This window comes from Triticum aestivum, chromosome 7B (genome assembly GCF_018294505.1).
Source record: "Triticum aestivum cultivar Chinese Spring chromosome 7B, IWGSC CS RefSeq v2.1, whole genome shotgun sequence".
Lineage (NCBI taxonomy): Eukaryota > Viridiplantae > Streptophyta > Magnoliopsida > Poales > Poaceae > Triticum > Triticum aestivum.
The window spans coordinates 210,553,855-210,698,033 of NC_057813.1; the positions used below are offsets into that span (position 1 = coordinate 210,553,855).

The following is a 144,179-nucleotide window of genomic DNA, read 5'->3' on the forward strand; positions in this document are numbered from 1 at the left end:
GCTGGGTCATATCCTTTCCAGCTATAGGGTTATTCTCCATGTGATCCTCCATGTTCTAAATCCATCGGTCTGTCTCCAATTGACTCATCGGTCCAGACAATACAAGCTCATCTCCATTCATCCTCTAATGGGTCCATGGGTTTTGGGGTGAGATAAGAGAGATAGATAGGGAGGGATACACACAATGCAAACAATTGTTTTCTAAAGACAGATTTTATTGTGGCTGTCGGAAAAAAACATCAAACAAATGACAGCTCACAATCGTCGCATCTAATGTAGGTATATAACTGGGGTTTGGTCTTCTAAAGGTCAATGAATCTTCAATGCCATCAAACTCTTCAAGTCTTGGTCATGTCTCCGATGGCTTCTTCTGATCATGCTTGTCCTTCTCAAGTTCTTTTGCAATATCATCTCTATTGACGCAGAGTCTCTCGTGACGTCCTTTAATATTCTGGAGTTGCATTCCAAACTTCCGGTTTCAACATCCTTGACATGAACCATGTCCTTCTATCCATCAGTTCCTGACAGATCTCCGGTATCTTGAGGTTTTGTTCCTCCAGTTTGGCTACTTCAGCTTTCGGTTCCTGAGTTCTTCACCAATTGCCTTCTTGTAGGTCCATCTTAACTTCCTGATGTAACCCTCCAGATCCTGGTGATGCGCCAGCTATGTTAAAACTGCATCCTTCGCTGACAGATGCTCCTTCAGCCTTCTACCATCCAATTCTTCCATGCATCTGCACGCTTAACTCCGCATGGTGACAATAGCATAGGCAGTTAACAACCTCATGGGTAGCCATGTTTTTGTTCTTGTCATTTCCATGAGCTACCATTCCATAGTTGATATCTCCTGCCTTAGGGTTTCCTTGACAAAAACTTTGAGTTTTTAACTCTCTCCATGCTCCGGTCTTACTCCAATACACCTTAATCTCGGGTATTGATAACTTCCATAGTCTGCCAGGTTCCATAAAGGGTAGCCTTCCTAGGTCATACCAAAACTGGAAATTCTTCATATTCTCCTAGTCTTCAAAGTCTTTAATCATTATAGTTTCTGTCATTGCAATGCACGGTAAAAATCCTCTTCATTCCAAATGGTCTTAGTTGTCCGATATCTTGTCTCCTTGGAGTGGTCTCATCGGTCGAATCTTTGAGTGGTCAAAAAGGGAAAAGGGGTATGGTCTCACTAAAAGGGAATATTTGAATAAGCTCAAAAGAGAAGAGAGGTAAAAGATTTTTCTGAAAAGAAAGTTGTTAGAGAAAAATCTTTCCTATGGGCTTGCTAGTTTCTAGGGTCACGTCCTACAGTCAACATGTGCTCTGATACCATCGTGTAGCGACCCGGCCCGAATGGATCAAGTCTCTGTGCTTAAGTGTCATCCCTGGATCGGTATGCTGACACACACAGTACTCGAGGATTTATAACAGAGGTAAATCACATGTATAAAGTAGCGTAAATACTTTACCTCAATCCAAATAGCGGAAGTAACAAGGTTGTGGATTCCCATCAACACCAACGGCAAAGTTGAGTGTAGAAATCGTAACCCTAACGTATCACTTACTCGTCGTCTGAAAAGTCTGCAACATCAAAAGTTGCAGCCCGAAAATGGGTCAGCACATGGAATATGCTGGCAATGTAACACATAGAGAGTAATGAAAGAATAAGCCTATACTACATGCATATATGGCTGGTGGAAAAGCTCTATGGTTATAAGGTTTTTTTTGCGAAAAGCCAGTTTTTTCCCTACTGCAAAGGAATAAATTTATTTAACTATCATGGTGGTTGTTGAACATTGAGAATGGTTGACAGCATCCTCAATCCCAATTAAAAGTACTCATTAAAACCCAACAAAGTTAATTAAAGTAACATGATGAGATTCACATGATATCCAAGTACTAGATACTCAAGATGTCCATAACCAGGGACGCGGCTAACCATGATTAGTTTATACACTCTGCAGAGGTTTGCGCACTTTTCCCCACAAGACTCGATCGTCTCCGTTGGATTTCTCGCACTACATGATGTTTGAGAAACGGATGACCGAGACATAGTCTTTCGGAAATGCTAGCACCTTACTTGTGGGTAGACCGGTACACCTACTTTCCCCTACATCTGCTAGTCTACCCGTAAGAATTCGCACAACTTAATCAACTATGCCAGAGCCCATAATGGCTTGTGGCTGCACACGGAAGTTTCTAGTTTGAATAATCTCATGATCCCTTTGAGCCTGGGTGGCGGTCTGAAGAAATACAGGAAAGTCCTGATAGAAACCAGGTGCCTCAATCCACCCAGATGTGTGTTTAAGTTGCCACCTTAAATAAACCATTAAATCACAATCTCACATCTGTCATGGATACACTCACCCAATCCACGTCTACTAGCATAGCATGGCATAATAAGCAAACGTAGAAGTAACTCCCAAGGGTTTGATAATAAAACAGGTAATAGGTACTACCTCAATCTACTTCCCAAAACCCACAATTTAATTAGATCCTAATCATGCAATGTTTGAGGATAGATCTAATGCATAAAAACTGGGTAGTAGAAAAGGTATGATCAAAGTGTTACTTGCCTACAATGTTGATGAAGATGATTCGCACTCAAAACTCTTGATAGTTCTACTCGTCACACTCCGGTCAATCTATCGTAAGCAAGCAATAGTAACCACACATAAGCAATCACTCAAAAGATCGGAAAGAAACGAAGAAAACAATTCGGAAAACTTCGAAACCAGGCCAATAACTCTTGCAATAGAAAACAATTTCGAACAGTACCAAAATTGAGTGAATTTGACCTTATCAGAAAGTTTAGTTCAAGAGCTTCGATCTGAAAAAAAGAATCAACTCAAACGGAATTATAAAACTCAAGTTACGATCAAACGAAGTTCAAATACAAAACTATTTGAAATTCAAATTTTAAACTTTCAAAAAACTTGTTTAAGTTGTTTATCTAGATAGAGGGGATCATAACGAAGAAGTGGGCATTGGTTTCGTCTAATTTCGACTAACGAGTAAAAAGTAGTGATCGTTTTAAGAACAGGGACTAATCTGTAAATAAAATATTCACAGATGGGTCCCTGGGAGAAAAATAAAAAGAAAAGAAAAACTCTACCGAGCGAACGTTCGCTGCCGAACGCTAACTAACAAAACCCGTTCGGTGCAAACCCTAACGAATGAACGTTCACCGAATAAAAAACGTTTTAAAAAACGAATCTGGATCGTTGGATCCAGATCCAACGGCGAGGGGAGGGCGGCGGTTACCGCGGCGGCGGTGGTGAAGTCCGGCGAAGCGGGACGACGGCGGCGGCTCGGCTCCGGTCGGGGCAGTGGCTCCGGGTGTCGGGGAAGGCGACAAAGAGCACGGGGAGGGGCGGTGTGGTCCGGCGGTTGCGGTGGTGGCGTCGGCGTCGCGAGCGGCGGCTGCGGCTTCCGGCGAGGTAGCGGCGGCGGTGAGATGCGGCAGCGGCACGAGACGTGGAGAGAGGCGAGGCGAGAGGAGGAAGAGAGGGGCGGCGACATTGGGGCTGGCCTTTTTAAAGGGGCAGGGGAGGGTGGTGTCGTGGGGAAGGGGGCGACGGGCACCGTGGGGGCGGCGGACTCCGGCTAGTCCCGTTGGGGCACGCGAGGAGGAAGGCGGCGGCGCGCTGGCTGGGCTGGGCCGTGGCCTGTTGGGCCGGCCCAGTTCGGCCGCGGAGGAGAAGTTTTTTTTTAAAACAACAAAAATAAAATAAAAGCGAACCTAAAATAAAATAGAACGTAGGAACATTTTATACCTAAATTTTCAGAAAAAGATTTTCTACAACGTGTACATTTTTGTCAAGTCAAATAAAATACACACAAATTCAAATAAAGCAAAGAGTGCTTCTGCTCTAGTAAAATCCAGTAAAATCATTTTAAAAATACCAAAATTAATTCAAATTCATTTCTCTCCAATTTTCTGATGTAGGGAATCATGTTACCCTATTTTCCATATATTTTATTTTTGGTGAAAAATAATTTGAATAAAACTCAAATAACTCCAAATTAAAATAAATAAATTCAGAAGAACTTTGAATTTAATTCTTTGAAACTCCCAACTCATATTTCATATGTTTTGAAGAAGTCATTTTATCTTCGCTCGTGAAAATCATTGAGTTGCATAAAGTTTCTGGGTTGGAAATATTTTCCAAATGAAATTCAAATATTTTCAACACCCCTTGTCATTTAAATAAATGGAAGAAGCCATGTCATCTTCTCTCTAGGGTTTTGTATTTGAAAAGAATTTGAACTCACGAAGATCATAAAAGCAAGATGAAAGTTTGGGAAAGTCCTTTTATTCCCTCTCATTTAACTTTCAAAAGTTTCGAATTTCACTCAATCATTCAAACAATCAAACAATCAATCAAGACTATCTATTTATTATAACATTCCAAAATTTAGAATTTTGGGATGTTACAACAAAACTCAATAAGATTGATAGTAACTACTCCCACAAATGCCTAGAGGCTATATCATGCATCAAAACTACTTTAGACCATATAATTTGACATGCAAGCTCAAGAACAAGGTCACCACAGCAGCAAAAATTTGCAATATATAAAGCACTAGAACAAAAACTAATTGGACCATTGGAGGAGTCACATACCGAAGAAAAATCCCCAAAAACAGTTTTGCGAATGGAGCTTTGAGCTAGGAGATCGAAAATGGCAACAAAATGAGCTAGAACACGGGTGTGAGCAATGGTGGGATTTTTTCTGGAGGAAGACGAAGTGGATGGGTGCTAGAATAAGTGAGGGGGCCCACATGGGACCCACAAGCAACCTAGGCGCGCGCAGGGGGTGGCGCGCCCAGGGGGTGGGCGCGCCTATCGGCGTTCTGGGAACGGGGGTACCCAGACTTGCCTGCCTGCGGCCTGCGGTGTGGCTCAAGGAGTGGCCCAGTACGGCCCATCTTCATCAACACATGCTCAAGACCCTCGCGAGGGACCAAGCCTCGCGGGGCGGACGACAGGAAGCTTCCTCAGGCATGGCCTCGTCAGGCTGGCTCGCGAGGAGGCGGAGAGATCAAGGCGGGGTACCTCACGAGGTGCCCATGACGCAAGCCATGACGATCGAAGCCAGGCGGGCGCCAGGCAGGCGCCAGCCTGGGCAGAGTCCTTGTTTCCTCTTTGGTGCAAAGGGGACAAGCGCAGGCAAGAGTATCAAGCAAAGGCAACCATTTTGGTGCAACAAGACCAAGACCAGCAGAACGGCAGGATGGAGGTCATCGTGGAGCCCAAGCCTGCGTCACCGTTAGAGTCTTTGGCAGGCGAGGACCGACTTTAGTCAGGATAAGTGTACTAGATGTTCCCCTTCAAAATGGCCAATTGTTGGCGCCTTTCCCGCTCAATATTTGGGAAGAGGACCAGGGCCTTGCTCTATAAATAGGACTAGCCACCACAAGAGTAGGGCATCTGGAGATCCATCGATCCACAGGGATCGAACAATCGAACCTTAGCCAGAACCACCCACACAAGAACACCCCTCGCGAGGATGTTCTTCCTGTGTATTGTTCATCATCAGCCCCTAAGGCAATCCACCACACCACAAACTAAAGTAGGGTATTACACCACAATGGTGGCCCGAACTAGTATAAACCTCGTGTCCCTTGTGTTGTTCTTCGTGTAGTTTACATCCTTGCGAGGCGACGAGACGTAGGTAGGCAGGAGGTGCGATCTCCGTGCGCACCCCAGAGTTTGAACCTAGAGGGTCTGCCGAAACCCGAAATCCGACATTTGGCGCGCCAGGTAGGGGTGCACCGGAATCCGCCTTCCGCCGCCTTGTGTTTCGCCGCCCGTCGCATCCATGTCAGACGCTCGTCGAGCCCGCGCCGAGCGCCGGGCCACTCTCGCCACTCACGTCGCCCAGACGGCCCCCGTCGGCGGGTGCCGCCGCCGTTCCCCGTCGCCTGCCGTCAACGCTGCCACCGGCCCGGCGGGGAACGAGCAGCAGGCGTCGTCCCTGCATCCTTCAGTGCGGCGAGAAGGCCGCACCGCCACCCCATCGCTGACCCCAGCCGGTTCCTCGTCCCACGCCCGTCGCGCTCCTGTGGACGCGCACGCCGCGCTGCTCCTGGCGTGGGAACTCCTGCACTACCGTCCCGTCGACGACCTCTACGACGAGTGGCTCGCCCGCATCACCGAGCTCGTCAGTGCCGCTGGGGGCTCCCCTGCGCCATCCCTCTCGCTGCATCGCGCCCCACCCTGCGCGGGCGACGAAGCTCCGGGGGCGCCTCAGCCGCCTCCCCCTCAAGAAGGCGCCTTGGCCCCAAGGCGCGTGGCCCCTGGATGGAACCCACTCCGTCCGGCGCCAGCACAGCAAGAGAAGAGCTGCCAAGAGATCCCTCATCCCCAAGAAGCTGCCAGTGTGCTCCCCGCACCGGCCCGTCACGACCGCGCTCCTGCTCCAGCGCGCCCAGACCCTGCGCTGCTCCTGGCGGCAGCGCACGAAGACTTCCAAGGTCAAGCTCTCCATCACCAAAGGCCTCCCGTGGCCACTGCACTGTCGTGCCTTCACCGCCGAGCTGCGCAGCATGCCCTGGCCGGGCAAGTTCAAGCCAGATCTGCCCCCGCGCTACGATGGCACAGCCGACCCTGTGGAGTTCCTCCAGCTCTATGAGCTAGGCATTGAAGCCGCCAACGGGGACGAGAAGGTCATGGTGAACTGGTTTCCCATGTCGCTCAAGGACGGTGCCCGCACCTGGCTCCTGAACCTGGCTCCTGGCACGATTTCCTCCTGGGACGAGATGCGCACCCGATTCATCGCCAACTTCCAAGGCACCCGCGACCGGCCCCCGGCCATGAGCGACTTGCGCTGCATCAAGCAGCAGCTAGGAGAGACCCTGCAGAAGTTCATCCAGCATTTCAACAACGCTCGCCTTAAGATCCCCAGGGTGTCTGAGGAGGCCATCATCTCAGCCTTCTCCGACGGCGTGCATGACGTCAAGATGAAAGAGGAGCTTGCGATCCATGAAGACATGTGCACCTCCCTGGAGCCATTCAACTTGGCGACCAAATGCGCCAGGGCTGAGGAAGGACGTCTTTCCCTCCTCGAGCTGCCGGCTGCCGACCCCGAAGAGAAGAAGGCCAAGGTCAAGGACGTGAAGCGCAAGGGGGCTGCCGTGCTTGCAGCAGAGCCGGACACCAAGCGAGGCAGGGATCAGCCTGAGTCATCCAAGGGCAGCCGGTACTGCGTGTACCACGACCTCCACACCCACAACACCAACGAATGCCAAGAGCTCAGGGCCGTGCGAGACGTGCGTGCCGGCCGACGCCCCGAGTGCAATGACCGGGGCTATGGCCGAGGAGGAGGAAGAGGTGGAGGGCGATGGGAAGACCGTGGCCCTAGCCAAGGGTGGCGCGACCGACCTCGCGAGGACCGCTGGCAGGACCAGCCTCGCAAGGGAGGATGGAGGGATCAGCCTCGCGAGGATCGCCCACAAGGCAACGCGGGCCTCCCTCCTCTGCCACCACAGCCGAGGAGGAATGAAGACCATCATCAGGATGAGGGAGTTGGGGGCTTCCAGGAGCCGCGCGCAATCGCTTGCATCCTGGGCGGCGCTCAGGCCCCAGCCTCTCAGCACATCTTCAAGCAGTTTGCTCGCGAAGTGAATGCAGTCCTCCCCATGCTCGAGGCCACACGCCCCCTCAGGTGGTCAGCGTGTGCCATCATGTTCAGCTCAGCGGATCAGCTCAAGTGCGCGGCCACAGCCGGAGTCCTCCCGATGCTTTGTTCCCCAATCATCAGCAATGTGCAAGTCACCAGGACCCTCATCGATGGAGGAGCAGGGCTCAATGTCCTGTCCGTCGAGACATTCAACAATCTCCAAGTATCGTACAATCAGCTTCAGCCAACCAAGCCTTTCTCAGGAGTCACTGATGGTTCCACGGTTCCGATAGCGCAGGTATGCCTTCCTGTTACCTTCGGGAAGCGCAACAACTACCGCACCGAGCTCATTGACTTCGACGTCGCGCACATTCGCCTGCCGTACAATGCCATCCTCGGGTACCCAGCTCTGGCCAAGTTCATGGTCGTGACTCATCACGGCTACAATGTCCTCAAGATGCCCGGAAGCGGTGGAGTCATCATGGTGCCTTGTGAAGAGAGAGATGTTGTGTGTTCTCTGGAGCGCGCTTTTCAAGCCACGTCAATTGAAGACCTAGATCACAGGAGCGGAAGGCTTCCCGAGGCATTCCCTAAGAAGAAGAAGACATCGCCTGGTCAGAACCCTCGGGAGGCAGGCCCCTCAGAGTCCGCGGCCGTTCCAGGGGCGCCTCCTTCTGTCGCATAGGAAGGCGCGCCCGGCGCCCTCCTTGAGCAAGGCTCGGGGGCTCTCTTCTGGAGGGCCATCGACTTTGCTAAGATCACGAGGGAGGCGCTCGGGCACCACTTGGAGGCGTGTTTCAAAGCACGTTTCCCTCAGGAAGGAGCGAGGCAAGGAGGGCCAAACCCTCAGGAGTTCGTCAGCAAGATCATTCAGGAGCTGCAGGAGTCAAGAGTCATGAGTGGCAGCCGCCGCTTACCCGCCACAGCTCCCCATCCGGGCGAGGATGGTGGGCTGCGCGTCTGCATCGACATACTAGGGCTCAACCGAGCCGCCTCTCAGGAGCGCCTCTGGCCCTCATGCGTGGGACGCTACGAAGGTCCACCCCACAGCTATGTTCGCATGCCTTACGGCTTGCCGAACGCGGCTGCTGTGCGCCAGCGCCTCATGAGGAGCATCCTGGAGGCTCAAGCGGCCAGGCATTCCACTGTCCTGGCAGAGATGGAGATGGTCCGCGAGGAGCCACCAGCACCTCCGGAGCCTCCCAAGGCTCCTGGGCCTAGGGCTGGTAAAGATCAGCTTCCGCAGCACACGACGTCCGCTACTTCAGCATCCCTTCATCTTCAACATCATCAGGTGACATCCTTAAAGTTTCATTTTCAGCTGGGAACGCCCTCAGGGCTGCATCATTCCCAGGCCGCGGCGGTCCATCCCTGCGGCATGTATCCCTTTTGTTCATGTTTTTAGCTTACTTTATTGGGGGTGCCCCTCGGGCTGCATTATCCCCAAATCGCTCGGGCCCGACCCAGCCATGTTCGCCTTTTTCTGCGCCTATCTAAATGGATTTGCTCCTTCATGATTAACGTGCTTGACTTAATTGCCCGCTCGATTGACACCAACTGATGGAGCTGCTCCCTAATGACACGATGCTTGCGCATGGGTCCGTCCCTGCAACACCGACAAACCTGATTGGCTGAGCTCTAGCCGCAGCAGCCCCGCAAGGCGCCACCTCACCAAGCCTTCAGAGCCCTCGTCACCCCTCCAGAGCAACCAGCAGCTGACTGGCAATTGTAACGGCAAACTCTCGTTCTTCTTGTGATGAGCTTGCAGGATCTCTTTAAGGAGCAGCGTTAGGCGAGGCCTTCACAGCGTCTCCTTCACTCTCGTCCGCGCGAACTGCTTGCACATTAAAGGGGGGGTACCTGAGCATCACGACTCATGGACTCTTACTGGCTCTTCAGCCCTCACCTCCTGGCCTTGTCCACGGCATCGCTACCTGGCATACCAGCGACGGCTGAGCTCGCTCGAGGGCCGGGACCTGAGGACGTAGAGCACGAAGGGGAGTAAAGGCGAGAGGGAAGAGGCACATGGGGACCTCGCCAGGCAACTCCTCAGCTGCCGATGCGTGGGCCTGGCGCCGCGCCAAGGAGTGGCTTCTGACTCCCGAGATAAGTCATCCACCGGAAATACTAGCTATCGCAGCACCGACCTCGCACCTAATGCAGTCCCGTTTTGGCAACGTCGTGCTCCTTTCTCACTGAACGATGGCTGCTTGAGCGCTAAAGGGGACCTCCTGAGCATCGCGACTCAGGGGCTCTTACTGGACCCCGGGCCGCTCACCTCCTGGCCTTGACCATGGCATCGCGACCTGGCATACCAGCAACGGCTGAGACTTGCCTTGGGACCGGGACCTGTCGGCGCAACGCAATGAGCCCTCGCGAGGTTCAAAAGGAAGAACTAAGCTAAAATGGGACGAGCATCTCACACCGCTTCACGACAAGGATCATATTAACAAATGGAACTACGAGCACCTTACAAACCCCCACGGGGTGTTTTCTTGGCTCCTCGCGGGAACAAAAGACGCGAAACCTAAGCAGGTCTAACTACAGGGACCCTGACAAGCAGGGACGCCCACGTCCAATCAACCGCCACGCGGCGCCCAAGGCCGCAGGCTGATGGGGCCGCGGCGCTTCGCACTTGCCCCTTCGCTTCTTTGCTAAGCCAAGTCCAGGAGCACCTTGGGCCCGGGGGCTACTGTCGGTGTTCTAGGAACGGGGGTACCCAGACTTGCCTGCCTGCGAACTGCGGCGTGGCTCAAGGAGTGGCCCAGTATGGCCCATCTTCATCAACACATGCTCAAGACCCTCGTGGGGAAGACGACAGGAAGCTTCCTCATGCACGGCCTCGTCAAGCTGGCTCGCGAGGAGGCGGAGAGATCAAGGCGGGGTACCTCATGAGGTGCCCATGACGCAAGCCATGACGACCGAAGCCAGGCGGGCGCCGGCTTGCGCAGAGTCCTTGTTTCCTCTTTGGTGCAAAGGGGGCAAGCGCGGGCAAGAGTATCAAGCAAAGGCAACCATTTCGGTGCAACAAGACCAAGACCAGCAGAACGGCAGGATGGAGGTCATAGTGGAGCCCAAGCCGGCGTCACCGCCAGAGTCTTTGGCAGGCGAGGACCGACTTTAGTCAGGATAAGTGTACTAGATGTTCCCCTTCAAAATGGCCAATTGTTGGCACCCTTCCCGCTCAATATTTCGGAAGAGGACCAGGGCCTTGCTCTATAAATAGGACTAGCCACCACAAGAGTAGGGCATCTGGAGATCCATTAATCCACAGGGATCGAACAATCGAACCTTAGACAGAACCACCCACACAAGAACACCCCTCGCGAGGTTGTTCTTCCTGTGTATTGTTCATCATCAGCCCCTGAGGCAATCCACCACACCACAAACTAGAGTAGGGTATTACACCACAATGGTGGCCCAAACTAGTATAAACCTCGTGTCCCTTGTGTTGTTCTACGTGTAGTTTAAATCCTTGCAAGGCGACGAGACGTAGGTAGGCAGGAGGTGCGATCTCCACGCTCACCCCAGAGTTCGAACCTAGAGGGTCTGCCGGAACCCAAAATCCGACAGTGCCCTATGGGCTTGTGGCCCACTGGTGCTGCCCCCTGGTGTGTTCTCAGTGCCAAAAATTCTCAAATATTCTAGAAAAAATCATACTAAATTTCCAGGGCATTTGAAGAACTTTTATTTTCTGGTCATTTTTTATTGCACAGATAATTCAAAAAACAGGGAAATAATAGTATTTTTGCTTTATTTATTCTAAATAGCAGAAAGTAAAAAGTGGGGTGTTTACTAAATTCATCCATCTCATGCCCGTCAAAAGGAATCCATTAACAAGGTTGATAAGTCTTGTTAACAAACTTCTTCCAAAACTTCTCCCAAGGAACACTAGGTACATGCAAAGGCATATATAAACCATGAGGATTGAGTCGTGACTTAGCTTTTGTCATGTTCTCCCAGTCAATCTCGTCGACTTGTGATCTTGGCATGGTTAGCAGCAACAGAAACACAAAAGAATATGATTCTACAGACCACTAGGAAGTGGTGGTGGTGGTGGTGTGTCTCAAATCCTTCAAGCGAATCTCAAATTCTTACCAGTTCTTACCCAGCAGCAGGTGGTGATCGGCAACCGTTGTAGTCAAAAGTCTCAAAGCTTGGATAGAGCGATTACCAGGGAGAGTCAAACGCACGACGTAGATGTATGTGGAGCTGGGAAGGCTTATAATATGGTAGCAAAAAGGGTCAGCAACAATCAATTCAGAGATACAAAGTTGAATAAACGCTCAACGACGGTACTGTGCTGGTCCTAGGCTAGACCGTGCTAGAGACGCGAGCCTAGAACACTAAGAAAAATCACGGCGCTGCATGTAAACAAGGGAAAAGCACACTCTGGAACTTTTTTTTCGCTTTGTTTTTTTTGCGCTATTTTTTTTGCGCTGCTTTTTTGTGAAAAATCACTATAATGGCGAGTGTCTCAAAACTCTTCCCAGGTCAAACTGACAGGATGGGCACGAAATTTTTTGACAATTTTTTTTCAGAAATCAGGGCAGCGACGACGAAAAAGTGCAACAAAAAATCAGTATGATGGCGAATGTCTCAAAACACTCCTGGGAACCTAAAAATAGGATAGGGAAAAAATATTTTCGGTCGCCGAAATTTTGGCCTAAAAACTGCCCAGGGGTCTCCAGACTCTTTTTTGAAACCTACTCAGGCAAGGAAACACGAATCGGAAATTAGATCGATCACGGAAACAAACCTAATACGAAAAGAACTCGGATTGGCGGTGGATATATGGTGGTAGGATATGGCAGCGGTGGTGGTATATGATAGCGATGGTGGTATATGGATATGGATCGGTGGTATATAGCAACAACGATGAAGATGGTGCGGCGGCGGCGTGACAAATTGTGATAGAACTCGAAACTCTAAAGGACTAGACGCTAAGACCAGCAACTAGACACGACGATGCAACCGCAAATTCAACAAAGCAAAACCCTAAAAAGATTATGCAAAGGCTCAGATTGGTTCGGATATGATGAACTAACCCTAAATTTTTTTTGTGGCTTTTTCATGGACTGTAGGTATGAAGAACCAACTCGATCTAAACTACGAAAAACTATAAAATCTCATCGAGCAACCTGGAAATCTGATACCACTTGATAGAGTCGGAGGTGTCCCGATCTTTCGATGAGATGATAACTATCGATTTGGTGGAGACGACTTTGACGATCCGACTACAAACGTGCACGACGTTGCGCCTTAGCAGTCGCTAAACCAACTCCGAGAGGTAATTGACCACGCCGAAGCACAATCAACCTGACCACGAAGGTCTATTCCTGCAAGCAATCGAACAACAAGCAAGAATATGATAGGGCAATCTGAATATTGCGAATATAGATGAAGTATTGATAAAGGTGGGGATCCATAAGCGGTCTTGGTCAGGTCGTTGGACACAAACGAAGTACACGAAGTTGCAATGGCTAACTTTTAACTAAACAAATCCCCCAAAGTCTAAACGGTGCCCTAAGGGCTGTATATATGGAGGAAGGGGGGGATTTCGTGGCCCTTGGTGGAGGGGTCCGAAATCAACCCTATCTCTTGTTTCCCCACATATACGGACTCTAAAAATAGCCTATACTGATGTATTTCGAAATTACATGGGCCTGGCCCAATAATAAGGTGACGCAGCACCTAGAATAGCCTCGGGACGAAATTTATGAAGTGGCATCTTGTATATTTCGTCCAAGGCTTCATGCACCCATTATGGTGGCTTCAAAGTCCTGAAATCATCACTTGTAACTCCGTTCTTGTTCCCCTTGCGCATGCCATCATCTCCATGCTTGTTCTTGCTCCAATGTTCATCCTTTTCCAAGCTAGGCCCTTCATTTGTAAGCAAAACAAATGTATCAATTTAGGCAGCATCATATTCTCATGAACATTAGAATCATTACCAAGAAATGAAAGTACATGATAATTTAATTGGCGTGCGTGAGCTCTAGTAATTGGTCCAGTATATGTAGCAGTAGGGGCTGTGGGTGTAACAATGGTATTGATGTCCTCATCATCCTCCCCTTCTTGAAATGAAGTCGTCCTCGATGGAAGCTCATCTTCCTCACCCAAATAAGGCTTCAAATCTGCAATGTTAAAAGTGGGACTAACCCCAAAATCTGCAGGCAGCTCAAGTTTATATGCATTATCATTTATTTTCCCCAACACCTTAAAAGGACCATCAGCACGTGGCATTAACTTTGATTTGCGCAAATCAGGAAATCTATCCTTACGCAAATGTAACCAAACATGATCTCCAGGTGCAAACACAACATGTTTTCTACCCTTATCTCCAGCAAGTTTATATTTAGCATTCATACGCTCAATGTTTTTCTTAGTTAACTCATGCATTTTTAAAATCAATTCAGCACGTTGTTTAGCATCAAAATTAACCTTCTCCGAAGATGGAAGAGGCAACAAATCAATAGGTGCACGAGGTAGGAAACCATACACAATTTCAAAAGGGCACATCTTAGTAGTAGAATGCAATGAACGATTATAAGCAAATTGAATATGAGGCAAGCATTCTTCCCACATTTTCTTATTATTCTTCAAAACAGCCCTAAGCATAGTAGACAATGTTCTATTGACTACTTCAGTTTGTCCATCAGATTGGGGGTGACAAGTAGTACTAAAAAGCAGTTTAGTCCCCAACTTAGCCCATAAACATCTCCAAAAGTGGCTAAGAAATTTAGTATCACGATCTGAAACAATAGTATTTGGCACACCATGCAAGCAAATAAATTCACGAAAGAACAAATCAGCAACATTAACAGCATCATCGCTTTTATGACATGGTATAAAGTGTGCCATTTTCGAGAATCTATCCACGACAACAAATATGCTATCCCTCCCCTTCTTTGTTTGAGGTAAACCTAAAACAAAGTCCATAGATATATCCTCCCAAGGAACACTAGGTACAGGCAAAGGCATATATAAACCATGAGGATTGAGTCGTGACTTAGCTTTTTGACATGTAGTGCAGCAAGCAATAAAACTATTTGGAATGGCAACTTAATGTTACTATTTGGAATGGCAACTTAATGAAGGGCAAAGTGATATCCCAAAACTACTATCAGATCACCATTGAGTTTACATCTAATCTGGATAATACCAGCTGGTATCTCACTAATGTTTATGGACCTAACAGCACTGAAGGTAAACATGAATTTACTGATTGGCTTATGGGTCTGAATATGAACCAGTCTAAGTAATGGATGATTCTGGGTGATTTTAATTTCATAAGAAGTCCTGACAATAGAAACAAACCTGGTGGTGATCCTGCTAGTATGATGACTTTTAATAATATCTTTGTAAACCTGGATCTGGCAGAAATCCCTCTCAAAGGAAGAGCCTTCACATGGAGCAATAAACAAGATCAACCTCTATTGGAAAAGTTAGACTAGATTTTTACCAGCTCCCACTGGACTACTGCCCATCCATCTACTATGGCTATTCCATTAGCTAAAATTTCTTCTGACCATGTGCCTATCAAAATCCAGATTAACAGCAATATTCCCAGAAGCCAGATATTTAGATTTGAAGAGTATTGGACTGAATTCAGTGGTTTTATTGAAACTGTGGAGAAACATTGGTTGAATTCCACTCATTTCTCTGATTCTGCTAAGAATTTAAACTCCAAGTTTAAATCTATCAGAAGAGGTTTGAAATCATGGAGCAAGCAATACTCCCAACTGAACAAAATCATTGATAATTGTTGTTTCTATGTGAAACTATTTGATGGCATTGAGGATCAAAGACCACTAGCTAGGGTGGAATTTTTTTTCAGGAAATTGCTCATCAAACATACAAACAAGTTGCTGGAGGCTAAGAGAATCTACTGGAGAATCAGGGCAAACATCAGATGGGCAAACCTTGGTGATGAAAATACCAAATTCTTTCATGCAATTGCTACTTATGTATTTAGGCACAACTACATCACATATCTTATGACTATGGATGGACATCAAGTATTTGATCATGATCATAAAGCTGCTATACTATGGGCCTCTTTTAAAGATAGGATTGGTACTGAAACAATCTGCACACAAAACTTTGACATATCCCATCTTGCTATGGAGGAGGATCTTTATGACCTAGACAGGCCCTTCAGTAATGAGGAAATTGATGATATCATCAATAAAATGCCCAATGACAAATCTCCTGGACCTGATGGTTTTAATGGCCTGTTTATGAAGAAATGCTGGCACATAATCAAGCAGTATTTCTACAAATTCATCAATGATTTCTACAATGAAATTGTTTCCCTAGCTCCTGTTAACACTGCCTACATTACTTTGATACCCAAGAATGACAAACCTGAAACTCCTGATGATTATAGGCCCATCTCACTTGTAAGTATGCCTATCAAAATTCTTACTAAACTCCTTGCTAATAGAGTGCAGTAGATTATTATATCTAGAATTAGCAAGAATCAATATGGGTTTATTAAGACAAGGAATATTCAGGATTGCCTTGCATGGAGTTTTGAATACATACATATGTGCCACAAATCCAAGAAAGAGATCATTATTTTTAAGATTGACTTTGTTAAGGCTTTTGATAAAGTGAACTACAAGGCTATCTTATTCATGATGAAGCATCTGGGTTTTACCAACAAATGGATTAGATGGGTCTCATCTATCCTATCTACTGCTTCTACATCTGTCATCCTAAACAGTGTTCCAGGTAAATGCATTCAATGTAAGTGTGGTGTCAGGCAAGGAGATCCTTTTTCCCCTCTTCTATATGTTATGGTTGGAGAATTATTGCAAATCATGGTTAATGATGCTTGGAGAAATGGAACACTATCTCTACCCATTAAGACTAATTTTACTGAATGTTACCCCATCATACAATATGCTGATGACACCCTGGTTATCTTGCCTGCTGATGAGGTACAAATTTAGAAGTTTCATTGAGATACTTGACAACTTCTCAAAATTCACTGGGCTTGTTGTAAACTATAGTAAATCTTCCATGGTACCAATCAATATGTCTGATGATAAAGCTCAGGAGCTGGCAAATACCTTCAACTGCAAAAAAGAAGCCATGCCTTTCACATATCTTGGTCTACCAATGGGATCTACAAGACCTAAAGTGGCAGATTTGATGCCCATGGTATCAAGACTTGATCATAGACTTTCTAGCATTGCTTCATTAATGTCATACTCTTGGAGACTTGTTCATCTCAAATCCATAGTTGCTGCTCTGCCAATTTTTGCTATGTGTTGTATAAGAGTACCATTCACCATATTGGACCACTTTGAAAAGTCTGGCAGGAATTTTCTTTGGTATGGTAAGGATATCAACAAAAAAGGTAATTGTCTTGTTAAATGGGATAATGTTTGCTTGCCAAAAAAGGCAGGGGGCCTGGGTGTGTTAGATCTGAGAACACAAAACAAAACTCTGCTTATTAAATTTCTTTACAGTTTCTTCAATAAGCATGATATTCCCTGGGTTAATCTTATATGGAACAATTACTATGACAATGATGAGGTACCTAGTTTCCCTACAATGGTGGGATCCTTTTGGTGGAGAGACTGTTGCTCGAATTTGCAAGACTTCAAAAACATGACTATATGCTATGCTGGGAGAGGTGATACAATTAAGCTATGGTCAGATAAATGGTGTTCTTATACAATATCACAGTCAATGCCTCAACTATTTTCCTATGCAAAGAATACTGACACAACTCTTGCATCTATCAGCAACATGGAGGATAGTGAATTTTATGATTTGTTCCACTTGCCTATGTCTTCTATTGCAGTACAACAGAGTACCAATCTTAGAGAGCTGATCAACAACAGAGAGAACTAGCAGCTATCAGATTCTTGGAAATTCTATTGGGGTGACACAAGGTACTCTAATAAGAGAATATACCTTGAACTTATGGGAAACCCTGTTGATGCACCTAAACCTTATCAATGGATATGGAAATCATGCTCTTTACCCAAGCAGAAATTCTTCTTCTGGCTCCTGTTACAAGACAGATTAAACACTAGAGACCTACTAAACAGGAAGAATTTCTACATTGAGACTAGTAAGTGTGAATTTTGTGATGATGAACCTAATGAACATCTAATGCATCTCTTTTTTAGCTGTGATTTCAGCCAAAACTTCTGGATGAACATTGGCTACCAATGGAACACTGATCATAACCTTATGGAAATGCTCCTGGAGGTAAGGAAGCAAGATACCCATGGATGCTTTAAAGAATGTTTGATTGCTGGATGCCGGAGTCTCTGGAAACACAGAAATAGCATTATTTTTTATCAAGGTCAAAAATATGGCATATTGCATTGCCACTTTCAAGGAGCACTACTGCATGATTATAAAGAAGGCAAAACCAGGATTGAAAGAGGGCATGCAAAGCTGGCTAGATCATTTGTAGACTCTTCATTGACCTGTAATATATCCATCATGTAAATCCATATGTAACTGTTCCCTATTATAATGAAAATGAGAATCACAGTGGGGGTTTTCCCCACTGTTTTTATCAAAAAAAACTTCTTCCAAATGACATGAAACCGGAGAATATTTGTATAACACTAGGTTACCTCAACGGGGATATGCATGTCCCCAACAGTAAGAACATCATATTTCTTTTTGACAATAGTAATAGGGAATTCAAAACCTCCAATAGTGATTGTTGAAATTTTTACAATAGAATTGATGCTATTAACTTGAGGTTGTTTCTTCGAAAAGTGTACCATATGCTCATTACCATTAACATGAAAAGTGACATTGCCTTTGTTGCAATCAATAACAGCCCCTAGAGTATTCAAATGGGTCTACCAAGGATGATCGACATACTGTCGTCCTTGGGAATATCAAGAATAACAAAGTCCGTTAAGATAGTAATGTTTGCAACCACAACATGCACATCCTCACAAATACCGATGGGTATAATAGTTGATTTATCAGCCATTTGCAGAGAGATTTCAGTAGGAGTTGACTTATTCAAATAAAGTCTACGATATAAAGAGAAAGGCATAACACTAACACTGGCTCCCAAATCACATAAAGCAGTTTTAACATAGTTTGTTTTAATAGAGCATGGTATAGTTGGTATTCCTGGATCTCCTAGTTTCTTTGGTATTTCACCCTTAAAAGTATAATTAGAAAGCATGGTGGAAATTTCAGCTTACGGTATCTTTCTTTTATTTGTAACAATTTCTTTCATCATACTTAGCATCAGGAGACATTTTCAAAATATCAGTTAAACGCATACGTAAAAAGACAGGTCTAAGCATTTCAACAAAACGCTCAAAATCCTCATCATCCTTTTTCTTGAATGGTTTAGGAGGAAAAGGCATGGGTTTCTGAACCCATGGTTCTCTTTCTTTACCATGTTTCCTAGCAATGAAGTCTCTGTTATCATAACGTTTATTCTTAGGTTGTGGGTTATCAAGATCAACAACAGGTTCAATCTCCACATCATTATCATTACTAGGTTGAGCATCAACATGTACATCATCATTAACATTGTCCCTAGGTTCATGTTTATCACTGGATTGTGTTTCAGCATCAGAAATAGAAATATTATTTGGATTCTCAGGTGTGTCTATAACAGGTTCACTAGAAGCATGCAAAGTCCTATTGTTTTTTCTTTTTTCCTCTTTGGAGGACTAGGTGTATCAGTATTAATTCTCTTAGAATCTTGCACAATTATCTTAGGATGACCTTCAGGATACAAAGGTTCCTGAGTCATTTTAACACCTCTAGTCATAACTCTAACAACATGATCATTGTTCTTATTATTCATCTCATTGAGCAAACCATTATATGCCTTAAGAACTTGTTCTACTTGAGATTTTACCATGGAAACATGTTTACTAATAATCTTGAGATCATTAAAATTTCTACACGTATAGTCACCCAAGCAGTCAAGCATATAAGCATTACGTTTCAATTGTCTACTAACATATGCATTGAAGTTTTCTTGCTTAACAATAAAGTTATCAAATTCATCCAAGCATTGACTAGCAAACTTATTCCGAGGAATATCACCTTCATAAATTCTATAGAGAGAATTTACCTCTACTATGTGTGTCGGGTTATCAAGACCATGTATTTCTTCAATAGGTGGTAAATTCTTAACATCTTCAGCTCTTATACCTTTTTCTTTCATAGATTTCTTTGCCTCTTGCATATCTTCAGGACTGAGAAATAGAATACCCCTTTTCTTTGGAGTTGTCTTAGGAGGTGGTTCGGGAAGAATCCAATCATTATCATTACTCAATATATTTTTCAATAGCATTTCAGCTTGCTCAACAGTTCGTTCCCCGAAAACACAACCAGCATAACTATCTAGGTGGTCCCTAGAAGCATCGGTTAGTCCATTATAAAAGATATCAAGTATTTCATATTTCTTGAGAGGATGATCAGGCAAAGCATTAGGTAATTGGAGAAGCCTCCCCCAAACTTGTGGGAGACTCTCTTCTTCAATTTGCACAAAGTTAAATATTTCCTGTAAAGCAGCTTGTTTCTTATGAGCAGGAAAATATTTTTCAGAGAAGTAGTAAATCATATCCTGGGGACTACGCACACAATCAGGAGCAAGAGTATTAAAACATCACCCTTTAATGAGAAAAGAAACTACTTAAGAATATAGTAATAGCGAATTTTTCCTCACAAGCAAATAAGGTGGCTATATCATTCAATTTAGTAAGATGTGCCACAACAGTTTCAGATTCATAACCATGGAAAGGATCAGATTCAACCAAAGTAATTAACTCAGGATCGACAGAGAATTCATAATCCTTATCAGTAACAAAGATAGGTGAAGTAACAAACTTAGGATCATATTGCATTCTAGCATTCAAAGATTTTTCTTTCCACTTGCATAATAATTTCTTAAGATCATCTCTATCCTTACAAGCAAGAAAGTTCCTAGCTACCTCTCCATCCATAACATAACCCTTAGGTATAACAGGAAGTTCATATCTAGGAGAGCTAATCTTATCAGGTGTTTCAAAGTTGTCAGTTTAAATAATTTCATCAGTTTCAGAAATATCCTCAGTTTCAACATTTTCAATATCATTAACTCTAGCAAGTTGTTCATCAAGAAATTCACCTAGTGGCACAGTATTATCAAGCAAAGCAGTAGTATCATCATACGCATCATGCATAGCAGAAGTAGCATCATCAATAACATGCGACATATTAGAATCAATAGCAGGTGTAGGTGTCGCAAGCTTACTCGAAACAGAAGGTGAATCAAGTGCAGAACTAGATGGCAGTTCCTTACCTCCCCTCTTGGTTCTAGTATCTTTCAAAATCCTCATAGTGATCCACAAATATAAATCCCAAGTGACTCAGAGAATAGAACTATGCTTCCCGGCAACGGTGCTAGAAAAAGGTCTTGATAACCCACAAGTATAGGGGATCGCAACAGTTTTTGAGGGTAGAATATTCAACCCAAATTTATTGATTCGACACAAGGGGAGCCAAAGAATATTCTCGAGTATTAGCAGCTAAGTTGTCAATTCAACCACACCTGAAATACTTAATATCTGCAGCAAAGTTTTTAGTAGCAAAGTAGTATGGAAGTAACGGTAACGACGACAAAAGTAACAATAGCAGTTTTGTAGCAATTGTAACAGCAACAACGACAAAGTAACTTAGCAAAGATTAATATGTGAAAAGCTCGTAGGCAATGGATTAGTGATGGATAATTATTTTGGATGGCATTCATCATGCAACAGTTATAACCTAGGGTGACACAGAACTAGCTCCAATTAATCAATATAATGTAGGCATGTATTCCATATATAGTCATACGTGCTTATGGAAAAGAACTTGCATGACATCTTTTGTCCTACCCTCCCGTGGTAGCGGGGTCCTAATAGAAACTAAGGGATATTAAGGCCCCATTTTAATAGAGAATCGGACCAAAGCATTAGCACTTAGTGAATACATGAACTCCTCAAACTACGGTAATCACCATAAAGAATCCCAATTATTGTCACCTTGGGGTATGCGGATCATAACTTGTAATAGTTGTATACAACTTGCAAGATAGGATCCAGAACACAAATATATATATATTCATGAAAACATAATAGGTTCAGATCTGAAATCATGGCACTCGGGCCCTAGTGACAAGCACTAAGCATAGCAAAGTCATAGCAACATCAATCTCAGAACATAATGGATACTAGGGATCACACCTAACAAAACTAACTCGATTAAATGATAAATCTAATCCAACCCATCACCGTCCAGCAAGCCTATGATGGAATTACTCACTCCTGGCGGTGAGCATCGTGAAATTGGTGATGGAGGAAGGTTGGTGATGATGATGGCGACGAATCCCCCTCTCCGAAGCCCAAAACAGACTCCAGATCTGCCCTCCCGATGAAGAACAGAAGGTGGCAGCAGCTCCGTATCGTAAAATACGATGTATCCTTCTCCCCATTTTTTTCTCCGTGAATAGGTACTTATAGAGTTGGAATTAGGGTCGGAGGAGCTCCAAGGGGCCCACAAGCCTGCAGGGCGTGCCCCAGGGGGGTGGGCGCCCCCCAGGGCTTGTGGCCTCTAGGTGGCCACCCTTTGGTTGATTCTTGTGCCAATATTTTTTATATATTCTAGATTTACTCTCTGTAAATTTTTAGGTCAATCCGAAAACTTTTATTTCTGCACAAAAATAACACCATGACAATTCTGCTGAAAACAGCGTCAGTTCGGGTTAGTTCCATTCAAATCATGCAAGTTAGAGTCCAAAACAAGGGCAAAAGAGTTTGGAAAAGTAGATACGATGGAGACAAGTCACTTCTCTAATACTAATAATAATGATTTTATTAGTACTCTGATTTCTCCTCCCGACGCTAGTGCGGAGTCTTATGATATTAATGTCGTTTTGTTGAATCTTGTTATGAAAGAGAAATTTTTCGATAATCCTAATGAGGATGCCGCGTTTATGCTTTCTACTTCGATGCTAATATGATGAATTGTAGTTGCAAAGTTGGCTGAGAACATAGTTTGTTAGTTTTCATTATGTCGGTGGGAAACGACACCTATGGGATCACAAGAATCCCTACTACGGTTGCGGGGCGCGGGGTCATGAGAAGAGCAGGATCAGCAGACCGCACAAACACACGGGTCGTTTACCCAGGTTCGGGCCGCAAGGATGCGTAATACCCGAGTCCTGCTTTGATGTGTATATCTGTGTTCTCGCAGTTCTTGAGCTAGCTACAACGAGTGTAACTTGTCCAAGGGTCTGAATCATTCTCCTGGATGCCTTGGGCCTCCTTTTATAGGCAAGGGGATTGCCATAGTGGTACACAGGAGGTGGCATCGGGGTACTGTCGGTAAGCCTATTGCTTGTCATTACGGGACAAGACTGTAACGCCCCGGATTCGATGCGCCAGGTGTCTGCCAGTTATTCGCCGTTGTTGCCATGTCATTTGCTTGTGTGTTGCATTTGATCATGTCATCATGTGCATTTCATTTTGCATACGTGTTCGTCTCATGCATCCGAGCTTTTTCCCCGTTGTCCGTTTTGCGATCCGGCGCTCCTATGTCATCCGGCGTCCCCCTTTTGTCTCTCGTTGTGAGAGGGTATTAAACGTTCTCGGAATGGACCGAGGCTTGCCAAGCGGCCTTGGTATACCACCGGTAGACCGCCTGTCAAGTTTTGTGCCATTTGGAGGTCGTTTGATACTCCAACGGTTAACCGCCTAGCCCGAAACCCCCCTTTCACTTTGCAGCCCAACACCCCTTCCAAACTGGCCCAAAACCCATCTAACTCCCCTCCATGCTCTCGGTCGTTCGATCACGATCGTGTGGACAAAAACCGCTCCTCATTTGGACTCTCCTAGCTCCCAGAAACTATATATATAGCCTCTCCCCCGAAATTCGCGGATGAATCCCTCTAACCCTAGTCTTTTTCCTCCTCGCGCCGCCGGACATGTCCATCCACGCCGGACATGTCCGCCGAACACGTCGCCCCAACGAATCAGGGTGTGCCACGTCGCCTCCGCGCCGCCCCTCGCCCTATCCGCCACCGCCACGTGTCCCGGCCCGCGCCCTCTCTCTCCCCACCGCGCTGCCGGCCCGCGGAGCCCATCCGGGGCCCGCGTGGGCCCTCGCGCCGCCGCCGCCCGTCCGCCCCGCCGCCGGCCTCCCGCGCCACCCGGCCACGCCCCGCCGCCTCCCGCGCCGGCGTGTGCCGCGCCGCCGCCTGGCAGTGTCGGCCGCCGCCCGGTCGCGCCCTCCTCCGCCGCTCGCCGCCCCCATGCCTCGCCGGAGCCCGGTCCCTGCCCCGGCCCTCTTGAGGGAGTCCCGGACTAGGGGGTGTCCGGATAGCCGAACTATCATCATCGGCCGGACTCCAAAATTATGAAGATACAAGATTGAAGACTTCGTCCCGTGTCCGGATGGGACTTTCCTTGGCGTGGAAGGCAAGCTTGGCGATACGGATATGTAGATCTCCTACCATTGTAACCGACTCTGTGTAACCCTAGCCCTCTCCGGTGTCTATATAAACCGGATGGCTTTAGTCCGTAGGACGAACAACAATCATACCATAGGCTAGCTTCTAGGGTTTAGCCTCCTTGATCTCGTGGTAGATCTACTCTTGTAACCCACATCATCAATATTAATCAAGCAGGACGTAGGGTTTTACCTCCATCAAGAGGGCCCGAACCTGGGTAAAAACATCGTGTCCCTCGTCTCCTGTTACCATCCGCCTAGACGCACAGATCGAGACCCCCTACCCGAGATCCGCCGGTTTTGACACCGACATTGGTGCTTTCATTGAGAGTTCCTCTGTGTCATCACCGATAGGCTCGATGGCTTCTTCGATCATCATCAACGACGCAGTCCAGGGTGAGACCTTTCTCCCCGGACAGATCTTCGTATTCGGCGGCTTTGCACTGCAGGCCAATTCGCTTGGCCATCTAGAGCAGATTGAAAGTTACGCCCCTGGTCGTCAGGTCAGATTTGGAAGTCTCAACTTCAAGGCTGACATCCGCGGGGACTTGATCCTCGACGGATTCGAGCCACGGCCGAGCATGCCGCACTGTCACGATGGGCATGATTTAGCTCTACAGCCGGACAGTACCCGGGAGGCCGCATTCAAGCCCGCTCCGATCTTCGATTCGGAGCCGGCCGTGCAGATCGAGGACGGATGGCTAGACATCGCCTCGGGCGCCGCAACCTCCACGGCGATAGAGCCGAACACTAATTTTGTCCCTCACGAGGCTCGCGACTCCGAGGTGCCGGACTCCGGACCTCCCGCGCCCCCTCCAGTCGAATCCGATTGGGCGCCGATCATGGAGTTCACCGCGGCGGACATCTTTCAACACTCACCTTTTGGTGACATCTTGAGTTTGCTAAAGTACCTCTCGTTATCAGGAGAGGCCTGGCCGGACTGCGGCCAGGACGGTTGGGATGCGGACCACGAAGAAATTCAGAGCCCACCCACCACCCACTTGGTAGCCACTGTCGACGATCTAACCGACATGCTAGATTACGACTCTGAGGACATCGACGGTATGGACGACGATGCCGGAGACAACCAAGAACCAGCACCCACCGGGCACTGGAAAGCCACCTCTTCATACGACATATACATGGTGGATATCCCAAAGGATGGGAATGGCGAAGGAATACCGGAGGATGACCCCTCCAAGAAACAGCCCAAGCGCCGGCGTCAGCGGCGCCACTCTAAATCCCGCCATAGCAAGAATGAAGATTCCGGCACCGAAGACAATAATACACCGGATAGTGCCGAAGACAACCCACTCCAGCAAGATCCAGCGCAGGAGGAGGGGGACGCCAGCCCTCGTGAGAGAGCGGCCGAAGAAGAGGTAGAGGACTACATGCCTCCCTCCGGAGACGAGGCAAGCCTCGACGACGATGAATTCGTCGTGCCTGAGGATCCCGTCGAACAAGAGCATTTTAAACGCAGGCTTATGGCCACAGCAAACAGCCTCAAGAAAAAGCAGCAACAGCTTAGAGCTGATCAGGATCTGCTAGCCGACAGATGGACCGAAGTCCTCGCGGCCGAAGAGCATGAGCTCGAACGCCCCTCCAAAAGCTACCCTAAACGAAAGTTGCTCCCCCGATTAGAGGAGGAGGCATATGAACCCGCGTCACCAGGAGACAATACGGCTGATCGACCACCCCGTGGTCGCGACAGAGAGGCCTCAAGGCCCTTCACTAGACCCGTACCCCGGCATCGCTCGAAAAGCAAAAGGCCACAGGGGAACACTCCGGACCTGCGAGATATATTGGAGGATAGGGCAAGACAATCAAGATCGATCTATGGATCACGTGGGCGCCCCACGATATGTGACGATCACCGTCACCCCGGACACAGTAAGTCCGGCCGGGCCAAACACAACAGACAAAGCTCTTTTGAGCTCCGTCGCGACATCGCCCAGTACAGAGGCGCCGCACACCCACTATGCTTCACAGATGAAGTAATGGATCATCAAATCCCCGAAGGGTTTAAACCTGTGAATATAGAATCTTACGATGGCACAACAGACCCCGCGATTTGGATCGAAGACTATCTCCTCCACATCCATATGGCCCGCGGTGACGATCTTCACGCCATCAAATACCTCCCCCTCAAGCTTAAAGGACCAGCCCGGCATTGGCTTAACAGCTTGTCAGCAGAGTCAATTGGGAGTTGGGAAGACCTGGAAGCCGCATTTCTCGATAACTTCCAAGGAACGTATGTGCGACCACCAGACGCCGATGACCTAAGCCACATAATTCAGCAGCCAGACGAATCGGCTAGACAATTCTAGACACGGTTCTTAACCAAGAAAAACCAAATCATCGACTGTCCGGATGCGGAGGCCTCGCTGCCTTCAAGCATAATATCCGCGATGAGTGGCTTGCCCGGCATCTGGTACAGGAAAAGCCGAAATCCATGGCAGCCCTCACATCACTCATGACCCGCTTCTATGCAGGCGAGGACAGCTGGCTAGCACGCAGCAACAACATCAGCAAACATTCTGGTAGTCCGGATAGTAAGGACCGTAATGGCAGGCCGCGTCGTAACAAAAACAAACGCCGCATTAACGGCGACAACAGTGAAGACACGGCAGTCAACGCCGGATTCAGAGGCTCTAAACCCGGTCAATGGAAAAAGCCATTTAAAAGAACTACTCAGGGTCCGTCCAATTTGGACCGAATTCTCGACCGCTTGTGCCAGATACATGGCACCCCTGAAAAGTCGGCTAACCACACCAATAGGGACTGTTGGGTGTTCAAGCAGGCAGGCAAGTTAATTGCCGAAAACAGCGACAAGGGGCTACATAGCGATGACAAGGAAGAGACCCGAACACCAAACAATAGAGGACAGAAGGGCTTCCCCCACAGGTGCGGACGGTGAACATGATATACGCAATGCACATACCCAAAAGGGAGCGGAAGCGTGCACTCAGGGATGTATACGCGATGGAGCCAGTTGCCCCGAAGTTCAATCCATGGTCCTCTTGCCCGATCACTTTTGACCAAAGGGACCACCCCACCAGCATTCGCCATGGTGGATTCGCCGCATTGGTTCTAGACCCAATCGTCGATGGATTTCACCTCACCAGAGTCCTGATGGACGGCGGCAGCAGCCTGAACCTGCTTTATCAGGACACAGTAAGCAAAATGGGCATAGACCCCTCAAGGACTAAACCTACCAAGACGACCTTTAAAGGCATCATACCAGGTGTAGAAGCCAATTGTACAGGCTCAGTTACACTGGAAGTGGTCTTCGGATCCCCGGATAACTTACGAAGTGAGGAGTTAATCTTCGACATAGTCCCGTTCCGCAGCGGCTATCATGCCTTGCTCGGACATACCGCATTCGCAAAGTTCAACGCGGTGCCGTACTACGCATACCTCAAGCTCAAGATGCCAGGCCCTCGAGGAGTCATCACGGTCAACGGAAACACTGAATACTCCCTCCGAACGGAGGAACATACAGCGGCTCTCGCGGCAGAAGTACAAAGCAGCCTCTTAAGGCAATTCTCGAGTCCGGCCGCCAAGCGGCCGGACACAGCTAAGCGTGCCCGGAGTAACCTACAACACGACCACCTGGCACGTTCCGAGCACGCGTAGCAGTGCGGCCCCAACCCCAGCCCCTGTAAAACATCAAGAAAGACCCTTCGCGTACTCCATTACACTCTGAAGATACCATGGGCATGGGGCAAGGGGCGCGACCACGACAGGCCCAGACTGCGGCTCAACCACACCAGGGGCTCTTAAGTGTGTCGTTATTTTTCTTTTCCTTTTATTTTTTACCCACAGGACTCCGTTTGTCAGAGGCCCTGTCCGGCAGCAGAGATGCCGAACTCACGATGCAACAGCCAGGGAAGGAGAAAGGCTACAACGAATATCCAGGTGGTCTCCATTATGAGCATTAAATCTGTTTTATGCATTATTTCGTAGCCTACCCCTGGAGGGGACATGTTTAAACAGTCCCATCCCTTGCTTACCGCACCATTTGTATCGTTCTGCACTTACAGCGGTTTTTATTGAATAAAGCAATGCAGCACCTTTTTGCTTCCAATTGCATTCCTTTCTTATACATATGTTCATCTATGACATGTTGCATCTGTACGTTTTGGTACGGCTAAATACACCAGGGGCTTATGTTTCCCGCATTATGGTGTGATAAGTCCGAACACTTTCACAAGTACGGCACCCCGAACTTATAGCATTATATGCATCGGCTTCGAATCATGTTCTTGGGTCAATAGTTGGGTTTTCCCGGCTCCCATGTTTTGGTACCTTACGTTCCATTTTATCGGCTAAGGTAGCACTGGGAGAACCACTGCGATTGCGCCCCAGTTGAGCTGGGTTAACGCCTCAGTGGAGAAAGCTAAGACTGACCTCATGATGAGGCAAGAGCTGGTTGCTATTCGAGAGGTTCTTTGCGAGTCCCTAAAGACTTATGCCGCTTCGAGCGAGGAGCCGGATTCTGTCCGGCTAAGGCGTGGATAGCGCCCCAAATTCGGCCTTCCGAATACTAGGGGCTTCGCTGAAATTTAAAATTACAGAATTCTATGGCTAAGTGAGAGTGTTCAAGCATTATAAGTCCAGTTGCCTTGTTCGTTGTGTTGAGCGCCTCCCTCGATGGACCCAAATATGGGAACAAGAGTGCCCAAATTTATCCCGAACACCCCAGCACTCGTGGCATGGGGGCTGAAGCCGACGACTTGCCATCTCTCAGATTTGATAAATAGCCGCACAGAAGGTAATATTTTAAATTAACAAGTGTTGCTTCGCGCATATGAACTTAGTTTTCAGCGCACAGGATAACAAAACGCGAGTCTACTCAAAAATTTCTTCTTTGGAACACTCACCCGCAATAATGCGGGCGCCCTTCAGCACACTCCTATAATACATCTCGGGCGTGCGATGCTCCTTGCCCTCTGGTGGGGGGTCCGTCACAAGCTTCTAGGCATCCATCTTGCCCCAGTGCACCTTTGCGTGGGCGAGGGCCCGACGGGCACCCTAAATACAGGCGGAGTGCTTGATAACTTCAACCCACGGGCACGCATCCACCAGCCGCCGCACCAGGCCGAAGTAGCTCCCAGGCATAGCCTCCTTAGGCCACAGCCGAACTATGAGGCCCTTCATGGCCTGTTCGGCCGCCTTGTGGAGCTCGACCAGCTGCTTCAGCTGGTCGCTAAGGGGCACCGGATGTCCGGCCTCAGCATACTGAGACCAGAAGACCTTCTCCGTTGAGCTCCCCTCCTCGGCCCGGTAGAATGCGGCGGCATCGGACACGCTGCAGGGAAGATCTGTGAACGCTCCTGGAGAGCTCCGAACTCGGGTAAGCGACAGGTAATTAACACTCACATGCTTACTTTGCATGAAAAATGCCTTACCCGCTGCTATTTTCTTCACCGCCTCTATCTCCTGGAGGGCCTTGTAGGCTTCGGCCTTAGCGGCTTTGGCACTCTCAAGAGCCGTTGCAAGCTCAGACTCTCAAGTCTTCGAGTCACGCTCCAGGCTCTCATGTTTCTTCACGAGATCCTGGAGCTCTTGCTGTACCTCTGCCACCCGCGCCTCCTGTTTCTCTCGCTCGGTGCGCTCCGCAGCCGCATTACGTTCGGCCGCGGCCACCACCTCTTTCAGGGTCGCCACCTCGTTAGTGGCCCCTGCAAAACCCACGTTATCCTCGTTATTCTTTTTGCAACCAAAATCCTTTTCTGTAAGGTGCAATTTTAATATGGTGTTACTCACCTTCCTTGACCTCGAGCTACTTCTTGGCACGGCCGAGCTCGTTCTCGGACCGCTTGAGGTCCTTCTTCAAAGTATCGACCTTCGCAGTCAGTGCGACAGAGGTCAGCGGTGCAGCCTACAATCCCATATTGACATATTTTTAACTCCTGCGTATATCTTATTGGATCCTCAGTCCGGCTTTTCTTTCCGAACACCGAACCGAGCATCAGGGGCTACTGTCTATGCGGTACCATTTTTTACATATTGAAATTCTTACCTCAAAGCCTGTTAGAAGGCTGCTGCAGGCTTCGGTCAGCCCGCTCTTGGCGAGCTGAACTTTCTGAATCACCGCACTCATGACAGTGCGGTGTTCCTCTTCAATAGAGGCGCTATTGAGCGCCTCCAGCAATCTATCCGACGCCTCCGGTTGGACGGAAGCGGTCGGCGTCACGGTCTTGCCCTTCTTGCGAAGGGGTCGCCCGTCGGACTCCGGAGCCACTAGGGGCTCCGGCGCCGAGTCCGGTGCAAAGCCCGGGAGGTTGTCCTGCGACACCTCTGGCGCCTTCTCCTCCTGGTGAGTCCCTTCCCGGGATCCCACCTCGGCATCGTCCGCGTCTCGAGGGGAGGAGGCGGTCGGAAGGTAATCCATATCCGACGCACCTAAGGACCCGCTCGACAAAGCAGGGAGATCGTCCTTGGGCGGACTGAAGGGTTGTATGCGGCGTTAGAAAGACATTGTGTGGCAAAGGAAAAAAGATAAACCATGAAGTTATTCGGGATTCCGGATACTCACGATCTCGCCAGGGGCTTGGCCCTTGGAGGCCAGTCCTCGTTGTCGTCACTGGCGTTGGCGGAGCAGTCCGGGGGAAGAGTTTTTCCCCTCTTGGACCCTTCGGCCTCCCTTGTTGGAGAGGCCTTCCTTTTCTTCTCTCCCCCCGCTTGGGAAGAGGCTTTCTTCTTCTCCTCCTCACCTTGGTGAGAGGAGTCGGCCTCGGATTCATCATCCGATAGCACCTGAAAACGGGAACTCTTCCGAGTCCCCGTGGCCTTCTTCTTGGCCTTCTTCTCCGGCACCACATGGGGTGCCGGAGCCAGCAGCCCCGTTAGACGGGCGTCCACTGGGTCCTCCGGCAATGGGGCCGGACATATAGTCTGTCCGGCCTTCGCCAGCCAGTCCTGTCAAAGGGATGAGGGAGTTTAGATCCCGCATAGAGTCAAACTATGGAAAACGAGCATTCTGTAAGGGATGAAATCACTTACCGCGTCAGCTGGACGCTGCAAACTTAATCCGCGATCTTCGGTAGCGGATGCGGGAGTTTCGTCACCCTTGAACAGCACCTTCCAGACCTCTTCGTACGTAGTGTCGAAGAGCCCATTCAGGATCTGGTGCTGCGCCGGATCAAACTCCCACATATTGAAGCCCCGTCGTTGGCACGGGAGGATCCGGCGGATGAGCATGACCTGGACCACGTTGACGAGCTTGAGCTTCTTGTCCACCAGCTTCTGGACGCAAGTTTGGAGTCCGGTCAGCTCGTTCGAATCACCCCAGATCCGGTCGCTCTCTTTCCAGGAGGTGAGCCGTGTGGGGATCCCAGATCTGAATTCGGGGGCCGCTGCCCATTCAGGGTCACGCGGCTCGGTGATATAGAACCACCCCGATTGCCACCCCTTGATGGTTTCCACGAAAGTGCCCTCAAGCCAAGTAACGTGGGACATCCTGCCCACCATGGCGCCTCTGCACTCCGCTTGGCTGCCCTTCACAACCTTCGGCTTGACACTAAAGGTCTTGAGCCACAAGCCGAAGTGGGGCTGGATGTAGAGGAAGGCCTCACACCCGATGATGAACGCCGAGATGTTGAGGATGAAATTCGGGGCCAGATCATGGAAATCTAGGCCGTAATAGAACATGAGCCCTCGGACAAAGGGATGAAGTGGGAAGCCCAGTCCGCGGAGGAAATGGGGAAGGAAAACTACCCTCTCATGGGGCCTAGGGGTGGGGATGAGCTCTCCCTCGTCGGGGAGCCGGTGCGCAATATCGCTGGATAGATATCCGGCGTCGCGCAGCTTCTTGATGTGCTCCTCCATAATGGAGGAGGCCATCCATTTGCCTCCCGCTCTGGACATGATCGGAGAAGGTTGAGGTGGGATGTGCGGGCTTGGGCGCTGGAGCTCGGGTTCGCAGAGATGGGTAAGCTAAGGAGGAAGAAGGCGCAGGGAAAAGGGTTAGATCTTTATCCCCTTATATGGGCGGACAAAAAACATGTGTCCCCACCGGCCTGGTAAAACTCGCTTATCCCCCAAGCGCCGCGATTGATGGTGCAGTTGGGTTACCCACGTCCGTATTGATGGGAATCCCGGAATAAGGGGAACACGATCTCTGCTTTGACAAGACGTGCCAAGGAAACCGCTTCGCTAAACGCGCTGAGGTGGAACAATAAAGACAATTTAAGTAAAGGCCTGGTGACAGTGTGATGTCACGCCATCGAATACGTCAGCAGATTGAACTTGTGTAAATATTATTCTCTCTACGGTGGTATGTGGAAATTATTTTGCAGAGCCGGACACTATCCTGGTGTTCACAATCTTCTATGAATTATTCGGAGGCAGAACCCGCCTTGCAATGCCGAAGACAACATGCGCGCCGGACTCATCGTCATTGAATCCTGGTTCAGGGGCTACTGAGGGAGTCCCGGACTAGGGGGTGTCCGGATAGCCGAACTATCATCATCGGCCGGACTCCAAAATTATGAAGATACAAGATTGAAGACTTCGTCCCGTGTCCGGATGGGACTTTCCTTGGCGTGGAAGGCAAGCTTGGCGATACGGATATGTAGATCTCCTACCATTGTAACTGACTCTATGTAACCCTAGCCCTCTCCGGTGTCTATATAAACCGGATGGCTTTAGTCCGTAGGACGAACAACAATCATACCATAGGCTAGCTTCTAGGGTTTAGCCTCCTTGATCTCGTGGTAGATCTACTCTTGTAACCCACATCATCAATATTAATCAAGCAGGACGTAGGGTTTTACCTCCATCAAGAGGGCCCAAACCTGGGTAAAAACATCGTGTCCCTCGTCTCCTGTTACCATCCGCCTAGACGCACAGATCGGGACCCCCTACCCGAGATCCGCCGGTTTTGACACCGACACCTCTCCTTCGCCCCTCCGCGCCAAGCTCGTGGGAGAGGAGTTCCCAAGCTCGCCGGTCGCCGGCCCGGTCAGATCCGGGCAGGAGCGCCCGGATCCGCCTCGCTCCGACCCCGCCGGCCGCCTCTCCGGTCTCCTTCCTCCTCTCCGGCCAAGTACGACCCCGCTCCGACGAACCTCGGCAACCGTGCCCTATCTGGATCTGCGAGGCGAAATTTGGCTAAGTCCCCGAAGTTTTGACATTATCATGCCATGTTCATCGCATCATATCTCTGCATCCGTAGCTCTGTTTCGTGCGTGTAATATGTTAAATTGTTCGTCTCAACGAGTACATCACTTCATTCCATTGCACCATATTCATTTGAGCTCATCTTGATGCCTGAATCATCGTTGCAAGAGTGCTTCATAATGTTTTCTGTTGTCTGTTAACAGAACGAGCTCTTTTGTCATTTTTGCCATGATTGATGTGTGCATCCTATGAGGTTGATGTCTACATGTGTTTTGATCTATGCCATGCCATCTTTACAGGGGTGCTTACCATGTATTTTTGTGATCAATGTGGTGACTAGCACAAGCATGCAAACTAGGCATCGTGATGTTGCTGATTTGTCCCTGTTCTGCTGTTATTTTGATGCCATGTAAACTTGATGCTACAGAGAGATCCATGCATATTTTGAGATACTTCAGTAAGGGTGTTTTGAACATGTGGTTGTTCTCTATCCATTCATGCCCCTGGTTGCAATTATGGAGTAGTCTACCATGTCATTTTCGTGCTCTACTTTTGCTTCAAAATGTTTCCTGGCAGATTGATTACATGTTATTCAATTTTGCCAAGGTTGTTGTAGTTGATCCTTGCATGCTATGGACTTGCTCTTGCCATGCTTAGCTTCACAAACATGTCTTCTTACTGTTGGTTGCCTTGCCATGCCATGTTTTGCTCTGTAGTGAGTTGCACAAGCTCATCTACATGCCTTCATAATTCTGTTTCTGCCATGTTTGAATCTGTATTATAACTTGCCATGTTTACATGGGTGCCATCATATTTTCTGATCCTTTTTGGCTTATGGTCACTAAGGGACTTTTGATCTATGCTTTGAGTAGAATCATGCCATGTCTTGTTTTGCTATTATAAGTTCCTGTAACATGTTGATTGATAGCTCTAAACATTGCAACCTGATGTTATTTTCTGCAAAGTCTGAATTGTTATTACTTGCAATCTTGCCATGTGTGTTTGAGCATGTTCTAGTGATTTGTGGAGATAGCTCAGTGTTCATGTTTTGTAATGCTTTACCTGTGCATCATGTCCATGCCTTTTATTATCATGTTGGGGTACTGTAGCATGTTGTTTTGATGCTTGCAATATGCCTAGTTGCTGTTTTGGACAGCTTGTCCTTTAAACTTGTTTCATGTGTGTGTGTTGAACCGTTGCTCCGTTTTGAGTGTGCTCTATATGAAACTTGCTTATAATTGCATGTAGTTTCATATTATCATGTTGCATCCATGCTTTGGTGTGTTTGCTTGATGTTTGGGTGCATTTTGCATCAATGCCATGTTTAGCTTGTTTTGCTCATATCTTCTAGACCGTAGCTCCGAACTAAATGAACTTTATATGTAACTTGACTAGAATCTCGTGTAGATCATCTTGGTGCATCTTAACTTGCTGTTTAACAACTTGAACATAAGGTTTATTCAGATCTGGACCAACTTCGAAATATGCATATGAGGACTTACCGAAATTGTTATATGTTGTTCCCGGCCTCATTTAAACTTGCCTTGTTGTGTTTCTCTGGTTTGCATCATCTCTTGCCATGAGTAGCTTCATGTAGCTTTGTCCTGCATCATGCTTGTTGTGCATCATGTCTTGTATATGTGTGGTGTGTTTACCATGTTGTGTGCTTCTTCTCGATAGTTCCCGTTTCGTTGCGATCGTGAGGATTCGTTCGTCTACGCTTGGTTCGGCTTCATCCATTCGTCTTCTTCATGGACTCGTTCGTCTTCCTTGCGGGATTTCAGGCAAGATGACCTCTACCCTGGATCTCACTACTATCATTGCTATGCTAGTTGCTTCGTTCTATCGCTTTGCTGCGCTACCTATCACCTGTTTATTCGAGCCTCCCATATAGCCATGAACCTCTAACCTTTGACACCTTTCCTATGCAAACCATTGTTTGGCCATGTTACCGCTTTTGCTCAGCCCCTCTTATAGCGTTGCTAGTTGCAGGTGAAGTTGAAGATTGCTCCATGGTGGACAGGATTTTGTTGGGATATCACAATATCTCTTATATTATTAATGCATCTATGTACTTGGTAAAGGGTGGAAGACTCGGCCTTTTGCCTAGTGTTTTGTTCCACTCTTGCCGCCCTAGTTTCCGTCATACCGGTGTTATGTTCCCGGATTTTGCGTTCCTTACGCGGTCGGGTGATTTATGGGACCCCCTTGACAGTTCGCTTTGAATAAAACTCCTCCAGCAAGGCCCAACCTTGGTTTTACCATTTGCCTCACCACCACCTACCTTTCCCTTGGGTCGGCCAACCCAAGGGTCATCTTTATTTTTGCCCCCCCCTCCCCCGGGCCAATGCTTGTCTAAGTGTTGGTCCGAACCAAGTAGACTGTGAGGCCCCCTCGGGGAAACTCGAGGTCTGGTTTTACTCGTAGGATGTCTCATCCGGTGTTGCCCTGAGAACGAGATATGTGCAGCTCCTATCGGGATTGTCGGCGCATCGGGCGGCTTTGCTGGTCTTGTTTTACCATTGTCGAATGTCTTGTAAACCGGGATTCCGAGTCTGATTGGGTCTTCCTGGGAGAAGGTATATCCTTCGTTGATCGCGAGAGCTTGTCATGGGCTAAGTTGGGACACCCCTGCAGGGTATAATCTTTCGAAAGCCGTGCCTGGGGTTATAGGCAGATGGGAATTTGTTAATGTCCGGTTGTAGATAACTTGACACCAGATCCGAATTAAAATGCATCAACCGTGTGTGTAGCCGTGATGGTCTCTTTTCGGCGGAGTCCGGGAAGTGAACACGGTCTTTGGGTTATGTTTGACGTAAGTAGGAGTTCAGGATCACTTCTTGATCATTGCTAGCTTCATGACCGTTCTGCTTGCTCTCTTCCCGCTCTTATTTGCGTATGTTAGCCACCATATCATGCTTAGTCGCTGTTGCAGCCTCACCACTTTACCCCTTCCTTTCCCTTAAGCTTTGCTAGTCTTGATACCCATGGTAATGGGATTGCTGAGTCATCGTGGTTCACAGATTACTACAACAACAGTTGCAGGTACAGGTTATGCGATGATAATGACGCGGGAGCGATGCTTGCTTGCGTTGAGTTCTTCTTCTGCTTCTTCGATCAGGGGATAGGTTCCAGGTCGGCAGCCTGGGCTAGCAGGGTGGATGTCGTTTGAGTTTCTGTTTGTGTTTCATCCGTAGTCGGATGATGCTCTTATGTATTGTGATGTTGTATTCATGTGGCATTGTATGCCTTTTGCATGTATCCCCTTCTATTATGTAATGTTGATGTAATGATATCCACCTTGCAAAAGCGTTTCAATATGCGGGTCTATCCTTGGTGGGACCTTCGAGTTCCTTTTGCATAGGGTCACATATTGGGCGTGACAAAGTCGCATTTAATGCGCCTCTGACGTGTCCCCTTCACTTTATCGCCGCTTCGCCCTGCCTTGACACGCGCTCGGGCCAGCGAGGCGGTCAGCGTCATGTAGGCTGGCAGGCTGCTAAGGTGGCGCGGTGGTAGGGCCTTCACGAAGGTTTGCATGCCACCACATAGGCATGTGTTGAGTTTTCCTCGAAGCCTCACGCCCTGCGCAGGCGCCTGCCTAGCTGGTGGGCTGGCAGCTGCATGGGAGTGGTGGTAGAAACTTGGCGGGTGCGGGCCTGGCTGTGGCCTCACGGATGTCCTCGGCAAGGGCCTTGTCGGGGTCCCGGCAAGGGTCTTGCCGTGGCGTTGCGGTCGTCCCCGGCAAGGGTCTTGCCAAGGGTCTTGTGGGTTTCCTCGGCAAGGATCTCGCCGAGGTTCGTCGCCTTCTAATCCTCTTCTGATTTGAAGTGTTTCTTGTCTTCACGAAGATCTGCATGCCATCATGGAGGCGCCTCCCAAGCCCAGGTCCCAACGTGGTTGGCGGTGTTGGAAAAACTGGGGCTCAAGGGTGTCACGCTCCGCTGGCGTCGGCTAAGCTGCCCCGGCAAGGTCCTTGCCAGGGCCGTGGAGGCCGCCCCGGCAAGGGTCTTGCCGGGGGAAACCACCTCACCTTCTTGCTCTTTATGCCTCTATCTTGGCGTTGCCTTGGCCATCTTGCGGCCTTGATTCCCTGTCTCTGCCCTGCTTAAGTGTGGCCGTGGGCGCGGCTCTGACTGCCCGTGCACAAATAAGGGGTACGAAGGAGCGCCCCTACTTGAGTACACCGACAGGAGCCCCCGGGCATGTGCCACACATAAGCATGACACGTTGTTGGGCCAGGCCTAGAACGATGCGCGGGTGGGCGGGGCAGTTTTTAACTGAGGTGGTTTTTCCGCCCGTTGCGCTCTCCCACGATCCGCGTTGCATGCGTGACGTGGGGGTCGCGCGCGGGGGTGATCGAGGCATGCTTGTGTCATCCTGCGGTGAAATAGTGAAGAGGCGGCTTGCATGTCCCTTCGAGACCGCAGGGCCGCTGCTCATTTACTCTCCTTACCTGGGAACCGTCGCTCCACGCGTCCCATTACGCCCGTGCCTTGCGCCACGTACGCCGCATGCACAACGTAGGGCGAATGACAGGCGCGTGGAATATGGGAAGACGTGTGCGCGTGGGTCGATACCCATGCGCCTTCAATTGGGTGGGGAGGGCGGTCAACAGCCTCGCCCGCTGTCACCTTAATGAGCCGGATTGGCTGAGAAGGGCGGCCGAGCCCCGACCCCGTCCCTTTATAAGGAGGGGAGCGGGAGGGATGGCGCCTCTCATTCCTTCGCCATCCGCCTCTCCCCATCCCTGCTCCTTCCTCTCCTCTGTCATGGCGAGAGGGCGCGTTGATGCTTCGATGGTGGCGGCAAGGGTCTCTGCTCGACAACGCGTCGCTCCTCCCCAAGAGCCCATGGCGGCGGAGCCGGCCGCGAGGGGAAGGGGGAGGGGGCGAGGCCGAGGCCGCCGTGGTGCTCAAGGAAGAGGAGGACGGGGTGGCACATCGGCCTCGCCTCCACTAGCGGTCCTTCCCCCAATGGAGGGCCACGTCGGGGACAACCCCCGCGAGTTCTTCATCAGGCTGTGCCGGCCGGCGTGCCATCGTCTTCGCCTCCCGACCCCATTCGCTCGGGAGATGGAGCTCGATCCGCCACAGGCGCTGAGGCTGCACATGAGGGGATGCGGGAACAGCGACACATGAGCCAATGTTGATTTCCCAGCCCCTCATGTGATGTATCTTCGCCGCGGATGGAAGGCCTTTGCTCGCATCCATAGCCTAACGGCGGGGCTCATTATCTACTTCAACTTAATGGAGAATGGCCTCCTCTCCGTCAAGGTCTTCGGCGATTTCGAAACTCGCCTGAAGTGCTGCGTGGAGAGCTCCTCAGATGACAAAGATTCGTCCTCAAGCGAGAGCGACGAGGAGGACAGCGGCAGCGACGACGAGGGTAGTAGGCAAGAGGATGACGGGTCCGACTAGGTGTCGGACCCGCCGCTTCGGGGCGGTGTTGGCAGCAGCAGCATCTGCACCGGGCTCCTTCTCCCGGTGGAGCCGGCTCCTTGAACTTCTCGGGGTCGCCTCCTTGGGCGGCTGGCGTGGGAAGGCCGGAGAAGGCGAAGAAGGCGGGTGGCGGGCCGTCAAGTCGGAGTACGATGGCACCGATGCCTCTGTAGCATATTGACGGACCACTGCCTCATCTTCCAGCTCTTCCTCCGGCACCACCACCACCAGCTCTCTCCTAGGCGGCCACCGACATGTTCTCTTGGCGCCTTCTTCTGCTTGTACCTCGCCTAGGCGCTCCTTCTACCCTTTCGCCTTCTTGTTCCATTTCCTGAGGAGAGGGACAAGAAAGGGATTACGGGCACCTTATCTTTTTTCAGCTTGTAAGCCTATGGGCCTTAGTTAGGTTTAAAACTTGTAACCTCTCTATTCATGTTTTCATTCCGTATGAACTGTACCTGTATGGAACGTATTAATGAAAAAAGGGTGCTTATCGGGTCTTGTGTGTGTGTGAGAAAAGCCCATACCAAGGAACAAATCCTTGTTATTTTCAATATAAACACCGTTGCCCGGCAGCAGGCCTTACCGCTCCCCTACTCCGTTCGACCATACTCACGCCTTTGGTGGAGGCAGGGACAAGGTAGGGGTGGGCCCTACGCTTGCTTCCTTGCCTCCGCAGCTACAACCAGATTCCAAACCAAGAAGAAGTTCTTGGGTGGTAGGAATGAAGGGAGCACGACAGTCTCGGAATAAAACGAGGTTTCATACGTCCCAATCTACATATGAAAATGCATAACAGGAGATAGGAAAGCTTATCTGGATCTGCAACCCCCGGCAACCCTAGCTTGCCGTGGGTGGACCTTTGTATCTTCATCCCCCGGCAGCTTGGCTTGCCGGGGTTGGAGTGCCGGCTTGTTCTCTTCCTTCCCCTTAGCTTGGCGGAAACACTTATGTACCCTGTGAACCAAAGAGGATGGACAGGAACAAAGAGACGCAAACTCAACCTCTATGCTAGGGATTAGTCACTGCTAAGCACTATCAACCCTAACCGAGGGAGAGACTCAATCTAGCATGCATGCTATAACTTAGGGCGCCAACGCTTCATTTTATTTATGCTCAGGGTCTGCGTCTGGCTTTGTATAGAGGGTTACATGCCTTGCTGGCAAGGCTTGTACAAAAGGTGGCATGCCGGGGGGGGGGGGCGGTGGCCGCGCTTTATGGGTAAAACTTGCAAAGATGCTCGATGTTCCAGGAGTTGCTCACTGGAATGGCATCTTCGGTCTCCAGGTGGACTGCGCCAGGCCTGATGACTCGTGTTACCCGATAAGCGCCTTCCCACTTCGACGTCAACTTGTTGGAATTCTTGGCCGAGTGAATGCGCCGAAGAACAAGGTCGCCTTCCTCAAAGCTTCGGGCATGAACCTTGCGGCTATGGTAGCGGCGCAAGGCTTGGTGGTAGCGTGCTGCTCTCGCAGCTGCCTGAAGATGATCTTCCTCGAGGAGCGTTGCATCATCTTGCCGCAATAACTCTTGCTCAAGCTCATCATAAGCGAGCACTCGAGGTGACCTGTATATGAGTTCCATGGGGAGAACTGCTTCTGCCCCGTAAACTAGGGCAAAGGGTGTCTGGCCGGTCGCTCAGTTTGGCGTCGTTCTGATTGACCAAAGAATCGCCGGCAACTCATCAATCCAGTGCCTCTCGCTCTTGTGCAGCCTGTCAAAAGTCTTCGTCCTCAGGCCACGTAGCACTTCAGCATTTGCCCTCTCCGCTTGGCCGTTGCTCCGTGGGTGTGCCACGAAGGCAAAATAGACCTTGTTGCCGAGGTCTTCAATATACTGCATGAAGGTGTGCCTTGTGAACTGCGTGCCGTTGTCGGAGATGATTCTGTTCAGCACACCAAAGCGGCAAACTAGCCCCTTGAAGAATTTGACGGCTGACTGTGCGGTCACCTTCCTCACTGCTTCCACCTCTGGCCACTTTGTGAACTTGTCGATTGCAACATACAAGTACTCAAAGCCCCTGACGGCGCGGGGAAAAGTGCCCAGTATGTCGAGCCCCCAGACCGAGAATGGCTAGGAGAGAGGGATTATCTGCAAGGCTTGAGCTGGCTGATGAAGCATCTTCGAATGGAACTGGCACGCTTCACACTTGGTTACTAGTGTCGTCGCATCCTGGAGGGCAGTGGGCCAGAAGAAACCTTGCCGGAAAGCCTTGCCGGTAAGGGCCCTCGACCGTATGTGGGAGCCACATATGCCTCCATGTATCTCCGCCAACAACTCCAGTCCTTCCTCCCGAGAGATGCACTTCAATTTCGCTCCATTCGGTCTTTTTCTATATAGAATGTTGTCAACGAACTGGTACAGAGCAGACCGGCGGGCTACTTTCTCTGCTTCTTCCTGCTCCTCAGGAAGCTCCCCTATTTGGAGGAATCGGACGGTATGCTGCGCCCACGCCGGAGCCTGTTGCTCGACCGCAAGGACCAAAGGCATTTCCTCCGCCGCGGGAACGATTGCCTCCACGGCAAGGGTTTGGCGCCCCGCCGGAGTCGGTTGTCCCATGGCAGGCTCGGCGTCCGCGACAACATCTTCGTCGGCGGCTCCAGGGAGATCGGTGGGTAAGTACTTGCCGGGGCCTAACTTCCTCTGCTTGTTCTGTTCTGTTGATGGTTCAAGGATGGTTGAGTTAACCAAAGCACAAAAGTACCTGGTTCCACAGGTAGCTTGAGGGCAGCGCACTTTGACAGGTAGTCGGCGATGTCGTTCTCCACTCGGGGGACATGTTCTCCCTGTATACTATCAAAGTGCTCCTCCAGTTTCCTCACTTCATCCACGTAAGCTTCCATCAACGGGCTTTGATAATCCTTATTGATCTGCCAGACGACAAGCTGTGAATCGCCCCTGACGATGAGCTTTTTGATCCCGAGGTCTGCCGCGACCTAAGACCGGCAAGCAATCCTTCGTACTCAGCATTGTTGTTCGTTGACATCTCCCTGGGAAAGTGCATCTGGATCACGTACTTGAGGTGCTCTCCGGTGGGTGCGACGAGCAGCACGCCAGCACCGGCGCCTTGTAGCGAAAAGGCCCCATCAAAGTACATAATCCAGTTGCGACTTGTTTCCTTGCCGGGGAGAGTGGTCTCCTGGACCTCTTCGTCGGGCGTCGAGTTCCACTCGGCAACGAACTCCACCAAGACTCTGCTCTAAATCGTCGAGGTTCTTTCGAAGATCAAGCCAAAACTTGACAGCTCCAAGGCCCATTCCACAATCCTTCCCGTTGCATCTGGGTTATGCAGTATCCGTTGCAACGGAAGGTGGGTAACAACGGTGATCTCGTGCGCTTGGAAGTAATGACGCGGCTTCCTCGGGGCCATAAGGAGGCCGAAGAGCAATTTCTGCACACCGGAGTACCTCGACCTAGCCCCCTGCAAGAGGGAGCTGACGAAGTAAACTAGGTGCTGCACCATTTGCTTCTTCTGCACCACTTCACCTAGCTGTGTGGGCCTCGTTGCACTCGTGTTAGACCTTGCCGGGGGCTCAGTCTTGCCGGGACCAAGCCCTGCCGGGGAGGGTTCTGGCTCGCCACCCGTCAACTCTGCCGTTGTTGCCGCCTCTTCGTCAACCTCCCTCTGCGCCACTAGCACGGTGCTAACCACTTGATTTGTTGCCGCTAGGTACAGCAGCAACGGTTCTTGTGGTTTAGGCGCAACCAGCGCTGGGGTAGAGGAGAGGTATTTCTTCAAATCCTACAGCGTTGCCTCGGCCTCCGGGGTCCACTCCATTGGGCCCGCCTTCTTCAAGATCTTGAAAAGGGGAAGGGCACGCTCAGCGGACTTGGGGATGAATCTGCTCATGGCGGCAATGCAGCCAGTGAGCCGACGCACGTCCTTGATCTGCTTAGGTGCCTCAATCTGCTCGATGGCCTTGATCTTGTTTGGGTTTTCCTTAATCCCACGCTGCGACACAAAGAACCCGAGAAGCTTGCCGGACGGGACATCGAAGACACACCTCAGGGTTCAGCTTGAGGTTGATCTTGCGCAGGTTTGCAAACGTTTCCTCCAAATCTTGCACAAGTGTTGCTTTGTCCTTGGTTTTGACCACTATGTCATCCATATAAGCTTCCATATTTCTATGTAGCTGGGGCTCAAAACCAATCTAGATTGCTCTTGCAAAAGTCGAGCCAGCACTCTTCAACCCAAAAGGCATCCGTAAAAAGCAATATGTACCACATGGGGTGATGAATGTTGTCTTCTCCTCATCTTCTCTTATCATGAAGATCTAATGGTACCCTGAGTAGGCGTCAAGGAATGGTAGCAGGTCACACCCGGCTATGGAGTCAACAATCTGGTCGATGCGCGGTAACGGGAAAGGATCTTTTGGACAAGCTTTATTGATATCTCTGTAATCAATACACAGCCTCCACTTCCCGTTTGCCTTGTGCACCACTACCGGATTGGCCAGCCACGTCAGATGGAGCACCCCTCTTACCAAGCCTGCCGCCTCTAGCTTCCTAATCTCTTCCGTGATGAACTCCTGCCTCTCCAGAGCTTGCTTCCTGACCTTCTGCTTGACGGGCCGCTCATGAGGACAGACAGCAAGATGGTGCTCAATCACTTCCCTGGGAACGCCGGGGATGTCGGATGCCTACCATGCAAACACATCGACATTCACCCGTAGGAAAGTGACAAGCTCGCTTTCCTATTTGCCATCGAGGGTGGATCTTATGGTGAAAGCTCCTCCCGTGCCGTCCTCCTTGACGGACACCTTCTTGGTCTCTGGTGGTGCAGCTCTGGACTTCTTGCTCTTGCCAGTGGAGCTCTCTGGCACGTCCTCGATGGGAGCGCAACACCCCGAAGAGGTGCACTTACTGGAGTGGGTGCGAGGGGTATGGGATCACAAGAATCCCTACTACGGTTGCGGGGCGTGGGATCGTGAGAAGAGCGGGATCAGCAGATAGCACAAACACACGGGTCGTTTACCCAGGTTCTAGCCGCAAGGATGCGTAATACCCTACTCCTGCTTTGATGTGTATATATGTGTTCTTGGAGTTCTTGAGCAAGATACAATGAGCGTAACTTGTCCAAGGGTCCGAATCCTTCTCCTGGATGCCTTGGGCCTCCTTTTATAGGCAAGGGGATCGCCACAGTGGTACACAGGAGGTGGCATCAGGGTACTGTGGGTAAGCCTATCGCTTGTCATTACGGGACAAGACGCATTTAATGCGCCTCTGACGTGTCCCCTTCACTTTATCGCTGCTTTGCCCTGCCTAGACATGCGCCCGGGCCAGTGAGGCAGTTAGCGCCATGTAGGTTGGCAGGCTGCTGAGGTGGCGCAGTTGTAGGGCCTTCACAAAGGTTTGCATGCCACCACGTAGGCATGTGCTGAGTTGGCTTGGAATCCTCACGTCGACACGCAGGCGCCTGCCTAGCTGGTGGGCTGGCAGCTGCATGGGAGTGGTGGTAGAAACTTGGCGGATGCGGGCCTGGCTGTGGTCTCGCGGATGTCCTCGGCAAGGGCCTTGCCGGGGTCCCGGCAAGGGTCTTGCCGTGGCGTTGCGGTCGTCCCCGGCAAGGGTCTTGCTGGGGCTCTTGTGGGTTTCCTCGGCAAGGATCTCGCCGGGGTTCGTCATCTTCTAATCCTCTTCTGATTTGAAGTGTTTCTTGTCTTCACGAAGATCTGCATGCCATCATGGAGGTGCCTCCCGAGCCCAGGTCCCAACGTGGTTGGCGGTGTTGGAAAAACTGCGGCTCAAGGGTGGTGCGCTCCGCTGGCGTCGTGTAAGCTGCCCCGGCAAGGTCCTTGCCAGGGCCATGGAGGCCGCCCCGGCAAGGGTCTTGCCTGGGGAAACCACCTCACCTTCTTGCTCTTTATGCCTCTGTCTTGGCATTGCCTTGGCCATCTTGCGGCCTTGATTCCCTGTCTCTGCCTTGCTTAAGTGTGGCCGTGGGCGCGGCTCTGACTGCCCGTGCACAAATAAGGGTACAAAGGAGCGCCCCTACTTTAGTACACCGACAGGAGCCCTCGGGCCTGGGCCACACATAAGCGCGACACATTGTTGGGCCAGGCCCAGAACGGTGCGTGGGCAGGCGGGGCAGTTTTTACTGCGGTGATTTTTCGTCCGCTGCGCTTCCCCACGACCCACGTTGAATGCGTGACGTGGGGGTCACGCGTGATGTGGGGGGCTTGCGTGGGGCGGTCGCTGTAGGCATGCATCATGTCGCAATAAATGGGAAAGACGCAGCCCGTGTCTTCCCCATAAAAAGGAATAATCGCGGGTGCGTGACTCATTTACCCTCTGTGCTTTCCCTCATCTCATCATCGCCGCCCTTATCTTCTTCCTCTTCAAGCTCTCGCTCGCTGCTGCTGCGGCCCCCACTCCTTCCAATTTCTTGCTCTCTCCCCAGTCGCCATGGCGCATAAATCCGGCAAGGGCAAGGGTGTGGCCAAGGACATGAGGCAGAAGGAGACGTCAGACAGCGAGGCGGCGGCGCGGCGGGCTCATGCCACCTATTTCATCCCATCGTCCGTCGATGTCTTCGAGCTCAAGGACTACTTCAAGCCTTTGTGGGGGGCGGTGACGCTGGCGCATCCCGCCACGCGTGCCCTCCCCGCAGATTGCAACAAGGGTGGCCAAAAACAGTACTCATTCTTTGTTGACTTCTTCTACTGCGGGCTATGCCCACCTTTTTCCGACTTCTTCAACGACATCATGTGCACCTTTGGCTTCCATTTGTTGGACCTCACACCGAATGTCGTGGCGTGCCTGGCGTACTTTGCCCACCTCTGCGAGGGCTTCGCCGGGGTGGTGCCCAACATGATGCTCTTCCGCCATTACTTCTCCCCCCGCGTCCAACCCGGGGGCGCCCTTTCTAGAACCGTCGCCTGGATCCCGAGGGGCCAAGAGAAAGGCGCGTACCCAGAGGGCGCCACGAAGGAGAGATGGGAGGAGTGGCGGACCCGGTGGTGCTGGATTGTGAAGGGGAACCCGACGGAGTTCTGTCGGGGTGTTCGTCGGGATCCGCTGCTCCGTGGCACGGACTGAAGCGGCCTCGACCCCAACGACAAGAAGTTCTCGATCGCCACCACCAGGATCCGCCGTCTTACCGAGGCCGGGCTCACCCTCGAGATGATTGCGGTGGATTTCATCCGTCATCGAATCGCTCCGCTGCACAAGAAAGGGAGGCCGGCCTCGGATTTCAGGAATGCGGCCGACATCATGAGGCTCCGCACTAGCCTGCGGAATAACCTCACGGTGTTGGGGCACTCCTGGTATTGCCGGAGGCTCTTCCAGCTCGACGTGTACGCCGACGGCAAGGTGGAGAGGACCGGCAAGGCCGCGAAGTCCGGCAAGGTCGTCAAGGGGCCCTTGTTCGGGCTATCGCCGGGAGTGGTCCCGCTGAGCAACAACTCCCGGCAGGCCGAAATCCTCGCCATGATGTCGGTCTTCAACGCGCACGGTCCCGACCCGGCCTGGGTCAAGCCCCCGGCACATGAGGTGGAGGAGTTCTTCGCCAATTTGGTCGAAGAACTCGATCATGATGAGCTGCTGCTCATCCAGGACACCACCCAGGAGGAGCTGAACTACATCGCCGCCAGGGCGATGGAGGCGGAGCTCGCCAGGCTGGCCGGTGATGCCAGTGGCGTGGAGAACGAGGCCGCCGTGGCCGCAGAAGAGGAGGAGCTCGTCGAGTGGGTGAAGTCCGCCAAGGAGGCGGGCGGCGCCAGCACCGAGGCCCCCCTGTCGGGGGCATGGGAAAGGAACCGTCCGAGGAGGAGGCCAAGGCCGACGACCCCTCGGCTACGAAGAGGAGACGCATCCTGCGTCGGGCCAGCTCTGGCGAGCCGGTCCAGCTCGGCAAGGCTGAGGCACGACAAGGAGTTCCAAGGGAAACCGCGCGCGTGACGAGAGCCGCGGCGGCGAAGAAGGAGGCCGCGGTGGCGAAGAAGAAGACCACGATGGCGAAGAAGAAGATGACTGCCTCTTCTTCATCCAAACGCTTCCGGACTCCATCGCCTCCCCCTCCCCCACAGGTGCTGGCACGGAGATCGGATTTGACTTTTCGTCCCTCAGCCTCAGGGGGAAGAGGAAGGCAGCAGAGGAGGAGGAGGAGGAGGACGAGTAAGCACTCTGCCCCTCGCCGTTTCCGTCCTCACGAATCACGCTGCCTTCCTTGATTTGACTTGTTCTTGCAGGGAGACAGAGACGCTGGCCCAGCGGGCGGCAAAGAGGGCCAAGGCCTCGACGGGCAGCCAGCCCCCGACGGGTACCTCAAAGGCACCGCTGGTGGTGGAGAGCAGCCCGGACAGCAGCCCGCGGCGCAGCCCCCGGCTCAGCCTCCAGCGTGCGTTCACTACCTACCTCCTGTCAACGTGCACCAGGGCGTGGCTTTTTGGTACTGACCTTGCCGTGGCTGCAGGAGGAGAGCAGGAGGAGGAGGAGCCACCAAGGGCCACCCCCACCACGCCGCCCCCATCGACCACGCCGTCCCGAGGGGCGTCCGCGGCAAGGGTGCCAGACACCGAGCCCATGCGCAAGAAGGAGGAGGAGGAGGTAAACTTGGGCGCCGGTGGCTCCGTCCCGGCAACGGACGTGGGCGGGGAGGAGACTGCTTCTTCTCAGCCTGGCACGGGTGAGTCATCCGATTTCTCTTACTCTTCTTTCTTCTCTTCTGATTTTTGGTTTTGGCCCTGCCTCATTTCCTCCTTCGGCATCCAGGTCCCCCCCCCCCGGCAGACCAGGAGGACACTGACACCATCATCAAGGAGGTCGCCGCGGACGCCGTGGCTGAGGCTGACAAGGTTGCCGCCAAGGAGGCCGCCGAGACTGTGGCCAAGGATGCCGCCAAGGAGCTTGCCTGAGAGACCGGTGAGGGTGCCGCCGAGGAGGCCGGCAAGGGCGCTGCCGAGGAGGAGGCTGGCAAGGCCTCTGCCGAGGATGAGGTGGTTGACAACCAACCCTCCTTGTTTGCTGCCTCCGGCTCAGGAAAGTACCTGAAGGTGAGCGACGACTTGTTCGTCCACCTCCCAGGGACGGCAAGCGCCAGGGCGCCGGCCGAGGGGGAAGTGTTTGATGACGAAGTGCTCGCCGCTGCCGGGCTCATCGAGGAGCCAAGCGTTGGTGGCGGTGGCACCCAGGAGGAGCAGCTTCTCCGGGCCATGGGTGCCAGCTTCTGGAAGCTGCAGGCGCTCCATCATGCTTGCCTAGACAAGGCAAAGTCCAGGGAGGCGGTGGCGGGCCAGGCGGAGGCGGACGTCGAGAAGCACGTCACTGAGGCACAGGCCTGGTTCCACTAGGCCCACGAGGAGCTGAAGGCCGCCCAAGGCCAGCAGGCGCAGCGCGAGCTGGAGCTCCTCCTGAAGCAGGACGGCATTGAGAAAGCCCGGGAGGAGGCGAGGGAGGAGGCCTCCAAGGCCGAGGCCATCCGGTCCCAGCGCGAGGCCGAGCTGAACTCCTAGGAGGAGGACCTCGCCGCTTGTGAGACGACGCTTGCCGCCACACTCCGCGGCAAGGACGAGGAGGTCGAGAAGCTTGCCGCAGCGCGGACCCATGAGCTGGAGCATAAGCACAAGGAAGCGCTCGATGCCCAAGCCCTGGCCTACGACAACAAGGTGAAGGAGATGGAGGTGGAGCGGGACGGCCTGAAGGCCAGGGCCGATCAACTGGTGAAGGAGAGAGACTCGGCCCGCTGCGCCTTGATGGTGGCGCAGGAAGAAAACCTTGCCAAGGACGAGCAGCTCTCCCGCGCCAATGACTCCATTGAGGACCTGAAGCTGAAGCTGGAGGGTCTTGAGAAGACGCTCACGGAGGCCAAGGCCCGGGAGGGAGCCCTGACCAAGAGCCTGGCGGAGGAGGAACAATTGCGGAAGAATGCCGCTGCCAACCACGTAGATTTCATGAAGGGCGAGAACCTCTGGATCAGCCGCCTCGCCGACGTCGCCAACAGGATCACCAAGCAGTTGGCCGACATGAAGATGCCGGAAGTAAGGTACGCCCTGGAACCGGGCACGAGCCCCAACGCCAAGCTGACCTTGTTCTTCGAGGGCGTTCTTGGAGCCCTGGAATGATTCGACTCCAACCAGGCGAGCTCCTTGGCCAACGAGGCCCAGATACTTTGCCAGGGCGCTATGACCAAGGTCCTCACCAAGCTGGCATACTAGAACCCCGAACTTGACTTTGACGCCGCGCTGGATAGCTTGCCGGGCGATGCAGACCTCTCGGTGCTCAAGGAGCGCATCGAGCCCATCATCAGCTGCGTCGGCGGAATTCAGAGGATAGAGGGCCAGCATCGGGATTAGGCACCCCGTTTCTTGTTGCCGCTGCGGGTTCACTACCAAGATAATTCATATCTTTAGTTAGAACCACAGCAACAATTGATGTAATATAACTCTGTAGTGTTTTAAATTTGATGCATGTTATTCCCCTGCTCAACCCTTCCTTGTATGTCCACCCTACGCCAATTGGGTAGGCTTGCCGGCGCGCGAACCCAAACTACCATGCTTTGAAGGACGAATCCTTTAGCGGTCGGCAGGGTGTGCTTGCTGCCGTGCAAACCACCTTGTCGTTCTTAGCGCGGCCGCTCGAACTGTCGAGCGGACTCGAGATAGAGCGAGAGCGTTGCCAATAGCGAAAGGCCACCATGCCGTTCTCGACGCAGCCGCTCGATCTGTTGAGCGGACTTGAAACAGACCAAGGGCGTTGCCAATAATGGACGGGCCCCACTGCGTGCAGGTTTCTCATACCAAGGGAAGATCTCCGAGGAGGATAACCTTTATATAAAAAGGAATTACTCAAAGTTTTGCATGACTTAACTTTTTTGTTGTCGTGCGAACGCTTGCTGCACCTGCTGACGGAGCTCCTCGTTTGGTCACCTTCTTCTTTGGAAGCCATGGCGATGAGGAGCTGCTCGACCAGCTGCTAAACCAGATTCTCACTACTACGCCCTCTACCTGGCGCGCCAAAGATGTCGGTGGGAAACGACACCTATGGGATCACAAGAATCCCTACTACGGTTGCGGGGCGCGGGGTCGTGAGAAGAGCGGGATCAGCAGACAACACAAACACACGGGTCGTTTACCCAGGTTCAGGCCGCAAGGATGCGTAATACCCTAGTCTTACTTTGATGTGTATATCTGTATTCTTGGAGTTCTTAAGCTAGCTACAACGAGCGTAACTTGTCCAAGGGTCCGAATCCTTCTCTTGGATGCCTTGGGCCTCCTTTTATAGGCAAGGGGATCGCCACAGTGGTACACAGGAGGTGGCATCGGGTACTGTGGGTAAGCCTATCGCTTGTCATTACCGGACAAGACGCATTTAATGCGCCTCTGACGTGTCCCCTTCACTTTATCACCGCTTCGCCCTGCCTTGACACGCGCCCGGGCTAGCGAGGCGGTCAGCGCCATGTAGGCTGGCAGGCTGCTGAGGTGGCGTGGTGGTAGGGCCTTCATGAAGGTTTGCATGCCACGACGTAGGCATATGCTGAGTTGGCCTGGAAGCCTCACGTCGACACGCAGGCGCCTGCCTAGCTGGTGGGCTGGCAGCTGCATGGGAGTGGATGCGTAATACCCTAGTCTTACTTTGATGTGTATATCTGTGGCCTCACGGATGTCCTCGGCAAGGGTCTTGCCATGGCGTTGCGGTCATCCCCGGCAAGGGTCTTGCCGGGGGTCTTGTGGGTTTCCTCGACAAGGATTTCGCCGAGGTTCGTCGTCTTCTAATCCTCTTCTACTTTGAAGTGTTTCTTGTCTTCACGAAGATCTGCATGCCATCATGGAGGCGCCTCCCGAGCCCAGGTCCCAACGTGGTTGGCGGTGTTGGAAAAACTGGGGCTCAAGGGTGGCGCGCTCCACTGGCGTCGGGTAAGCTGCCCCGGCAAGGTCCTTGCCAGGGCCATGGAGGCTGCCCCGGCAAGGGTCCTGCCGGGGGAAACCACCTCACCTTCTTGCTCTTTATGCCTCTGTCTTGGCGTTGCCTTGGCCATCTTGCGGCCTTGATTCCCTGTCTCTGCCCTGCTTAAGTGTGGCCGTGGGCGCGGCTCTGACTGCCCGTGCACAAATAAGGGGTACGAAGGAGTGCCCCTACTTGAGTACACCAACACATTTAAGTTTATGCTTTCTACTTCGATGTTGTGATGAATTGTTACTTGTTCATGAGAAGCTATATGATAAAGTTTGTTGTTGTTATAATAATAAGCATGATGCTACTATGTCCGTATTTTGTTTTATCGACACCTCTCTCTCTAAACATGTGGACATGATTTTCGATATCGACTTTCGCTTGAGGACAAGAGAGGTCTAAGCTTGGGGAAGTTGATACGTCCATTTTGCATCATGTTTTCCTACTGTTAATTATAGTGTTTTTATGCATCCTAACACTCTGTGGAGTAATTCTAATGCTTTTTCTCTCATAATATGCAATGTTTACACAAAAAGGGAGAATACCATCAGCTGGAATTCTGGACCTAAAAAGGCTATGTCAGAGATACCTATTCTGCACATCTCCAAATGAGCTGAAATTTTATGGAGAATTAATTTAGAATATATAATAAATATTGGAGAAAAGAACTACCAGAGGGGGCCACCCCAGGTGCCCACAAGGCACCAGGGCGCGCCAGCCCCCTGGCGCGCCCTGATGGGTAGTGGGGGCCCTGGCCCACCTCTGGTGCTCATCTTCTGGTATATAAGGTCTTTTGACCTAGAAAAATAAATAAGGAGATGACTTTCGGGACGGAGCGCCGCCATCTCGAGGCGAAACTTGGGCAGGAGCACTTTTGCCCTCCGGCGGAGCGATTTCGCCGAGGGAAATTTCCTCCGGAAGGGGAAATCGAAGCCATCGTCATCACCAACAACCTTCTCATCTTTGGGAGGCCAATCTTCATCAACATCTTCAACAACACCATCTCATCTCAAACCCTAGTTCATCTCTTGTGTTTAATCTTTGTACCAGAACCTTAGATTGGTACCTGTGGGTGACTAGTAGTGTTGATTACATCTTGTAGTTGATGCTAGATGGTTTATTTGGTGGAAGATTATATGTTCAGATCCATTATGCTATTTAATACCACTCTAATCTTGAGCATGAATATTATTTGTGAGTAGTTGCCCTTGTTCTTGAGGCCACGGGAGAAGTCATGTTGCAAGTAATCATGTGAATTTGATATTCGTATATTTTGATGATATGTATGTTGTGATTCCCTTATTCTTTGGGCCTAAGGGACTGGATTGCAGTAGTTATTAGATAATGGGTTGCTAGAGTGACAGAAGGTTAAGCCATAGTTTATGCGCTATTCTGTAAGGGGCTGATTTGGATCCATATGTTTAATGCTATGGTTAGATTGTTATCTTAATTTTTTTCCGTAGTTGCAGATGCTTGCGAGGGGGTTAATCATAAGTGGGAGGCTTGTTCAAGTAAGAACAACACCCAAGCACCGGTCCACCCACATATCAAATTATCAGGGTAGCGAAGGCGAATCAAACCTACATGATGAAAGTGACTATATGAAATTCTCGTGTGTCCTGAAAAACGCTTTGCTTATTATAAGAGATCGTCCAACCCGTCCTTTGCCACAAAAAGGATTGAGCTACCTTGCTGCACTTTATTTACTATTACAGTTACTTGCCCGTTACAAGTTATCTTACTATCATACTACTTGTTACCGACAATTTCAGTGCTTGCAGAAATTACCTTGCTAAAAACGGTTTGTCATTTTCATCTGCTCCTTGTTGGGTTCGACACTCTTATTTATCGAAAGGATACGATTGATCCCTATATTCGTGGGTCATCAGTATGTATCATTAGCGGAGTAAAACTCATCGACATCCATTGGACTTGTCCTTCAAATTCACTTTGGTCGCCGTATTCAAGAATAAATCGATGGCGTATGGGCCACTTGCATGCGTTTTTTTCTTTTTTCTTGCAAAATTGTCGTGTAGTACATGATGTTGTGAACCCCTCCCTGCCCCAAAATCCCTAGCCTATGCCCCCATCGTTTGTCGACCAGCTCCTAAACCGCCTCCCCGTCCCCATCCTTCACCATCGTCTCCCGAGGAAAGCCTGCTTGGGCTCAAGGCGAGTATGATGCACGTCACCGTTAGTGGTCAATGCATCCATCAGACTCCATGGGAGGCCAAAATCGTCATCGTATCCCCTTGGGAGGAGGAGGCACTCATGCACGGGAGTTCGGGTTGCATCACCATTTCCCCCCACTACGCCGGTGCCTAAATCCACAAAATCTACAAGTCTGGCTGCTTAGGTACGACTTAGGAGAAACACGAGAGGAGCCATCAAAACTGACCAAAGAAAACTGGTTGGCTAAATTTTACTCGGTCTATGTCGAGACTCGAGAGCCAAGTAAGCACTGATACGTGGGACCGTCTTGACAGATTGGAAAAAAAATATTAAAGAGGATAATTTGTGACACAAATTGGATAAAAATACAAAAAAGTTACAAAAATAGGGTAATTGTTATCACATACATGAAATTAGAGCGTAAAAAAATGAAATTTACTATATTATACTAATTTCAAATAAAGATACGAAGCACTATTTGTAACAACTGCAGGCTGAATATTGCAAACCAGTCGTGGTTGGATGGTTAGTAGGACAGCGGTATGTCTAGTCCATCAGGTTTTAAATCCTGGTGCTTGCATTTATCCTGAATTTATTTCAGAATTTTCGACGTTAAGTGGGAAGAGACCTTTCATAGGGTTAAGATGTGCATATGCGCATTCGTAGGATTGAGTGTATGAGCGTGTATATGAGCGCTTGTGTCTGTACCGTATTAAAAGAAAACTGCAGGCTGAATATTTAATAAGTGAAACTCGACTCATGTTCTTTGAGAAAACTAAAAGAAAACTGCAGGCTTCCTCCGTGCAAATGTCCACGGAGACGTGGCAAGCTCCCAGTACCAGCCGCATCCCAGCCGTCAGGTGTAGTCAAACGCATCCCAGCCGTCCACGCAGAGAGGAACGAGCACGAGAGGAAACCCGAAGAAAATTTCAGAGGCGGAAAAAGAACTTTCGAAAGGAAAACAGCGACAAATATCCCGGAAAAGGAATCATCGGGAATCAAACGAGGCGCCGAAGCCAAGGAAGCATTCGCACCCGCGAGAGCTTGCGAGGAAGAGTGGGAGGGAGGGATGGCGGCGGGGGCGGCGCCGCAGGGGGCGCCGACGGTGGAGGAGCAGGAGGAGGCGGCGGGGGTGGGGATCCTGCTGCAGATATCGATGCTGGTGCTGGCGTTCGTGCTCAGCCACCTCCTCCGCCGCCGCAGGGTCTACTACCTCCCCGAGGCCAGCGCGTCGCTCCTCATCGGTACGTCTGCTGTACGTCAGGCGCCCGCGCCATTTTGAAGATTCTGGGCTGTTTGATTGATGTGGCCTCTCCGGGTTACTGCGGTTTCCTGACACGTGTCGGTTGGCCGGGAAAACGGGAGGCCCGTTTTACAGTAGCGGGCTTGCTTTGTTGAGGTTTGGGCGATCGAATGCTGGTGGTACGATGTTTGGCTGATAGCACGATGAAGCCTTTAACAATAGTCAACTGCTGAATCTGTTGCTGCACGAACTAAAAAAAAATATCTCAGTCCAACTCCAAAAATTACGGATTCATGAATCAAGAACACAGTGGCCAATTTAGAGATGAATTTGACCATGTTTGACCATTTGATTGTGGGCTTGCTTTAGATCACCAAGGCTTAGCTTGCAGTTGCTGAACTGTAGTGTGTTGTACTTAGTTTAATCTGCTTCAGAAGCATGAAACAACTGGTCAGACAACTGATCACGAAGGCTCTACGTAAAACGAATGCTTCATTTTTTTTCCTTTTTGTACATTTTTTTTGTTGAGTATCTGTGCTGATGTTCTCATGCCTTTAAATAGCAAAATAGGAGCTACACTTTCTTCATGTCGCATCATGCCCATGTTGTGGCTCCACCCTTCATCTCAAGGGCCATAGTGTATGGTCTATTTTGGCATGGATAACTGCTTCATGTCCAGCGCAACTTCCCACCTTTTTGAGAAAATCACATACAAATTCAGGATAAAATATTTCAGAAAATTCTGAACAAATTCATCGATGTAGTTCACATAATGTTACGTTAAATTTCATACTAATTTATCCCCCTGTTATCGAGGATAAAAAAAAGTCAAGCAGTACTGTAGCAAATTGATAACATTGTTCATAACTGAGTGCTCTTCTTTCTTTGTTTCCGACAAGAGAGACAAATTTGAGTATGAGATTTTGCAAGGTTTGCAACAATGAAGTATCTGCATCCATGAATTTTGTCAGCACTTTGGGAACATTGTTTCATGCTCTAATTGAGTAGGGGTTGGGGGGGGGGGGGGGTTGTGATCTCCCCTGGATATGGAACTGCTACTCATTTCGAAATTATTTCTTTATTACGCTGAAACCTGAGTTCTGAGGTTATAAATAATGATGGCAATGAAGTTTCATAACATACCTGCAGTATCAACTGGTTATATCCATTTTGCATATGTGAGCATACCCAATGGTTTCATAATTTTTGTTGCTGATCCTCTTGTGATTTTGCTGCTGGTCTGCAAAAAGATGAGGACGTCCGCAAGTTACAGTTTTAGTTATACTTGGTCCAGGAATTAGATAAATCTCTTCTATTGTGACTCTATGCTAACCTACCATCCACTTATGGCAGGGTTGATCGTGGGAGGGCTTGCTAGCGTATCTAACGCCCAGAAAAGTACAAGGTATATACTACCTTCTTCCCAGGAACCTAAGTGTCTCAACATGTTCCTTGTTTACCATGCTGATATGATATCCGTTTCTTTGTAATTTCAGGAGATGGTTCAATTTCCGGGAGGAGCTCTTCTTTCTGTTCTTGCTGCCTCCTATCATATTATATCCTTAGCATATGTTTCATTTTACCTCCCTTTTCCAAAAAATGCTTCATTATACTTCCGGCTATGTCTTTTGTAAATCTCACGCAAAATGTTTTGCTTGACTGCATGCTACCCAGTCCGGCTTCAGCTTAGCACCAGTAAGTGCTGCGTTTCCCATGCCCCTATTTTTCGAGATTCTGTCTAGCTGCAGCTAAAATATACTATCTCTGTAATTGCAGAAACCATTCTTCTCAAACTTTGGTGCTATTATTACTTTTGCAATCGTTGGAACCTTAATTGCCTCCATTGTCACCGGTGTTTTAGTGTAAGAGTCTAGACTACTTTGCTTGCATGAATATTGTATGCCAACCCTTTGATCTGTGAACATCTGATGATGCGCTGTCATTGCAGCTACCTTGCTGGGTTAATACATCTTGTCTATAGGATGCCTCTGGTTGAGTGTATGATGTTTGGTGCCCTTGTGTCAGCAACTGATCCTGTAACTGTGCTGTCGATATTTCAGGTTTCTGTCGCCAACTTAGGTACTAGTACACTGTGTTTACTGGTATCCTAGAAGCAATGGTTACTTACTTTTCATTTAACTGCAGGAACTTGGCACGGATGTGAACCTCTATGCGCTGGTTTTCGGTGAATCTGTGCTAAATGATGCTGTATGATTTCTGTTTACGTAAAATTATTAGTATTATTGCTCTTACTGATACTTACACCTTGCTTGATATCAATCTGTTTTGTGGCGATGAAGATGGCAATCTCCTTGTACAGGTCAGCACCGTATTTGTGATCTCCTTTGGTTCATTCATTTGCTTCTTCCGGATCCGCCTTGACTCCCTTCATCTTCAGGACTATGGCATCTCTGAGGACGAATGCTTCTAGCCAAAACATTTTCATAGTTATCTTAAGGTTTCTTGAGAACTTCTTTGGGTCAATGTCAACAGGTATCGTGACGAACAATGTATTCATATGGTCATTTTCTACAGATTTCCTGCCTACAGTTTTGATGTCACTGTGGTTTATCTCCCCTGGTTTTATTTTATGCTTATGCATATAGGTGCAAATTGCATGGCAGTTGAGAACTGACTTTCTAGCTACTTTTATCTTTGCAGGTGTTGGAGCTGGATTTATTTCTGCTCTCATATCCTTCCTTCACCCTACTTTTTGCATCATTACTAGAGCGTTAATGGTTTTCTCCCACTGAAAGCTGCAATTTATATGTGATGTTTTCTTTTGGTAATGCTTCTGAAGCATTGATCACACAATATTGGTTTGTTACTCTGCTTGAATATGATGACACTGCTTACATGCTTTTGGTGGAAAAATTAAACCTAGATGTGTTCTTTTCATATCTGGATTGAATAAAAACTGATCTTGTGTTAGCATGCCGTTAGGTTGTATTCTGCATTATTTTGGCATGCTGGTAACCATCTGTTAGTCCTTAATTCTGTAAAACCTCTTCAAGTATTCAACACTCGGTGTTGAGAAGTAAGTAACATCCCTGATCAAATTTTTTTTTGGGAAACAAAGTTTACCTGGATATAATAAACAATTGCACTCTTTTTTTTTCAGCCTTTATAACCTCGAGAGCTGCTTGTTTGTGCTTTTCCCATACTTCTCGTAAGCACACCTTACTTGAATTACTTTTTCTCAGGCTTTGAGGCTTCTAGATTCAATTGTAAATTCATTTGCAGGTACATGCTAGCTGAAGGCTTTGGTCTGTCTGGCATAGTCTCAATACTCTTTACTGGAGTCGTAGGTTCAACTTAAATGAGGCAGTCAGGAATTATTATTTCTGCCTGAAGTTATTTACTTGATAGTGGAACTTCTCTTTCTAGGTGATGAAGAGATACACATTCTCAAACTTGTCAGAGGACTCCCAGCGTTTCACTGCTGCACTTTTCCATCTGCTTTCGTCATTAGCAGAAACTTTTGTGTAAGTCAACACTTAAAAGCTTTCTGTTTTTGGTAAATTTACATACAAACTTGTCTAATCTCCCTACAGATTCATATATATGGGATTTGATATTGCGATGGAGCGTCAAAGCTGGTCACACATTGGGTTCATATTTTTCTCAGTTGTATCCTTCACTTTGACTGGGAGCTACTTTATACTGCGCATAATTCCTTCTTATGAGATACACTGCTATTTTTCCTTTTCCTTAGCATTTACTTCGTTCGATTCATGAAGATCTTCATATTAGTTGCAAGGTATGCTTTCATTCGGCCTTGTTCAAATTCCATTGTTGCTGTTTCATAAGGTTCGTTTGGTGAGGTTGGAGGGTTCGTTTGTATGTCTGCCAATAAGCTGTCAACAACTGAACATCAACCTCCCGATACGACAGACTTAATAAGATCTGACAGAACCACACAAGCATTATAAAAATGGCATCGTATTTGGTATACAATAGATCGATGCTCAAGCTGAAGCATTTGCGGGGCAGGCTCTAAATTTCTTAACTGAATTGGGTAACTGCACATTATTCATGTATATGAGTTTGCTGAAGTTGCTTGTTTTTGCCGTGTCCTCTTATTTTGAAGGGCTGCAAATGTTTTCTCGTGTGCTTTCTTGGTAAATATGGTACGGCCACCTCAGCGGCAAATATCCAGGCAATATCAACAGGCACTTTGGTATAGTGGTATGTAGTCTGACAAGCATGCTTGCTCAGTATAATTTTTGGCATATTAAGCAGTTCTATCAAAGTTTTTGTGCATTTACTTGTGCAGGTCTTAGAGGGGCTATGGCTTTTGCCCTTGCTCTTCAATCTGTTCATGATCTTCCTGACGGCCATGGACAGACAATTCTGAGTGCTACCATATCTATTGTTGTTCTAACAGTAAGATATCAAACAATCAGACTACACTAGACATGTCATTAGTGAAAGAACTGCTATGGCAATAGGAAGACATGCTGGGATTGCTACTACTGCTAGTATCGAGTGTAGACCATCCCGAATAATTTCTCTCATGGCGATAATCCAGGTACTTCTGATTGGAGGCTCAACAAGCACAATGCTTGAAGCTCTGCATGTTGTGGGAGATGGTAATGATGGTCGTCGCCCTTCTTCACTTGAGGCAAGTAATATGCACTTCATCAAAATTGGCACGTTATATCCTACATTTCTGCCTATCAGATGGCATGGTTACAAATCCCAATCTAGGCATGTAATTAAACTTCTTATCTATCAATGCATCGAGACGCAAAGCTTTTGCGTTTTCCCGAGAGAAAATTTGGCACGATTGTGTTGTCGTTCAGTATAGGTTTCGCCGTGGCAGCATAGGCTATGCTCCAATAGGTTCTATGCTGATAACAAATAAGTTCATTTATTAGAAACTAAGTTTCTTTAGAAACTTTTCAATAAATGACCTATAGTAATCTATGGTTGTGGTTGTCACTGGTTCTGTCATGGCCTCATGGGATAAGATAATGCAGCCTTGTTGTGGCCCGTATATGCATACATGTGATAGGTATGGGATCTTCATGGATTACTGGTGTATTATTTCTTTCTACTGATAAAGGCTTGTAGGTAGCTGTTGAGCATCCTGTACGATTTGTAAATTTGTACTAGTTTTATTCATTGTTGACTTGCAGGACCAGGAGAACTATGAGGGGAACAATAATGCGGGCAACATAGAATTGGGCAATGAAGAGCGGACTTCTACCACAAGCAATTTCAAACTGAAACTCCAAGAAATCCAGAAAAAGTAAGCTAGCAGTTAAATTTTACTAATCAAAGGACACCACATGCTTCTCATGGCTGCAGGAGCACTGAAAGTTGCTGACACGCACTTAAGTATGCTGTACGAGTATTTTTTTAATGACACCAAGTTTAGGCACACGATTTTCCGCAGGAATTCTACTATGCATTTGAAACCACTTGTTTTGAATGTTGTTGCAGCACGACCTCCTTGGCCGCATTGGACAGAAACTACCTCACTCCATTTTTCACATCTCAAAACGGCGATAGCGATGACGACGAACATGGTCCTAGTAAGTCTGTTTTGATTGATTGCACCTCAGGTTTTATCTACAGCTTTCTTGTTCGTTTCTGGACTGACTGCCTCTGGATGCAAAGCAGACGGAGCGCCGCGGAGATCTAACCAGCTGCAAGACCTGGAGAGCCATGGATTACCGACTCGAGAGACGGGCTGAAGAGCTCCATTTGAACGGTGTCGCGCAATCGCTTCCGTGTCACCATTAGGCCAAGGCAGTATCTGACACTCCAACTAACAAACACAGAGGAAAGACATAGTAGCATCTTATGGGCCGTCGACAATGATAGCTTGCTCCACATGTAAGTAGATGATAGGACCTGCACGTTTAAGTTACCAGGTTAGCAACGCTAGCAGATGTTCTCTGAAGAGAATGGAAGATCTTGTACTGTGCTGTGCTCTTTTTCTTTACAGTTGGATGTTGAATCGAACTGGTCCCAGATCCCAGTGGAGGGAAGGACTTGATTCTATCACCCTGCCAAGCAAGGCATCCATGTGTCTTTTCCCTTTTTCCTCTTTTTATTTGCCGCATGTTCAGAGCCCACTCTGAAATCATAACTTGTTTGCTGATTTTTCTTCACATGGTGGAACGCTCTTCGGTCTTCAGGAATGTGTATATGTGTTTGCAGCTCCCCCGGATGTAGCTGTGTCTGGTTTCGTCCCCGTCGACTTGGACCGAAAGATTGAACGCATCAGGAAATTGTTACTGCCGTTTCCGCATGCGTACGAAAAATCGTTTCGCACCACGGTCGCTGGCGCTGCCGCGTTGCGACGTCTGAGCCCTGCCCGTTCTTTTTAACCTCTGGACCTCTTTGCACGCTTTTAAACGGCATGAATGATTATTATTTTTGCAGGGAACGGCATGAATGGATTTGTCTGATCGCACAACAAATAATCAGTTTTTTTCACACGACTAGTAAGCTTGCACGTGCAACGCACGTCTCACTTATCATCAAATAATTATCAAAATACGGGTTGATATTTACATAGTTTTTCCTTCATACATGATATATCTCCAATAATAATGTTTTTCACGTTGCACCCATATAAAATCTTTTCCCAAGAAATGACTTTCATGTTGTTGTGGACGTAAAAAAACAAATTTGTCGCTATATACAATACTGTTCATGCTATTGTCAGAGAATATTTGCTAAAATTTTGTCACAAAATATTTTTGTACGACAGAAACGACAAATCAAGTTTGTTGGGAAAATGTTTTGGAACATTTTAAATTTTTCTGATTTTTTTAAATAAAATACAAAACCAGGTGTAATTACCACCATATTCCAAAGGGTATTTTCCATGTATGGTAATATTTGATATGCCACAATGCTTATTATTTCTCAATTATTATCATAAACAAATTGATAAAAAGGACATCTAACTAAAATGGCACTTATAATAGACTCAAGGGATCATCACTATCTTTTAGCAGTTCATGACCCTGATAATCCAACAATTGATCTGAATACGGCAATTTACTATAGGGTAGGCGTACAAACATGCTAATCTTCACTGGCAAGAAAACAATATTTTTCATATAGTCAAAACCTCCCGAACAGCAAGATATTAATCGGATGTCATCATCTTACTGAACCCATCACACAAAGCATTGAAAATGATGAATGATTTAGAAGCTGATCTGTTGATCAATATACTTTGGCAATGGTTGTGCTGAATATTAATTCCAAACAAAAATCTCAAAAAGGCCCAATAAATCAGGTCATCCACAAAACTCCATGTATCCATCACATATTTTCAATGTGATCATGAACTTACCTAAAAAAACAATCAAGAGGAAGACTCATCCAATAATCCATGAAAACATTGCAACGAAAGCCTACTGGTAAGGCGTTTCTAGTATTCTTCTTGAGCAACTTCTCGTTTCCCCCCTCCCTTCTCCCCTTCTTATCTTCCTGTGCCTCCCACTTCTCCTCTTTCCTCAAACGCTCTTCTTCAGTTTCCTGAAAAATCAAGAAGTGGAACTCCTATTTCAACACACTTCAGAAAGTGGCAAAGCTTAGCATACCCACTGCCTAGTATCAAAGTTAAACTGCTTTAGATATAAAGGTTGTAAACTTTGCTCCATACGGAGTAAGGATTATTAATCAAATATTCAGTACTCAATGTAATTCTGCTACCACAAATTATATATGTTCTATTTGTAAAATTTGTCGTACTCCTCATATCATAGGTGCAATGTGACAGGCAAGGTTATGAGATCATTGGCAACATAGCTTTGTATTCAATCTAAGGCTTCACGACCGGAGGGTAGTTGTATGCTAGGATAATCAACTTCTGTGAACAAACATACAAAATAGACTATTTGAACACAGGCTGATGTAGAAGATAGCCACTACTATAAATTTGTAACATAGCTAAGTATTCAATATGAGGCTTCCATCTCATGTTTTAACTACAACAATCTTAAAAGCTAACTAAGAAAAACATAAACTCCCAATTTGCAAACTATCCCGCAAAATTTCCGTGTACAACAATCTGACATCATAAGTAGGCCTCCAACCAGACATCGTAGGCTGCCTTGCAAACATTTTCAACTGCACGGGCATCATAGGTAGGCCTCCTTGTCGACTACAACATAGATATACCTTAGTTACCGCCATGAACACCGGAAAAGTCAAGACTATCATCTAGAACAACAGAAGATATTTATAAACAACAATGACATGAACATAGATCGTCCAAAGTTTCATCCCGCACGAGCACCTCCGCCCACACGAGCACCTCCGACCACACAAGCTGCAGGCCAACCGACACCTATGAAATTGTTAAGAGGAGCTTAATTTGTGAAGCGTTCGTCAAACACCCAAGAAGCAAAACACTAAGGCCCAAGAAAACAACATGAAAATAGATTGAAGCACATGTACAATTGAGGCTGCAACGCAATTTGCCCGAGATGAACGGGACCTTTGACGCAGAATAGACCAATCAAAGGACCTGGAAAAAAATTCAAGAAAAAAAGGACCTTTGTCATGATGTTTATGTTCAGCAGAAGTTGTTTTTTATTGTGAAAATCAGAGGACCCTGAAAATGCATCTGAACATCGTTGAGATGATAAAACAGTATGCAGTGTTTGTTTTTAGGACCCTCAAGATGCAAGTGGATTAAGGGCAAACCACGGGGAAGTTAAGAAATCAGTACAAGCATATAATAACAGAATATAAAGATCGGAACATGATTTACCTGAAAGGAGATGGGTGTCGTCGTCAGTTGAGCTCCTCGGGCGTGTCGTGGGAGGTGAGGAGGGCCGTCTGCGGCGTGCGCGGAGAGGCGTGGAGGGCCGACACGGAGGCGCGCGAGGCTGCGACCGGGCGCGGCAGGGCTCTGGCGGAGGAGCAGAGGCGGCGGCCCAGCGTGGAGCGCGCTGGCGAAGGAGCAAGGGCCACCGGGAAGGACCACCTCTTGGCATGGGAACAGTAGAGACGATGGGGACGACTACCACGCCCCAGTCACCTGCACCCGTGATGGGCTGTCGTGATGGAAGACGACCTTGCCGGATCCCGTGGAGCAGCGGCACCTCCGCCTATGGCGGCGTCAACGGCGAGCGAGGAGGGCGGACAGATCCCGCATTGGCGTCGATGCACCGGCTCCTCGTCTTGGAGTCAGCAGAATGTGCGCGGCCACCGGCGACGAAGGGCGCGGCCGCGGCAGGCGGCAAAAGGCCGGTGGGGAGGCTCCCGGGGCGACGGCCACGGCGACCGGTGGCGGCTGCGGGAGGCGGCTCCGGGCGCGGACCGGCGGCGGCTATGGGAGGCGGCTCCGGGCGCGGCGGGGTGGCTCCTGCGACTAACGTGTTGGGGAACGGAGTAATTTCAAAATTTTCCCTACGCACAGCAAGATCATGGTGATGACATAGCAACGAGAGGGGAGAGTAATGTCCACGTACCCTCGTAGACCGTAAGCGGAAGCGTTAGCACAATGCGGTTGATGTAGTCGTACGTCTTCATGATCCGACCGATCCAAGCACCGAACGTACGGCACCTCCGAGTTCAGCACACGTTCAGCTCGATGACGATCCCCGGGCTCCGATCCAGCAAAGCTTCGGGGATGAGTTCCGTCAGCACGACGGCGTGGTGACGATGATGATGCTCTACCGGCGCAGGGCTTCGCCTAAACTCCGCGACGATATGACCGAGGTGGAATATGGTGGAGGGGGGCACCGCACACGGCTAAGGAACGATCCGTAGATCAACTTGTGTGTCATGGGGTGCTCCTTGCCCCCGTATATAAAGGAGCAAGAGGGAGGGGGCGGCCGGCCAAGGGAGGGAGCGCCAGGGAGGAGTCCTACTCCCACCGGGAGTAGGACTCCCTCCTTTCCTAGTCCAACTAGGAGACCTTCCATGTAGTAGGAGTAGGAGAGAAGGAAAGGGAAGAGAGAAGGGAAGGAAGGAGGGGGTGCGGCCCCTCCCCCTAGTCCAATTCGGACTAGGCCTTGGGGGGCGTGCGGCCTGCCCTAGGCAGCCCCTCTCTCTTTCCCGTATGGCCCAATAAGGCCCAATACTTCTCCCGGTGAATTTCCGTAACTCTCCGGTACTCCGAAAAATACCCGAATCACTCGGAACCTTTCCGAACTCCGAATATAGTTGTCCAATATATCGATCTTTACGTCTCGACCATTTCGAGACTCCTCGTCATGTCCCCGATCTCATCCGGGACTCCAAACTCCTTCGGTACATCAAAACTCATAAACTCATAATATAACTGTCATCGTAACATTAAGCGTGCGGACCCTACGGGTTCGAGAACTATGTAGACATGACCTAGAACTATTCTCGGTCAATAACCAATAGCGGAACCTGGATGCCCATATTGGTTCCTACATATTCTATGAAAATCTTTATCGGTCAAACCGCATAACAACATACGCTGTTCCCTTTGTCATCGGTATGTTACTTGCCCGAGATTTGATCGTCGGTATCCAATACCTAGTTCAATCTCGTTACCGGCAAGTCTCTTTACTCGTTCCGTAATGCATCATTCCGTAACCAACTCATTTGGTCACATTGCTTGCAAGGCTTATAAAGATGTGCATTACCGAGAGGGCCCAGAGATACCTCTCCGACAATCGGAGTGACAAAACCTAATCTTGAAATATGCCAACTCAACATGTACCTTCGGAGACACCTGTAGTACTCCTTTATAATCACCCAGTTACATTGTGATGTTTGGTAGTACCCAAAGTGTTCCTCCGATAAACGGGAGTTGCATAATTCTCATAGTTACGGGAACATGTATAAGTCATGAAGAAAGCAATAGCAACATACTAAACGATCAAGTGCTAGGCTAACGGAATGGGTCATATCAATCACATCATTCTCCTAATGATGTGATCTCATTAATCAAATGACAACTCTTTTGTCCATGGCTAGGAAACATAACCATCTTTGATAAACGAGCTAGTCAAGTAGAGGCATACTAGTGACACTATGTTTGTCTATGTATTCACACATGTATTATGTTTCTGGTTAATACAATTCTAGCATGAATAATAAACATTTATCATGAAATAAGGAAATAAATAATAACTTTATTATTGCCTCTAGGGCATATTTCCTTCAGTCTCCCACTTGCACTAGAGTCAATAATCTAGTTCACATCGCTATGTGATTTAACACCAATATTCACATCTTCATGTGATTAATACCCATAGTTCACATCATCATGTGATCAACACCCAAAGGGTTTACTAGAGTAGTCAATAATCTAGTTCACATCGCTATGTGATTAATACCCAAAGAGTACTAAGATATGATCATGTTTTTCTCGTGAGAGAAGCTTAGTCAACGGGTCTGTCACATTCAGAGCCGTATGTGTTTTGCAAATATTCTATGTCTACAATGCTCTGCATGGAGCTACTCTAGCTAATTGCTCCCACTTTCAATATGTATCCAGATTAAGACTTAGAGTCATCTGGATCAGTGCCAAAACTTGTATTGATGTAACCCTTCACGACGAACCTTTTTTCACCTCCATAATCGAGAAACATATCCTTATTCCACTAAGGATAATTTTGACCAATGTCCAGTGATCTACTTCTAGATCACTATTGTACTCCCTTGCCAAACCAGGGCAGAGTATACAATAGGTCTGGTCCATAGCATGGCATACTTTTATAGAACCTATGACTGATGCATAGGGAATGACTTTCATTCTCTTTCTATTTTCTGCTATGGTCGGGATTTGAGTCTTACTCAATTTCATACCTTTGCAACACAGGCAAGAACTCTTTCTTTGACTGTTCTATTTTGAACTACTTCAAAATCTTGTCAAGGTATGTACTCATTGAAAATCTTATCAAGCCTCTTGATCTATCTCAATAGATCTTGATGCTCAATATGTAAGTAGCTTTACCGAGGTCTTTCTTTGAAAAAACTCCTTTCAAACACTCCTTTATGCTTTGCAGAATAATTCTACATTGTTTTCGATCAACAGTATGCCATTCACATATACTTATCAGAAATGCTATAGTGCTCCCACTCACTTTCTTGTAAATACAGGCTTCACCACAAGTCTGTATAAAACTATATGCTTTGATCAACTTATCAAAGCGTATATTCCAACTCCGAGATGCTTGCACCAGTCCATAGATGGATTGCTGGAGCTTGCACATTTGTTAGCATCTTTAGGATTGACAAAACCTTATGGTTGCATCATATACAACTCTTATTTAATAAAACCATTAAGGAATGCAGTTTTGACATCCATTTGCCAGATTTCATAAAATGTGGCAATTGCTAACATGATTCAGACAGACTTTAAGCATCGATACGAGTGAGAAAATCTCATTGTATTCAACACCTTGAACTTTGTCAAAAACCGTTTTTTTCGACAAGTCTAGCTTTGTAGATAGTAACACTACTATCAACATCTGTCTTCCTCTTGAAGATCCATTTATTTTCTATGGCTTGCCGATCATCGGGCAAGTCCACCAAAGTCCACACTTTGTTCTCATACATGGATCCCATCTTAGATTTCATGGCCTCAAACCATTTTGTGGAATCTGGGCTCATCATCGCTTCCTCATAGTTCGTAGGTTCATCATGGTCTAGTAACATGATTTCCAGAATAGGAATACCGTACCACTCTGGTGCGGACCGTACTCTGGAAGACCTACGAGGTTCTGTAGTAACTTGATCAGAAGTTTCATGATCATCATCATTAGCTTCCTCACTAATTGGTGTAGGAATCACTGGAACTAATTTCAGTGATGAACTATTTTCCAATTCAGGATAAGGTACAGTTACCTCATCAAGTTCTACTTTCCTCCCACTCACTTCTTTCGAGAGAAACTCCTTCTCTAGAAAGGATCCATTCTTAGCAACGAATGTTTTGCCTTCGGATCTGTGATAGAAGGTGTGCCCAACAGTTTCCTCTGGGTATTCTATGAAGACGCACTTCTCAAATTTGGGTTCGAGCTTATCAGGTTGAAAACCTTTTTCATATAAGCATCGCAATTCCAAACTTCAAGAAATGACAGCTTAGGTTTACTGCTAAACCATAGTTCATACGGTGTCGTCTCAACAGATTTAGATGGTGCCCTTTTAACGTGAATGCAGCTGTCTCTAATGCATAACCCCAAAACAATAGTGGTAAATCAGTAAGAGACATCATAGATCACACCATATCCAATAAAGTGCAGTTACGACGTTCGGACACACCATAACGTTGTGGTGTTCCAGGTGGCGTGAGCTGTGAAACTATTCCACATTATTTTAATTGAAGACCAAACTCGTAACTCAAATATTCGTCTCCGCGATCAGATCGCAGAAACTTTATTTTCTTGTTACGATGATTTTTCCACTTCACTCTGAAATTCTTTGAACCTTTCAACTATTTCAGACTTATGTTTCATCAAGTAAATATACCCATATCTGCTCAAATCATCTTGTGAAGGTCAGAAAATAACGATACTTGCCACGAGCATCAACACTCATTGGATCGCATACATCGGTATGTATTATTTCCAATAAGTCAGTAGCTTGTTCCATTGTTCCGGAGAACGGAGTTTTTAGTCATCTTGCCCAAAAGGCACGGTTCGCAAGCATCAAATGATTCATAACCAAGTGATTCCGAAAATCCATCTTTATGGAGTTTGTTCATGCGCTTTACACTGATATGACCCAAATGGCAGTGCCACAAATAAGTTGCACTATCATAATTAACTTTGCATCTTTTGGCATCAATATTATGAATATGTGTATCACTACGATCGAGATCCAACAAACTATTTCATTGGGTGTATAACCAGCGAAGGTCTTATTCATGTAAACAGAATAACAATTATTCTTTAACTTCAAATGAAATAACTGTATCGCAATAAACATGATCAAATCATATTCATGCTCAACACAAACACTAAATAACATTTATTTAGGTTTACCACCAATCTCGAAAATATAGGGAGTGTGTGATGATGATCATATCAATCTTGGAACTATTTCCAACACTCATCGTCACTTCCCCTCAACTAGTCTTTGTTATTATGTAACTCCTGTTTTCGAGTTACTAATCTTAGCAACCGAACAAAGTATCAAATACTCAGGGGCTACTATAAACACTAGTAAGGCACACATCAAACACCTGTATATCAAATATACCCTGTTCACTTTGCCATCCTTCTTATCCACCAAATATTTAGGGCATTTCCGCTTCCAGTGACAAATTTCCTTTGCAGTGTAAGCACTCAGTTTCAGGCTTTGGTCCATCTTTGGTCTTCTTCACGGGATGACAACTTGTTTTCCATTCTACTTGAAGTTTCCCTTTCTTTCCCTTTTGCCCTTTTCTTGAAACTAGTGGTCTTGTCAATCATCACACTTGATGCTCTTTCTTGATTTCTACCTTCGTCGATTTCAACGTCACGAAGAGCTCGGGAATCGTTTTCGTCATCCCTTGCATACTATAGTTCATCATGAAGTTCTAGTAACTTAGTGATGGTGACTAGAGAATTCTGCAATCACTATCTATCTGGAAGATTAACTCTGTACACCCCACGATACGGCTTAGAGGCATAACCGCATAGTGGTTTTGTCGCAAGAAGGGTCATCTTCACACATTTCCATGTAATGAACAAGAATAGGATACGAGAATTGGCTTACAATCACCACTTCACACAATACATAATTTAAGTTCATACATCATTCAAATACACTCATAGACCGGCTACGATCAAGTTCAAATGAAAAGAAGACAAGCCCAAATGCTAGATCCCCGATCGTCCCGACTGGGCTCCACTACTGATCATCTGGAAAATGATAGATAGTAACGACCAAGAGCCTCGTCAAACTCCCACTTCAGTTCAGTTGCGCCATCTACGCTGGTATCATCGGCACCTGCATCTGTTTTAGTAGAATCTGTGAGCCACGGGGACTCAGCAATCTCACACCCGCGAGATCAAGACTATTTAAGCTCATAGGTAGGAAAGGTGTAATATGGTGGAGCTGCGGCAAGCACTAAGCATATATGGTGGCTAACATATGCAAATGAGAGCGAGAAGAGAAGCAACGCGGCGGTCGAGAAGCTAAAAGTGATCAAGAAGTGATCCTGAAACTACTTACGTCAAGCATAACACAAACCGTGTTCACTTCCCGGACTCCGCCGAGAAGAGACCATCACGGCTACACACGCGGTTGATGCATTTTAAAGAGGTCAAGTGTCAAGTTATCTACAACCGGACATTAACAAATTCCCATCTGCCTCATAACCGCAGGCACAGCTTTCGAAAGATTATATACCCTACAGGGGTGTCCCAACTCAGCCCATCACAAGCTCCCACGGTCAACGAAGGAATATACCTTCTCCCGGGAAGACCCGATCAGTCTCGGAATCCCGGTTCGCAAAACATTTCGACAATGGTAAAACAAGACCAGCAGAGCCACCCATTGTGCCGACAAATCCCGATAGGAGCTGCACATATCTCGTTCTCAGGGCACACCGAATTGTCCAGACTTCCGGTAGGCCAGCCCAGAGTTGCCCCTGGTGGCCACCGGCGGCCGACAGTTTGGACCAACACTCGAAGGAGCACTGGCCCGGGGGGGGGTTAAATAAAGATGACCCTTGGGCTCGCGAAAACCCAAGGGAAAAGGGCTTAGGTGGCAAATGGTAAAACCAAAGTTGGGCCTTGCTGGAGGAGTTTTATTCAAAGCGAACTGTTAAGGGGGTCCCATAAATCACCCAACCGTGTAAGGAACGCAAAATCAAGGAACATAACACCGGTTTACGGAACTAGGGCGCCAAGAGTGGAACAAGTCACCAGGCATAAGGCCGAGCCTTCCACCCTTTACCAAGTATATAAGGTGCATTAAATATAAACAGGAGATATTGTGATATCCCAAAGTAACCACGTTCCGACCTGGAACAAACTTCAGCTTCACCTGCAACTAACAATGCTATAAGAGGGGCTGAGCAAAAGCGGTGACATGGCCAAACAACGGTTTGCTAGGACAGGATGGTTAGAGGTTCAACATGGCAATAGGTAGGCATGGTAAACAAAGGCAGGTAGGGCTAACATAGCGATAGAGCGAATACTAGCAAGCAAAGATAGAAGTGATATCGAAGGTATGGTCATCTTGCCTGCAAGGTTCTCAGAGTTGTCGAAGGCTGGATCCTCGTAAGCGTTCTCAACAGAGTCCTCGTGCACGTACTCGTCTCCCGGCTCTACCCAAAGCAAGAACACAAGCAAAGGAACCACAATAAATCACGGTGCAATGCACAAGCAACATGATGCAAAACATGTCATGATATGCGAGATGTGATATGCAATGCATATGCGTGCTTCGGAAGGAAAGATGATGAACAAGGCATCAACTTGGCAAACCAAGTATTCCGCTGGAAAGATGAGATGATTTCGGTCGAAATCGATATAAAGATCACCGGGAACGGATGCACGGTTTGCAAATGACAAGCAGACAAGAATGGCACAAAGCTGCGATTTACAGCACGATGCTACTTTGCATGCAACAAGAAACTATGCTACAGCACCCCAACATAAAAACAAAGCATATGGAAATGATCTACAGGAGATGCTTTACAAAAGAGGAACACTGAGCTACGGCTCATTCACATCATAACAGGTTCAAACAAGCATGGAGAAATGCAATAATTCAACAGGCTGGACATGGCATAAACAGCAGCACGAAGCAATGTTCAGAGCAGGTTATCAACATGCTACAGGAACTTATAATAGCAAACTAAGGCATGGCATGAATCTACTCAAAGCATAGATCAAAAGTCCTTACTGACCATAAGCCAAAAGGATCAGAAAATATGATGGCACCCACGTAAACATAGCAAGTTTCGTTAACAGATTTCAGCAAACAAGCATGGCATTGGAATTAAAATGAAGGCACCTTCGCGAGCTCGATGCACTCACTACAGAGCTCCTCATGATAAACTAAGCATACATCCATCAAGAAGACATGACATAGAAGCTACACATGGCAAGGAACAACATCATAGCATACCCGGATCAACTACAACAACCCCGGCAAAATTGAATAACATGTAAACAATCTGCCAGGAAACAATTTGAAGCAAAAGTAGAGCACGAAAAAGACATGCTACACTACTCCATAATTGCAACCAGGACCATGGATGGATAGACCAAAACCATGTTTTCAAAACACCCTTACTGAAGTATCTCAAATTATGCATGGATTTCTCTGTAGCAACATGTTTACATGGCATCAATTTTACAGCAGAGCAGGAACTAAAAACAGAGTTAACACGAAGCCTAGTTTGCATGCTTGTGCTAGTCACCACATTGATCACAAAAATACATGGTAAGCACCTCTGTAAAGAAGACATAGCCTAGTTCAAAACACATTTAGGGATCAACCTCATAGGATGCACACATTAATCATGGCAAAAATGACAAAAGAGCTCGTTCTGATAAGAATCTGCAACTAACGAAATGAAGCCCTCTTCTAACAGCATTTCGGGCATCAAGATGACCTCAAATGCAAATGATGCAATGGAATGAAATGATGTACTCTTCGAGGCGAACAATTTGACATATTACACGCACGAAACGGAGCTACGGGTGCGAAGATGTGATGCAATGAACATGCGATGATTTTGCAGCAGAATAACAGACAGCAGTTTTGGAGGGGAAAAGTCAACCGCGGGGTCCGATTGGATCTGCGCGCGCGGCGCGGCTCGCCGGAGGACGGCGCGCGGCGAGGAGGCGGCCGGAGCGGGGAGGCGCGCGGCCGGCGCGCCGGAGAGGGCGGCGGAGGGGAGGGACCGGGCGCGGAGAGGGAGCCGCGGCGACGGGCGCCGGCGGAGGAGCGGCGGCCGGCGCGCGCGCGGCGGCGGCGCGCGGCGGCCGGGGAGGCGCGGGCGGGCGCCGGCCGGGGGGACGGGCCCGCGGGGCCGGCGGCGGGCCTGGCGGCCGGCGGCGGCGGGCGCGCGGTGACGGGCGGCGACGTGGCGGCGGCGGGCGCGGACGTGTCCGGCTCGCCGGACGTGTCCGGCGGCGGCGGAGGGGAATCTAGGGTTTCCCGGAATTTCGGGGGAGGGTCTTATATAGGTAGAGGGAGCTAGGAGTGTCCAAATGAGGTGTAGTTTTCGCCCACACGATCGTGATCGAACGACCGAGAGCATGGAGGGGAGTTAGATGGGTTATTGGGCTGTTTTGGAGGGGTGTTGGGCTGCAACTTAAAAGAGGCCTTTGCGGGAGTGCGGATAACCGTTGGAGTACCAAACGAGCTCCAAATGACCCGAAACTTGACAGGTGGTCTACCGGTGCTATACCAGGGCCACTTGGCAAGGCTCGGTCCATTCCGAGAACGTTCAACACCCACACACGAAAGAAGACAAGAGGGGTGCGCCGGTGCATGTGGGAGTGTCGGATTGCGAAACGGACAACGGGGAAAATGCTCGGATGCATGAGACGAACACGTATGCAAATGAGATGCACATGATGACATGATATGATATGCATGACATGAATAAAATGCAAAACAAAAGACAAAACCCAACCACGGAGGGAATATCATATCACATAGCCGAAAATGGCAAGAGTTGGAGTTACAAAGATGGAAAGTTACATCCGGGGTGTTACAACACTCCACCACTACAAGAGGATCTCGTCCCGAGATCTAGGACTGAAAGAACTCGGATATTCGGAACGGAGGTGATCCTCGCGCTCCCAGGTGGCTTCTCGGTCGGAATGGTGTGACCACTTCACTTTCAGGAATTTGATTGACTTGTTGCGAGTCTTGCGCTCGGTTTCTTCAAGAATAGCAACGGGATGCTCATGATAAGAAAGATCTTCTTGGAGGTCGATCTCTTCGAAGTTGATAGTGCGCTCAGGAGCCTTGAAGCACTTGCGGAGCTGTGACACGTGAAACACATCGTGCACGTTTGCAAAGTTGGATGGAAGCTCAAGTTGATAGGCGAGATCGCCTCTTTTGCCAATGATCTTAAAAGGACCCACGTATCTAGGTGCAAGCTTCCCTTTGATACCGAAGCGACGAGTGCCTTTCATTGGAGAGACACGGAGGTAGACATAGTCTTCGATATCAAAAGCCAAGTCACGGTGCTTGCTATCATAGTAACTCTTTTGGCGCGATTGCGCGGCTTTGAGATTCTCACGAATGACTTTGCACATTTCTTCGGCTTCTGTGATCAAGTCATTGCCAAGAAGTTGGCGTTCACCTGTCTCAGACCAGTTGAGAGGAGTACGGCACTTTCTGCCATAGAGAATTTCGAATGGGGCCTTGCCCGAACTCGCTTGGAAGCTGTTGTTGTAGGAAAACTCGGCATATGGAACACAATCTTCCCACTTCATACCGAAAGAGATGACACAAGCCCTGAGCATATCTTCAAGGATTTGATTGACTCGCTCGACTTGGCCACTTGTTTGAGGATGGAAAGCTGTGCTGAAACGAATGTTGGAACCCATGGCCGACTGAAAGAGTCCCAGAACTTAGAAGTGAAGATGCTTCCACGATCTGAAGATATCAATTGTGGAATGCCGTGCAAGGAGACAATTCTGGAGGTGTATAGCTCTGCCAGCTGAGCTGCTGTGATAGATTCTTTGATAGGAAGAAAATGAGCCACTTTGGTAAGCTTGTCAATGACAACGAAGATAGCATCATTTCCACGCTTGGACTTAGGAAAACCAGTCACGAAGTCCATCTCGATATGGTCAAACTTCCATTCCGGAATAGCAAGAGGTTGGAGGAGACCAGCTGGTCGTTGGTGTTCTGCTTTCACTCTTCTGCAGACATCACATTCATTCACGAATTGAGCAATCTCTCGCTTCATTCGAGTCCACCAATATGACTGCTTGAGGTCATGGTACATCTTTGTACTTCCAGGATGAATGGATAGGAGGGAATTGTGTGCCTCATTCATGATGACTTTTCTCAGATCACCTTTGGAACCACAATGCGATCCTCGAAGAAAAGAGTATCTTTGTCATCCAAGCGATAGCACTTGTATTTAGGAATGCCCTTGTCAATACCACGTTTCACCTTCTTCACCATGGTATCCAGGAGTTGTGCCTCACGAATTTGATCTTCCAAAGTAGGAGAGACTATGAGGTTGGCAAGAAAGCCTTGAGGAACAACTTGAAGATTCAGCTTGCGGAAGGCTTCACAAAGATCCGGTTGAAACGGCTTGAGAATTAGACTGTTGCAATAAGCCTTTCTGCTCAGAGCATCTGCAATCACATTCGCCTTGCCAGGAGTATATTCGATACTCGGATTGTACTCTTGAATCATTTCGACCCATCGAGTTTGCCTGAGGTTAAGGTTGGGTTGAGTGAAGATATACTTGAGGCTCTTGTGATCGGTGAAAATGTCCACTTGCCTTCCCAATAAGAGATGTCTCCATGTTATCAATGCATGGACAACTGCCGCCAACTCAAGATCGTGAGTGGGGTAGTTCTTCTCGTTGGGCTTCAACTGACGAGAGGTATAGGCCACAACTTTTTTCTCTTGCATCAACACAGCACCGAGACCTTGAAGGGAAGCATCACAGAATACTTCGAATGGCTTGGATTCATCAGGAGGAGTCAAAACAGGAGCTGTGACTAGCTTCTCTTTGAGGGTGTTGAAAGCGACGTCGCACTCAGGCGTCCAGACATACTTGACATGCTTCTGGAGGAGGTTGGAAAGAGGCTTTGCAATCTTAGAGAAGTTCTCAACGAATCTTCGGCAATAGCTTGCAAGACCAAGAAAACTGCGGAGCTGTTTGACATTCTGAGGAGGTTCCCAGTTCAGAACTGCAGACACCTTCGCGGGATTAACAGCAATGCCCTTGGCAGAGATGATATGCCCAAGGTAAAGAACTTCATCAAGCCAGAACTCACATTTGGAAAACTTCGCATAGAATTGATACTCTCTGAGCTTGTCAAGCACCAATCGCAAATGTTTGGCATGATCCTGCTTATTCTTGGAGAAGACCAAAATATCATCGAGATACACCAGAACAAATTCATTGGTGTAGGGGTTGAAGATAAAGTTCATCATACAAGAGAACGTTGGAGGAGCATTGACAAGACCGAAAGACATGACAGTATATCCATAAGAACCAAAGCTTGTTCTGAATGTTGTCTTGGGAATATCTTGTTCACGAATGTGAATCTGATGATAGCCCATACGAAGGTCAAGCTTGGAGAAGACTTTAGCCCCTTTGAGTTGCTCGAAAAGCTCATTGATGTTGGGAAGTGGGTACTTGTTCTTGATTGTCTTCTTGTTCAATGGAAGGTAATCGATGCAAAGTCGGTCCGTGCCATCCTTCTTCTAGACAAAAAGAACTCCACAACCCCACGGGGATGAACTCGGTCTGATCAAACCCAGACGCTCTTGTTCATCGAGCTGCTTCTTCAATTCCTTTAGCTCCATGGGCCCAAGCTTGTATGGACGCTTGCAAACGGGTTCCGTACCAGGCTCAAGATCAATAACGAACTCGACTGGCCGATGAGGAGGCATACCCAGAAGCTCTTCTGGAAAGACATCTTGGTACTCACAAACGACTGGAATCTGAGAAATAGCATCCAATTCGCCCTTCTCATTGAGAGAAAACAACCGAATGGTTTCATCACGAGCGGCATAGATGATAACATCCTCAGAAGGGTGTGTCAATTGAATTTGCCTGGCAGCACAATCAAGCTGAGCCTTGTGCTTAGAAAGCCAGTCCATCCCAAGAATTAGATCAATATCAGAATTGCCAAGAACCATTGGTGAAGCCAGAAATTTATAGTCGCCCATCTTGATAGAAACATCACGGAACCATGTAGCTTGCGTTCATGACTCTTAGCGGAGAGACAACTGCCAACGGTCTAGGCAATTCTGGAAGACAAATGATTGCTTAGATGCAAATGGTCTTGAGATGAAACTAAGCGATGCACCATTGTCAAAAAGAACTTTAGCAGGAATATCATTAACTGGAAGATTACCGATGATCACATCTGAAGAATCCTCTACCTGAGCTGCATTCATCATGTTCACCTTAGCGAACTTTGGAATTATGCTTGACCACTGCATTGCTTGAAGACCTCACAGGAGGAGGAGGAGGAAGGCGCCTTTGATTAAAGCATTTGTTCGCGTAGTGACCTTTCTGCTGGCACTTGTTGCAAGTCACTTCTGAGAGCGGACGATGATAAGGAGCATTCGACTTTGAAGCTTGAGACTGAGACTTGTTCTGATAGCTTGGGTTGGGTGGGTGGGAAGATCCACGACCACCTGAGTTCTTCTGCTGGTAAGGCTGACGAAACGGAGGAGGAGGAAGATAGAACTTCTGCTGCTTAGCTGCCACTTGTGAGGAAGAAGAAGATTGCACTGCATCTCTGATTCTCTTCTTGGAAGCCTCACACTTGAGCTGAGCACCTTCTTGCTTGAGTGCCATATTGTAGAATTGATCAAACTGAGTAGGCTCAACAAGAACGAGAGCTAACTGCAGATCCTCTCTAAGGCCACCTCTGAACTGATAGATCATACTCTTCTCATCTGGAACATCTTGCTTAGCAAAGCGAGCAAGTTTCTGAAACTGCTTGTTGTATTCATACACTGACATGTTGCCTTGCTTGAGATTGCGGAACTCCTCACGCTTGCTCTCAACAACACTGGTAGGAATATGGTGAGCTTTAAAGTCCCGACAGAAATCAGTCCAAGTAATCACTCGACCACCTCTGGAATCCTTGTATTGCTGGAACCAATCAGCTGCCTGATCCTTGAGCTGAAAAGAAGCGAACTTGACATAGTCCTCAGGCCTGACATTGCTGCATTCAAAATGCTTGTTGATATCCACGAGCCAATCATCGGCGTCTGTGGCCTCGACACAGTAGCTGAAAGACTTCGGCTGATTTGCAAGGAATTGGTTGAGGGTAGGAAATAGAGGCTGATGATTGAACTGCCCTTGACCTTGATTCCCTTGGTTGCCTTGGCCTTGGTTGCGCTCTTGCATGAGCTGGATCATCATCTGAGCATGGGCATTAGAAGCTGCCATCAAAGCTTGCCATGCCTCCGGAGGCGGAGGTGGAGGTGGAGGGTTCGCCTGATTCCCATCATTGCGTTCCGGATTCTGACGCGTTGGCGGAGCCATCCTGAAGAGGTTGACATCCGTTAGCATCTTGATAGACAGATAGACAAGTTGAATCAACGGATAGAAATTGCAACATATAGTCTTCACAATAAACATTCGAACAAGGATGAACGAATGAATTCCAAAGTAAACATCACATGTCCAATAAGGTGAGAAGCCACTTGAATAGAGATTGATGAATGAAATAAACAAGGTACAACTGGAACAAATAAGTGGTAAGGATTACCCAATCACAAACCAAATATCTGCGGGAAGAAATGCTAGAGCTACTTGAATCCCACCTATAAACTCCCCAAATTTTTTGGTTATGCAATCTGGTGTTGGGGATACAGGGGAAGCAATATATCTCACCCAAACTAACAATACCTACATCCAGCTGTATCCATCCGTCAACACATAACCAAGAAACCTTCGGAAATCGTGTACCTCAACCTTCGAAAAGCATCCGTTATACGAGTTATGGCAATACTCCCGAACTCGCCCCAGTACTGGGTTATCGGGGTTATCTCACCAACAACTGCATAAAAGAGATTTTCGATGTCGGCAAATCTCAGGTATTCCAGAACTGCAACGATAAAATTGTGACGACAACACCTCAGAGCTCGACTCCCCGGGTCAAAGCCACATAAATAGACAGGAGGCACCAAGAACAATGTTCTCGTCACAAAACCATCGAAACGATTCCAAGATACCCGCGTGATCCTAAATTTTTTTTGAGTAAATTGAGAAGAGGATAGTCAAAACATCTACGTCAGGAGACCTCACCAGAGCGACGAAGAGACTGAGGAGTAAAAAGAATCCTACTCTCCGATATATATAATCCTAAGACTCAAAACATTTTTGTTCTAGACTCAACATCGCCAACAAACAATCAAGCAGGGAGCTCCTAAGTCGGGGATGGCTCTGATTACCAACTTGTAACGCCCTCGATGCGGCTATATCTCCCACGTGTCGAAGCACGACTTAGAGGCATAACCGCATTGAAAGCAATGACGCAAGTGAGGTAATCTTCGCACAACCCATGTAATACATAAGGGAAAAGATACATAGTTGGCTTACAGTCGCCACTTCACACAATACATAAATAAACATCCATCATTCAGATTATACTCAAGGTCCGACTACGGAACCAAAATAAAAGAAGACTACCCCAAATGCTACACAGATCCCTGATCATCCCGACTGGGCTCCACTACTGATCATCTGGAAACGATACATAGTAACGACCAAGAGCCTCGTCAAATTCCCACTTCAGCTCAGTTGCGCCATCTGCGCTGGTATCATCGGCACCTGCATCTGTTTTGGTAGAATCTGTGAGCCACAGGGACTCAGCAATCTCACACCCGCGAGATCAAGACTATTTAAGCTTATAGGCAGGAAAAGGTGTAATATGGTGGAGCTGCGGCAAGCACTAAGCATATATGGTGGCTAACATATGCAAGTGAGAGCGAGAAGAGAAGCAACGCGGCGGTCGAGAAGCTAAAAGTGATCAAGAAGTGATCCTGAAACTACTTACGTCAAACATAACACAAACCGTGTTCACTTCCCGGACTCCGCCGAGAAGAGACCATCACGGCTACACACGCGGTTGATGTATTTTAAAGAGGTCAAGTGTCAAGTTATCTACAACCGGACATTAACAAATTCCCATCTGCCTCATAACCGCGGGCACGACTTTCGAAAGATTATATACCCTGCAGGGGTGTCCCAACTCAGCCCATCACAAGCTCTCACGGTCAACGAAGGAATAGACCTTCTCCCGGGAAGACCCGATCAGTCTCGGAATCCCGGTTCGCAAAACATTTCGACAATGGTAAAACAAGACCAGCAAAGCCGCCCGAAGTGCCGACAAATCCCGATAGGAGCTGCACATATCTCGTTCTCAGGGCACACCGGATAAGCGAAGCGTACAGGTACCGACGTAATCCAAGTTGCCAAGGAATGGTCCCGCACGGTGCTCTAGTTTGGACCAACACTCGGAGGAGCACTGGCCCGGGGGTTAAATAAAGATGACCCTTGGGCTCGCGAAAACCCAAGGGAAAAAGGCTTAGGTGGCAAATGGTAAAACCAAAGTTGGGCCTTGCTGGAGGAGTTTTATTCAAAGCGAACTGTTAAGGGGGTCCCATAAATCACCCAACCGTGTAAGGAACGCAAAATCAAGGAACATAACACCGGTTTACGGAACTAGGGCGGCAAGAGTGGAACAAGTCACCAGGCATAAGGCCGAGCCTTCCACCCTTTACCAAATATATAAGGTGCATTAATATAAACAGGAGATATTGTGATATCCCAAAGTAACCAAGTTCCGACCTGGAACAAACTTCAGCTTCACCTGCAACTAACAATGCTATAAGAGGGGCTGAGCAAAAGCGGTGACATGGCCAAACAACGGTTTGCTAGGACAGGATGGTTAGAGGTTCAACATGGCAATAGGTAGGCATGGTAAACAAAGGCAGGTAGGGCTAACATAGCGATAGAGCGAATACTAGCAAGCAAAGATAGAAGTGATATCGAAGGTATGGTCATCTTGCCTGCAAGGTTCTCAGAGTTGTCGAAGGCTGGATCCTTGTAAGCGTTCTCAACAGAGTCCTCGTGCACGTACTCGTCTCCCGGCTCTACCCAAAGCAAGAACACAAGCAAAGGAACCACAATAAATCACGGTGCAATGCACAAGCAACATGATGCAAAACATGTCATGATATGCGAGGTGTGATATGCGATGCATATGCGTGCTTCGGAAGGAAAGATGATGAACAAGGCATCAACTTGGCAAACCAAGTATGCCGCTGGAAAGATGAGATGATTTCGGTCGAAATCGATATAAAGATCACCGGGAACGGATGCACGGTTTGCAAATGACAAGCCAGACAAGAATGGCACAACGCTGCGATTTACAGCACGATGCTACTTTGCAAGCAACAAGAAACTATGCTACAGCACCCCAACATAAAAACAAAGCATATGGCAATGATCTACAGGAGATGCTTTACAAAAGAGGAACACTGAGCTACGGCTCATTCACATCATAACAGGTTCAAACAAGCATGGAGAAATGCAATATTTTAACAAGCTGGACATGGCATAAACAGCAGCACGAAGCAATGTTCAGAGCAAGTTATAGACATGATACAGGAACTTATAATAGCAAACTAAGGCATGGCATGAATCTACTCAAAGCCTAGATCAAAAGTCCCTTACTGACCATAAGCCAAAAAGGATCAGAAAATATGATGGCACCCACGTAAACATAGCAAGTTTCGATAACAGATTTCAGCAAACAAGCATGGCATTGGAATAAAAATGAAGGCACCTTCGCGAGATCGAAGCACTCACTACAGAGCTCCTCATGATAAACTAAGCATACATCCATCAAGAAGACATGACATAGAAGCTACACATGGCAAGGAACAACATCATAGCATATCCGGATCAACTACAACAACCCCGGCAAAGTTGAATAACTTGTAAACAATCTGCCAGGAAACGATCTGAAGCAAAAGTAGAGCACGAAAAAGACATGCTAGACTACTCCATAATTGCAACCAGGACCATGGATGGATAGAGCAAAACCAGGTTATCAAAATATCCTTACTGAAGTAACTCAAATTATGCATGGATTTAACTGTAGCAACATGTTTACATGGCAACAATTTTACAGCAGAGCAGGAACTAAAAATAGAGTTAACACGAAGCCTAGTTTGCATGCTTGTGCTAGTCACCACATTGATCACAAAAATACATGGTAAGCACCTCTGTAAAGAAGACATAGCCTAGTTCAAAACACATTTAGGGATCACCCTCATAGGATGCTCACATAAATCATGGCAAAAATGACAAAAGAGCTCGTTCTGATAAGAATCTGCAACTACAGAAATGAAGCCCTCTTCCAATAGCATTTTGGGCATCAAGATGACCTCAAATGCAGATGATGCAATGGAATGAAATGATGTACTCTTCGATACGATCAATTTTACATATTATACGCACGAAACGGAGTTACGGGTGCGAAGATGTGATGCAATGAACATGCGATGATTTCTGCAGCAGAATAACAGACTTAGCAGTTTTGGAGGGGGGAAAAGTCAACCGTGAGCGGGGGTCCAATTTGGATCTGGCGCGCGCGGCGGCGCGGCTCGCCGGAGGCAACGGCGCCCGGGGCGATGGAGGCGGCCGGAGGCGGGGGGAGGCGCGGCCGGGGCGGCGCCGGAGAGGGCGGTCGGAGGGGAGGAGATCCGGGCGGCGGAGAGGGAGCCGCGGGCGGATCCGGGCGGCGGAGAGGGAGCCGCGGGCGGATCCGGGCGGCCGCGGGCGGAGGAGCCGGCAGCCGGCGGCGGCGGGCGCCGGCGCAGGCGGCCGGGGAGGGCGCGGGACGGAGGCGACGCGGGCCGGGGAGGACGGGCCCCGCGGGGGCCGGCGGCGGGCCTGGCGGGCGTCGGCGGCGGCGGGCGCAGCGGTGAATCGGGCGGCGACACGTGGCGGCGGCGGGGCGAGCCGGACGTGTCCGGCTGCGGCCGGACGTGTCCGGCGGCGGCGGAAGGGGAAAATCTAGGGTTTCATCCGGAATTCGGGGGAGGGGTCTTTATATAGGCATAGAGGGAGCTAGGAGAGTCCAAATGAGGTGTAGTTTTCGCCCACACGATCGTGATCGAACGACCGAGAGCATGGAGGGGAGTTAGATGGGCTTTGGGATGTTTTGGAGGGGTGTTGGGCTGCAACTTAAAAGAGGCCTCTGCGGGAGTGCGGTTAACCGTTGGAGTACCAAACGAGCTCCAAACGTCCCGAAACTTGACAGGCGGTCTACCGGTGCTATACCAGGGCCACTTGGCAAGGCTCGGTCCATTCCGAGAACATTCAACACCCGCACAACGAAAGAAGACAAGAGGGGTGCGCCGGTGCATGTGGGAGTGTCGGATTGCGAAACGGACAACGGGGAAAATGTTCGGATGCATGAGACGAACACGTATGCAAATGAGATGCACGTGATGATATGATATGATATGCACGACATGAAATAAAATGAAAAACAAAAGACAAAACCCAACCACGGAGGGAAAATCATATCACATAGCCGAAAATGGCAAGAGTTGGAGTTACAAAGATGGAAAGTTACATCCGGGGTGTTACACCATCCTTCTTATCCACCAAATATTCAAGGCATTTCCGCTTCTAGTGACCATTTCCTTTGCAGTATAATCACTCAGTTTCAGGCTTTGGTCCAGCTTTGGGCTTTTTCGCGGGACTGATAACTTGCTTGTCATTCTACTTGAAGTTCCCTTTCTTTCCCTTTGCCCTTTTCTTGAAACTAGTGGTCTTGACAATCATCAACACTTGATGCTCTTTCTTGATTTCTACCTTCGTTGATTTCAACATCATGAAGAGCTCGGAATCATTTTCGTCATCCCTTGCATACTACAGTTCATCACAAAGTTCTACTAACTTGGTGATGGTGACTAGAGAATTCTGTCAATCACTATCTTATCTGGAAGATTAACTCCCACTTGATTCAAGCGATTGAAGTACTCAGACAATCTGAGCACATGCTCAGTAGTTGAGCGATTCTCCTCCATCTTTTAGCAATAGAACTTGTTGGAGACTTTATATCTCTCAACTCGGGTATTTGCTTGAAATATTAACTTCAATTCCTGGAACATCTCATATGGTCCATGACGTTCAAAACATCTTTGAAGTCCCGATTCTAAGCCGTTAAGCATGGTGCACTAAACTATCAAGTAGTCATCATATTGAGCTAGCCAAACGTTCATAACGTCTATATCTGCTCCTGCAATAGGTCTGTCACCTAGCGGTGCATCAAGGACATAATTCTTCTATGCAGCAATGAGGATAAACCTCAGATCACGGACCAAGTCCGCATCATTGCTACTAACATTTTTCAACATAGTTTTCTCTAGGAACACATATAAAAACATAGGGAAGCAAAAACATAGGGAAGCAAAAACATAGGGAAGCAACAACGCGAGCTATTGATCTATAACACAATTTGCAAAATACTACCAGGACTAAGTTCATGATAAATTCAAGTTCAATTAATCATATTACTTAAGAACTCCCACTTAGACAGACATCTCTCTAGTCATCTAAGTGATCACGTGATCCAAATCAACTAAACCATGTCCGATCATCACGTGAGATGGAGTAGTTTCAATGGTGAACATCATTATGTTGATCATATCTACTATATGATTCACGCTCGACCTTTCGGTCTCCGTGTTCCGAGGCCATATCTGTATATGCTAGGCTCGTCAAGTTTAACCCGAGTATTCCGCATTTGTAACTGTTTTGCACCCGTTGTATTTGAACGTAGAGCCTATCACACCCGATCATCACGTGGTGTCTCAGCGCGAAGAACTTTCGCAACGGTGCATACTCAGGGAGAACACTTCTTGATAATTAGTGAGAGATCACCTTAAAATGCTACCGTCAATCAAAGCAAGATACGATGCAAAAAGGATAAACATCACATGCAATCAATATAAGTGATATGATATGGCCATCATCATCTTGTGCTTGTGATCTCCATCTTCGAAGCACCATCGTGATCACCATCGTCACCGGCGCGACACCTTGATCTCCATCGTAGCATCGTTGTCGTTACGCCATTTATTGCTTCTACGACTATCGCTACCGCTTAGTGATAAAGTAAAGCAATTACAGGGCGTTTGCATTTCATACAATAAAGCGACAACCATATGGCTCCTGCTAGTTGTCGATAACTTCGGTTACAAAACATGATCATCTCATACAATAAAATATAGCATCACGTCTTGACCATATCACATCACAACATGCCCTGCAAAAACAAGTTAGACGTCCTCTACTTTGTTGTTGCAAATTTTACGTGGCTGCTATGGGCTTAGCAAGAACCGTTCTTACCTACGCATCAAAATCACAACGATAGTTTGTCAAGTTGGTGTTGTTCTAACCTTCGCAAGGACCGGGCGTAGCCACACTCGGTTCAACTAAAGTGAGAGAGACAGACACCCGCCGGTCACCTTTAAGCAACGAGTGCTCGCAGCGGCGAAACCAGTCTCGCGTAAGCGTACGCGTAATGTCGGTCCGGGCCGCTTCATCTCACAATGCCGCTGAACCAAAGTACGACATGCTGGTAAGCAGTATGACTTATATCGCCCACAACTCACTTGTGTTCTACTCGTGCATATAACATCAACGCATAAAACCTATGCTCTGATACCACTGTTGGGGAACGGAGTAATTTCAAAAATTTCCCTATGCACACGCAAGATCATGGTGATGGCATAGCAACGAGAGGGGAGAGTAATGTCCACGTACCCTCGTAGACCATAAGCGGAAGCGTTAGCACAACGCGGTTGATGTAGTCGTACGTCTTCACGATCCGACCGATCCAAGCACCGAACGTACAGCACCTCCGAGTTCAGCACACGTTCAGCTCGATGACGATCCCCGGGCTCCGATCCAGCAAAGCTTTGGGGATGAGTTCCGTCAGCACGACGGCGTGGTGATGATGATGATGCTCTACCGGCGCAGGGCTTCACCTAAACTCCGCGACGATATGACCGAGGTGGAATATGGTGGAGGGGGGCACCGCACACGGCTAAGGAACGATCCGTAGATCAACTTGTGTGTCATGGTGTGCCCCCCTGTCCCCGTATATAAAGGAGCAAGGGGACGGGGCGGCCGGCCAAGGGAGGGCACGCCAGGGAGGAGTCCTACTCCCACCGGGAGTAGGACTCCCTCCTTTCCTAGTCTAACTAGGAGACCTTCCATGTAGTAGGAGTAGGAGAGAAGGAAAGGGAAGAGAGAAGGGAAGGAAGGAGGGGGTGCGGCCCCTGCCCCTAGTCCAATTCGGAATAGGCCTTGGGGGGCGCGCGGCCTACCCTAGGCAGCCCCTCTCTCTTTCCCGTATGGCCCAATAAGGCCCAATACTTCTCCCGGCGAATTCTCGTAACTCTCCGGTACTCCGAAAAATACCCGAATCACTCGGAACCTTTCCGAACTCCGAATATAGTTGTCCAATATATCGATCTTTACGTCTCGACCATTTCGAGACTCACCGTCATGTCTCCGATCTCATCCGGGACTCCGAACTCCTTCGGTACATCAAAACTCATAAACTCATAATATAACTGTCATCGTAACGTTAAGCGTGCGGACCCTACGGGTTCGAGAACTATGTAGACATGACCTAGAACTATTCTCGGTCAATAACCAATAGCGGAACCTGGATGCCCATATTGGTTCCTACATATTCTACGAAGATCTTTATCGGTCAAACCGCATAACAACATACGTTGTTCCCTTTGTCATCGGTATGTTACTTGCCCGAGATTTGATCGTCGGTATTCAATACCTAGTTCAATCTTGTTACCGGCAAGTCTCTTTACTCGTTCCGTAATGCATCATTCCGTAACCAACTCATTTGGTCACATTGCTTGCAAGGCTTATAAAGATGTGCATTACCGAGAGGGCCCAGAGATACCTCTCCGACAATCGGAGTGACAAAACCTAATCTCGAACTATGCCAACTCAACATGTACCTTCAGAGACACCTGTAGTACTCCTTTATAATCACCCAGTTATGTTGTGACGTTTGGTAGTACCCAAAGTGTTCCTCCGGTAAACGGGAGATGCATAATTCTCATAGTTACAGGAACATGTATAAGTCATGAAGAAAGCAATAGCAACATACTAAACGATCAAGTGCTAGGCTAAGGGAATGGGTCATATCAATCACATCATTCTCCTAATGATGTGATCTCATTAATCAAATGACAACTCTTTTGTCCATGGCTAGGAAACATAACCATCTTTGATAAACGAGCTAGTCAAGTAGAGGCATACTAGTGACACTATGTTTGTCTATGTATTCACACATGTATTATGTTTCCGGTTAATACAATTCTAGCATGAATAATAAACATTTATCATGAAATAAGGAAATAAATAATAACTTTATTATTGCCTCTAGGGCATATTTCCTTCATAACGGCGGCGCAAGGCTGCGAGAACGACGGGGAGGCGAACGACACGGGAGGAGGAGGATGGGGCGAGCGAGATCGAGGAGGGGGCGAGCGACGTGCGGGGAGGAGGAGGCGAGAGGGGTCGTGCGGGGAGGAGGGGAGAGGTTGTGCGGTCGTGTGCGGGTAGCATTTTTTTTGAACGGCGGGTCAAATTAGCGATCGATGGATTTGGCTTAACGCGTGATTGCAGCGTTAAACACAGGAGGATTATTGACCATTAGATATTGATGATGGATGGATGTGATTGTTTGGATCTGCCTCTCTCTTCCTTTTATCTCTACTCCTAATGGAGCAGTTGGTAGTCTCGCTTCCAGGTTTTTTTTCGTCCCACCACTTTCGTCCGGTTTTTTTTTCGTAGGTTAACCGCCGTAGATTTTTTTCGATGATGGTTTCTTATTCACCGGTTTATTTATCCCTCGGCTCTTTCCTTGCAAATCAGGACTTTCCAAACGTGCACGCAATCACGGATCTAAATTTACTAACTTATCCAAATCAACCGATACCTTCCATTATTGCAAATTTCTTTAGGAAACAAATAATAGATTTTAAGGAAACAAATAAAAGATTTTAAAGACACATCATACTTTACTAATAATCACTAAAAATAAAATCTAAATTAATTAACCCTACCTTAAATCACTCAATCACTTTGATTAGAAAACATTTTTCTTTCCTAACTGCACCTCGCTTAGTGTGCACATAACAATCCGAAGTAATTAGAGTCACATGATTGAATCCATTTATTTAGAGCGGCATGATTGCGTTTCGGGATGGAGGCCATGATTTCGTCGAGGTCGTTGCTGCCTCCTACACTCAGGGTGTGTCGCCGAGATCGAGGCGAGCATGAGGAGCTGTGGCCACCGCCATGGTCACCTCATCGCAGGGGATGGAGCACGCCGTCGGCCTACAACTTGTGGAGATCAGCATTTTTCAAACGTGCACGCAATCACGGATTTAAATTTACTAACTTATCCAAATCAACCGATATCTTCCATTATTGCAAATTTCTTTAGGAAACAAATAATATATTTTAAGGAAAAAAATAAAAGATTTTAAAGACGCACCGTACTTTACTAACAATCACTAAAAATCAAATCTAAATTAATTAACCTTACCTTAAATCACTCAATCAATTTAATTAGAGAACATTTTCTTTCCTAACTGCACCCCGCTTAATGTTCACATAACAATCCGAAGTAATTAGAGTCACATGATTGAATCCATTTATTTAGAGCGACATGATTGCGTTCCGGGATGGAGGCCATGATTTCATCGAGGTCGTTGCTGCCTCCTACACTCAGGGTGTGTCGCCGAGATCGAGGCGAGCATGAGGAGCTGTGGCCACCACCATGGTCACCTCATCGCAGGGGATGGAGCACGCCGTCGGCCTACAGCTTGTGGAGATCAGCACTTTCCAAACGTGCACGCAATCACGGATTTAAATTTACTAACTTATCCAAATCAACCGATATCTTCCATTATTGCAAATTTCTTTAGGAAACAAATAATATATTTTAAAGAAAAAAAATAAAAGATTTTAAAGACGCATCGTACTTTACTAACAATCACTAAAAATCAAATCTAAATTAATTAACCTTACCTTAAATCACTCAATCACTTTAATTAGAGAATATTTTCTTTCCTAACTGCACCCCGCTTAGTGTGCACATAACAATCCGAAGTAATTAGAGTCACATGATTGAATCCATTTATTTAGAGCGACATGATTGCGTTTCGGGATGGAGGCCATGATTTCGTCGAGGTCGTTGCTGCCTCCTACACTCAGGGTGTGTCGCCAAGATCGAGGCGAGCATGAGGAGCTGTGGCCACCGCCATGGTCACCCCATCGCAGGGGATGGAGCACGCCGTCGGCCTACAGTTTGTGGAGATCACTGTTGCGCTTCAGGTCGCGTGGTGACCGGATCTTGCCGATGTGTCCCTCCCCGACGACCTCCTCTTCGTCCGGTTGGCCGGCATGGATCTTGCCACTATTGCCCTCAACTTCTCTGCCTCAAGCTCGACGGTCAGCCACCATGGATCCCCCAGCTGGAGGGTCACGTGAACCAGCCGTCCTCCCATGCTGCAGCGGCGAGAAGGTGACATGGCTCTCCGTACACGAAGAGTGGAGTGTGGAGTTCGGTCAAGTACTTATATACTTGGCCTCTACTGTTGATCCATGTACATGGAGAAGAACAGACAACCGCTCATTCATGCTTTGTTCCACTCCTTTGCGCGACATTACTGGAGGTGACATTTTCCTATCTCTCTATGTTGTAACAAGCCTGTTGCCTGCATAGTTAATGGATTTTTATTTAAATTTATCGTTGCTTAGTGCTTTGTTGCAATTGTTCACGCAAGATTCTTATATATAATCTGAGCGTATGTAGGCATACTTAGCTTTGCTATTCCATTTTTTTGGCGCATAGAAATAAGAGTATTGTCCAGGTTAGGTATTCAATTGAGTATGGTATTTGGATTGCTATCAGAATGTCTTTTCTATGCATGTGATTTCTCACATCTGGTTATAATATTTATGAAGACATGCAGCGCTGGACGGCGCCGACGCCGACCCGAGCCACCTCGTCCGCGTATTCTTGGAGCTGTGGCTGGTCGATTTACATGAAATTAATTCCCTCAGTTCTGGTGGCAAATATAATACACATAATCCATATTGTTATGCACTAGCGTGTATGTGTGAAATAGATGGATTATGATCCCGTACCCAATAAGATGGATATGTGTGTGTGTTAGAGAGAGAGGGAGAGGGGGATAGAGAGTGAGGAAGACGGAGGGAGAGTGTGTGTCTGTGTGTATGAGGATTTGATGGTAAAAAAAGTCGCCAATGTCGTAATATTGATCTCTTAAAGTTAATGTGGCCCCGTTGCAACGCACGGACGTTCTTCTAGTAGTGGTAGTAGAAGAGGGAAAAACATAAAACCAACACCATGCAAAAACACGGAGAAAATCTTCTTTACCGTGTGTTAGCAGCTATAATTACGCTCTATGGGTATTGCTCGGTGTGCTAAATATGGAACCGCAAAAAAAAAGTTCCAACCACGGAGTCCTTTTTTTTGGTTTTTTTTTTTGGCCAGCTATAATTATGGTCTCTGGGGTCCTTTATTAAACTCACTCCCTCGGTCCCTCCGATCTCCGGAACCTTCCAGAGTACTATCGTATGAGCACAATAAAAAAAAACGCGCAAGGCGCCTAAACCCAGCCAACTGACATGCGGGCCACACCATCCACAAGTCGCCGGGCCCAACGGACCCGTCGTCCCGATCCCCCAACCTCCCGTCGTCTCCCTTCCCGCACCCGGTAGAACGTTCGGGAACCCCTCCTCCGACTATATAACCCTGCCCCCCGCGCCCGTCCCCTCCATCCTCGCGTCCCAGAACCCGAGAATCCCCCGCTCCAATAGCCATCTCCTCTCGCCCCAGCCCTCGTCGAGCGCGCGCGTTCCAGGAGCTTCCGGTGCCGGCGGCGCCATGGCTTCGGAGACCGAGACCTTCGCCTTCCAGGCCGAGATCAACCAGCTGCTCTCGCTCATCATCAACACCTTCTACTCCAACAAGGAGATCTTCCTCCGTGAGCTCATCTCCAACGCCTCCGATGTAAGCTTGCTCCCCTGCGCTCCCCTGTAATGCTGTGATTCGCGGCTCTGTTTAGATCCGTGCGCGATGGGGCCCTTTGCCGTGCCGATGTTCAGTAGATCGGGTGTGTTTGTCGGTTCGCGCCGGTTAATGCATGGGATTTCAAAATCCGTCGATGAATCTGCGGTTTGTGCGGTATTATGTTGTCTGTGAGTAGGACGAAGCTACACATTTGTTTGTTCTCTGTCCTGTTGCACGTGCGAATCTCAATGATTAGAGCTATTTGACTGTTATAAAAGCCTATGAAACGTCATTACTTGCATCCTAAAGTTTCCTGTAAGTGATAGTGAATAGTAGAACGTAGATGTACATTTGTTTATCTCTGTATGTACTGCCGCACGTGCAGATCTCCATGATTAGAGCTAATTGGACTGTTCTAAAAGCTTAGGAAACGTCATCACTTGCATTATAGAACTTTCTATAGGCTGCTAGGGTCTATAAAATGCAAAACAATCCCATGACTAGATTGCCTGTGTGCTAAATTCGTCGGATCTGTGTTTAAATTCGAATTCCCAAGTAGATTTGCATGGCTGGTAGCATAATTTTTTGACCTCCTTCTTTGTTGCTAAATTGGGTTCTGTGTTACTGGATTAACCCCTGAAAAGCATTTACTCACGCTTTTCTGCTAGATTTTATTGCATTACGTCTATGATAGATAAAAAATACAGGCTGATTCTACTGTAATGCATCATTAGTCTTAGAATTTTGATTTATATTTGCATTATTTACTGGTTAATCTGCGAGAATCACACTAAATTGCGTGTTTGGGTGCTCTGATGTGCAGGCGTTGGATAAAATCAGGTTTGAGAGCCTGACTGACAAGAGCAAGCTGGATGCTCAGCCAGAGCTGTTCATCCGTATAATCCCTGACAAGGCCACGAACACACTCACACTTATTGACAGTGGTATTGGTATGACCAAGTCAGACCTCGTGAACAACCTTGGTACCATTGCGAGGTCTGGCACCAAGGATTTCATGGAGGCACTGGCTGCTGGTGCTGATGTATCCATGATTGGTCAGTTTGGTGTCGGTTTCTACTCTGCTTACCTTGTTGCTGAGAGAGTCATTGTGACCAGCAAGCACAACGATGACGAGCAGTATGTGTGGGAGTCCCAGGCTGGTGGTTCCTTCACTGTGACACGTGATACTACTGGAGAGCCCCTTGGGAGGGGTACTAAGATCACCCTCTACCTCAAGGATGATCAGGTACAAAACTCAAAAGTCTTGCCATTATCTACTTTCTTATGCTACCTGTTCTGTTCACATTTTAATATGTTCTGGGTACACTTGGTAGGGTACTGTTAGATTGAAATGCTGTTTATGTCTTACTTCTGTTCAAAATTCCCATGATTCTATAAATGTACCGTTCGATTGAAATGGTGTTCATGTCTTTTATTTCTGTGCTCTGGGGTTGTAATGGAAGGGTGTACCTGTTCATTGTTGATTAATGATGCTCAGTTTTTGGAGGGTTTGGCAGAGTGTTCAGTGCTGGTGAAACTTGAGTTGTGTGCTGATCATAGTACTATGTTTTTGACATGTCTGTTGCAGTTGAATTTAATTGTTTATCATTGTTATAGAATTCAGTTTGTATAATTGTTACTAAGGTCTTGCTGTGATCATATATGTCTGTTGCAGTTGATTGTTTACCATTGTTCTAGATTCAGATAGTATAATTGTCGGCAAGAATCCCTTAAAATATGAGTCATTACTGTTGTCATTGCATAAAATTGGACGAGTGTAATTAGTGCCGTCCTAGATTGTTGATGCTAGCTAGTTTCTACTACTGCTACTGTTTTTGTTAGTAGTTAGTACTGCATTTGTGCCAAGCGGCTTGGACCATGTGGACTGACCTCAATTCATGTGCTATTTTGTGTTTTTACTATGAATCATAGTGCTATGTTTTTGGGATATTGCAGTTCTGCCTTTCATTGATGCTAATGGGTATTTGATAACTGAGGCATGTCAGTTGCCCGGTTGCCCCTGACAATTTATCTATTGTTCTCTGCAGTTGGAGTACCTTGAGGAGCGTCGCCTTAAGGATCTGGTGAAGAAGCACTCTGAGTTCATCAGCTATCCCATCTCTCTCTGGACGGAGAAGACCACTGAGAAGGAAATTTCTGACGATGAAGATGAGGATGAGAAGAAGGATACTGAGGAGGGCAAGGTTGAGGAAATTGATGAAGAGAAGGAAGAAAAGGAGAAGAAAAAGAAGAAGATCAAGGAGGTTTCTCACGAGTGGAACCTGATCAACAAGCAGAAGCCCATCTGGATGAGGAAGCCTGAGGAGATCACAAAGGATGAGTATGCTGCCTTCTACAAGAGCCTGACAAACGACTGGGAGGAGCACCTTGCCGTCAAGCACTTCTCTGTGGAGGGTCAGCTTGAGTTCAAGGCCGTCCTCTTCGTTCCCAAGAGGGCCCCCTTTGACCTTTTTGACACCAGGAAGAAGCTCAACAACATCAAGCTCTATGTGCGCCGTGTCTTCATCATGGACAACTGTGAGGAGCTGATCCCAGAGTGGCTGAGCTTTGTCAAGGGCATTGTTGACTCTGAGGATCTTCCCCTGAACATCTCTCGTGAGACACTCCAGCAGAACAAGATCCTCAAGGTCATCCGGAAGAACCTTGTGAAGAAGTGCATCGAGCTCTTCTTTGAGATTGCCGAGAACAAGGAGGACTACAACAAGTTCTATGAGGCTTTCTCCAAGAACCTCAAGCTTGGCGTCCACGAGGACTCCACCAACAGGACCAAGCTTGCTGAGCTCCTGAGGTACCACTCCACCAAGAGCGGTGATGAGCTTACCAGCCTCAAGGACTACGTGACGAGGATGAAGGAGGGCCAGAACGACATCTACTACATCACCGGTGAGAGCAAGAAGGCTGTGGAGAATTCTCCCTTCCTTGAGAAGCTGAAGAAGAAGGGCTATGAGGTGCTGTACATGGTTGACGCCATTGATGAGTACTCCATTGGCCAGCTCAAGGAGTTTGAGGGAAAGAAGCTGGTCTCTGCCACTAAGGAGGGCCTGAAGCTTGATGACAGCGAGGAAGAGAAGAAGAGGAAGGAGGAGCTCAAGGAGAAGTTTGAGGGGCTCTGCAAGGTGATCAAGGAGGTGCTGGGCGACAGGGTCGAGAAGGTGATTGTCTCTGACCGCGTCGTCGACTCGCCGTGCTGCCTGGTGACCGGCGAGTATGGCTGGACTGCCAACATGGAGAGGATCATGAAGGCCCAGGCCCTGAGGGACACGAGCATGGGCGGCTACATGTCGAGCAAGAAGACGATGGAGATCAACCCGGAGAACGCCATCATGGAGGAGTTGCGCAAGCGCGCCGACGCTGACAAGAACGACAAGTCTGTCAAGGACCTGGTGATGCTGCTGTTCGAGACCTCCCTGCTCACCTCTGGATTCAGCCTCGACGACCCCAACACCTTCGGCACCAGGATCCACCGCATGCTCAAGCTGGGCCTGAGCATCGACGAGGACGAGGAGGCTGCTGAGGCTGACACGGACATGCCGCCGCTGGAGGAGGACGCCGGCGAGAGCAAGATGGAGGAGGTCGACTAGGCGTGTGCGTTCGCTTGCTATCCGAGTCGTAGAGCTAGCTTATCTTTTGGGTTACTGTCGCGTGGTCGGTTTGTCTTTTATGGTTTACTGTGCCTAGCCTGCTGTAATGGGGCTAGGGGAGTGGTCTGTGGAGTCCCCGGAACTGCGTATCGTAATCGTTGCTTATATATATCGTCTTTACTACCTTTATCGTCTCGTTTGCTCTTTTTTTTTTGCTTTCTGCTTCTTGCACTTTTCTCTCTTTTTTGTGAATCCGGTATTTCTAAGCTCATTCTTTGGTGCTGACTTCGTTCTTTAGAGTCAGACAGCTTCGACTGCCTTAACCAATTTACACAAGCCAGCCTTGGGCTGCTTTTAATATCAAGTTGGCTTCTGCAGCTTACGTTGATTCCTGATCTCCAGTGGCTGATACTAATCCTGGATGTGCTATCCGTGCCTCGTATTTGTTGGTCCTGATAGCTCTTGCGTTTTCAATTTCAACATTACATCTCTTGCCTGCGTCTTTAAAAAATTACCTCAAATGAGTGTTTGCGTATATTCCTCAGACGTCTTGCTTGCGTAAAACATAACATTTGTGTTTGCGGCCTTACTATTTCTTCAGGCGCCAGTCAAGGGCAACGAAGCAAGTTTTTCTTTTTTTCTTTCAGTGGATCACACACTGAGAGTATTATTTTTTTTGAAACGGAGGCAAAATATTTGCCTCATCCACACTGAGAGTATTTGGTATTTGTATATTTGCTCACAGTCAGGAAATTGCCGGGATCAACCAGCTCGATGCAAATAGGTTTGAATTCTGCAAAAGCTTAAACAATCTCATATAAGCTATTGGGATTGGGTCGTTAGAATTTCTGTTCAAGGTAACGTGTGCTTCATATCTGAATTTGAGATCAAACAGAACATATGCTCTTCTGAAGAACACGCCTAGCATCTAAAGCCAAGTCTGGTGCTGCATAACAAAGTGGTGGCGCCGGAGCTTTATTTTAAGATAACCTAGCTCTATGAGGTGCGCAGTTATGTGCCCTGACATTGAACTCCTTCTCTTTCATATTAGAAAAGAAAGCAACACAGGTTTAGGGTTTAGGTTCACCAGGTCATCGATATGTTTCTTTGAACATCAAAGAGACTCTTCCAAAAATGCACTACCTGGGACTGTGATCTAGATTGCCTGGGGAGCCTAAATGAATAATTGAAAGTGCCTTCCTGCCGCTATTCTCTTTCAAGTTGAATGTAATATGCCAATTCTTGTTGTTTCTGCTGACAGGGAGTTAGTCGTTCCATTCCGCTAGTAAGTTTGCATGAAGATTCAGAAATCCCGACCGACTCCACTTTGACTCCTTTCTTTGATATATAGCTCCATGTGCCCTTATTTGAGGCTGGTGTTGACTCTGAAGATCTGAACAATAAAGAACCAGTTTAGTATTGTATAACTCGCAGTACCTTAAAACGACAACGCGTTACACTTTTTATCATACTTCTATTGATGCCTTGTATTCCTTGAGAAGGTTGACATAATTTTAAGATGGTGTCTGTTGGTATTAGTCCTAAATATTCTCGGAAAATTTGTAGTCCTAGATATATCGCTAGAAGAATGGGAGTTCTGCTAGAAGAAATATGAGAAGAATCTGCAGTTTATACAGTTAAAAGAATACGGCTACATGCTGTTGAATGTTGCAGGAATTTGTCAGTTAGAAAGTACAATTCTGGATGAATACGTCCTGTATTCTCTCATATATTTCGTGGCCAGTATTCCAAAGTCCATCATATCTTTAGGAAAAAAAATCAATGATTTTCCCTCAGACATCCACATGAGTATATATGTGCTTGCGTATATTACTCAGACGTCTTGGCATGATCCTCCACCATAGCAAAAAAGATACATGACATTTGTTTTTGCAGCCTCACTAATTTTTGCTTGGAATTCAGAAGGATCGAAAAGAACCAGATCATATTCATATTAACATCAGCTGAAATTTGGAAATGTTATTGTACAGATTGCAAAGATGATACAACCAAATTTTGAGAAGCTAATCCCATCAGTAAAATTTGGTAAGTTCAATTCCTATTCTACAAGAATTACGGATGACCAATACTGCAGAGCAGAGAAACGGTTATCTGCAAGAAGGGACAAGCATATGTTCTGTTTCATCTCAAATTCAGATATGAAGCACACAGGGCAGTTGAACACTTTTAGAGGACCTCACACTTTTAACAGAAATTTCTAATGGTCTAATCCCAATACCAATAGGAAGGACACCATTTAATGCTAGAGAATGCAGCCCTATATGCGATGGCTTAGACCTCTTCCAATGCAAAGGTGTTTAGATGAGGTGCTAAATGCATTAAATACCTTAGCAACTCAAGTCCCGAATGCATAGGTGCTTAACTTATTGTTGCTAAGCACACTTTATTTAATGAGTTAGCACATAAAGTCTTTCATGCATTGGTCAAATGATTTCACTTAAGTGGTTTGCATAGGTTCTCGCGCTTGGCATTGGTTCTTCCTGGAGTCACCAAAGTACTCTCCCCCCTCCTTCAATGTTATGCCATGTCATTTTTTCGTTTATGTGGCATGCTTAGCACCTGTCCATGGTGGAGCACTCGGAAGGGCCTTAGGCTTTTGCAATAAATTCAAACCTATCGCATCGAGCTGGATGATCCTGGCAATTTCCTGATTGTGCACTTCTGAAGAACACGCCTTGCATCTAAAGCCTCTCCCCATTTGCCAGCAGCAGCATAAATGTCTGATATCAAGACATGGCAGCCAGCCTGCCGTGTGTTGAGACCAATAATTTCACTCTGGACTCTTTCAGCCACATCAAATCTCTTGTGCATTCGACAGGCACCTAGTAGTGCGCCCAAAATCATGACATCTGGGGCCATCGGCATGCTCCTTATCAGCTCCTCTGCCTCTTCAAGAAGCCCTGCTCGGCCTAGCATGTCAACCATGCAGCCATAATGCTTTGCCTCTGGCTGCACTCCGCAAGATGACATGCTCTGAAAGCATCGTCGACCCTCATCCACCAGCCCGCTGTGGGCACAAGCAGTCAGCACACCAACGAACGTTATGTCATTCGGTTTCTCTCCTGACCTCTTCATCTGCTCAAACAAACCGATGCAATCCTGAACATCACCATTCACTGCCAACCCAGTGATGAGTGCATTCCAGGTGGAGATATTCTTCTGGTCCAAGGAGTGGAAGATTTTGACAGCCATGTCAGTTTTCCCACACTTGGCATACATGTCAATGAGGGCAGCACCGAGATTGAACTCATTGTCGAGCACCATCTTGTGCTTGTCAATGTAAGTGTGAGCCCACCTCCCTTCTTCCAGAGCTGTTAAATGTGCACATGCTGAGAGCACGCTCACCATGGTCACCTCATTAGGACGGCCACTGCTCTCGCTCTGCATTTCCCTGAACAGCTCAAGGGTTTCCACGTAGCGTCCAGCCTGTGCATACCCAGAAATCATGCACGTCCAGGAAACCACATCTTTCTCCCGCATCACATCAAACAGCTTCCGTGCACCATCCATCTCACCGTTCACTGCATACCCCCGCATCATTGTGTTCCACGATACCAGATTCCGTACCGGCATCTCATCAAACATCTTCCTAGCCAGTGGCAGTAGCCCATGCCGCGCGAATCCTGTAATCATCGAGTTCCATGTCACAATGTTCCTCCCAATGGCCGGCATCTCATCGAACATTTCCCTGGCCACATCCAACTCGCCAGAACCGGCGTATGCCCCAACCATCGCGCTCCAGGACACCCCATTCCTCTGCGGCATTTCCTTGAACACCATCTGGGCGTTCCTGATGTCCCCGCACTTCACATAGCCGCCGAGCACTGTGTTCCAAGACACCACGTCGGTGACCCCTGCGCACGAATCGAACACCTCCCGCATGGAGCCCGTGTCCCGGAAGGCGGCGTACATCGCGAGGAGCGCATTGACGACAAAGACGTCGATCAAGAAGCCGCGCCGGACGGCCTGTGCGTGCACCTGCGCGCCCGTGCGCGGGAAAGAAGCGAGCCTGGACGCCGACTTGAGGAGGGAAGGGAAGGTGAATCGGTCGGGAATATCGCCAGAGCGGAGAATGGAGGAGAAGGCGGCGAAGGCGAGGCGGGGAGACGGGGAGGTTGCGGAGGCTCGGATGAGCAGGTTGTGGAGGAAGATGCATGAGGAGGGGAAGAGCGGGAAGTAGAGGCTGGAGAGGGAGGCGGCGAGGTGGGGGTGGGAAGGGAGTAGGGGCACGATGCGGCGGAGATGGGCGGTGTTGCGGAGGAGGTCGCCGGAGACGAGGAGGCGACCGAGGAGGAGAGGGAGGAGGCGAGGCGGCGGTGCCATTCCGTTTTGGGTTTGACCGCGGAGGGGAGTTTTTGTACCACGAAAAATTGAGAGCTCTGACAAGCTTAACCATTCGATTGGCATCTGACGGCTGAGAGTAGGTGTGGAAGGGGACAAATAGTCGATTGCTATACAATTTGGGTTTGGGGCGTGCTATACGTCCGCCGGCTGGTCTTTCGGCTGATCTTTCTAAAAGATCGGATTGAACCGCGAACTGTCTGATTATATGTCATAAGCCGTTTGATTTGGATCACGCTACGCGTCCGCCGACCGGTAGCTAGAAAACATCCACCGCCTTGCTGGCCATTGGATGGACGCGGGGATGTCCATCCGATTAACCCACTCACAAGGGCCACCTTCCTTTTGCAACAAGGACGGTGTTGCCGAACAAGTCCTGCAACAGGATGCTTGTGGCAAAACGTCGGAACCGCTATTTACCTTTTTGAAACACAGTCTGTGTTGCAGTTTTTTTTGCAACTCAGGTCTTGTTTCAGTTTTTTTATAACTGAGGTTTGTTGAAAAAAAATGTCTTCGCTTTTTTGCAACATATATTATGTTGCGGGAGAAACTTCTGCAACATTGGAGTTGTGGCAGAAAAATTAGAGGAGGGTCACGAGGAGTCAGGGGCACATGTCAAGTGGGGCGCGTGTCGTACAAACGTAACATGTGTTGTGTTGCAGATTTTTTTATTGGACGTGCTACGCGTCAGCGTGCGAATCTTTTTAAAGGATTCGCCGGATCTCGTGGCTTAGTGATGTCCTCATTTCTGAAACAGATGGTGTGTTGCAAGTTTCCTTTTGCAACACAAGTCTTATTGCAAAAATATTTGCAATGAGGTTAGTGTTGCAAATATATTTTTTGCAGCAGAGGTCTTGTGGCATTTTTTTGCAACAGAGGTCTTGTTGCATATATTTTTTGCAACACGCGTCTTGTTGCATCTTTTACGTCTCCAATTTTTTGCAACATCGGTGTTGTTGCGGAAGGTATTTTTGCAACGCGGATGTTGTTGCAGAAAAATTACAGTAAAGATGTAGTGGCGGGCCACGCATGGGACATGCGTCACACGCTCAAGGCAGCGGACACGCGGTGTTGGATCAGCCGGCTGTTCACAAGCTTTTCCCGTTTGATTTCCTGTTCTCTAATTTTCTGTAACAGTGCCTTTGTTGCAAAACTCCATTGCAACAAAATCTTTGTTACAAAAGTATCTTTGACATTTTCTTTGTATTTCAGAAACAAGACTTTTGTTGCAAAAATTGCAACATCTGAGGCCTCTTCTCTACATCTACATACCTGCAACAAGAACTTTGTTGCAAAAAAAATCCTCTTCTCTTTACTCCTACAATAAAACCTTTGTTGTAAAGAACACTCTTCTCTTTATTCCTGCAACAAGACCTTTATTGTATAAAAAAATCTCTTTGCTACATTCCTGCAACAAGATCCTTTGCAAAAGTTACAACATCTCCGACCTCTCCTCTGCATTCCTGCAATAAGACCTTTGTTGCAAAAATTCCGTCTAAAGCAATTGTAGCATTAGCCCGTGGATTTCGTCTACAAATCAGCGATGAGCGACACACGCCTATAGCGTCCGGGGCCTGGCCTACAACACATGCACCTTGAAGCAGGCACTCCATGGACCTAGACGATGAGGTTCCGTAGGTGACAGGAGCATCATCAATTTATTCATACACACTCCATGGATCCTGCAACAAGACCTTTGTTGCATCTGGTGCTTGCTACTTGTTGCTAGCAGCGCCTCCTCGCAGCAGCGTCTTCGCGGTGTCGGCTGTCCATGGAAGCACGAAGGAGGAAAAGGAGAGAGCATTGTCTTATATGTTGCCGGAGTAGGGAGAGAATTGGGAAAAAGAAGATATGAGGAAGACGGATCGAATGAGTGGATAAGGTCGAGTGAGAAGATAGCGTTTCGGGAAGTTTCTCGTCTCCTCTACGCCTTCACTTGGTTGGTCCGATCAAAACGAATCAGACGGTCCGGCGTGTGAACAATGGAGCAAGTGGGATCAGCCGACTCATTGGATCATTTCCCCAATATTTTCCCCTCGTCGTTTTTAAGTTTATGAAGTTTGTTAGCGGGCTTAAATTTCCAAGTTCATACTATTTTTGACTTATAGCTTCTACTGTATAAATGCATTGCTTCCTGGATGTCTAGAAACTGAAGATCTCCATGTACATGCTTTACATTAATGGTAAAAGACAATAGGACCCATTGACATCAACTGTCTAGTGATGTTGGATGCTCTCAGTGTCTTCATTACTTACTCCCTTAAGGTTCCTGATGTCTTTCATTCCTATAGTTCTTGAGCATCCCTTTTGCTTCTTTTTGGCTTGCACAATATAATAATGAAGATTTGTGGGTACATTTCTTAAGTTTTTTTGAGAATTGTGTGACATACTTAGACAATCTGGGACCTTGAAGGCTTGTTGAGAAGGGAGAGAAAAATAGCAGTAGAAATGGTGAAAGGATCAATATGGTTGACTAGAGGGGGGTGGTGAATAGGCAACTAACAATTTTTAGCTTTTCTTGACCAAATTAAACTTAGCATCAAAGTAGGTTGTCTAGATGTGCAACTAGGTGAACAACCTATATGATGCAACAACAACAAGCACACAAGCAAGCTAGGAAAACAACACAATATAATCTTGCACAAGTAAAGGTAAGAAATAACCAATAGCGAAGCCGGTGGAGACGAGGATGTGTTACCGAAATTCTTTCCCTTTGAGAGGAAGTACGTCTCCGTTAGAGTGGCGTGGAGGCACAATGCTCCCCAAGAAGCCACTAGGGCCACCGCATTCTCCTCACGCCCTCACACAATGCAAGATATCATGATTCCATTATTGGTGCCCTTGAAGGTGAAACTTTACAAACAAGGTTGGGGCTATCTCCACAATTCAATTGGAGGCTCCCAACAATACCACGGAGCTTCACCACAATGGAATGCGGCTCCGAGGTGACCTCAACCGTCTAGGGTGCTCAAGCACCCAAGAGTAACAAGATCCGCAAGGGATTAGTGGGGGGAATCAAATTTCTCTTGGTGGAAGTGTAGATCCAGGACTTCTCAACCAATCCCTAAAGAATCAACAAGTTTGATTGGCTAGGGAGAAAGATGGGGCGAAAATGAGCTTTAGAGCAACAATGGAGCTTGGGGGAAAAGAGGTAAGTCAACTTGAGGAAGAAGACCTCCTTTTATAGTTGGGGGACAATCCAACGGTTACCCCCTTTTCAGCCCGCACAGAGCGGTACTACTGCTCAGTGGGGCGATACTACCGCTGGTGCCAGTGGTACTACCGCGGTGACTGAGAACATATGCCTCTAAGGGGGAATGGGAGGGAGAGAGAGGGTTTGGGCGGCACTAGTAGCGGTGGTAGCCGCGGTACTACCGCTCACGGGCGGTACTACCGCTGCTACTGCCGCACAACCCGACATGAGGAGAGCACCCTCGAATCAAGGCGATAGCAGTGCCAACCAAGGACGATACTGCCGCCAATGCACCCAAGCGGTACTACCGCTGTGGAACGGTGGTATTACCGCTTGAGGACCATGGGCGGTACTACCGCTCTGGCGGCAGTACTACCGCTAGCACCTCACAACCTCCACTTCGATGAAATCACAAACTCCAAGGAAATGAAATGAGCTAGGGTGCAAATATGAAGTGTACGTGTTGATTCCACCCTAGCTTTTACAATGCGGACCCCCTCTTGATAGTATAGTGTCTCCTACGACTCAAGTCCACCAAAACCGAAACGAAAGAGACTACACCGTCTTCACTTAAAACTCCGAGGGGCAACGAATAGTCTTGTGCCTAGACATGGGATACCTGAAATGCTCAATGCACATGATTAGTCCGCAAAAGCATTGTCATCAATCACCAAAAACCACATAGGGAGAAATATGCCCTTACAATCTCCCCCTTTCTGGTGAATTGATGACAATACGGGATTTGCACATAAGGATATGAAATGAACATAAGCAAACCCAACAACTATAAAATATAGATAGGCTCCCCTAGATGTGTGCAATCTATAGATATGCTTTGGACTGCACGACGCACATACTAGGATCAACACTCCCCCTATATTTTATAGACGAGGCAAAACACGCAACCATATTAGAGACAATAAGCATGGAGGCAAGGTAAAGTAAGTGAGCATGAAGTAAGGGGCACAAAAGCTCACAATATACTAAACATACTAGACAATAAGATAAGCTTGACAGCATATGTCTGTCTTGCACCATATGATAGTCTCCTGGTCTCACACGAACACAACCACAAACCAGCAAACCAAAGCAACGAAGGTTCAAAGGAACGAAAGCAAAGCGACACAAGACTCGACACAAGGCTCGCAAATCCTACATTCTCTCCCCCTTTGGCATCGAGACACCAAAAAGGCAGAGAGGACACCTACGACACAAGTGGTGGTAGACCTCCAAAGCATCACCAGTCATGTTCCTCCTCCTCAGACTCCTCTGCAGCACGGGATGAAGAGCGAACTCTGGTATCCTCCTCAGACTCACTCCACTGGTAGTGCTGACGGATCCATGGTTCCTCATCTGTGATTGTCTCCTCGGAGCCACTCGCAACCTCAAGACCAACCTACCTCATAATTGCCTTGTCGCGACGACGAGCCATCTTGGCGTTCACATGAGCCTTGTACTATCCCTTGGCCTGCATGCAGATCAGAGCCTTCATCTTGGCCTTAAGCTTCTTAGCCCATGAGGGCTCTGCTCCAGAGGGCACATAATCCTCATCATCGTCAGCATCAGCCTCTGCCTCAACCTCGTCAACACCTAACGGAAACCCAGACTTCGGAACCGAAGTGCCCCAGTTCTCCTTCTTCCTTAGACGCTTGATATCATGAGAGATCAACTCGCTAGTCTCCAGCACGACACCAGGATAAGTGTGCTCCCAAGCCTTCTCAATAAGCAACATGATAAATGGACCATAGATAAGGCACTTGCGCTCGGAGATAGCGGAGAGAAGCTCAGACCACATGACATGAGAGATATCCAGGGAACCTCCAGTGTTTTCTTCCTTCTCATGCTGACAGAAAAGTAATATGTCCATGAGGAATGAGTGAACCATATCCAAGTTCCCAATGCGTGGGAAAAGAGTCTCCCTGAAGATGCGATGAAGAATGTCAAGTAGATAGGCAACTCATACGTCTCCTTCCACGTCTCGGGGTTAATCTTCACAGTGCAGAATGGCCAGAGAGCTTACTCGTGGGTAGAGGTTGTCTTTCGGTGAGGACGAAAGCCAACCGGGTTCTCAAGCCCTTGATCTTCAATCTCAAACAATTCCATGAACGCCTTCCATTTGACAGACAGAAGCTTGCCATTAGTCATCCAAGTCAAGGTTCTTTCCGCATCAGTGCCCAAATGAACTTTGGCATAGAACTGAGCCACCAAATCCGCATCAAAGTCCTTGTTGAACTCCATGATCCTGAGAATATTCAGTTGAGAGTACATCTGCAGAGCTTTAGGCAGGATCCTTCTCCATATAGGCAATGTCGATGGAGCGGACATTGGCAAAACGATTCTTCTTTGCCTTGATCACATCAAAATAGATTGCTGATGACCCACAAGTTTAGGGGATCAATCGTAGTCCTTTCGATAAGTAAGAGTGTCGAACCCAACAAGGAGCAGAAGGAAATGATAAGCGGTTTTTGGTAAGGTTTTCTCTGCAAGCACTGAAATAGTAGGTGATAGATAGTTTTGTGATAAGATAAATAGTAACAAGTAACAAGTAAATAAAGTAAATAAAGTGCAGCAAGGTGGCCCAATCCTTTATGTAGCAAAGGATAAGCCCGGACAATTTCTAATAATGAGAAAGGAGCTCCCGAGGACACATGGGAATTATCGTCAAGCTAGTTTTCATCACGTTCATATGATTCGCGTTCGGTACTTTGATAATTTGATATGTGGGTGGACCGGTGCTTGGGTACTGCCCTTACTTGGACAAGCATCCCACTTATGATTAACCCCTATTGCAAGCATCCGCAACTACAAAAGAAGTATTAAGGTAAACCTAACCACAACATTAAACATATGGATCCAAATCAGCCCCTAATGAAGCAACGCATAAACTAGGGTTTACGCTTCTTTCATTCTAGCAACCCATCATCTACTTATTACTTCCCTATGCCTTCCTCTAGGCCCAAATAATGGTGAAGTGTCATGTAGTCGACGTTCACATAACACCACTAGAGGAAAAGACAACATACATCTCATCAAAATATCGAACGAATACCAAATTCACATGACTACTAATAGCAAGACTTCACCCATGTCCTCAGGAACAAACGTAACTACTCACAAAGCCTATTCATGTTCATAATCAGAGGAGTAATAATATGCATAAAGAATTTGAGCATATGATCTTCCACCAAGTAAACCAATTAGCATCAACTACAAGGAGTAATCAACACTACTAGCAACCCACAGGTACCAATTTGTGGTTTTGATACAAGATTGGATACAAGAGATGAACTAGGGTTTTGAGAGGAGATGGTGCTGGTGAAGATGTTGATGGAGATTGACCCCCTCCCGATGAGAGGATTGTTGGTGATGACGTTGGTCATGATTTCCCCCTCCCGGAGGGAAGTGTCCCCGACAGAACAGCTCCGTTGGAGCAATAGATTGGTTCCGCCAAGGTTCCGCCTCGTGGCGGCGGAGTTTCATCCCGTAAGGTGAAGGAAATATGCCCTAGAGGCAATAATAAAGTTATTATTTATTTCCTCATATCATGATAAATGTTTATTATTCATGCTAGAATTGTATTAGCCAGAAACATGATACATGTGTGAATACATAGACAAACATATAGTCACTAGTATGCCTCTACTTGACTAGCTCATTAATCAAAGATGGTTATGTTTCCTAACCATAGACATGTGTTGTCATTTGATTAATGGGCTCACATCATTAGGAGAATAATGTGATTGACATGACCCATTCCGTTAGCCTAGCACTTGATCGTTTAGTATATTGTTATTGCTTTCTTCATGACTTATACATGTTCCTGTAACTATGAGAATTATGCAACTCCCGTTTACCGGAGGAACACTTTGGGTACTACCAAACGTCACAACGTAACTGGGTGATTATAAAGGAGTACTACAGGTGTCTCCGAAGGTACATGTTGAGTTGGCGTATTTCGAGATTAGGTTTTATCACTCCGATTGTCGGAGAGGTATCTCTGGGCCCTCTCGGTAATGCACATCATTATAAGCCTTGCAAGCAATGTGACCAAATGAGTTGGTTACGGGATAATGCATTACAGAACGAGTAAAGAGACTTGCCGGTAACGAGATTGAACTAGGTATTGGATACCGACGATCAAATCTCGGGCAAGTAACATACCGATGACAAAGGGAACAACGTATGTTGTTATGCGGTTTGACCGATAAAGATCTTCGCAGAATATGTAGGAACCAGTATGGGCATCCAGGTCCCGCTATTGGTTATTGACCGAGAATGGTTCTAGGTCATGTCTACATAGTTCTCGAACCCGTAGGGTCCGCACGCTTAATGTTACGATGACAGTTTTATTATGAGTTTATAAGTTTTGATGTACCAAAGTTTGTTCGGAGTCCCGGATGTGATCACGGACATGACGGGGAGTCTCGAAATGGTCGAGACATAAAGATTGATATATTGGACGACTATATTCGGACACCGGAAGTGTTCCGGGTGATTTCGGAGAAAACCGAAGTGCTGGAGGGTTACCGGAACCCCCCCGGAGAGTTAATGGGCCACATGGGCGTTGGTGGGAAGAGAGAGGGGCGGCCAGGAAGGGCCGCGCGCCCCCTCTCCCTCTGGTCCGAATTGGACTAGGAGGGGGGGGGCGCCCCCTCTTTCCTTACCCTCCTCTCCCCTTCCTTCCCTCCTAGTAGGAGTAGGAAAGGAGGAGTCCTACTCCTACTAGGAGGAGGACTCCTCCTCCTGGCGCGCCCAACAAGGGCCGGCCGGCCTCCCCCCTCCCTCCTTTATATACGGGGGCAGGGGGCACCCCACAGACACACAAGTTGATCTACGCATCGTTCCTTAGCCGTGTGCGGTGCCCGCCTCCACCATATTCCACCTCGGTCATATCGTCGCAGAGTTTAGGAGAAGCCCTGCGCCGGTAGAGCATCATCATCGTCACCACGCCGTCGTGCTGACGGAACTCATCCCCGAAGCTTTGCTGGATCGGAGCCCGGGGATCGTCATCGAGCTGAACGTGTGCTGAACTCGGAGGTGTCGTACGTTCGGTACTTGGATCGGTCGGATCGTGAAGACGTACGACTACATCAACCGCGTTGTGTTAACGCTTCCTTTTGCGGTCTACGAGGGTACATGGACATCACTCTCCCCTCTCGTTGCTATGTCATCACCATGATCTTGCGTGTGCGTAGGAATTTTTTTGAAATTACTACGTTCCCCAACAGTGGTATTAGAGCCTAGGTTTTATGCGTTGATGTTATATGCACAAGTAGAACACAAGTGAGTTGTGGGCGATATAAGTCATACTGCTTACCATCATGTCATACTTTGGTTCAGTGGCATTGTGAGATGAAGCGGCCCGGACCGACATTACGCGTACGCTTACGCGAGACTGGTTTCACCGCTGTGAGCACTCGTTGCTTAAAGGTGACCGGCGGGTGTCTGTCTCTCTCACTTTAGTTGAACCGAGTGTGGCTACGCCCGGTCCTTGCGAAGGTTAAAACAGCACCAACTTGACAAACTATCATTGTGGTTTTGATGCATAGGTAAGAACGGTTCTTGCTAAAGCCCGTAGCAGCCACGTAAAATTTGCAACAACAAAGTAGAGGATGTCTAACTTGTTTTTGCAGGGCATGTTGTGATGTGATATGGTCAAGACGTGATGCTATATTTTATTGTATGAGATGATCATGTTTTGTAACCGAAGTTATCGGCAACTGGCAGGAGCCATATGGTTGTCGCTTTATTGTATGAAATGCAAACGCCCTGTAATTGCTTTACTTTATCACTAAGCGGTAGCGATAGTCGTAGAAGCAATAGATGGTGTAACGACAACGATGCTACGATGGAGATCAAGGTGTCGCGCCGGTGACGATGGTGATCACGACGGTGCTTCGAAGATGGAGATCACAAGCACAAGATGATGATGGCCATATCATATCACTTATATTGATTGCATGTGATGTTTATCCTTTATGCATCTTATCTTGCTTTGATTGACGGTAGCATTTTAAGATGACCTCTCACTAATAATCAAGAAGTGTTCTCCCTGAGTATGCACCATTGCGAAAGTTCTTCGTGCTGAGACACCACGTGATGATCGGGTGTGATAGGCTCTACGTTCAAATACAACGGGTGCAAAACAGTTGCACACGCGGAATACTCAGGTCATACTTGACGAGCCTAGCATATACAGATATGGCCTCGGAACACGGAGACCGAAAGGTCGAACATGAATCATATAGTAGATATGATCAACATAGTGATGTTCACCATTGAAACTACTCCATCTCACGTGATGATCGGACATGGTTTAGTTGATTTGGATCACGTGATCACTTAGATGACTAGAGAGATGTCTGTCTAAGTGGGAGTTCTTAAGTAATATGATTAATTGAACTTAAATTTATCATGAACTTAGTACCTGATAGTATCTTGCTTGTCTATGTTTGTTGTAGATAGATGGCTCGTGCTGTTGTTCCGTTGAATTTTAATGCGTTCCTTGAGAAAGCAAAGTTGAAAGATGATGGTAGCAATTACACGGACTGGGTCCGTAACCTGAGGATTATCCTCATTGCTGCACAGAAAAGTTACATCCTGGAAGCACCGCTGGGTGCCAGGCCTGCTGCTAATGCAACTGACGACGTTAAGAACGTCTGGCAGAGCAAAGCTGATGACTACTCGATAGTTCAGTGTGCCATGCTTTACGGCTTAGAACCGGGTCTTCAACGACGTTTTGAACGTCATGGAGCATATGAGATGTTTCCAGGAGTTGAAGTTAATATTTCAAGCAAATGCCCGGATTGAGAGATATGAAGTCTCCAATAAGTTCTATAGCTGCAAGATGGAGGAGAATAGTTCTGTCAGTGAACACATACTCAAAATGTCTGGGTATAATAATCACTTGATCCAACTGGGAGTTAATCTTCCTGATGATAGTGTCATTGACAGAATTCTCCAATCACTGCCACCAAGCTACAAGAGCTTCGTGATGAACTATAATATGCAAGGGATGAACAAGACTATTCCCGAGCTCTTCGCAATGCTAAAGGCTGCGGAGGTAGAAATCAAAAAGGAGCATCAAGTGTTGATGGTTAACAAGACCACCAGTTTCAAGAAAAAGGGCAAAGGGAAAAAGAAGGGGAACTTTAAAAAGAACAGCAAGCAAGTTGCTGCTCAAGAGAAGAAACCCAAGTCTGGACCTAAGCCTGAAACTGAGTGCTTCTACTGCAAGCAAACTGGTCACTGGAAGCGGAACTGCCCCAAGTATTTGGCGGATAAGAAGGATGGCAAAGTGAACAAAGGTATATGTGATATACATGTTATTGATGTGTACCTTACTAATGCTCGCAGTAGCACCTGGGTATTTGATACTGGTTCTGTTGCTAATATTTGCAACTCGAAACAGGGACTACAAATTAAGCGAAGATTAGCTAAGGACGAGGTGACGATGCGCGTGGGAAATGGTTCCAAAGTCGATGTGATCGCGGTCGGCACGATACCTCTACATCTACCATCGGGATTAGTTTTAGACCTAAATAATTGTTATTTGGTGCCAGCGTTGAGCATGAACATTATTTCTGGATCTTGTTTGATGCGAGACGGTTATTCATTTAAATCAGAGAATAATGGTTGTTCTATTTATATGAGTAATATCTTTTATGGTCATGCACCCTTGAAGAGTGGTCTATTTTTATTGAATCTCGATAGTAGTGATACACACATTCATAGTGTTGAAACCAAAAGATGCAGAGTTGATAACGATAGTGCAACTTATTTGTGGCACTGCCGTTTAGGTCATATCGGTGTAAAGCGCATGAAGAAACTCCATACTGATGGGCTTTTGGAATCACTTGATTATGAATCACTTGGTACTTGCGAACCGTGCCTCATGGGCAAGATGACTAAAACGCCGTTCTCCGGAACTATGGAGCGAGCAACTGATTTATTGGAGATCATACATACTGATGTCTGTGGTCCAATGAATGTTGAGGCTCGCGGCGGGTATCGTTATTTTCTCACCTTCACAGATGATTTGAGCAGATATGGGTATATCTACTTAATGAAACATAAGTCTGAAACATTTGAAAAGTTCAAAGAATTTCAGAGTGAAGTGGAAAATCATTGTAACAAGAAAATAAAGTTTCTACGATCTGATCGTGGAGGAGAATATTTGAGTTACGAGTTTGGTCTACACTTGGAACAATGTGGAATAGTTTCGCAACTCACGCCACCCGGAACACCACAATGAAATGGTGTGTCCGAACGTCGTAATCGTACTTTACTAGATATGGTGCGATCCATGATGTCTCTTACTGATTTACCGCTATCGTTTTGGGGTTATGCTTTAGAGACGGCCGCATTCACGTTAAATAGGGCACCATCAAAATCCGTTAAGACGACGCCTTATGAACTGTGGTTTGGCAAGAAACCAAAGTTGTCTTTTCTTAAAGTTTGGGGCTGCGATGCTTATGTGAAGAAACTTCAACCAGATAAGCTCGAACCCAAATCGGAGAAATGTGTCTTCATAGGATACCCAAAAGAGACTATTGGGTACACCTTCTATCACAGATCTGAGGGCAAGATTTTCATTGCTAAAATCGGATCCTTTCTAGAGAAGGAGTTTCTCTCGAAAGAAGTGAATGGGAGGAAAGTAGAACTTGATGAGATAACTGTATCTACTCCCTTGTTGGAAACTAGTTCATCACAAGAACCAGTTCCTGTGACAACTACACCAACTAGTGAGGAAGTTGATGATATTGATCATGAAACTTCAGATCAAGTTTCTACTGAACCTCGTAGGTCTACCAGAGTAAGATCCGCACCAGAGTGGTACGGTAATCCTATTCGGAAGTCATGTTACTTGACCATGATGAACCTACGAACTATGAGGAAGCGATGATGAGCCCAGATTCCGCAAAATGGCTAGAGGCCATGAAATTTGAGATGGGATCCATGTATGAAAACAAAGTATGGACTTTGGTTGACTTGCCCGATGATCGGCAAGCCATTGAGAATAAATGGATCTTTAAGAATAAGATTGACACTGATGGTAATGTAACTGTCTATAAAGCTCGACTTGTTGCAAAAGGTTTTCGACAAGTTCAAGGGGTTGACTACGATGAGACTTTCTCACCCGTAGCGATGCTTAAGTCTGTCCGAATCATGTTAGCTATTGCTGCATTTCATGATTATGAAATTTGGCAAATGGATGTAAAACTGCATTCTTGAATGGATTTCTGGAAGAAGAGTTGTATATGATGCAACCAGAAGGTTTTGTTGATCCAAAAGGTGCTAACAAAGTGTGCAAGCTCCAGCGATCCATTTATGGACTGGTGCAAGCATCTCGGAGTTGGAATAAACGTTTTGATAGTGTGATCAAAGCATATGGTTTTATACAGACTTTTGGAGAAGCCTGTATTTACAAGAAAGTGAGTGGGAGCTCTGTAGCATTTCTGATATTATATGTAGATGACATATTATTAATTGAAAATGATATAGAATTTCTGGATAGCATAAAGGGATACTTGAATAAAAGTTTTTCAATGAAAGACCTCGGTGAAGCTGCTTACATATTGGGCATCAAGATCTATAGAGATAGATCAAGACGCTTAATAGGACTTTCACAAAACACATACCTTGACAAAATTTTGAAAAAGTTCAAAATGGATCAGGCAAAGAAAGGGTTCTTGCCTGTGCTACAAGGTGTGAAGTTGAGTCAAACTCAATGCCCGACCACAGCAGAAGATAGAGAGAAAATGAAAGATGTTCCCTATGCTTCAGCCATAGGCTCTATCATGTATGCAATGCTGTGTACCAGACCTGACGTATGCTTAGCAATAAGTTTGGCAGGAAGGTACCAAAGTAATCCAGGAGTGGATCACTGGACAGCGGTCAAGAACATCCTGAAATACCTGAAAAAGGACTAAGGATATGTTTCTCGTATATGGAGGTGACAAAGAGCTAGTCGTAAATGGTTACGTTGATGCAAGCTTTGACACTGATCCGGACGATTCTAAATCGCAAACCGGATACGTGTTTTTATTAAACGGTGGAGCTGTAAGTTGGTGCAGTTCTAAACAAAGCGTCGTGGCGGGATCTACATGTGAAGCGGAGTACATAGCTGCTTCTGAAGCAGCAAATGAAGGAGTCTGGATGAAGGAGTTCATTACCGATCTAGGTGTCATACCTAGTGCATCGGGACCAATGAAGATCTTCTGTGACAATACTGGTGCAATTGCTTTGGCAAAGGAATCCAGATTTCACAAGAGGACCAAGCACATCAAGAGACGCTTCAATTCCATTCGGGACCAAGTCCAAGTGGGAGACATAGAGATTTGCAAAATACATACGGATCTGAATGTTGCAGACCCGTTGACTAAGCCTCTCTCACGAGCAAAACATGATCAGCACCAAGACTCCATGGGTGTTAGAATCATTACTATGTAATCTAGATTATTGACTCTAGTGCAAGTGGGAGACTGAAGGAAATATGCCCTAGAGGCAATAATAAAGTTATTATTTATTTCCTTCATATCATGATAAATGTTTATTATTCATGCTAGAATTGTATTAACCGGAAACATGATACATGTGTGAATACATAGACAAACATATAGTCACTAGTATGCCTCTACTTGACTAGCTCATTAATCAAAGATGGTTATGTTTCCTAACCATAGACATGTGTTGTCATTTGATTAATGGGATCACATCATTAGGAGAATGATGTGATTGACATGACCCATTCCGTTAGCCTAGCACTTGATCGTTTAGTATATTTCTATTGCTTTCTTCATGACTTATACATGTTCCTGTAACTATGAGAATTATGCAACTCCCGTTTACCGGAGGAACACTTTGGGTACTACCAAACGTCACAACGTAACTGGGTGATTATAAAGGAGTACTACAGGTGTCTCCGAAGGTACATGTTGAGTTGGCGTATTTCGAGATTAGGTTTTGTCACTCCGATTGTCGGAGAGGTATCTCTGGGCCCTCTCGGTAATGCACATCATTATAAGCCTTGCAAGCAATGTGACCAAATGAGTTGGTTACGGGATAATGCATCACGGAACGAGTAAAGAGACTTGCCGGTAACGAGATTGAACTAGGTATTGGATACCGACGATCAAATCTCGGGCAAGTAACATACCGATGACAAAGGGAACAACGTATGTTGTTATGCGGTTTGACCGATAAAGATCTTCGTAGAATATGTAGGAACCAGTATGGGCATCCAGGTCCCGCTATTGGTTATTGACCGAGAATGGTTCTAGGTCATGTCTACATAGTTCTCGAACCCGTAGGGTCCGCACGCTTAACATTACGATGATAGTTTTATTATGAGTTTATAAGTTTTGATGTACCAAAGTTTGTTCGGAGTCCCGGATGTGATCACGGACATGACGAGGAGTCTCGAAATGGTTGAGACATAAAGATTGACATATTGGACGACTATATTCGGACACCGGAAGTGTTCCGGGTGATTTCGGAGAAAACCGGAGTGCCGGAGGGTTACCGGAACCCCCCCGGAGAGTTAATGGGCCACATGGGCGTTGGTGGGAAGAGAGAGGGGCGGCCAGGAAGGGCCGCGCGCCCCCTCTCCCTCTGGTCCGAATTGGACTAGGAGGGGGGGGGGGCGCCCCCCTCTTTCCTTCCCCTCCTCTCCCCCTTCCTTCCCCTCCTAGTAGGAGTAGGAAAGGAGGAGTCCTACTCCTACTAGGAGGAGGACTCCTCCTCCTGGCGCGCCCAACAAGGGCCGGCCGGCCTCCCCCGTCCCTCCTTTATATACGGGGGCAGGGGGCACCCCATAGACACACAAGTTGATCTACGGATCGTTCCTTAGCCGTGTGCGGTGCCCCCCTCCACCATATTCCACCTCGGTCATATCGTCGCGGAGTTTAGGCGAAGCCCTGCGCCGGTAGAGCATCATCATCATCACCACACCGTCGTGCTGATGAAACTCATCCCCGAAGCTTTGCTGGATCGGAGCCCGGGGATCGTCCTCGAGCTGAACGTGTGCTGAACTCGGAGGTGCCGTACGTTCGGTACTTAGATCGGTCGGATCGTGAATACGTACGACTACATCAACCACGTTGTGTTAACGCTTCCGTTTGCGGTCTACGAGGGTACGTGGACATCACTCTCCCCTCTCGTTGCTATGTCATCACCATGATCTTGCGTGTGCGTAGGAATTTTTTTGAAATTACTACGTTCCCCAACATAAGGTTGCCCACGATTTTTTCCAGGGTAAAAGCTCTAATATAGAAGAAGATGGACAACGGGGGCCCACCAGGGGGCCCAGGAGATAGGGGGCGCGCCCAGTAGGGGGGTGCCCTCCACTCTCCTAGACAAGGTGTGGGCCCCCTGGTGTATTTCTTTCGCCCAATAATTCTTATTAATTCCAAAAACATGTTTCGTGGAGTTTCAGGATTTTTGGAGCAGTGCAGAATAGATTTCCAATGTTTGCTCCTTTTCCAGCCAGAATTCCAGCTGCCGGCATTCCCCCTCTTCATGATAAACCTTGTAAAATAAGAGAGAATAGCCATAAGTATTGAGATATAATGTGTAATAACAGCCCATAATGCAATAAATATTGATATAAAAGCATCATGCAAAACGGACGTATCAACTCCCCCAAGCTTAGACCTCGCTTGTCCTCAAGCGGAAGCCAAAATCGAAAAATATGTCCACATGTTTAGAGATAGAGGTGTCGATAAAAATAAAATACAGACATGAGGGCATCATGATCATTCTTGTAACAGCATATATAGATTTCATCATATGCTTTCTTATGCTCTAGTAACAAGCAATTCACAATGTCAAGTATGGTTCAAAAACTTTATTAGGAACTAACAAACTATAATCTCAGTCATTGAAGCAATTGCAATTTATCGTAACATCAGAAAGAGTCAACAATAGAGCTTTTCATCAAGCTCACATACTCAACTATCTCGTAGTCTTCTACAATTGCTAACACTCACGCAGTACTTGTGGTTATGGAGTTTCAGCCGGACACTGAGAAAGATAGGGGCTTATTGTGTTGCCTCCCAACGTATTCACCTTTAGGTGATGTCAACAATAATAGCCCATGCTAACTTACATCCAATTGGATATATATATCATGATCTTTCAAACACGAGGAGCTTGCCAAAGGATAAAATGAAAAAGGGAATGGTGGGATCACCTTGACTCAAGCATAAAGTAAAAACATAAAGTAAAAGATAGGCCCTTCACAGAGGGAAGCAGAGGTTGTCATGTGCGTTTAGGGTTGATGCACAAAATCTTAATGCAAAAGAACGTCACTTTATATTGCCCCTTGTATGTGGACCTTTATTATGCAGTCCGTCGCTTTTATTACTTCCACAACAAGTTCGAACAAAGCTTATTTTCTCTGCACTAATAAGTCATACATATTTAGATAGCAATTTTATTGCTTGCAACATGACAACTTACTTGAAGGATCTTACTCAATCCATAGGTAGGTATGGTGGACTCTCATGGCAAAACTGGGTTTAAGGATATTTGGAAGCACAAGTAGTATCTCTACTTGGTGCAAGGAATTTGGCTAGCATGAGGAGGAAAGGCAATCTCAACATGTTTGGAAGGTCAATGACAATATACTTTAACTGAGATGTCGGAAAACATAAACCATTACGTTGTCTTCCTTGTCCAACGTCAACTCTTTTAGCATGTCATACTTAATGAGTGCTCCCAATTATAAAAGGTGTCCAAGATAATATATTTGTATGTGAACCCCTCTTTCCTTATCACTTCCTATTAATTGCAACGATGACCAAAACTACGTTTATCAACTCTCAACAATTTTTATGCCTCATACTTTCTATGTGTGAAGTCATCACTATCCATAAGATCAATATGAACTCTTTTATTCTTTCTACTTTCTCAAGATCATAGCAACATAGCAAAGCCCTTGACTCAACACTAATCTTTATTATAGATAGCTCACGGACTCGATTACAAAAAGAGATCACAAAGCAAAACTCAAAACTACTTGATATCAAAACTTCAATCTACTAGATCAAGATACTACTAAAAGGATCGAACTAAATAAAATGATAAAGATAGGAGTGTGATGGTGATACGATACCGGGGCACCTCCCCCAAGCTTGGCAGTTGCCAAGGGGAGTGCCCATACCCATGTGATTATGTCCTTAGAGGTGGTGAAGTAGGAGTTGTTGATGATGTAGGCTTGTCGTCCGTCTTCCAAGGCATAGGCTCTCCATCATAGAAGGATGATCAAGTCTCCAGGATCCTTAAATCTGCAGCCAAACTCATCCTCTTGAATCTATATTCATACTCACAGTTTTGGTTTTGCAGGTCATAGATCTTGGCTTGGAGGTGCTTGATTTTCTCTTGAAGCTTGAAGATGGTCTCCCCAATGACTTTGGCATCCAGCTTGTGGTTGTTGGTGAACTCCGTGATCATCATCTGGTTGGCGTTGAGTCCACGCTCCACCATCACTTGGCACTTGAAAACTTGCTGCTCCACGGCTTCGAGCTTTGTCTCCACGCTTCCGGTACGCCTTGGTCCCTCCACATCGCGGATGTGCAGCACCCCCCATGCATCTCAATGGTTTGAGGGTGTTGCAGCACCTCCACGAGATAGGGGTTGATAACCCTCTCAAAAAACTTGTCCTTGGGAGCGCTTGGAGACGACATGATGCTCTAGATCTGAAACAGAAAACAGCTCGAAACGAAAACAGAGGATATTTGCATGATACGGTGGTCAAAACCTTCAGGAGTATATATAATGAATTTTTACCGACCAAAATATGCAACGTGCAAGAAAACGGAGTCCGGGAGGCACACGAGGTGCCCACGAGACAGGGGGGCGCGCCCTCCACTCTCGTGGAGGCCTCGTGACCCTTTCGGACTACTTCTTTCTTCCGAAAATTCTTAAATATTCCAAAACTAATAAAAATTGCCATTGGAGTTGTTTTGGAGTCGGTTTACCTACTGTACCACATACCTATTCCTTTTCGGAGTCTGGAACGTTCTGGAAAGTGTCCCTTATGTATTCCTCCGGGGTTACGGTTTCAATAATAATAGTTTCAACATTGATAGGATTACGTGAAATATAATGTTTAATTCTTTGACCGTTTACCACCCTCGGACTTGTGCCTTCGAAGTTGTTGATTTTTATGGCACCAGAACGATAGACCTCCTCGATAACTTAAGGACCTTCCCATTTTGAGAGAAGTTTTCCTGCAAAAAATCTTAAACGAGAGTTGAATAATAACACATAATCTCCTACGTTAAACTCACGCTTTTGTATCCTTTTGTCATGCCAGCGTTTGACTTTTTCTTTGAATAGCTTGGCATTCTCATAGGCTTGAGTTCTGCATTCATCAAGTGAGCTAATATCAAACAACCTCTTCTCACCGGCAAGTTTGAAGTCATATTTGAGCTCTTTAATAGCCCAATATGCTTATGTTCAAGTTCAAGAGGTAAATGACACGCTTTTCCATAAACCATCTTATATGGAGACATACCCATAGGATTTTTGTATGCAGTTCTATAGGCCCATAATGCATCATCAAGTTTTTTGGACCAATTCTTTCTAGATCTATTCGCAGTCTTTTGCAAAATTAATTTGAGATCTCTATTGCTCAAATCTACTTGACCACTAGACTGCGGATGATAAGAAGATGCGATTCTATGATTGACATCATACTTAGCAAGCATCTTACGGAAAGCACCATGAATAAAATGTGAACCACCATCAGTCATAAGATATCTAGGGACTCCAAACCTCGGAAAAATAACTTCTTTAAGCATTTTAATAGAAGTGTTATGATCAGCACTACTAGTTGGAATAGCTTCTACCCACTTAGTAACGTAATCAACAACAACTAAAATATGTGTATAACCATTAGAGGCAGGAAAAGGTCCCATATAATCAAAGCCCCAAACATCAAACGGTTCAATAACAAGAGAATAATTCATAGGCATTTCTTGACGTCTACTAATGTTACCTATTCTTTGGCATTCATCACAAGATAAGACAAACTTACGAGCATCTTTGAAGAGAGTAGGCCAATAAAAACCAGATTGTAGTACCTTGTGTGCAGTTCTATCTCCAGCGTGGTGTCCTCCATAGGATTCAGAGTGACACTTGCGTAGGATCTGTTCCTGTTCATGCTCAGGCACACAACGTCTAATAACACCATCTACTCCTTCTTTATAAAGGTGTGGGTCATCCCAGAAGTAATGTCTTAAATCATAAAAGAACTTTTTCTTTTGCTGGTATGTGAAACTAGGCGGTATAAATTTAGCAACAATGTAATTAGCATAATCAGCATACCAAGGAGCAGTACGAGAAGCATTAACGACCGCTAATTGTTCATCAGGAAAGCTATCATCAATAGGCAGTGGGTCATCAAGAACATTCTCTAACCTAGACAAGTTGTCTGCAACGGGGTTCTCAGCTCCCTTTCTATCAATAATATGCAAATCAAATTCTTGGAGCAAGAGAACCCCTCTAATGAGTCTAGGCTTAGCATCTTTCTTTTCCATAAGATATTTAATAGCAGCATGATCAGTGTGAATAGTAACTTTGGAATCAACAATATAAGGTCTAAACTTATCACATGCAAACACAACTGCTAAGAATTCTTTTTCAGTAGTAGCATAATTTCTCTGGGCAGTATCAAGAGTCTTACTAACATACTGGATAACATTCAATTTCTTATCGACTCTTTGCCCTAGAACAACACCTACAGCATAATCACAAGCATCGCACATAATTTCAAAAGGTAAATTCCAATCAGGTGGCTGAACAATAGGTGCAGTGATCAAAGCTTTCTTAAGTATTTCAAATGCTTCTACACAATCATCATCAAAGACAAAAGGAATATCTTTTTGCAATAAATTAGTCAGAGGCCTAGAGATTTTAGAAAAGTCCTTAATGAACCTCCTATAAAAACCGACATGACCAAGGAAACTTCTTATACCTTTTATGTCCTTGGGACACGTCATCTTTTCAATAGCATCAACTTTGGCTTTATCAACTTCAATACCTCTCTCGGAGATCTTATGCCCCAAGACAATGCCTTCATTAACCATAAAGTGACACTTTTCCCAATTCAGGACGAGACTAGTGTCTTCGCATCTCTGCAAAACTCGATCAAGGTTGCTCAAACAATCATCAAAAGAGGATCCGTAAACAAAAAAGTCATCCATGAATACCTCACAAATCTTTTCACAAAAATCAGAGAATATAGCCATCATGCATCTTTGAAAGGTAGCAGGTGCATTACATAAACCAAAAGGCATACGTCTATAAGCAAAAGTACCAAAAGGGCAAGTAAAAGTAGTTTTAGATTAATCCTTCGCTGACACGGGTATTTGAGTGAAACCAGAATAACCATCTAGAAAGCAGAAATGTGTGTGTTTGGATAGTCTTTCTAGCATTTGATCAATAAAAGGTAAAGGGTAATGATCTTTCTTAGTAGCTTTATTTAACTTACGAAAATCAATTACCATCCTATAACCTGTAATAATTCTTTGCGGGATCAATTCATCTTTATCATTAGGAACAACGGTAATACCTCCCTTTTTAGGAACACAATGTACATGGCTTACCCATTCACTATCAGCAACGGGATAAATAATACCTGCCTCAAGGAGCTTTAGTATCTCCTTTCTTACCACTTCTTTCATCTTGGGATTTAGTCGTTGTTGAGGATCTCTAACAGGTTCGGCATCCTTCTCCACTATAATTTTGTGTTGGCATAATGTGGGACTAATGCCCTTAAGATCATCCAGAGTATATCCATAGCTGCTCTGTGCTACTTCAGAGTTTTCAATAATCGTTCTTCTTCTTGCTTTGAAAGGTTAGCACTAATAATAACAGGATATATTTCCTTTTCATCAATAAGCATACTTAAGATTATCAGGTAATGGTTTGAGTTCAAACACGGGATCACCCTTGGGTGGAGGAGGATCCCCAAGAATTTCAACGGGAAGGTTATGTTTCAGCATAGGTTCCTGTTTAAGGAACACTTCATCTATTTCCCTTCTTTCCTTCATAAACATATCGTTTCATGGTCTAGCAAATATTGTTCTAACGGATCAGTAGGAGGCACGGCAATGGAAGCAAGACCAATAATCTCATCCTTACTAGGTTGTTCCCTATCACGAGGTTGTCTATGAAACTTAGCAAAATTAAACTCATGAGACATACCATCTATGCCAACAGTGACAGTATCTTTTTCACAATCAATCTTAGCAATAGCTGTATTCAAGAAGGGTCTACCAAAAATAATGGGACAAAAATCATCTTGTGGGGAACCAAGAACTAGAAAACCAGCAGGGTATTTAACCTTTCCACACAAGACTTCAACATCTCTAACAATCCCAATAGGTTTAATGGTATCCCTATTAGCAAGCTTAATAGTAACATCAATGCCTTCTAATTCAATGGGTGCAATGTCGTGCATAATTTCTTTGTATAGATCATAAGGTATCGCACTAGCACTAGCACCCATATCACATAAGCCATGATAACAATGATCTCCTATTTTAACAGAAATAACAGGCATGCCTACGACAGGTCTATGTATCTTAGTATCTGGTCTGGCAATATTAGCAGTCTCACCACAGAAATCAATAGCATGCCCATCTAAATCATCATCCAAGAGATCTTTAACCACAACAATACTAGGTTCAACATTAATTTGCTCAGGAGGTGTATAAGTCCTAGTATTACTCTTACGAACAACAGTCGAAGCTTTAGCATGATCCTTTATCCTAACAGGAAAGGGAGGTTTCTCAACATAAGTAGTAGGAACAATAGGATCACTATAGGTGATAGTCTTTTCTTCAACTGTAATAGGTGCAACTACTTTCACTTCAACAGGAGGATTACATTTAAACCACTTCTCTTTAGGGAGATCAACGTTTGTAGCAAAAGATTCACAGACAGAAGCTACTATCTCAGAGTCAAGTCCATACTTAGTGCTAAATCCACGAAAAGCATCGGTATCCATAAAAGATTTAACACAATTGAACTTAGGTGTCATACCTGACTCCTTACCATCGTCGGAATCCCAATCTTCAGAGTTGTGTTTAATTCTTTCCAATAAGTCCCATTTGAAATCAATAGTCTTCAGCATATAAGAACCAACACACGAAGTATCGAGCAGGTTGCGATTATCAAGAGAAAGCCGAGCATAAATGTAACAACCCAAATTTTCAATTTGGAATGTTATACAAATAGATCATTATTACATATCATATTTAATGCATTTTGCCTTGATCCTGGAAATTCTACGCAACTCAAGGACCCACGGAGAGAGTTGGGGATTTCATTATTTTCATATTTGAGTTTTCTCAAATTTTGGAAATAGGATCATTTGATTTTGTTTATTTTATCTTCAATTATTTCAATTATAAAAATACGAGAGAGGGAATAAAATGACTTTCCCCAAATAAATAAATATTGAGGATTAAATAAAAAAATCAAATAAGATTTTATTTTGGATTTTCTAGCTATTTTATTTGAATTTAGGAAAAATGCGTGTTTTTAAAAATTGCATTTAGGCCCCAAATAAATGTTCATCTAAACCGACTTGATTTTAGAAGCCGGGAAAAATATATTTCGGGATTTTTGGAGTCTGTTTAGTATTTCTTTCGTTTGTTTTTCTGCGCGATAATTATTAAAAAGAAGAGTCTGAACCGACCTACGGGCCGTAACCGGCGAGGACTCCGCCTGTCCGGGCCTTTATAAGCTGCCGGCCCACCCCGGGGCCGAAACCCTAGCCGCTGCCCGCCTCGAACCCCGCGCCCGCCGCCGCCGCCTTCCGCCCCCGCCGCCGCCTCGCGCCCCGCCGCCGGATCCCGCCGCCACCGCTGCCTTTCGCCACCCCGCACCCCGCCGCCCCGCCGTCCGCTGGAGCCGCCGCTGCCGCCGACCGCCGCCGGTTTTTCCTAGAAAACCGTTCGGTTTTCGCCGGTTTTCGTTTGGTTTTTTAGTTTCGTTTTTTTATTTATTAAATCGGTTTTTTCGGTTTAGGTTAATTAGCGAGCGTTCGCTCGTTCATTCGTTTTAACGAACACATTCATCAATTAGATCCAGATAACGAACGTTCGTTCGTTAATCTGTTCATCGTTTTCTTTTTCTCGGATTTATTCCGCGATTTTTTCTGATCGTGATTTCTGATCTGATTTTCGTTTTAGTATAACTTTTCGCTCGTTTATCGGAATCAGGCGATTCAAGCGCCTGGAGTTTCGTCTCGAAGCCCTCTTTATGAATAATCTACTCAAACCAGTTTTTGCTTCTGTAAAATTTTGACTTAGGTCCAGATTAGTAAACGAAGCTTGTTTCTTTCGCCGTTTGAGTTTTGTTTCTTCGTTCGATTTGATTCTTTTTGCAAACCGGAGTTCTTAAGTTGAACTTTCTGGTTAGATCTTTTATTTGAGTTTTACCCGTGCATTAGATGAGTACTTATTGTATGCTTGTTTGTTTGTTTGCTTGCGATAGAGTACCCGGATTGCGCCGCTTGCTACTTCGAATCCCTAAGTTTCACGGATCAGCAGCAAGGCAAGTAACACTTTGATCATACTTCTTTATTACCCAGTTTTTATGCATTAGATCAATCCTCAAACAATTGCATGATTAGGATCTGATTAATATGTGGGTTTTGGGAAGTAGATGAGGTAGCACCTATTACCAGTTTTATTATCAAACCCTTGGGAGTTACTTCTACATTTGCTTTTTATGCCATGCTATGCTGGTAGACGTGGATTGGGTGGGTGTATCCATGACAGATGTGAGATTGTTAATTAATGGTTTATTTAAGGTGGCAACTTTAATACACATCTGGGTGGATTGAGGTACCTGGGTATTCCAGGATTGCCTGTTTGTTTTGGACCGCCACCAGGCTCAAAGGGATCATAAGATTATTCATGCTAGAAACTTCCGTGTGCAGCCACATGCTATTATGGGCTCTAGCATAGTTGACTAAGTCATGCGAACTCTTACAGTGGTAGACTAGAAGATGTAGGGGAAAGTAGGTGTACAGGTCTACCCATCGTAAGGTGCTAGCGCTTCTGAAAGACTATGTCTCGGTCATCCGTTTCTCAAACACCATGTAGTGCGAGAAAACCAACGGAGGAGATCGAGTCGTGTGGGGAAAAGTGCGCAAACCTCTGCAGAGTGTATAAACTAATCATGATTAGCCGTGTCCCCGGTTATGGACGTTTTGAGTATCTAGTACTTGGATTATCATGTGAATCTCAACATGTTACTTTAATTAATATTGTTGGGTTTGTTTAATGATGATGTTACTTAATTGGGATTGAGAATGCTGTGAACCATTCTCAATGTTTAACAACCACCATGATAGTTAAATAAATTTATTCCTTTGCAGTAGGGAAAAATTGGCTTTATGCAAAACTGTAACCATAGAGCTTTCCACCAGCCATATTATGATGTAGTATAGCTTATTTCTTTCATTACTCTCTATGTGTTACTTTGCCAGCATATTCCATGTGCTGACCCGTTTTTCGGGCTGCAACGTTCATGTTGCAGACTTTTCAGACGACGAGTAAGATGCCTTAGGATCGTGGTTCTATACTTAGTGATGTCGTTGGAGTTGATGGACTCACTTATCTTCCAAGCCTTCCGCTGTTATCGTTATTAGATGGCCTTAAGCCATATTTATTGTAATAAGTTCTCTTTGGAGACATTCGATGTAATAAGTGTGTGATTACTACTCTGTTATAAATCCTTCGAGTACTGTGCATGTCAGCATTACTGATCCAGGGATGACACTGATGCACAGAGATCAGACTGTTTGAGGTTTGGTCGCTACAAGATGGTATCAGAGCACACGCTGACTGTAGGACACGACCACTATGCAAAAGCCATAGATCACTATTCTCTCTTCTCATTTCTGACTCCTCATCCTTTCACCTCTTTTAGGATGGCGGATGCAAGGAACAAGTTCATGCAACCGGATGAAGATACACCCTTTGGACGACACCTGAAGGAACTCACCAAGTACCTGGAGATCGAAGTACCAAGCTTCAGTGGGACTTACAATGCCACTCTACCTGAAGAGGAGCGCTGGATGATTCATGTTCAAGTTCCAGGAAGGACGTTCATGTCTGTCACTGAGCCCATAGAGTTTTCCTTTGATGCACCAACCTGGAGCCTAGGAAAGAGCATGGCAGCCCACATCACCATGGGACGTATTGGAGAAGTTTACCAGAAGGAGCTTAAGGATACAACCTACCAGATTTTTGGGCGCCGAGATGAGCAATAGGAGATGGTCATCACCAGGAAGGACAGATCAATTGCAGCTTTCATCCAGGAGTTAAACCAGCACATTCGACGCCAGGAGAACCAGATGTGTGGAGGCATGATGGATCTGAAGAAGGCCATGACCAAGATCATGGAACTGGAGGAAGAACTCAAGTCTACACGTGATGGATACGAGGAGGAGATAGCAACGCTAGTCGAGAAGAATGAAGATCCAAAGAAGAAGTTAAGAGTGTTCATGGGATTTCCAGCAACTGGAGAAGACGAAGATTGCACTTGTCCTGAGAACTACATCATCATCGACGACACCGACTTGGACCCAGATGATAGTGATGATGACTATGTTGATGAAGCTAGAGCAGATATCATGGAGTCTTCATCGGAGCAGTTTTTCTAGTCGACCACCATAACAGTAGTAGTATTCCCCCATGTATCTAGTATAGTCCGAGCACTTTTGTAACGATAGATAGACCGTTGTATGCCCTTGCTTGTTTGAATGAAGTGTTTTGATTGAAATTTGTCTCATGTGCATATGGATAGTGTTTTTCCCTCTAGACCTCATTCTATTATGTATTCTCATCTTTTCTAAACCCTTAGATGCCTCCGAGACGTGACAACGGATTTGCTTTCCCACCGGAGCTCACCCAGTTGATTCAGCAGCAGAATGCATTGATGCAGATACTAGTCCAGAATCAGAATCAGGGGAACAACAACAACAACCCACCACCACCACCACCTGTTGATCACTTAACCCGTTTCCTTAGGTTGAATCCACTGGTGTTTTCCAGTAGCACCGAGCCGATTGTTGCAGATGATTGGCTTCGCAAGACAGCCAGGGAGTTGACCACTGCAGGATGCACAGATGTGGAGAAGGTGCGGTTTGCCGCACATCAGCTTGAGGGACCCGCATCATCATGGTGGGAGAATTTCACAGCCACCTATCCAGTAGACATTGTCACATGGGATCAGTTTCAGCAGGCTTTTCGTACCGCTCATGTTTCAGCATGAGCTATGGACATGAAGAACCGTGAGTTTCGCAACTTACACCGGGGAGGATGTACAGTTGGCCAGTACGTGGATGATTTCAGTAAACTAGCACGTTACGCCCCAGATGACGTTGCTACGGGTGCAGCTAAACAGGAGGTAGTTCACACAATCATAATGGTTCCAAGAATGGTAACGGGAATGGAGGAAGCAATGGCCAGAACCGTACCAACCCCTCAACACCAGCCAAGAGAGATCTGAGTCAAGTCACTTGTTTTAAGTGCCAGAAGACCGGACATTACGCCAATGAATGTCCTGAAGGCCAAAATGGGAATGACAATGGAAGCTCTGGGAAGAAGCCGAACCCTTTTAACAGAGGAAAAGTGAACCACATTAGCGTGGAGGAGGTTGAAGCCCAGCCAGATGCAGTAATAGGTAAGTTTTTGGTTAAGTCATTTACTACACTCGTTCTTTTTGATACTGGTGCATTGCATTCATACATATCAAGGGGATTTGTGGATAAGTATAGACTGCCCACCAAGGTTCTAGGAACACCCATGTTAGTAACCTCACCAGGAGCAGAGTATATGGCCAGTCGAGGATGTTTTCAAGTGCCGTTGAGTATAGGCAAGCATGTTTTCCCCTCAGACTTAATCATTTTGGAATCTCAAGGTTTGGATGTGATTCTGGGTATGGATTGGCTATCGATGTATGGAGGAAACATCGATTGCACCAGTAAGTCGATTTTGCTTACTACCCCAGAAGGGAGAATGATAAGGTATGTATCAAGACATGAGCCAAAGAGGAGGCACGTAAATTCCTTATCAGGAATTGTGCAGGAGGAAGTACCAGTAGTGAAGGATTATCCTGACGTATTTCCAGAGGAGTTGCCCGGCATGCCACCGGACAGAGACATCGAGTTTTTGATTGAGCTTTTGCCAGGCACAGGGCCAATATCCAAGAGACCATGCAGGATGCCAGCAAAAGATTTGGAGGAGATTAAGAGTCAGATTAAGGAGTTATTGGATAAAGGTTATATTCTCCCAAGTTCTTCGCCTTGGGGATCGCCAGTGCTTCTAGTGGAGAAGAAAGATGGATCATTGAGGATGGTTGTTGACTATCGAGGCTTGAATGCAGTAACAATCAAGAACAAGTACCCACTGCCGATGATCAATGATCTGTTTGCCCGATTGCAAGGGGCAAAGGTATTTTCCAAGATCGATTTGTGATCAGGATACCATTAGTTGAAGGTTCGAGAGCAGGATATACCTAAGACGGCTTTTACCACTAGGTATGGGCTGTACGAGTATACCGTTATGTCTTTTGGTCTGACGAACACACCCGCCTATTTCATGAACATGATGAACAAAGTATTTATGGAGTTTTTGGATAAGTTCGTCGTGGTGTTCATTGATGATATTTTGGTCTACTCAAAGAACGAAGAGGAGCATAAAGAGCATTTGCGCTTGGTTTTGGAGAAGCTCAGGGAACACCAGTTATACGCCAAGTTCAGCAAATGCGAATTCTGGTTGAAGGAAGTTGGATTTCTTGGACATGTTATATCCGGGGAAGGTATAGCAGTAGACCCCACCAAGGTTGTCACCGTGACAAATTGGGTAGCACCAACAACAGTTGGAGAGATCAGGAGTTTCCTTGGACTGGCAGGATACTACCGAAGATTCATTGAGAATTTCTCAAAGATTGCAAAGCCTATGACGGAGTTGTTGAAGAAAGATACCAAGTTCATTTGGACTGAGGAATGTGAGGCCAGTTTCCAAGAATTGAAGAAACGTTTGGTTACCTCGCCAGTGTTGATTTTGCCAGATCAGACCAAGGATTACGAGGTGTATTGCGACGCTTCACATTGAGGACTTGGAGCAGTGCTTATGCAGGAGGGGAGAGTTGTTTCGTATGCTTCACGACAACTTAAACCCCATGAGTTGAATTATGCCACACATGATTTGGAGTTAGCAGCCGTAGTGCATGCATTGAAGACATGGAGACATTTTCTTATCGGAAACCATTGTGAGGTGTATACGGATCACAAGAGTTTGAAGTACATTTTCACGCAGAAGGAGTTGGATCTCAGGCAAAGGAGATGGTTGGAGCTCATCAAGGATTATGACATGAGATTGCAATATCACCCCGGGAAGGCTAACGTAGTAGCCGAGCGTTGAGCCGTAAGAGCCATGTCAATACACTCATAACCGCAGGATTGCCAAAGGAGTTAGCCGAGGACCTTTGCGAGCTATGTTTAGAGATAGTTCCGAGAGGCTATGTAGCAGCATTGGAAATTCAGCCAACTTTGATGGATAAGATCAGGGAAGCTCAGATGCCCGACAAGGAAATTGTGGAGATAAAGGGGAAGATGAGCAAAGGAAAAGCAAAAGGATTTCGTGAGGATGAGCATGATACCTTATGGTTTGAAGACCGTGTTTATGTTCCAAATAATCCGGAGATCAGGAAGTTGATTTTGCACAAGGCTCATGATTCGCCGTATTCGATTCACCTAGGAAATACCAAGATGTATTTGGATTTGAAGGAAACCTTCTGGTGGACCAGAATGAAAAAGGATATTGCGGAGTATGTAGCAGTTTGTGATGTATGCCAGAGAGTAAAGGCAGAGCATCAGAAGCCAGCAGGATTGTTGCAACCATTGCCGATACCCGAATGGAAGTGGGATAAGCTAGGCCTGGGTTTTATCACAGGATTGCCCAGGACTCGTTCCGGCTATGACTCGATTTGGGTTGTAGTCGATCGTTTGACGAAGGTAGCACATTTCATTCCAGTAAAGACCACTTACACCAGTGCTAAGTTGGCCAAGATATACATGACCAGGATCGTTTGTCTGCATGGAGTTCCGAGGAGCATTGTATCAGATAGAGGAACCCAGTTCACCTCAAAGTTCTGGAGCGTATGGGAGAAGTTGCTTACAAGTTGGAATTGCCCAAGGGATTGTCAGGAGTTCACGACGTGTTCCACGTGTCCCAGTTGAAGAAGTGCCACGTGGAGATGGCTGATATACCACTGAGAGATACCGTGCCACTAGAGGCGATTCAGTTGGACAGCGATTTGACCTATGAGGAGAAACTAGTCAAGATTCTTGAGTATGCCAGCCGAGTCACCCGCAACAAGGTTATCAAGTTTTGCAAAGTTCAGTGGAGCCACCACACCGAGGATGAAGCCACCTGGGAACGAGAGGAAGATCTGCTCAAGGACCACCCTCACCTATTTTCTAGTCAACCCGAATCTCGAGGGCGAGATTCATCTTAAGGGGGGTAGGTTTGTAACATCCCAAATTTTCAATTTAGAATGTTATACAAATAGATCATTATTGCATATCATATTTAATGCATTTTGCCTTGATCCTAGAAATTCTACGCAACTCAAGGACCCACGGAGAGAGTTGGGTATTTCGTTATTTTCATATTTGAGTTTTCTCAAATTTTGGAAATAGGATCATTTGATTTTGTTTATTTTATCTTCAATTATTTCAATTATAAAAATATGAGAGAGGTAATAAAATGACTTTCCCAAAATAAAGAAATATTGAGGATTTAATAAAAAAATCAAATAAGATTTTATTTTGGATGTTCTGGCTATTTTATTTGAATTTAGGAAAAATGCGTGTTTTTCAAAATTGCATTTAGGCCCCAAATAAATGTTCATCTAAACCGGCTTGATTTTAGAAGCCTAGGAAAATTTATTTCGAGATTTTTGGAGTCCGTTTAGTATTTCTTTCGTTTGTTTTTCTGCGCGATAATTATTTTAAAAAAAAGAGTCTGAACCAACCTACGGGCCGTAACCGGCCAGGACTCCGCCTGACCGGGCCTTTATAAGCCGCCGGCCCGCCCCGGGGCCGAAACCCTAGCCGTCACCCGCCTCGAACCACGCGCCCGCCGCCGCCGCCTTCCGTCGCCGCCGCTGCCTTTCGCCGCCTCCGCCGCCTCGCGCCCCGCCGCCGGAGCCCGCCGCCGCCGCCCCTCGCCGCCCGCCGTCGCCGCCTTTCGCCGCCCTGCACCCCGCTGCCCCGCCGTCCGCCGCCGCCGCCGCCCTGCCGTCCGCCGGAGCCGCCGCCGCCGCCGAGGTTGACCCGCCGCCGGTTTTTCCTAGAAAACCGTTTGGTTTTCGCCAGTTTTCGTTCAGTTTTTTTAGTTTCGTTTTTTTATTTATTAAATCGGTTCTTTTGGTTTAGGTTAATTAGCGAGCATTCGCTCGTTCGTTCGTTTTAACGAACGCATTCATCAATTAGATCCAGATAACGAACGTTCATTCGTTAATCTGTTCGTCGTTTTCTTTTTCTCGGATTTATTCCGCGATTTTTCTGATCGCGATTTCTGATCCGATTTTTGTTTTAGTATAACTTTTCGCTCGTTTATCGGAATTAGGCGATTGAAGCGCCTGGAGTTTCCTCTCGAAACTCTCTTTCCGAATAATCTACTCAAACCAGTTTTTTCTTCTGAAAATTTTGACTTAGGTCCAGATTAGTAAACGAAGCTTGTTTTTTTCGCCGTTTGAGTTTTGTTTCTTCGTTTGATTTGATTCTTTTTGCAAATCGGAGTTCTTAAGTTGAACTTTCTGGTTAGATCTTTTATTTGAGTTTTACCCGTGCATTAGATGAGTACTTATTGTATGCTTGTTTGTTTGCGATAGAGTACCCGGATTGCACCGCTTGCTACTTTGAATCCCTAAGTTTCACGGATCAACAGCAAGGCAAGTAACACTTTGATCATACTTCTTTATTACCCAGTTTTTATGCATGAGATCAATCCTCAAACAATTGCATGATTAGGATCTGATTAATATGTGGGTTTTGGGAAGTAGATGAGGTAGCACCTATTACCAGTTTTATTATCAAACCCTTGGGAGTTACTTCTACGTTTGCTTATTATGCCATGCTATGCTAGTAGACGTGGATTGGCTGAGTGTATCCATGACATATTTGAGATTGTTAATTAATGGTTTATTTAAGGTGGCAACTTTAATACACATCTGGGTGGATCGAGGTACCTGGGTATTCCAGGATTGCCTGTTTGTTTTGGACCGCCACCCAGGCTCAAAGGGATCATAAGATTATTCATGCTAGAAACTTCCGTGTGCAGCCACATGCTATTATGGGCTCTAGCATAGTTGACTAAGTCATGCGAACTCTTACAGTGGTAGACTAGCAGATGTAGGGGAAAGTAGGTGTACAGGTCTACCCATCGTAAGGTGCTAGCGCTTCTGAAAGACCATGTCTCGGTCATCCGTTTCTCAAACACCATGTAGTGCGAGAAAACCAACGGAGGAGATCAAGTCGTGTGGGGAAAAGTGCGCAAACCTCTGCAGCGTGTATAAACTAATCATGATTAGCCGTGTCCCTGGTTATGGACGTTTTGAGTATCTAGTACTTGGATTATCATGTGAATCTCAACATGTTACTTTAATTAATATTGTTGGGTTTGTTTAATGATGATGTTACTTAATTGGGATTGAGAATGTTGTCAACCATTCTCAATGTTTAACAACCACCATGATAGTTAAATAAATTTATTCCTTTGCAGTAGGGAAAAATTGGCTTTATGCAAAACTGTAATCGTAGAGCTTTCCACCAGCCATATTATGCATGTAGTATAGCTTATTTCTTTCATTACTCTCTATGTGTTACTTTGCCAGCATATTCCATGTGCTGATTTGTTTTTCGGGCTGCAACATTCATGTTGCAGACTTTTCAGACGACGAGTAAGATGCCTTAGGATCGTGGTTCTATACTCAGTGATGCCGTTGGAGTTGATGGACTCACTTATCTTCCAAGCCTTCCGTTGTTATCATTATTAGATGGCCTTAAGCCATATTTATTGTAATAAGTTCTCTTTGGAGACATTCGATGGAATAAGTGTGTGATTACTACTCTGTTATAAATCCTTTGAGTACTGTGCATGTCAGCATTACTGATCCAGGGATGACACTGATGCACAGAGATCAGACTGTTTGAGGTCTGGTCGCTACAATAAAAGTTTTGAATAATCATTTCCCTGGAGAGCTCATGATTGGGGTATGAATATAACATTGACTTAAGCCCCCCCCAAGCTTGAGCGATGCTTTCTCCTTCGTGAGGCCAGAAATTATATATGTAATTACGATCACGATGAACAAGTTGCATAGGATAGAACTTCTGGTGAAATTCCAACTTCAATCGCTTATAATTCCAAGATCTCGTATCATCACATAGCCTATACCATGTCAATGCATCTCCCTTTAAAGATAAAGGGAAGACCTTCCTTTTGACAACATCATCGGGAATACCTGCAAGCTTAAATAATCCACAAACTTCATCCACAAATATAAGGTGTAAATCAGGATGCAATGTTCCATCTCCTGCAAATGGATTAGCTAGCAGTTTCTCTATCATACCCGAAGGAATCTCAAAGTAAATATTTTCATAAATTTCAGTAGGTTGAGGAGAAACTCTTCGCTCTTCTGGTCGGGGTGAAGATACCTCGAACAAACCCCTCAAAGGGTTAGTTTCTGTAGTGACAAGTAACAGAAAATTTCAGCACACTATATAAATGTTTCCTTACCAAGTTCCACTTACCAAAAGCGCTACACTCCCCGGCAACGGCGCTAGAAAAGAGTCTTGATGACCCACAAGTGTAGGGGATCAATCTTAGTCCTTTCGATAAGTAAGAGTGTCGAACCCAACGAGGAGCAGAAGGAAATGATAAGCGGTTTTCGGTAAGGTTTTCTCTGCAAGCACTGAAATTGTAGGTGATAGATAGTTTTGTGATAAGATAAATAGTAATGAGTAACAAGTAAATAAAGTAAATAAAGTGCAGCAAGTTGGCCCAATCCTTTATGTAGCAAAGGATAAGCCCGGACAATTTCTAATAATGAGAAAGGAGCTCCCGAGGACACATGGGAATTATCGTCAAGCTAGTTTTCATCACGTTCATATGATTCGCGTTCGGTACTTTGATAGTTTGATATGTGGGTGGACCGGTGCTTGGGTACTGCCCTTACTTGGACAAGCATCGCACTTATGATTAACCCCTATTGCAAGAATCCGCAACTACAAAAGAAGTATTAAGGTAAACCTAACCACAACATTAAACATATGGATCCAAATCAGCCCCTAACGAAGCAACGCATAAACTAGGGTTTAAGCTTCTGTCACTCTAGCAACCGATCATCTACTTATTACTTCCCTATGCCTTCCTCTAGGCCCAAATAATGGTGAAGTGTCATATAGTCAACGTTCACATAACACCACTAGAGGAAAAAACAACATACATCTCATCAAAATATCGAACGGATACCAAATTCACATGACTACTAATAGCAAGACTTCACCCATGTCCTCAGGAACAAACATAACTACTCACAAAGCATATTCATGTTCATAATCAGAGGAGTAATAATATGCATAAAGGATCTGAGCATATGATCTTCCACCAAGTAAACCAATTAGCATCAACTACAAGGAGTAATCAACACTACTAGCAACCCACAGGTACCAATTTGTGGTTTTGATACAAGATTGGATACAAGAGATGAACTAGGGTTTTGAGAGGAGATGGTGTTGGTGAAGATGTTGATGGAGATTGACCCCCTCCCGATGAGAGGATCATTGGTGATGACGTTGGTCATGATTTCCCCCTCCCGGAGGGAAGTGTCCCCGGCAGAACAGCTCTGCTGGAGCCCTAGATTGGTTCCGCCTCGTGGCGGCGGAGTTTCGTCCCGTAAGCTTGCCCATGTTTTTTGCTGGGGTAAAAGCTCTAATATAGCAGAAGATGGACACCGGGGGCCCACCAGGGGGCCCAGGAGATAGGGGGCGCGCCCAGTAGGGGGGGGGCTCCACTCTCCTAGACAGGGTGTGGGCCCCCTGGTGTATTTCTTTCGCCCAATAATTCTTATTAATTCCAAAAACATGTTTCGTGGAGTTTCAGGATTTTTGGAGCAGTGCAGAATAGGTTTCCAATGTTTGCTCCTTTTCCAGCCAGAATTTCAGGTGCCGACATTCCCCCTCTTCATGATAAACCTTGTAAAATAAGAGAGAATAGCCATAAGTATTGAGATATAATGTGTAATAACAGCCCATAATGCAATAAATATTGATATAAAAGCATGATGCAAAATGGACGTATCAATTGCCCACTGAAACCGGTTCCAGAATGGGCGGTTGACCAAACTGGGTTCTTGATCTTCCGCATATGGGTTGCGCCGACGCCTTTCCCAGAACTCCTTTGCAGACATCTCTATCATAGACTTGGCCCTATGCTTGGGCTTGTTTGCAACAGTCTTCTTGGGCTGAGAAGGAGGAGGAGCACTCGAGGAAGCAGCCCCAGACTCAGAAGTGTGATAATGCTTTGAACTAGAACGCCCGGGGTTGATACGATGGACCGGTTGCTTTGTAGGTCCATCACCTGGAATCAAACACAAGAACACGAGACACAACACAAGAGAACAAGCATAAGCCAGCAGAAAGAGCAAAAAATATCAAGGTTCGGTAAAAAAGGATGAAGTTGGCATCCAGCGGTAGTACCACCGGAAGCCCTCAAGCGGTAGTACTGCTCCAGGAGAGCGGTAGTACCGCTCTAGGCGGAGGGGCAGCGGTTCCTTACTGCCGCGGCCAAATCCGGCACTGCCGGGATGCCAAATTCAAAAAATGTCCTACCAAACATCAATCTATCTAGTCTAGAAGCCTTCTCCAACCTACTGAAGCCTTGATTTAGCCAAAAATCAAGAAATGCAACAACTATTGCCCCTAAAATCTAGCTCTGAAACCTAGGCACACATAGAACAGGAATGGGGGCAATACCGGCATCCATGGCAAGAGGACGGGGTGGGGATCGATTCCACCAGAGGAAATGGAGAGGGACGACCCGGAGACAGCGGCCCGCTGGAGCCCTCACGCGGCGATTGCATCGCTGGAGCGAGAGGAAGACTGAGAGGGGCGAGCGAATGGGTATGGGGGAGAAGAAACTCCCCCTGCCCAACATAACCCCCCAGTCCCACCCTGTAGCGATAGTACCGCTCGGGTGGCGGTAGTGTCGCTTGACGAAAGTCAGTGGTAGTGATGTCTACTACGCAACTTTATTCTTGTAGACTTGTGTTGGGCCTCCAAGCGCAGAGTTTTGTAGGACAATAGCAATTTTCCCTCAAGTGTATGACCTAAGGTTTATCAATCCGTGGGAGGTGTAGGATGAAGATGGTCTCTCTCAAGCAACCCTGCAACCAAATAACAAAAAAGTCTCTTGTGTCCCCAACACACACAATACAATGGCAAATTGTATAGGTGCACTAGTTCGGCGAAGAGATGGTGATAAAAGTGTAATATTGATGGTAGAAATATATTTTTATAATCTAAATAAATAAAACAGCAAGGTAGAAAATAGTAAACGGGCACAAAAATGGTGTTGCAATGCTTAAAAATGAGGCCTAGGGTCAGTACTTTCGCTAGTGCAACCTCTCAACAATGCTAACATAGTTGGATCATATGATTATCCCTCAAAGTGCAATAAAGAGTCACTCATGAGTTCCTATTAGCAGAGAACAAAAGATAGGAATTGTTTGTAGGTCACGAAACCACCTCAAAGCTATTCTTTCCGTTCGATCTATTCAAGAGTTTGTACTAAAACAACGCAAAGCTTTTTTTTCCATTCGATCTATCCTAGAGTTCGTACTAGAATAACACCAAAGCAAATTCATATTCATAATACTCAATCCACACAAATAACTATAAAGAGACCCCAAAGTTTCCGTCGGAGAAAAACGTGCATCAACCCCTATGCATAGATTACCCCAATATCACCGCGGGAATCCTTGAGTTGAATGCCATAACACATATCAAGTGAATCAATAAGATACCTCATTGTCACCTCAAGTATTCATATTGCAAGACATATATCATGTGTTCTCATCTCCGAATATTCAATCCGACAAGACAAAACTTTGAAGGGTAAAGATTCAGTTCATCATAACAAGAGTATAGAGGTGAGAAACATCATATGATCCGACTATATTAACAAATCCCATGATATAGATAACGAGAGAGAGAGATCAAACACATAGATACTGGTACAAACCCTCCGCCCCTAGGGTGGACTACTCCCTCCTCATCGTGGTGGCCACCGGGATGATGAAGATGGCCATCGGCGATGATTCCCCCCTCCGGCAAGGTGCCAGAACATGGTCTAGATTGGATCTCGTGGATACAGAGGCCTTGCGGCGGTGGAATTCTGATCTAGGGCTACCCCGAAGGGTTTTGGAATATTTGGGATTTTATAGGGCGAAGAAGGGGTGCGGGAGGCCACTGAGGTGGGCACAACCTACCTGGGTGCACCAGAGGGCCCTGGCACGCACTAGTGGATTGTGCCCCCCTCGGGGTACCCCCCAGGTGCAGCTCAGGCCTATTGGGTTCCTTCTGGTGCAGAAAAAATCTCCAAAAAGTTACGTGGTGTTTGGACTCCGCTTGATATTGATTTCCCGCGATGTAAAAACAAGCAAAAAAATAGCAACTTGCACTGGGCACTGGGTCAATAGGTTAGTCCCAAAAATGATATGAAGTTGCTATAAAATGATTGTAAAACATCCAAGAATGATAATATAATGGCATTAATACTTCATAAATTATAGATATGTTGGAGACGTATTAGGTAGTACCGCGCGCCCCAGCGGTAGTACCGCCTAGCGAGACACGCAACAACTAGAACGAAAGAACGGCTAAGCTCAAGCAATGACGAGGAGAGGGAGAAAGAAACAAAAACTCAAAGGAAAAAACACCCACGAGAGGACAAGAAACAAAAACACACAACTGTCGAAGATAGGGTGGTGGCCGAGGCCACCTATGTTTGAGTTAAGTGGTATGGCACCGCGAAGATTTTAACTTTGGGCTCATGACCAAAACTCATCTTTGAAGAACAAGTACCATAAAAAATGGCTAATGTGAAATACGTGATCAATTTATGCATAATGGGGGGAGGGAGAGTTCATTGAGAGAACAACACTCCCCCTATATCCATGCCTACACCTAAACAAGACATCAAGTAGAGTATGGTGGGGCGTGCAAAGGTTCAAGCCACATTGCTCAAATCAATGATATTTAGCTCATGCCTTTAACTTGCGGAATCTTGCTTCATCCAAGGGCTTCGTGAAAATATCTGCAAGGTTATCATGAGTGTTGACATATTTGAGCTCGATCTCCTCTCGCCTAATGTGATCCCGGATGAAGTGATACCGAATCTCAATATGCTTCGTCTTGAAGTGTTGCACCGGGTTGAGAGAAATCTTGATGGCACTTTCATTGTCACACCAACAAGAGAGAGAGAAATCAAACACATAGCTACTGGTACGAACCCTTAGCCCCGAGGGTGGACTACTCCTTCCTCATCGTGGTGGCCACCGGGATGATGAAGATGGCCACCAGTGATGATTCCCCCCTCCAGCATTGCCAGGGGGATGAACCTCGGGCAGGTAACGGAACCCGGATCCTTTTCAAAACAACGGGGCCAGCATCGCCCCTCAAGCCGGCACGCGCTTGGCCGAGTCGCTCGACCCGGCCAAACCCCGCGTCCCGGACAAACTCTCCAACCCGGCCTAGTACCTCGACTCGGCCTCGACAACTAGTACAAGACAGCCGAACCCGACACAACCAAGGCTTCCTCAACAAGCCAGCTCCACCCGTGGCATGCTCCGCAATCCAGCCACGGGTCAGCTCCCGTCCCATCCAAGCCGTACGATGGGATGAGTCTTCAGCCACTGATGACCAAGGCAACAGTGCCCCGCCCATGCCTCTGGTCAGCCGGAGCATGGCAACAGTGCCCCTCACCTACCCGCTGACCAGGGCCGGCGTGTCTACAGTGCCCCCGCCATCACCGCTGACGACAGCAAGCGACGACCTGATGGAGTGCCACTGTACACGACTCGACTCGGCCACGCCCTGACGATCGACAAGACGGCGCACATTCCCCCTAGGCACGCGGGGCCTGCACCTAGGGGAACCCGGCGAACCACAGGCCCCCAGCGGGTCCCAGCCCGGGTCCCCAAACGCCGATGACCCAGACCCATCGACTTGTAACATTACCATTGTATCCCTGGGGGGTTGGCCTATAAAACCCCCTAGGAGCCCACGCATACCAAAGAGGGAGAGATAACGTAGAGAGGAACTAGCCACCAAATAGTAACATTCACCCGGGGAGAAGGAGCAGCCTAAGCCTTGGCCTGCCTTCCTCCCCCCTCGATACAGCTCTAGGAGCAACCTTGTACTGTCGAACATCAAACTACACTCGGCATGACTAGGGGTGTTATCTCTCCGGAGAGCTCCGAACCTGGGTATGTCTTGCATCCTGCGCTCGCTCGTACCAACCCTGCCTCTGGAGCCCACCAGTGCCCTCGAGCCTCCTCCTCTCTTTAGCCATCCCATGGCATCTGCCGTGTGCCCACCACGACAGTTGGCGCCCACCGTGGGGCAGCTCGAGGAGCTGGCCGGGAGCATGCTTCAGACGGGGCCCTTCTCCTACTCCGATGAGTCCGTCATGCTGGCGGACAACATCGTCGACACACTCGCTGCCTCCTTCGCCGCGCTGCGCATCTCTGATGCACCCACGGCTACCCCAGCGAGGTACTCAGCTACTCCGACTCCCCCCTCTCCCTCGGCGGTGGCATTTCCAATGGGGCAATGGACGTCCACGTGGAGGTCTTCGTCACCGGTGATGGCGCATCCTCCTCATCGAGCAAGACGAGGAAGGCTGCCGAAGCCAGGGCCGCAACAGAACGGACGGAGTCGTCCGATCCGTTGTGCACCGTGATGCAGAGCTTCCGCGTCCCCATCGGCACCGACGTCAACGCCACCAACGTCGCTGAGGCCCAGGCCCAGCTCGAGGAAAGGAGCCAGCAGATGCTGGACCTGTCTGAGACACTCGCCACCACCCAGCGTCGCCTGGATTCCGCTCAGCTGGAGCGCAACGCCGCCTATGGATTCACGCCCGCCACGGCCGAGCCGAGCCGGGTCGCCGACGTGCGTGCCCGGGGAGGAGCGATCGGCCAGGCCCTCGGCGCCATCCGACCGTCTATGAGACCCCAGCGAAGAACATGCGCACTGTCTAGGCAGCCGCAGTCGACCTGGATCAGCTCACGGGCGAGGAACTGAAGGAGCACATCGGACGGATGCGTGATCTCCTCAACGCGGCCAACACTCAGCAAGACCGCCTCAACCAGCTCGCCAAGCCGGCGGGATCCGGCTCCGCCCACATCGGCGGACCCGGCGAACTTCAGCACACAGCTTCCTCGCCACCCAACGAGGTGCACTCCGCCCGAGTCCAGACTCGGCGTGACCCGGCCAACACGGTCGCCGGCGGTTTGGGCGACGAGCCCATCCCGGAGATCCAGCGCGGACCCGGCCAGCATGGCCGGTGTCCGGCTCCAACCGACCCAGCCCCTCGTGGCTTGGTCGCCAGTCGACTCGGCCCGCGCGCCATTGTTCCGGAGAATGGAGTTTTAGTCATCTTGCCCATGAGGCATGGTTCACAAGCACCAAGTGATTCCAAAAGCCGATCAGTATGGAGTTTCTTCATGCGCTTTACACCAATATGACCTAAACGACAGTGCCACAAATAAGTTGCACTATCATTATCAACTTTGCATCTTTTGGCTTCAATATTATGAACATGTGTATCTCCACGATCGAGATTCAATAAAATAGACCACTCTACAAGGGTGCATGACCATAAAAGATATTACTCATATAAATAGAACAACCATTATTCTCTGATTTAAATGAATAACCGTCTCGCATCAAACAAGATCCAGATATAATGTTCATGCTGAACGCTGGCACCAAATAACAATTATTCAGGTCTAAAACTAATCCCGAAGGTAGATGTAGAGGTAGCGTGCCAACGGCGATCACATCGACCTTGGAACCATTTCTGACGCGCATCGTCACCTCGTCCTTAGCCAATCTTCGTTTAATCCGTAGCCCATGTTTCGAGTTGCAAATATGAGCAAAAGAACCAGCATCAAATACCCAGGCGCTACTACGAGCATTAGTAAGGTACACGTCAATAACATGTATATCAAATATACCTTTCACTTTGCCATCCTTCTTATCCGCCAAATACTTGGGGCAGTTCCGCTTCCAGTGACCAGTCCCTTTGCAGTAGAAGCACTCAGTTTCAGGCTTAGGTCCAGACTTGGGCTTCTTCCCGGGAGTAGCAACTTGCTTGCTATTCTTCTTGAAATTCCCCTTCTTCCCTTTGCCCTTTTTTCTTGAAACTAGTGATCTTGTTAACCATCAATACTTGATGCTCCTTCTTGATTTCTACCTCCGCAGCCTTTAGCTTTGCGAAGAGCTTGGGAATCATTTTCGTCATCCCTTGCATATTATAGTTCATGACGAAGCCTTTATAGCTTGGTGGCAGTGATTGAAGAACTCTGTCAATGACACTATCATTAGGAAGATTAACTCCCAGCTGAGTCAAGTGGTTATGGTACCCAAACATTCTGAGTATGTGTTCACTGATAGAACTATTCTCCTCCATTTTGCAGCTACAGAACTTGTTGGAGACTTCATATCTCTCAACTCGAGCATTTTCTTGAAATATTAACTTCAACTCTTGGAACATCTCATATGCTCCATGACGTTCAAAACGTCTTTGAAGTCCCGAATCTAAGACGTAAAGCATGGCACACTGAACTATTGAGTAGTCATCAACACGCATCTGCCAGGCATTCACAATGTTTGTAGTTGCTGGCGCAGGCGGTACACCTAGCGGTGCTTCTAGGACGTAATTTTTCTGTGCACCAATGAGGATAATCCTCAAGTTATGGACCCAGTCTGTGTAATTGCTACCATCATCTTTCAACTATGCTTTCTCTAGGAACACATTAAAATTCATGGGAACGGTAGCACGGACCATTGATCTACAACAACATAGACATGCAAAAACTATCAGGACTAAGTTCATGATAAATTAAAGTTCAATTAATCATATTACTTAAGAACTCCCACTTAGATAGACATCCCTCTAGTCATCTAAGTGATCATGTGATCCAAATCAACTGAACCATGTTCGATCATCACGTGAGATGGAGTAGTTTTCAATGGTGAACATCACTATGTTGATCATATCTACTATATGATTCACGTTCGACCTTTCGGTCTCAGTGTTCCAGGCCATATCTGCATATGCTAGGCTCGTCAAATTTACCCCAAGTATTGTGCATGTGCAAAACTGGCTTGCATCCGTTGTATGTGAATGTACAGCTTATCACACCCGATCATCACGTGGTGTCTCGGCACGACGAACTGTAGCAACGGTGCATACTCAGGGAGAACACTTATACCTTGGAATTTAGTAAGGGATCATCTTATAATGCTACCACCGTACTAAGCGAAATAAGATGCATAAAAATATAAACATCACATGCAATCAAAATATGTGACATGATATGGACATCATCATCTTGTGCTCATGATCCCCATCACCGAAGCATCATCATGATCTCCATCGTCACCGTCTTGACACCTTGATCTCCATCGTAACATCATTGTCGTCTCGCCAACTATTGCTACGATGACTATCGCTGCCGCTTAGTGATAAAGTAAAGCAATTACATGGCGATTGCATTTCATACAATAAAGCGACAACCAATGGCTCCTGCCAGTTGCTGATAACTCTGTTACAAAACATGATCATTTCATACAACAATTTATATCACATCATGTCTTGACCATATCACATCACAACAAGCCCTGCCAAAACAAGTTAGACGTCCTCTACTTTGTTGTTGCAAGTTTTACGTGGCTTCTACGGGCTTCTAGCAAGAACCGTTCTTACCTACGCATCAAAACCACAATGATTTTTCGCCAAGTGTGTTGTTTTAACCTTCAACAAGGACCGGCCGTAGTCAAACTCGATTCAACTAAAGTTGGAGAAATAGACACCCGCCAGCCACCTATGTGCAAAAGCACGTCGGTAGAACCAGTCTCATAAACGCGGTCATGTAATGTCGGCCTGGGCCGCTTCATCCAACAATACCGCCAAATCAAAGTAAGATGTTGGTGGTAAGCAGTATGACTATTGTCGCCCACAACTCTTTGTGTTCTACTCATGCAAATAACATCTACGCATAGACCTAGCTCGGATGCCACTGTTGGGGAACGTAGTAATTCAAAAAATATCCCACAATCACGCAAGATCTATCTAGGAGATGCATAGCAACGAGATGGGAGAGTGGTCCACGTACTCTAGTAGACCGAAAGCGGAAGCGTTTAGTAACGCGGTTGATCTAGTCGAACGTCTTCACGATCCAACCGATCCAAGTACCGAACGTACGACACCTCCGTGTTCAGCACATGTTTAGCATGATGACGTCCCTCGAGCTCTTGATCCAGTTGAGAACGAGGGGGAGTTCCGCCAGCATGACGGCGTGGCGACGGTGTTGATGATGTTACCAACGCAGGGCTTCGCCTAAGCACTACGACGATATGATCGAGGTGTTAAACTGTGGAGGGGGCACCGCACACGGCTAAGAGAATAACTGTTATGCCATGGGGTGCCCCCTGCCCCCGTATATAAAGGAGAGAGGAGGAGGCCGGCGTCCTAGGAGGGGTGCGCCTATAGGGGGAGTCCAACTAGGATTCCCAATCCTACTTGGAGTCTCCTTCCTTTTCCAAGAGGGGGAGAGAGGGAAAGAGGTGGAGGAGAAAGAGGAAAGGGGGGGGGGCGACCCCTCCCCTAGTCCAATTCGGTTTGGGCTAGGGGGCGCGCGCCTCCACCTGGCCGCTGCCTCCTCTCTTCCACTAAGGACCACGAAGGCCCATTAATCCCCCGGGGGGGTTCCGGTAACCTTCCGGTACTCCGAAAAATGCCCGAACTTTTCTGAAACCTTTCCGATGTCCGAACATAACCTTGCAATATATCAATCTTTATGTCTCGACCATTTCGAGACTCCTCTTCACGTTCGTGATCTTATCCGGGACTCCGAACAAACTTCGGTCATCAAAAAACACATAACTCATAATACAAATCGTCATCAAACGTTAAGCGTGCGGACCATATGGGTTCGAGATCTATGTAGACATGATCGAGACACATCTCCGATCAATAACCAATAACGGAACATGGATACTCATATTGGCTCCTACATATTCTACGAAGATCTTTATCGGTCAAAAACCGTACAACAACATACATTGTTCCCTTTGTCATCGGTATGTTACTTTCCTGAGATTCGATCGTCGGTATCATCATACCTAGTTCAATCTTGTTACTGGCAAGTCTCTTTACTCGTTTTGTAATGCTTTATCCTGCAACTAACTCATTATTCACATTGCTTGCAAGGCTTATAGTGATGAGCATTATCGAGAGGGCCCAGAGATACCTCTCCAATACACGCAGTGAAAAATCCTAATCTCGATCTATGCCAACCCAACAAACACCTTCGGAGACACATGTATAGCATTTTTATAATCACCCAGTTACGTTGTGATGTTTGATAGCACACAAGGTGTTCCTCCGGTATTCGAGAGTTGCATAATCTCATAGTCTGAGAAACATGTATAATCTTCTATCTATTATATAATTAAAACAAGAGTAAAATAAGCCACCACATTCGTCCACATATGCTAATATTGTTTACACCGTTCGATTAGAGTAATAACGGCTGAGATTTAAAGATTTTTACGTAACATTGTAAGTATATGTACATGTAGTATTGGACTTTCATGTTATCACGTTATATTGGACCTTTAGAAAAAGGACAAAAGAAGGGAGATCAATAGGAAAAGACACGCTGCTCTCCGATCAAGAAGAAAAAAAGGGACATCAATAGGAAAAGGCACACTGCTGTCCGATCGTGGTAGAGTTACCTATAACTATCGTTAGGTATGAATTAGTTAGGCATTGTCCTTCCATCAACGTGTCCAAGTGTATACCCGTGAGACACAAACAAATCAAACCAGTAAAAAATAAATTAAGATAGGGAACCTTACGTGCAGCCAATTCCATACGTGGACACAATGTATACGGATACACGCATGCAAATAAGACATGTATATGGACTACATAGAGGACTCCACAAGGACTTTCCAAGGCATGATGGAAAAAAGGACTTGCCAAGGCAACCACGACAGATAAAAAGGCATACATCCGACCGCACCCAACACATGCCCAAAAAATTAGGTCAGCCAAATATGCTACCAGGCTAGCATACTACCAATAAATTCAAAGTCTTCTGATTCAACTAGGCAACGTCACAACGCCGGACGTAGTCGTGCCCAAGCAACCTTCTGAGTGGCCTCTCACCTGAATCATCAAGGTCCGTAATTGCTATTCTGGATCCAATCCTTTTGAGTGGCCTCTCACCTGAATCATAAAGGTTTGTAATTGTTATTCTTGACCCGATCTACGGGCTGCCAGATGTAGTCGTGCCCAAGCAACCTTTTGAGTGGCCTCTCAACAGAATCATCAAGGTTTGTATTCTGGACACAATCTTCATACGTGCATTATTAATTCACTAGAGATTGTATGATCCTTTTACAGCAATGTCATACAACAAGCTTGGAGAGTTCACAACAAGAAGACAAGACTGTGTATTGAAGCGCAAGTAATGAGAATATGAGATTAATCAATTCTACAACCAAATGGCTTTGGATCCCCAATATGATATTCATGCATGAAAAGGTTTAGTCATTACATATATATTTGAAGATTGTTCTATTGTTCTATACAATTAAGTATATTTTGCCGATATGAAATTCATGGATGAAAAGGTTTAGTCATTATATATTTACTTGCATATTGTTCTATTGTTTTATAGAACTACTAAGTACATTTCGATTGTTTTCACATGGCCAAACAATTCATGCCACTATCAGGAAGAAGTTTATAGACACATATAGATCAAAGATAAATGAGAATCTATTTAAACATTTAGAAATTTTAAGGTTCTGGAATCCACAAAGTATAACCGAGTAAGCAGTGAAATATAATTATGTCTGCGTACATTACAAAAGTAGAGGCGAAAGGATCATCTGAAGGTTACCCAGCTTACTACTTCGAGTTTGCTACAAAAGAAACATTAGAAGAACATGCAGAGAAATATAAAAGAATGCTCACATATCTCTATAGTCTATAGTTGTAAATAAGACTTTCAAGATATTAATATTTTTAACTTCAAAATAATTAACTCCGCTTTTAAAGACATCATTGGATTACTCACCCAAACGAAGCATGTGGAATCATTAATAAAAAAGAAAGAACTCTGAAAATTCATACTTCAGCCAAATTGCAATTGTAATATCAGACTAAGTTCATAATATGTAACCATTCCTCAAATTTTAATTGGACCAACTTCATTGACATGGCATCAATTTTTCTAGATTATACTCTTTAGGGGTGATAAAATTATTGTTAGTTTATGAGAAAAACTTATAGCTTCAATGAGGATCTAAATGGCAACCGAACTGTCCTTACTGTGACCTCAGCAATGATGCAGAAGTTCAATGATAAGTTCATTAATGTTACAAGCTCTTCTATTATTTACCAAAATATGTGCAACAGATTTTTCTTTGATTAAACATAGTTGTGCTTAATGTCAAGTGCCACAAGAATATATATAGATTTAGATATACCAAAAACTTCGGTATATCTTGGTTAAAGTTTGGGGTATCATTATACAGATCTAGATATACTCATATGTGAGATTCATAACATATATTTCTTTGACTAAGCATGGTTGAGGAGGTTAATTTGCATTTAATTCATTACAAAATGCCTACTGTGTTCTTTTTTTTGACTGAGAAATAGTAGGAGAGGCACCTAATATGCTATAATAATATATAATAAGTATTTACATGGCTAGGAGGAAAGTCCCACCAAAGGAAAACAAACAAGCAGAGTCTAAAGTGAATTTACAAAAGAAGTGATATAATCACTGAGATCAGGGGACACTCTGTATCTAAGCCAGGTAAGATCAGCCTTAGTTCTCTCAAGCCAAGCTCTATATGAAGGACTGATCTGATTGAAGATGAAGTTATTTCTCTCCTTCC

General features: G+C 46.8%; 3 protein-coding genes and 2 long non-coding RNA genes across 6 annotated transcripts in view; 2 read left to right on the top strand and 3 right to left on the bottom strand.

Moving 5' to 3' along the window:
- Positions 1–53,689: 53,689 nt before the first annotated feature.
- On the top strand, positions 53,690–60,073 carry LOC123160366 (sodium/hydrogen exchanger 6). Of its 2 annotated transcripts, none has more exons than XM_044578175.1 (22): positions 53,690–53,976; positions 55,329–55,380; positions 55,472–55,531; positions 55,646–55,670; positions 55,752–55,837; positions 55,924–56,035; positions 56,121–56,183; positions 56,276–56,295; positions 56,374–56,468; positions 56,637–56,665; positions 56,981–57,012; positions 57,097–57,144; positions 57,219–57,279; positions 57,363–57,460; positions 57,530–57,605; positions 57,716–57,735; positions 58,066–58,163; positions 58,252–58,361; positions 58,507–58,599; positions 59,117–59,229; positions 59,424–59,515; positions 59,601–60,073. In XM_044578175.1, exons 1-22 carry the CDS (start codon positions 53,802–53,804, stop codon positions 59,675–59,677), a joined length of 1,635 nt encoding a protein of 544 aa, XP_044434110.1. In that variant the 5' UTR covers positions 53,690–53,801; the 3' UTR covers positions 59,678–60,073. The 2 variants fall into 2 exon arrangements, with proteins under 2 accessions (XP_044434110.1, XP_044434111.1); XM_044578176.1 differs by having other exon boundaries at positions 59,604–60,070.
- Positions 60,074–61,129: 1,056 nt separating this feature from the next.
- LOC123157978 (uncharacterized) lies at positions 61,130–63,468 on the bottom strand. The gene is made up of 2 exons (XR_006479221.1): positions 62,722–63,468; positions 61,130–61,481 (listed from the first exon to the last, which is right to left on the bottom strand). It is a non-coding gene; the product is annotated as an uncharacterized lncRNA (long non-coding RNA).
- Positions 63,469–89,423: 25,955 nt separating this feature from the next.
- On the top strand, positions 89,424–93,501 carry LOC543244 (heat shock protein 81-1). The gene is made up of 3 exons (XM_044576297.1): positions 89,424–89,716; positions 90,540–90,962; positions 91,765–93,501. The coding sequence occupies exons 1-3, from the start codon at positions 89,591–89,593 to the stop codon at positions 93,316–93,318; spliced, it is 2,103 nt and encodes a 700-aa protein (XP_044432232.1). The 5' UTR covers positions 89,424–89,590; the 3' UTR covers positions 93,319–93,501.
- A 1,781-nt stretch (positions 93,502–95,282) lies between these two features.
- On the bottom strand, positions 95,283–97,690 carry LOC123162697 (pentatricopeptide repeat-containing protein At4g18840). The gene has a single exon (XM_044580475.1). The coding sequence runs from the start codon at positions 97,660–97,662 to the stop codon at positions 95,953–95,955; it is 1,710 nt and encodes a 569-aa protein (XP_044436410.1). The 5' UTR covers positions 97,663–97,690; the 3' UTR covers positions 95,283–95,952.
- Positions 97,691–142,481: 44,791 nt separating this feature from the next.
- The window catches only part of LOC123159699 (uncharacterized), a 3,741-nt gene continuing 2,043 nt past the window's right edge, over positions 142,482–144,179 (bottom strand). Inside the window, exon 2 of the long non-coding RNA XR_006479851.1 lies at positions 142,482–144,179. This exon is cut by the window's right edge and continues 1,552 nt beyond it. This is a non-coding gene — a long non-coding RNA (uncharacterized lncRNA).

Coding starts and splice junctions, on each gene's coding strand:
- LOC123160366 (XM_044578175.1), top strand. CDS start 53,802: ATGGCGGCGGGGGCGGCGCCGCAGGGGGCGCCGACGGTGGAGGAGCAG. Junction 56,036..56,120: donor CTGTGCTGTCGATATTTCAG/GTTTCTGTCGCC, acceptor ATTTAACTGCAG/GAACTTGGCACGGATGTGAA. Junction 57,013..57,096: donor TCAACACTCGGTGTTGAGAA/GTAAGTAACATC, acceptor TTTTTTTTTCAG/CCTTTATAACCTCGAGAGCT.
- LOC543244 (XM_044576297.1), top strand. CDS start 89,591: ATGGCTTCGGAGACCGAGACCTTCGCCTTCCAGGCCGAGATCAACCAG. Junction 89,717..90,539: donor TCATCTCCAACGCCTCCGAT/GTAAGCTTGCTC, acceptor TCTGATGTGCAG/GCGTTGGATAAAATCAGGTT. Junction 90,963..91,764: donor TCTACCTCAAGGATGATCAG/GTACAAAACTCA, acceptor TGTTCTCTGCAG/TTGGAGTACCTTGAGGAGCG.
- LOC123162697 (XM_044580475.1), bottom strand. CDS start 97,662: ATGGCACCGCCGCCTCGCCTCCTCCCTCTCCTCCTCGGTCGCCTCCTC.